At 37.7% G+C, this 144,179-nt stretch overlaps 2 protein-coding genes across 6 annotated transcripts; one reads left to right on the forward strand and one right to left on the reverse strand.

The window, feature by feature from the left end:
- Positions 1–1,577: 1,577 nt before the first annotated feature.
- On the reverse strand, positions 1,578–47,152 carry TRAPPC12 (trafficking protein particle complex subunit 12). 3 transcript variants are annotated; one of them, XM_042891979.1, is made up of 12 exons: positions 47,056–47,152; positions 45,391–46,604; positions 43,344–43,460; positions 37,360–37,473; positions 36,132–36,270; positions 22,342–22,454; positions 17,216–17,288; positions 14,010–14,083; positions 6,566–6,664; positions 5,018–5,118; positions 4,256–4,343; positions 1,578–1,921 (listed from the first exon to the last, which is right to left on the reverse strand). In XM_042891979.1, exons 2-12 carry the CDS (start codon positions 46,597–46,599, stop codon positions 1,679–1,681), a joined length of 2,370 nt encoding a protein of 789 aa, XP_042747913.1. In that variant the 5' UTR covers positions 46,600–46,604; positions 47,056–47,152; the 3' UTR covers positions 1,578–1,678. The 3 variants fall into 3 exon arrangements, with proteins under 3 accessions (XP_042747913.1, XP_042747920.1, XP_042747929.1); XM_042891986.1 differs by having other exon boundaries at positions 47,046–47,152; XM_042891995.1 differs by lacking the exons at positions 1,578–1,921; positions 4,256–4,343; positions 5,018–5,118 and adding an exon at positions 12,786–12,853 and having other exon boundaries at positions 6,580–6,664.
- Positions 47,153–47,200: 48 nt separating this feature from the next.
- EIPR1 (EARP complex and GARP complex interacting protein 1) lies at positions 47,201–111,368 on the forward strand. Of its 3 annotated transcripts, none has more exons than XR_006182441.1 (10): positions 47,201–47,318; positions 56,806–56,889; positions 62,650–62,782; positions 83,863–84,019; positions 91,560–91,659; positions 94,187–94,323; positions 97,886–98,053; positions 99,286–99,453; positions 107,025–109,428; positions 109,520–111,368. XR_006182441.1 is itself a non-coding variant. In XM_042892017.1 (10 exons), the coding sequence occupies exons 1-9, from the start codon at positions 47,277–47,279 to the stop codon at positions 107,197–107,199; spliced, it is 1,164 nt and encodes a 387-aa protein (XP_042747951.1). In that variant the 5' UTR covers positions 47,201–47,276; the 3' UTR covers positions 107,200–107,244; positions 108,154–111,368. The 3 variants fall into 3 exon arrangements, 2 of the variants coding, with proteins under 2 accessions (XP_042747951.1, XP_042747939.1); XM_042892017.1 differs by having other exon boundaries at positions 107,025–107,244; positions 108,154–111,368; XM_042892005.1 differs by having other exon boundaries at positions 107,025–111,368.
- Positions 111,369–144,179: the final 32,811 nt, after the last annotated feature.

The raw sequence follows: 144,179 nt of genomic DNA on the forward strand, positions 1-144,179 counted from the left end.
AAATGCAAAACTTCTGGTAAGGCACATTAAGCTTTAAGGCTCGCATACAACAATCAGCTCACTCAGGCTATGCTTTTCCCACTTAGCTCTTCTCACTTAGACAGATGACACCTGCATGCTGTGTGTTAGAACCGAGCTCTGCCCTCATTTACACCAGGAACCCTCATTACATTCAGTGGAATTCATTGAATTTAACAGGATTGCCTGGTGTAATTAATGTTTTGAAGACAAATTTTGTCTTTAGCAAATGCATATACAGCATCTAGATACATAACTGCCTGAATATAGGAAATTCAAGCACTTCTACATATGTTACACCCAAACCATACAGCCACATCGACACAGTTTCTTGCATTTTACAAACAGTTAACAATTTGCATACACCCAGCAGTGGTAATATGCTTTTGCATTTAAATTTTAATTATTCTGCAAGTCTACCAGGATGTCACTTGTTTAATGGCCTGCTGAGCTTGGAGGTCACCTGGTCCAAATCTCCTCTACCATGCTTTTATCTGTGTAAAAGCCTCTACTAATAAGAACACAGCAAACATACCAAAATGAGCCCTATGTAGTAATACATATGTATTAGAATTTAGAGAAACTTGGGGATTATGTTTTCAGGGTGTTGGTTTTGTTTTTTTTTTTAATTTGACTCTGACTGGGATCATAAATTTTTATTCTTTGCGATCTGAACGCAGACTGTTATTTGCACACACAGCGAGCTTAAGGCACTACTGAATGCAGTTTCAAAGGAAGTGTTTTTATCCCTTGGTTGTAAAGCAGCAAAGTGACTTCTACCTGCTGGGTGGTAGTGACTGAGGCTACTTTCACTTACAACTGGAAAAGGCTAATTGAGTTTACCAAAGTGTCGTAGGAGTTGCAGAGGTGAGAAGATCACAAAACAAAGTAGTAAGATACCTGACCTTAAGCAGAATGCATAGGGATCTCTATGTTATTAAATTAAATGCCATTATAAAACTGTTTAACTGGACTTGTTCAGTTTGAGTCTCTGGATACAATGAAGGCTGTTACATATTGGGATTTCTTCCTATCTCTAAGAAATCCCCCCAGATGAAAAAGTGACCTATGCAGGAGATAACAGAACAGTAAAATTACTTACAATGAACAATCTGTTGCCAGACAGGCATCTCCAGAGGTCCCTTCCAACAACAACCACTTTGTGATTGTGTACAGTGGTTATCTAACAACCTCACTGGAGAGCAATAGGCACACAGAGGTACAGTAGTCAATATCTGGATTGAGGGAAATGACACATGCTATTAAAGCAACTGAATAAATGTGCTTTCAAAATTGCCTTTTCCATAATATACACTGTCAGTAACTTTTAGCTGATGAAATTAGCTTAGATCATTTACTCATTCATTGCTGAAAAACAGTCATCAAAACAAATAAGGTCAAATGCATTTTTTTTTCATATAAAAATAAGAGTCTGAGTAATTGAGCGTATGTATATATGCACTGTAACAAGGAATAACTAAGTAGGGATGAAGCTAGCTGTAGGTCAGCACAAAATCTTCACAATGACATGATTATTAAGAGACAATAATGCCATTGCGTATTTATAACTGAATAGATTTTATTTCACATTTACACAGTAGCAAGAGTATATACAACTTTTAAAATCAGCCCTGCAGGGAAATACTTAGTTGGAAATGATCTAACCTAACTTGAGACACTGGGTATTAAAGCTGTCACCCTCTTTAACAGCCACAGCCTCTAATAGAGCCTGCTTCTTCTGCATACTGCGAGATGACTCCAACTCGTACATGGTTGTTAAGTTGAAGAGAACGCTCTCGTGTAGGTAATGTTTAGGGTCCTGCTGAACCATTCCTTCCAACTGGCGAAGGGAATCCTTCAGTTTTCCCAGATAAAGAAGACAAACAGCAGCATTGTTATTAGCCTAAAGAAAAACAAATTGTAAATAAGTATCTGTATATATACATATATATATATCTATATGTTTGTATGTATTCCTAAATGATGAATGAGAAGGGAAAAAAGAAGTCTAGAGTAACAACAAATTTACCATCTGCTAAGAACTATTTTCTGTGCGTGCTCAAGCAACGTGAATACATTGTCACTCATGCAATTGTACCCTTTTCGTCTTTTCACAAGGTTTATCCTGTGCCAGTAGGACATGCTGACTTCTGTGAGCTCACACTCCAAAATATAACAGCCTAAAATATAACTACGTGGGTTGCTCTGAAAGTAATGCCCCCCTTTTTTTTTTTCCATGGAAACTACAACAGGTTAAAAAAAAAAAAAGCACAATAATGCTCTTCTACAGAGTGAATTCTCAGCTACAAAACCCTTTTTCAACAGTCACCACCGTTAGCTGTACCTTTTCCCCAGAGATGAACGAGAACCTGCATGCTGCACTCATAAACATGTGCACCAGCGGAGGTGACCCACTGCTGAAACACAGCACCCTCTGCCTCACTGTGCTCACATCCACCGTTTGGTCTCCATAAATGTTCAGCAAGTGCTAATGACTGTCAATGGGTGAAATTTTTTCTACATGGAGGAATTCAAAGCCACACCTTTGCTTCATTCTCACTTCCACATCAGACTGTGACATTCTGTGCCTACACATTAAATAGGAGGTATTTCTTTCAGAGTGGCCTTTGTAATACAGGACATTAGATAGTTAATTTGTTGAATCAGTTGTATCAGATTTCAGAAACTACACAGGCCCCTGCATACTGCCATTTTCATAGCTTTTTTTAACATTTTCACTGTATCTTTCAACACGTTTTCTCTCTGGCTTATGTATAGAAGTTCCACACAAGCAACAGGAAGAAATGATCCCATCACAAAGATACCTACAACCGACTTCTGGTAAGTTCAGCAAACAGGGCAATCTAATATATCTTAAATGATAATATCAGGTTCCATAGTTTCTTTTCCTAACATCAGGTTTTATGAGTTACCAAAAGATTCCACCACACAGTCACATAATTTGTTTAGCAGCAGAAACGTTCATACTTCACAGCTGTAGATAACGGAATAATACACCCTTTCAAATATTCTTTTTCACTCTCCTCAGGAACACTTACTAGTAGATTTCTCACAGTTTATCATACGTACTGTTTTACACCTGCAAAATGAAGCAATTCATGAGCTGCTTAAACTCAGTCCTCTCGGTCCTTTTGTGGCCTTGGATGTAGCTGTAGGGGTAAGCTGTGTGAGTTCTTATCATAGAATCATAGAATCATAGAATCACCAAGGTTGGAAAAGACCTAAAAGATCACCCAGTCCAACCGTTCACCTATTCCCAATAGCTCCTACTAAACCATGTCCCTCAACACAACATCCAGCCTTTCCTTGAACACCCCCAGGGTCGGTGATTCCACCACCTCCCTGGGCAGTCCATTCCAGTGCCTGACCACCCTTTCTGAAAAGTAATACTTCCTCATGTCCAGCCTGAATCTCCCCTGCCGTAGCTTGAAACCATTCCCCCTGGTCCTATCACTAATGACACGAGAGAAGAGGCCGACCCCCAGCTCACTACAACCTCCCTTCAGGAAGTTATAGAGAGCAATAAGGTCTCCCCTGAGCCTCCTCTTCTCCAGGCTGAACATTCCCAGCTCCTTCAGCCTCTCCTCATATGGCCTGTGTTCCAGACCCCTCACCAGCTTTGTTGCCCTCCTTTGAACACGTTCCAGGGCCTCAATATCTTTCTTGCAGTGAGGGGCTTAGGAACTTAGGTTCTTAGGAACCACTCACAAGAAGTTGCCACATGTAAATAAAAAATGTAAATAACCTGCTCTTCTTTAATCTCCTTTTGTGATGGAACCCGAGGCTGTGATGTGCAAAATGTTAAAAACGTCAGGTTTAAAATGACAATATCCCTTCAATGCTATATGAAATCAAGTTAATCTTACGTACACTCGCAGCTGCCATTTCTTTTTCCAACGTGCAGGTCTATGCTAAAAACAGTGAGTGCAAAAAAAGAAAAAAATAAAACCAGCATTTTTTGCAAAGATCCCATAAAACATCATGTTTTGGAAAGCCTATATGCATGACTAAGTATAAACCAGTTCTTTATTTCCCATCCTTGTCTGCACCTTATCCTTTTGTACACTAAAAACTCTGGCACAAAGGCTACACTTAATTTTTCTGTCAAGCTCTGAACACTCTTAATAAGTACTCTGATACTTATTAAATACATGTATGAAGGTATTACACCAGTAATAAAGGTGTTCATAATAAATGTAGCAATTTGGAGATTTACCACAGCATTTGATGAGTCGATCCTTAAAATTTCTGTGAAAAATCGATGAGCTTCTGCAAAATTATTCTGACCGAGGTGGAGAAATGCTCTAGAAAGTAAGTGACACATGAATGAGTTCTCCTGAAAAACCCAAGGTGATCATATATTTTAAAAAGAATGGACATCATTTTTTATTTTTCCTATTATAGATGTGAGAGTTTCTGACATTTGTTCTTCACGGTGTAATCTTAAACCGGCAAGGAGACACTGATTTACAGACAAATGGAATGACAACTCGGATCATTTGCTTATTATATATTCTGCCTACCAAAGCAAGAGTCTTCACAGTGTTTTCATTAATTCCAACGAAGATACTCTCTTCCTGGAATTATTCCTCTTTATGAAATTAGCTACGCAATATCATTTTCAGGGCACTTTTGAATTATATTTTCTAAATATATTAGGCCAACATGCTAAGTGTTCCAAATGGAGCCGCCCATTGTACAGCTCAATTACTGCTTTGTCTTCCATCACTCCTTGAAACTAACAAGCAATAGCTTTACTAGCAGATTTGATTTCAGAATAAGCTTTCTCCTTTCCTAAGTGTTGTTACTGAACCATGTGATACAGACCTTGTGGGTCTATATTCCATTAATTCTGACTTAAGACACATGTAGTTACATAAAAAAGAGAACAGAATTGTCTCAAAGGTAGCTTAATACTCATAATGTATACTTTGCAAAACTGTATTTTCAAGCTTCGTTTAGCCATTAAGTTATCTACCTGTTCATTAAAACCATAATTTGGCTCTGTAGTCCATCCAATTTGTGAGTCACTTTCTCAACATCCTGAAAATACTTTTCTGCAGTTTTTATGTCTCCAATCTGAAGAATAAAGAGATGAGATTAGAAGAGATCCAAACTGATGACTTGTCTTACAAAGGATAAGAACATGAAATCCTGTCAAAGGCCATTATCTAATTGTTTGGTACCACACTGACTGGTTAACGTTTGTTATCAAACAAGATGTTTGAAGAACCAAAACAAAGATCATGAGAAAGAACATCCAAATCAAATACAGTTTTACCAAGGCAATGATTTTCAGCAGTATTTGAGGAGCATTCCTGTACCATAGAGCAGTGGTGCCCCACCTCCTCATTTTTGTAAAATTAGCTGACATTGAACAGAGGTCAGACTTGCTTCCAGTGAGACTTGATGTTAGGCCACGGGAAATGATGGCAGATGCTCACTGCTCACAACCAGAAGCTGTCAATAAGCATTAAAATTTTAATGCAGTAGCTTGGTAGCTGGCACAGGACCTGTGCTCAGCCAACACACCACTTTTGGGTCGTGACCACTTTAGTGTATCAGACCAAAACATGTCAGAAAACAGACCCAGTGCAGTGGGTCACTGAGGGGAGGCAGTCTGTCTGCAGACTGAAAAACACTGGCTAGTGGTTAATGCAGGCTGAAGGAAAGAAGGATCTGCAAGTTGGCATTCCAGAACTCTTAAATACTCTTAGTATTAGAAATCACACTCTGCCCTGCTGCACTCTTATGCCACCTTTTGTTCTGTTCACAGTGGTCAGGGAGAACAGCACAACTCTTTTAACAGGAGCCTGCAACCACTGTGTGCTTAAGTCTACAGTCTGTCTGGAAACCAGGATTATTTTTCTGAAGTACTCCTAGGATTTATTTGCTGCTTTTAACTCTGTATTTGTGGCAACATTGTAGAGGGTAAGGTCAGACAGCTTTCCACTTCTGAAATTCTTTAATGCCCTTACTTAAATGGCAATTTTGGATAGGTGAGCCAGCAAGCAGTCTATTAAAAACATACAATAAATACTGGAGACTAAAATGCACTCACTGTTTCTTCATTACATGTCAATTCCTGCTTAACAGGTCAGGTAACTCTTGACAGAATTATGGTGCTTCTTACAACTTCTGTGTGGTAGCCTCTGTCTTCTCTTGAATTCTCCACTTCTCTTAACCCCTTTTCCCACTTACATGAAGGCATCTGCTCATGGCTGGCAGTATATCAGATCAAGGCCTCTTAACATCAGTTTTAAGTGTGGAATGTTGCTTTTTGATTAAATCATTAGCATAATTTTGTACACCATCTTTTTTGTTCGCCAATGTATGCACGTGTAATTTTAAAACTACAGCTGTTTTGTATTTCCTAGCATTACCTAATGCCACATAGTGATCTTTTCTGTTTTTGTCCACTGCCTCTACAATATGATAGTTTTAGCTCACTTTTAAATGCAACAATTATTCACTACATAGCTGTCAACAGCAATATTACCTAGCACATTTAGAACAAAGTGCATACCTGAAGGAAAATCCTTCCAATTCCACTCAACATCTGAGGCTCTTGCTGTGGGTAATATTTGATGACAGTGTGATAAGCATCGACAGCAAGCACGTAGTCCTAAGGGGTGAAAAGCACACAACCAAATATTTAAGCTCAGCATTCTTTAGTCTTTATGTAGCCTTCTTTTCAAAGATACTGGTAAACAGGAGCAAAATAATAGCAACTTGTGAATGGGACAAAATTCCTGCCTATCACTGCAGGCTGGATGGATTGTTTTTGTTTTTTTTTTTTGAACTGGATCATATTCTGTAGTTAAATGCCAGGATGAACATTTACTCTCTAGCTTTACTCTCTAGCTTAGATTATTTAGGATGAAAGTTAAAAGCTTTGTGTGGAAAGTGTACTTGTGAAGTATATGTAAGTATCTCAGGGCTCAGATATAAGTATAATTTTATAGTTTAATAAACTCTACTGAGAAGCTTTGGGAACTTGTGCACATGCTTTTGCCTTGTGAAAAACACACCATAATGTGACAGAAGCTGCGATTTCCTCCATGTTTTCAGGTGATCTCAGGCAAGCAAGACATTTCCCATCCTTCCACCCAAGCCCTTGTTGCCTTCTCCCCAGCCATGTAAAAACAAAACGAGCACTTAAGCCAAACAGAAATTATTTTGGGTTAAGACAGAATGAGAGGTGGGCTGGTTTTTCTCTCGCACAGACACGCATGAATGTAGGCAGGCTGGCACGCAGTGGCTCTGAGACCTGCTGCAGGTCACTGCTCCTGCACCCTCTGCATCGTCACCAGTGGCAGGGTTAGATACAGTTGTGTTTCCATTGCTCACACGAAAGAAATGCACGTTATCAGTTATTGTGTTCCAGCTTATTCATGGTAAAATTCCATGAACTGTCTACCTGGGCAGTAAATTAGAGCCTGTCTACATGGCCTCTAGCAGATATGCACGAGAAATTTGGCATGTGCTCTAAGGGAAAACGGGAAGACATGCAGCAGGCACATTCCCAGGGTAAGGGCTGCACCAGCCTCAGCTCTAGTTCCTTTCATCAATTCAGACCAGAGGCACAGAGCCTGTATTTGCTTATAAAAACCAGGCAAGAGCAGAAACAGAAGACAGTGCTGTACTAACCTGGTGCTTACTAACAGTTCTGCCCTTCAACTTCATACATGAATTTTCTGGTGGGCATTCAGAAGTTTTGAAAGAATAATCTTTCAAAACTGCACAGACATCTTGGCATACTCTGTACCATACGGTTTTTTGGTCAAATTACAGTGCTCATTAAACTTCTCCCTAATGTGATCACAGCTACCGCTTGAGGTACTTATTCTTCACCTCCTCCTCAGTCTGAGCAGGCCATATGCCCCAGGTACAATGGATTTTTTTTCCTAAGATCGTACTTTAACTGACCGAGCCCCATTTGACCCATACATTGGGTCATCATTTGGAACATAATGACTTCTTTCACACACACACACAAAAAAAAAGAGTTTTTGGAGTCTCATCTGCATATGAGACAAATTGCTCAGCCCACGACAGCAGGGATGGACTTCACCCTGGAGGCACTTTGTAGGACCTTTATTTTGCAGATAACTGTGAACAGAACACACTGCATGTATTGAACTATTAAACTTGAACATACAACAATTAACAGTTAGAGTTTATTCCAATTCTAGTGTGCAAAACCATGCTTATTCATTGAATCACAGAATGGTTTGGGTTGGAAGGGACCTTTAAGATCACCTAGTTCCAACCCTCCCTGCTATAGGCAGCGATACCTCCCACCAGACCAGGCTACTCACAGCCCCATCCAGCCTGGCCTTGGATGCTTCTTGGGAGAGGGCATTCACAACCTTCTCACTGGCAATGATAAAAGTTCAGAGCAAAGGAAACAGGCCACATATGTAAAAATATATGTTTAAATTCTGATTCATTCAGCATTCACAACTCAAGCACTCAAGCGTGATGGAATTTATACTACCATATTTCTCATAAGCTTATAACTTAAGAAAAGCTCACTTTTTCTCCACATCAGCTTTCACTACATGACTTTCTTGACTGTAGAGTGCCCCTGTGTTGGGTTCTGCATAACATTCTGATTTTCCAAACTGATTCCTTAGAGCATCCCCAGCCATTCTTGCATTAGCTATTAATCCCCACAGGAGTGGGATTTATACAAACGGAAAGATTATCTGTGACTCTGAATTTTACCTCTTTGAGAAAAAAAGGTGCTTAATGAAGAAATAATTTTATTATAGCAAATTCTAGACTTTGGCTCTCCCATCCTGCAGTCTAAACCCATCCCTTGCCCAGTGCATGCTTTATGTCCCCACAACAGTGATGTGCAGCACAGCTGTGAGGCGTAGGGGTGTTGTCGTTACATCCCCCAAACTGATGTAGAAACAACTCCCTGGCGACTGCACAGTTAAGCTGACAGAGAGGTGCTGCAGCCAGCTCAGTCTGACCAGCCTAAAGGAAGCCTTGGCTGCAGCAGCTGCCTCAGGGGGCCCTGCCTGCCCAGCTCAAAGCCAGACCCACAGCGCAGGTGGGCACCAGCCCAGGCAGGAACAAACAGGCAAACAACATCCTAGAGGCCCCTGCCTCAGAGGCTGCATGGCCTTGGCCTAGTCGGCCAAACAAACCGCCTTCCCCTTTTTCATTCCCTATCAAACATTGTCTTATTTGCATTCTGTATGTATTTTAACTAGATAAGATTCACACCTCCTAAAAACTGAGAGTAGAAGTGAGGCATTAAGAGTCTACGCCCTGCATTTATGGATCAGGAAACAAATCACATCCTGTTTCTGTATGATGGCACAGCACATAGCACCTGTGCTTATTTACCCCCCTGCCCTGCAGCACCTGTCAAAGAACAGGACCTATTTCTTCCAGAAGATGACAAGAGGTTAAGCCATGTGTGCTTAAAGCCACTCCTGAGCACAGGCAAGGCTGGCCCAGCACGAAACAGCAACAGCACACAGTCACAGCATCCAGACTCACTCCCAACTACAATCTCATTTTGTAGCTGCTTCAGTACACGCATGCAAAACTTACCACCTACAGTAAGTTCTATATGCTTGTACTTCCCTGTACTCCCACTACTGTGGAGGCAGCAGAAGGATCTAGAGAGTACCCCATATACTGCCAGAACTACCCTACTTGTAGTATGTTGTAAAAACACCCCATCTGACAATCCCTTCTGAAGGAGCATTTGTAAAGCAGATGAGATGTTGTGCTATGTACTAGAGGCCAGGTTTTAATTCCCAGCTTTGCTAATAAGACATGGTACAAGAACAGCTACCTGTGAGAATGATAAATGAGAGGCCCTCCCAGGAAATGGAGCCTTGCTTAATACATGTTTCAGTATTCAGTAGTAGTATTCAGTACCAGCACTAAAAAACCCAGCAATGCAGTTTGTGATCTTAAAACATAAAGGTGGAGTTGATAGATTATCACTGTCCTGTCCTTTACCCTCTACAAACAGCGACCTTTCAGATTTTCCACACCTTTCATAGGAAATCTCAAAAGAAGAAAAGTTACGCAGTTCAGGATATGAATGAGAGTGGGTCTGTTGCTTTATAACTCAATAAACTCATCCAGAGAAAGTTCCATCAAGGCGCTGGATCCACTGACACAAAAACGGCACGCGAGGCTGGTTTTCCTCTGATGCACTGTAGTGTAACTCCATTTCCTTCAATGGTCGCCACATCTTACATTTTTGTGTTTTTCCAACCTCACTTCAAGCGCTTAAATTATTAATTGTAAGATATTTAAGCATAAATGATCACGATGAATTCCAGAACGCTGGAATTAGGTTCAGAAACCATAGACTAAAATCAGCTTTAGTTATACAAACTCTGCAGTTTGTAAAGTGTATTTTGGGAAAAGAGGGCAGGGATAACTTATCCTTCCTCTCTACCTGGTGCACCTGGGGAAGAGTTATGAAAGCAGAGACTCACAGCGTTATGAACCCAGAGTCATACTGCAGCAGTCAGGCAAAATACACAATTCCTGCAGTCCTCTTACTTTATATCATAAAGAGAACAAAGTCCTCATGCATCAGTCCTTTGCATCATCAGTACAAGGTGCTATAGCCTCCTTTATACAGTTTTAATTGTATTTAGACCCAAATTAAAAATGATTCCAAGGCTTTTTACAAAAGCTAAGACAACACTGACAAAAAAATCCTACAAAATGCAAAACATGCCTTTAATTAGAGTGCATTTATAATATATATGGAAAGTACTTAAGTATTTATTCCTCTGAGAGGTAGAAGTCTGATAAGATAATGTCAAAAGCAATTTTAGCTCAGATGAAAAGAACTTTAAAAAGTTCTTAAAACACTTCCATGGTGATTTACTAAAATGACAGACATTTTGCAATTACATTGTTGAAATGAAGCAATGCACATCATCAGCTGCATTTTAAATGAATGTTCTCTCACGTTGCTATATTCAGGGAACAGTTCCATAGCGACTTAAGCCCACAGTTCTTGTAAATGAAAGTCTACAGTGATGCACGTTAACTTGTCTCTCCTTGCCTTCCTGCTGTATTTCCACCTCTTAATTTTCCCCCGTACATGAGCATGTAAAAGCTGATTTAGTTGCTATGACTGACATCCACCATTTCTGTAACTTGTCACTTAGTTAAGTTACCACACTAAGTTGTGTACAGAAGGATGCTAGAATATGTCTAAGAAATGTTCAAAGGAAAGGGAGTGAACAGAAAATCGACATATAGTCTTGCATGCAGTGAGACTGCCTTAAACTGCTACTGAACAGCAGTGTCTTTCACACAGGTAGAGGGCTAAGCAGGTAGAATTCAGTGCCTAGAAGATATGGCCTCAGGGCAAAGGAGGCTTGTGATTAGAAAGGAAACTTGTAATTTGTTGGTTTGTGGGCAAGCCTGGTTAAATTGGATTTGCACCTCATACACAACTTTCAAAACAACGTACCATCTCAACAATTAAATGAGATGTTTAGCTATGAAGCTAAAGAGGGCAAATAACATATTTTAATGGGTAAAAATTACTGTGCTATATATACAGAATTCCTTGACTCAGATAAGTAACACAAAAGACAGAAGACATGAAATAAACCTAATTGGCTTTGAGGAGAAGTGGGACAGATTTAAAGAGCCACAGGTCCAACATCTGATCTTATATTTGTTTGCTCTGTTTAATTTTGAAGAGTCAGTTCTGACAAGACTGTTCCCTACTTAATACTACTGAAGTTTGCTGGACAAAGAAAAAAGGTCAATAAAGATAATCAGATTCTTTCTATACCGCTGTTCTAATTGTTTTACCTTTAAATAATGATTCTTATTAATCTAATAGCACAAGCTACCCAACAGTACTTGGAGATAAACTATGACCACACTGCAGTTTCATAAACGTTCACTAGATGGCAATAGATGGCACTGACTTGGAGAACGAATACCATTTTTTTCAAATTATTACATACGCTTGAATAAAAGGCTCAGTTTTTAAAGTGTCTTACACAACAGCAAAAATAAATGGTGAGGTGGAATGCCCTTCAATTAATATAATTGTTCATGGGAGAATTAAAAGAATTGTGTTAAAAGATTATTTGAAGAAACTGTTTTAAAGCGAACACTCTGAACACTCCGGAAGGTGGAGAAGATGATTGCAGTATTGCTGGTTGTTAGAATGGTCTTAAAATTAGTAAGTTCATAATTAGGCAATACAATTATTTCACTGAAGATCTGTCACACAGGCAGAATAAATTAAGTTGATGACCTGCTGTGATTTTAAATGCAACATGGCTGTGTACAAAGATCTGTAAGACTCTCTACCTGCCCATACACGGATACATCTAAAAACTGTGATACTCACAATTGCTCCACAGCCAACGCTGAGATGCAAATTTCAGAGGGGAGTACTTACACCTAAACATGCAGTTGTAGGTAATCTGGAGGTTACAGCTGAAATGTCATTTTCTAAATTGACATCTGTGAGGCCCTAAATAAAACCGACCTCGGGAAGTATCTGAGCTGCAGTATTTCTGAAATACCATTTTGAAAAAGGTGATAACTGGTATTCACAAATGTATTTATATTGCTAGCAGAAAACAGCACTAAAAGGATCAAATCAGAAGGAAGATGACAACAGTGCATGCACTTGGATTGGTGTGTACACAAGAAGAATAGCAGTGAAAACGTTAGAAAGAAATTACAGCCAAAAGTAAAGTGAAATTGAAACAACTTACTACCAACATTTTCTTATTTCTGCACTCTGCTTCGTTTGAGATGGCAACTTGTGCTTTTCTCCACTTGCCTAGTGAAAAAGCATGTTCCTTAAGAACTGAACCTATGTCAAGTGCCTCCTTCAAAACAAATGCTTATTGATTTGTTAAAATACTTCAAGGTTTAATGGACAAATTGCATCTATTCAAGACAGAAATCATTTGATTACAATGTAACTACAAATAGAAATTTCCTTTTTTCTAATTCACATAAAAAGCGTATTGCAATTCATGTAAGGGAGTATTTGGCAACTGTATCTTACCTGAAAAATGTGTGCTTTCCAAGTTACTACATTCATATTATGAATGGAGCATCAAGGAAGCCTAGTTTGGAAAGCAGCTTAGTGAACGTCAGATTTGGCATGACCTTGGGCAATCAAACAACAGGAGGCAGGGAGTGCAAATTGTGGTCTGTGAAGATTATAGTGCTGACAGTACTGCTCTGAGTCTGTGCTGTTAATTAATTTGTGAAGCACAGTTAAGCTCTGCATAACAGCAGTTTGTTGCAAGCCTAGGATGGTGATAAACCTATTTCCCTGAGCATGAGGTGAATGGCAGAAATGGTTTTATTTCTTCTGCTTGCTGAACACGAGAAGCTTGTGCTCCACCAAATGCACCAGAAGGGTCTTAAAGAGTAAGGGGGAGTCAAGAGAGAAACAAAACAAAACAGTGCTAGCCAGTTACTTTTTCTTTTATTCCCTTCTTTTTCCTTCCACCTATTAGTAAGAATTTAAACTTGAAAGAAGATATCTTACAGCTGAGATAGGAAAGATGTATTTAGATGTTCTGGACCTCATCATATACAATGTCTATAGTATTAATAATGCACACAAACAGAGCAATGTTATTAGTGCACACTTTGAAAAAGAGCACATAATTGCTTTTAATTACAGCATTTAGCTAAGTGTTTGAAAAATTCAATTTAAAAATGCAAATTTTCTACTGTTATTGCACACTCTCCAGGATGATTTTGGGAGAAATAAGTAGATATGTTCCCAAAGAGCATTACTGCAAATAGCTATCTATTAAATAAGGCATTATTAAGTCTAATTAATTCTTCACTATGCAAAGCCTCCAAGTACAGTCAGGTAGTCTTCCCTTATCTACACACCAGTAATTCTCCGGCACTTTCTGCAGCGTTCTATTCTGGAATATACAGTACCTCTGCAGCTGCTGCCACCCACGTACCTTCATCATTAGCAGACAGTTTGCCATGGAGTACATCACCCGGCCCAGACGTGACCTCCACAGCTGAACAGAGGCTGCAAAATAAGAGCAGCTTGTGAATTTGCACAAATAAATTAGAGGTTCTTCTCTGCAATCAATTATCGGTCCTATGAATTACGATTCTGAAAGATCCCCCTTGTTAACATCACTGGGTTTTAGCCTAGAATTTATAATTCTCAGCTATGCTGCATCATCAGACAGAAATGCTGCATCTCTCTGAGGGAATTACTCACACGGTGCTGGGGACCGTACATGATGGCACAATGCAGAGCAACAGACAGCCGCTCAGCCTTGAGCTCAAGCCAAGCATTAAGCACTGCAAGAAGCCACGTATTTTCTAATTCAAGAACAAAAGGTGCATAAAAAGATTAAATTGATAATGAGCATCAATTTAAAAACACATCATCTACAGGACTAAATGTGATAAACTCAAAAATCAAACAAAGCTAATGGCATTTTAGAGCCAAAGCTTGCAGGGTGAGAACTGTCTGGGTCTGGGACTATTTGTGCTTGCCTTAGAGCTATGCAGGAAGAAATCTGCCAAGCCTGTCTGCTTTCCCCACGCTCCTGGAGCTTGCAGGCATTAAAAGCTGCAGCAGCAGGTTCTTCTCTCTTGCTTTGCAGGCAGACTCCTGATGTTTTAAGAGAGCAGTTCATAAAGATCCCTATTTTTCTTGATTTATTTCACTAGATCAATGCTAGAAATATTCCTCTAATCCTCCAAATAAACATCAGGAGTAATCGTTCAGTGCATTTGAAAAATAAATGGGTCTCAGTCAATCAGCTGTCAAGGTCACTGTAATGATTTGAGGAGGGAAAGGGCGAAAGAGCATTTTCTATGAGAGTGGGATAACGGAGACCACTCGTCTGCATCCATACTGTAGCCTAGCCAGCTTGCACAGATAAATTTTTTTAACACACGTAAGTGCCATTACAAATAAGAAGAGAATCTGGTGGCATGTCCACTCCTCTTTGCTTCCAATCCTAAAAACTCATTTATGACTGGCAGGCAGAAGGGGGCTAAGGAAAACCTGTCAAGCAGTAAACAAAATTGAAAACCCAACACCAGTTCATTGTGCAATGCCTGAAAAATGCCTGAAAACTGCTCTGCAGGTCCTTTCAGGCACACTTACAGTCCAAACGTTTATTTTTGTTATTTATGGAGGGCTCTGTACTTCATACTGCCATCCATTTCAACAGGATTTCTGTGTGCTAACTTGTAAAACTGGCATCTTATATAATGCATTATCAGGCAGGCGATGCAATGCTCTATCTCTCCTTCTGTTGTAAAACTGCCAGATGAGGTGCTTTGTTTCAGACCAGAGGAGATGTATATGATGAACTGACTGGTGTGGCACCTTCCTACACCAGCAGTAAGGAAACTAGTCACTAAGCATAATCCCCATAAAGAAGTATGGCTGCCTTCAAACAAATTTCCTAAGTTTTGCTTCAGCTTGGCCTTGCATGGAAAAAAAGTAACAAAAAAAAAAACCAAAAACGTTATCAGCCTCCTGCAGCTTCAAATGCAGTAAAGGAGCAGACAGGGAGCAGACAGGGAGCAGACATGGCTTTCATTGACAACAGCAGTCAGCAGTCCCCACATACAGGACAGCTTCAGCAGCCTTGTCCCCTGGCCACCAGCTGCTGCCTTGCACCCCATCCCTCCTTCTGAGCTCTTCTCAGCTTTGAAGCAGCAGCACTGAGGAGCCAGAAACTCACATGCCTGCAGGACACAGGATTATGACACAGCTAAGAAAAAAGTCCCTGTGCCCTAAAAGGGGATCTGACTCTTGATTTTAAAGGCACAGAGAAAAAAAAAAAGAAAAAAATACGAGGATATAAGGGACAAAAGTGGAGTAGAAAGGTAATAGGAAAATGAGGTAAGTACACAGAGGCAAGAAGATTAGCAGATACAGGGAGAGAAAAATAGACTGATACTGCGCATTAACATTTAAATATCAGATTCTCTCTGCTTTTTCCTAACTATTTTTGAGAAGAGCAAAAGCCTTTGTGACATACACTGCTCACACATGCAGTAACTTTCTTAGGGCATAACTAGACGGTGTTTTAGTGGAGTACAATGACACACTGAAAGGGCTTTATGTCCAGCCACACTTGAAGGCCAGAACTTGAAGACAGGACTGCACCACTCCACATAGACACAGTTTTAGGGATTTGTTCATAATAAATGATTACTCTGCTAACAGCTATATCTGGCCACTTCCCACCTCAGAGGCAAAGCTTAACTTCTCGTATTCTTCGTGTTATTTCCATGTCTCATGTTATCACAGAAAGAAGTTGGTTAAGATTTCTTCAGACTGTTAGCAGAAGCTGAACGGTATGATATTTTTGATGTCCATATTGCTAGGCACCGTGAGCAGTTCATCTAATCCATTAACTATGCCTAAAATGTCATCTTGCCTTCAATTCTTAAGCACACACAAATTACCTCATTAGTATAAATTCCATTAAAAAAAGAAAAAAAGATGCTTGGACAACCAATTTATCCAGATGACCTTTATGCAGTAATGTATCCTCCACTATTGAAGTTAAACAGCTCAGATAGAAGGAATAGGAAAAAAAACCAAACACATTATTTCATAAAAAAATGATGAAAATAATATAAATGTAGACCTGAAACTGTAGATATAGATCTGAAAATAATGTAGATCTGAAATTCATTTTAATAAGTGACAGACTTGACTCACCAAGCACCACACAGTTGCACTGAGATTAGACACCTCTACAGCAACATCCCAGGCAAGCATAGCTAATGCATGATAGCAGGAAACGTAGAGAAATTCCCTAACTTTTAGATATGAGGATTGAGAGGAGCCAATGAGGCAACAATGAATATGAAACACTGATCTAACTGTAACAGTAATACGCTTCTATAAGCATTACTAAAGAATGGCAGCCATCTTCTTTGTTTCTCCTAAGTGGGAAAAAAGAAACTGATTTAGTGCATCAGTCTGATCATGGGTAAAAGTGTGAAATTAATTCCAGCAAATAAAAGTAGAAGTGTATCATTTCAGATGTTGAGTACACCATGAGGTAACAAAAATACTGTTTTAACAACTCTGGGGCAGTCTTGTGAAAACTTTCGGCACGCTTAGGCAAGTGATAAAACCATACTGCCTGTGAAAAAATGTTTAAAGAATACATACCTTGTCTGTTCTCCTGTGTAATGTTAGTCATACTTCCATCTTCAGCTAAGCCTTGTTCCAAATTTTCTAATATCTGCAGTAAATTTTTTAAAGTAACTAACATGAGTTTTAGCAGTGCTATGTATTAAATGCAAATTATCTACAAATGATAGTCGACGTGAAAACCAATTCAAGCAGAAATGTTTCACCTAGATGCAGTTCAAAATTACTGATTATTACCATAGCTAGATAAATTGCACAAAGAAAGCCATTGTATGGTAGAAGGATGTTAGAGTTCAGGTTTATGATACTCGCAGAACATTAAATGTCAGCACGCTCAAGGAACAAACACATTTTGTTAAACAAAACACAAAATATGTTTCACCAGAGTATGAATGTTAAAGACCAGAAAGTTGATTTTTCTAACAAAGCCATCTTCTCTTAACTCTCCCACCCTAACTGTGGGCTGTGGTCTCAGAAACAGCTTGTTCCTTTCGTCCTTAATGAAGTTTTCTAATTCTCTTCTCAAAATTTGGGTTTTATTGCTTCCCTTTATTTACTACAGATTTTAAATCATCCAAATTGTTGAGTGAATGAAACATTTGTTACATTACTGGGAGAAAGAGAGTGTGCACTTAATGAAGACTGTGTCTTACACACTTAAAAAACACATATATAAAGTTCCATTTGAAATGCAGGTCAACTTTCCATTTTGTAATTCCATTGCAGTTTCTCCAAATCTGTTCTCTCACTTCCCACAAACCACTCCATTTGTCCTTCTAGAGATTTATAACTTTGGTTGCAGAACTCTGCTTGAGATTTCCTTCAAAAACCCATTAAAGCCATTGCTATTTAATCAGCCACTGTGGATAGGCAATTAGTGAAATATAAGACATATCCTTGTCTGGGGCCCAGAACACTTTCAAAAACAGAGCTTCCATCAGGATAAGAAAAATTGTTTTCCTCACCAGCAAAACACTCCAGTTATGCTCAGTGGTTTGTAAACAAACACTTAAAAAAACCATAGGAAACACTCAAAAGCAAAAAGAGGCAGAATTAATCTGGCCTCAGACAGTGTGTTGGTACTTTCTGTAGTGAATGGAGAGCAATCTGGACCCGCAGGAAGTGAGTTGATGCCATCTTAAGGTGGAAAGGAATTGCTCTGATAGCAACCTCCTTTCAGAGACCACAGTGAAAGCCTAGTTAGGTGCTACAAAATCAGATACAAATTTTGAGAGCCTACAAGCAAACAATTGCACAGACATCACTGTGCAGTTGATAGGTGGCAAATTATGAGATCATAATAGCATACCTCTAAGACTGAATCCCAGACAACACTTAAAATTGAAACACCAAGTGTGTAAAGAAGACAACCTTGTCTTCTACAGGCCACAAACATCCTACTGTCCATTTTCCCCCCAAAAACATCCTCTGCCTCTTCCCCTGGAAAACACCTAGTGATCAGGTCTCCTTCTCAACCAGACTCAGTGTTCTTACTCTTGAGATGGTCTTAATATAACATGGTGCCTCCAACAATGAAACGTATTTTCTTGTTTAAAAAGACAATAGGTTTGTTTGAGAAAGCCTTTATCTGAAAATGCCCTAACTAATATCATCAGAAAAGAAATAATTAGATATTAACATACAATTAGAATACCACATTAAACATTCAGTGATATTACCTGGGGATATCTGGCTGTCACCTCAAGCTCAACGTAATTAAAACAGAACTCGGGGCTGATTTGAGGCTAATTGGCTTATTCCCTAGGTCTTTCTCCTTTTGCCTTTCCTTACGTGTAGGAAATCATCTGCAGTCTTTCAGTGTTAGGGCATTTCCTCAATTTTCCATGAGTTGTTTAATAACAACATTAATGATTCTGGTAGTTTCTTACTGTAAGTTGTCCGGGTTAGATGACATGAAATCTTTAATTTTAACGGATAGCCTCATCCTGCTTTTCCACAGATGGAGAGCTGTTTACTCTAGCTGTATCATACAGTCTGTCTCCAAACATCCTTGTTTCAAATGTAAAGACATAGCTTTGAACAGTTCTACTATTAACTTTAAACAAGATGTATACATGACCTATGGTTTTATGTTCAAAATATTTATAAACACAAACTCATTAGTTTCACTGGCCAGGACTGTTTCACCGAGACTTCTGTTCCATCCCCTATCAATAGACTGTATGCTGCAACCACGAATCTACACACACTGCATTCCTACCTTCCCGTCCTACGTATCTCCTTTCAATAATTTCTTCCTTCTTCCACAACTTTTCATCAGCATTTGCTTCTTACTCAAAATAATCTTTTTTAGGGTGCTTCTGGAATTGTGTTTTGGGTATTCAGCCTCATTATTTCTACAAACTCATCAAACAAGGGATTGAGAAACACTCCCCAGACTGAAATTATATGTGAGACACAGAATACTTATGTGTTCAAAGTAACTGAACCAGAACTGGAAGCTGAATGAAAATAAAGAGGAAAAGCAATCTGTACTTAAAAACTGAAAATTCATCAACCTATATTAAAACAAAGGGTGGGAGATATGTGGAGTATGTACAGGGAGGGACACAACTCCTCATAAAGAAGAGTAGTGGAACTGCAGAGGGAGTGGCAGATGGCTGAGTGGCATTTTGGATTGTGGAAAGTTTTGCAAGGATAACAGTTGCAGAGGCTTTTTCAGGAAGCAAGACTGTTAACCCACCTGCCACTACTCCACCCAGTTGGTAGAGAGCACAGTACAGCCCTGTCACTTCAAGGATTAGGGTTAAAATCAAAATATGTCACCCTGTGGGATGCATGTAATTTATGGAGCTCTCCCTCATTCAGCTAGGAAGACAGGCACAAACAAGAGAAGAGTTTAGTTCGAGCATGACTGTTGTTCTTTTCACATTTTGGTCTCTGGGTAAGCATTTATTGGCATGTCCTTAGCAGAATTAGCATTTAAATAATTTTATCTATGTTTTAAAACACTGGAAAATAACAAAATTTTCTGTGACCTGAATTACTATTGTTACTCTTACTGTTTGGACTGTTTGGAGTCCATTTACTTTAAGGCATACTTGTAAGGTCAACAACTCACTGTGGCAATCCACATCAGGGGGACCAGCAACAACACAGGAAAAAACTATTTCACTTAATTCCTCCCCTAAAATGTATTAGGCCTTCTGCATTATAGATTTTTTCACTCTTAAATGTCGAACCTATAAGCAAGAGATGTAAAAGATCAGATCAGATCATGATCACAGACTTGCAGGGATACTGGAAAAAATAAAAATATTATTGCCTTTACAGGGAAAACAAAAATTATGTTTTTCATTTCAGCCTCCAGTTTGGTTCAGAAATATATAAGTAGGATGGGGGCTGAAGAGACTGAGTTACCAAAATAGTGACAAAGGAAATATGGTTAGATCTTAAAGTTGAATAGCTAATCAAGCATCTGCAGCACGTGTACAACAAAAAGCAGGAGGGAATTTAGGAGGTTAAAAAGAGGTATCATGTAGGAATAACATAATCACGTTAAGGAAGAGAAACAAAATAGGGAGACAAATTTTCTTACGATAAGAATGCATTAGCATTAGGCTGGAATAGCCTCCCAGGGGAAGTGGCCTCAGCTCCACAGGCTGGCTCATTAAAAACTGGAAAACAACCTTGCATTGCACAGAGACAGACTAGGTGAGCTAATAGGTCTTTTCTCTCTCTCAATTTTTATGACTCCAAGATCATCTCATTTACATAATGACTATTCCTATGCCCTTCTGTAAATAAGGATGACCGAAGATTATTTTTTCCACTTTTTAAAGTAGGGAAGTAAAACACTAGAGGTTTTTGGCTGAAAGCTCCCCAATTAATTCTGTTACAACCCAAATGGTTCCCAAGCATCATATTTAAATATTAAGATTAATGTGTACATTCTTTATATTATTTTCTTGGTTATGTCATGGCTTTTCGTAAGCTTTATGCTTGTGCTTTATTCTTGAACATTCCTGGTGAGATCTCGTTTAGTAGACAAATAGCATTTTATAAAAAACCAAAACAAAGCATATATTTCAACAGTGGGTTTTCCAGATAACCCTACACGATTTGAAATGGTTAAATTATCACCAGTTATCTTATAAAAACATATTTTTATTTACAAACTGTCCTTTTTCACACTCTTATTTCTATAGTAGTCTTTTAAAACAAAAAAAAAAAAACAAAATCCCAAAACCAAGCTCAGCAGTTTGATTTATGCTCCCAAATGACTGCCATCTCCAAAACCAGCTATCCAGTTTATTTCTGAAGGATGGAGCTGAGATTTTGATCATTCCTGCACTTCATTCCTGTGAGCCCCTACCTGGAGTACTATCTAGGATGCCTAGAACAAAAAAGACATGGAGCTGCTGGAGCAGATCCAGAGAAGGGCTGTAAATATCATCAGAGTGCTCGTGCACTTCTACGAAGAAAGGCTTAGGGAGATGGGCTTGTTCAGTCTGGAGAGGAGAAGGCTCCAAGGAGACCTTATAGCGGCCATACAGATGTCTACACAACTAGGAGGACTCTTTATGTGTAGTGACACACAAGAGTGTAGTAAACAGGACAAGGAGTAACACTTTTAAACCAAAAAAAAGTAGCCTTAGACATAAGGAAGAAATTCTTTACTGTGAAGTGTGGTGAGGCACTGGAACTAGTTGCCCAGAGAAGCTGTGGATACCCCATCCATGAAGGCCAGGTTGGATGGGGTCCTAGGCAGCCCGATCTGGTGATTTCCCACAGCAGGGGTCTGGAACTAGATGATCTTTAAGTCCTTTCCAACCCAAAACATCTCATGATTTCACGATTAACAACTGTTTTGAGCTAGCTAGATGCTGCTAAGTGAGGGAATAAACTCTCCTACTTGTCCTTGAACATGTCTGCATGCTGTCCTCTGTGTCTTGTCTGGCAAAAGAAAGAAAGCAAGAGAACTCCACTTTCCATTGTTCTATCAAACAAAGGAGAGAAAGATGCTGTTTCATAAAATAGAAGAGACTTAATTACTTCTATTAATGAGTTCCTTATTTGTATCAAGATGGAATCAAAAATGTCAGAGTTGAAACAACGTTCTTTGCAAGGACAAGAAAATATACTTTCTAAATATCAAGGCCAGGGCATAGAGAATCTGTTACCTTGGTGCAGATTATCTTCATACTGTGCAGTCTATCAAGTGATTCCTGAGGATTACCGAGGTACTGAGGAAGTTCAGCATGTAAAATCCGCATCGAGAAAGGAACCATGGAACCTAGAATCATAATTAACTTCACTAAATGTGTTTGCTATAATGAGCAGTGCACAATTTGCCTACATCACAAAGGTATTTCTCACAAGTATACATGACACGAAGTCTATTTTACCTTCATATTATTTTCTGTTCCTGACGAAAGAAGAGAAAATAACAACCTTTTTCCTAGCTTTAACATGCAATGTTATGTTTTAAATACTATATAAATGTATATATTTACATATTCATTTTTATTTAAATACATTTAAAAGGATACATGTTTTAAGAGTGTAAATACATATATAACCATAGTAAGAAGGCAAGAAAAGAGTGTACCTCATTCGAATTTTCAAGAACAAGATATACATGGAAGTAAAATGTTTATTAAATAATTTAATAAATCAAGTAAAATAAAGGACTGAAAAAATGGAACTTAAGTTTCAGCTACAACTGAAACTACAACTACTATTGCTGTGAACATCAATTATTATGCATATCTTACAGTTAATGCAAAAGAATGAAGGTGGAGTCGTTGGTCTTAAAAGAGTTAGGCTAAAAAGTCACAATATGCAGGCATGTAAAAGCCTCATACACTTGTCATAATAGATATGTCTTTATTTTAATATTAGCTTGCTTTAATATTAATTATTGTTTTTACCAAAGACAAACATCTTGGAGGTTACAAGCATCCTGGCTAACTTCAGTTTTAGGAACTTAAGAGAACCTTGTTTTTCAGATAACTGCATAACTCCTTTACACAGAGAATAACACTGAACATGATCATAAACTGCTACTAACAACAACAACAAAAATTAACAACAATAACAACAAAATAGGAGCAAATATAATTGGGGAAAGAAGCCTTGCAAAACTGCATGTTACCATTGTAATATTTTAATGTAATACATTTGCTTACTTTAGACATATTCTAAGGGGATTTCCTTCTCAACTCACCTCTTGCCTCATCTTTTCTCACAAATAGGACTCAGGAGCTTTTTAAAAAGATTTTTGCACCTGTTCTTAACGGGCTTATATGTCAAAGAGCTAAATGCTATGTACAGTGAGTAACTGCCTCTAGACATTTTTTGAAAGGTTGACAAAATTTTCATCACAAACCTCTTTCACTAATTATGACCTTCAGAGTACGCCAATTACATCTACATAAATTCTCTTTTTCCACAGCTAACTATTCCCAGTGGCTTCCATGCCTGCTGTGTTCCCTTAAGGAAGTACACACAAGTTGCATGCGTCATCATATGTGGAACAGAGATTAAGAAAACAAAACTGCCTTTCTTTCTAGAGACATTAAAAAGGTTATTGAAGAAGTAGCAAAGAATGTGAACTAGAATTACATATCTATCTCAACTTAGACTTAGCATGACACAAGTGAAGGGACAGTCAGTGGGTGTATGTTTGTTGTGGGGAAACAAAGGAAAGTATGGTAAAAGTAAGATTAAATTCTGAGCCAGAAAACCTTGGCAAAATTGCTTGGCAGACATAAGCTGTGAATCAGCATGGTAAATCTACGAAAGCAAACTTGACCCCAGGCTCGTTACCTTCATTGCCACACTTATTGTTGACCAAGTTCTAATTCCACCACCAAACAATAATCCTGCTAATAAACAAGTGCCCAGATCCAGCTATTTTGGTACTGTTCTTCTGGAGAAAAGTAGATTTAATTTACCAGTAACATGTGAATATGCATATATTGCTATGCTTTGCAGGATTTCTAAGTAAAAGATTGAAAAAAAAAAGTTTTGTTCAAGTAGTAAAGCTTTGGACAATGTGATGTACAGAATGTAAAGAATCTTAAGTCTCAGCAACATTTTTTATTAATGACTGTGTTCCAGCACTCTCAACTCTGAAAAAGGCTGTAATGTTCCATTCTCTTGTAAAATGTGGCAAAAGGTCAACTCAATAAACACTCATACAGAAAATGTGAATTGGTAACAGAACAGCTCAACATACAGATAGATGAATATTTAATGGAGTGCAGATGAAATGTCTCACTTTATCCATTTTAATAAAACTTGCACATTTTTTTTGTAAAGCACTTTTTGGGATTGCATATTTTGTGAAGTACTGATCTTATATATCGCTGAATGAAGCCACGTGATTATGACCCAGGCAATGGGAAGGAATAACCCATTATCAACCTACATCACCCAAATTGGTGCCAGAGGATATGAGAATAATAAATGAAACTCCAGACCAACCAGACATCACAGGAATCTGATTTATTCCCTATTGCAACTAAGACCTCAGCTGCGGTAAGAATTCAGAACTGTATCATCGTTTATTTCTGAACCACTGAATATTTCCCTTTAAAGTATGGGACTAAAAAGTATTCCAGTGTGCCCCTTAGTATGTACGTTGAGTGTGATGAGAGGTCTCACCAAACAAAACCACAAAGAAGCTAACCCATGCTGTAAAGGGTAGGCAGTGTAATGATTTCTCAAACTAGAATTTATGACTGCTTCATGCAGAAGGAATTAAAGCTGTAGAATCCGTTTCTTCTGGTTCTTTTTGATACCCGTGACATAACTAGTACCCTGCAAGTCATTTAGTGTGTAAGCATCCACCACATCCAACCACTCAATTTCTGTTGCTTACTGCCTGATTAGAGAGGCTGCTGAAATTATATTTAACTCAATTTCTATCCTCTTCCCTAGTTTCCTTATAATCCTTCTGAATAGCAGAATATTTTATCAGAGAACACACAAAACTGTTCTGCACATTCTCACAAAAGTGTGGTAATGGAAGAAAAGAAAAAAGAAATAAGAAATAAAACTACCATTTACCACCTTTCCCATCTCCAAGTAAGCTCTGTTTTAGCAAAATTATTAAGGTATGGATTATACACCTCATTTAGTTTCTACATTAGTAGGGCAAATCACTAGTTAAAAAGAATGATCCTAAATTTACTTTAGATTTGACAAAGCTTTGAATAAGTAGTACTTATTTAAAGTGTCAATAACACTTCAGAGACCTCTTGGGAAAAAATATACAGCATTAATACAAAACAAATGTGAAGAGATTCATTCATCAAAATAGCTCTGTTACTTCTGGTTACAGCTTTGTAAAAACTAGGAAAAAAAACAACACAGAAAATACTGTGTACTCATGTATTCTATCACTACATTGCTTATATCTGTTATTGTACTCTATTACTGTATTCAGAGAAGGATCAGCCAGCTACCAAAAGCCTTTTCAGAAGGTGGATGATTATGAACCTCTGCTATCAAAAGACTCAGCAAGGTGACCTGTGTGTGCACCATGGTGGAAGAGAAGACAGAGCACAACGGGTTTGAAAAAAAAGCTCAGCAGTTTCATGGGGTGAATGGGAAATGAAAAAGGCAAAGGTAAACCGTAATAGGCCTCTTGTGAATCTTCACCAGTGCCTCTTCAGTTCAGCGATAAAATGGACAGAGCAATCAAAGAAGAGTGCTGACTTCAACACTTCCATTTAAGAATTTAACAGATCTCATAAGAATTAACAACACTTCGATTTGTTGTCTATAATGCCATTATGCCATGTGGCAAGCTGCCATGTCAAAGGCACATCTTTTGGCCTCTTTTCTGCTTAAGAGACAACTGAAGAAGCCCACTCCTCTTGTTAAAAACATATAGTAAGGAGAGAGAAAAAAGAAACAGCACCCAAATCTGCCAAAACACAGCTTGCACTCTGTCTTGCAAGACACAGAAGTCAATCCTTCTGATTTAAAAAACCCCACAGTATTTCCAATATTTCTCAACTGAGTAAGGTGACAGATGAAATAGAGTTGAAACTTATAAAGGTAACTGTCACAAATTCTGCTTAAAAAAGCACAACTATACATATTCAAGACAGAATGTAAGAAACTGAATTACAAAAGAAAAACACTCACCATTTAAGTAAAACAAAAGAAAAATACCATTTAAGTGAAACATGCATATGTTTTTAAAGGTGACCAAACAATAATTTCATTTGTTCAGTACATAGGTACATAGTTTTCTAACACATTATTCTTCCTGCATGTTTTTCATATAACAATGACAAAATGTTAAGTGCTACATGGAGACACTGCTTAAAAAACCTAGACACACAGCAAACATATTTTGCTGAATGATATCTAGAATGGTAAAATCTGAAGCCTGTTGAAAAGCATTTGATATTTTGGACAGATATCTTGCTCTTGGAAAGCAAGAAGAAAATGTGCAGGCTGTGGAAACAGAGACAGGTATTGTGGGAAGAATATGAGGAAGCTGCTAGGCTGTGTAGGGATGGGGTCAAGAAAGCTAAGGCCCATCTTGAACTAAACTTGGCAAGGGGTACCAAGAAGAACAAGAAGGGCTTCTACAGTTACCTCAACCAGAAAACAAAAGTCCAATCCTAGTGAGTGACAGGGGCAAGCTGGTAACAACAAAGAGAAGGCTGAGGTACTCAACAACTTTTTTTGCCTTGGTCTTCCCTAGTAACTGCTCATCGCACAGCCTGCAAACAAAATGTTCAGAAGGAGGTGGTTAAGAAAGCAGTGATTAAGAAAGCTGTGATTGAAGATCAGGTTCATGACCACTTGAGGAACCTGATCATCCACAAGTCTATGGATCCCAATGAGATGCATTCCAGAGTCCTGAGGGAACTGGCTGGTGTAGTCTCCAAGCCACTCTAAGTGATATTTGAAAAGTCATGGCAATCAGGTGAAGTCTCTGGTGACTGGAATAAAAGGCAACATCACACTCATTTTTAAGAAGGGTAAAAAGGATGACCCTGTGAACTACTGACCTGTCAGTCTCACCTCTGTGCTGGGAAAGATTACAGAGCAAATCCTCCTGGAAGCTATGCTAAGGCACATGTCAGACAGTGAGGTGATACAGGATAATGAGCACGGCTTCACTCATTCCTATTTGACCAACCTAGTGGCAAATTTTGTCAAGATAAGAGCTTTTAAGTCTCATCCTGTATACCGAAATCCGAAGGAATTTCATACTGACTACATCACCTATGATCTCTGCCAGAACCTATCAGACAATGCCACCTTTAAGGCTGGAAGACAGTGCTGACAAAACTACGAGCATTAACTCATTGTCTTTCAGATAGCAATTTATGTTGCTATGGTACTGCCACCTATCAAACTAGAAAATCTGAATACTTACACTAGGAAATCAGCATGCACACGTTCATGTGCAACACAATCCTCTTCAAGACCTGATCCAACAACTCTAGCCATTTAAGCTGAGGGATTCGTTTAGTTGAAGCACTGGATTAAAAGCATTTTATTCCATCTAATCTTTTTACTACTGTGTTACAAACATTTAAATACTTCAGCTAGCTATATGCATGATGAGCCCAATAATTTATTTGCCTAAACCTAAAAAGTTTCAAAACACATTAATGAAATAGTAAACAGGAAAAACACCAAAAATTTTAGAACAAAATTGTAAAAAAGTGAGTAGTTGAAAAAAGTTTAGAATAGAAACTGTTTCCCGACCTCTTCATTGCTATAACTGAAATCTCATTATAATTAATAATCAAAGTACCCTGGAAGCAAATTTGTGTTGATATTTGGCTAAAAAAAAAAAAAAAAGACATAAATACTATCGCTCCATGTTACTATCAAGACTGTTTTAAGATTGTACCATGAAGTATAAAAATGTAAGAGACAAAGCTTTCTACAAAATAATGAAGAACTAAGGACATACTTTTAAGACTGCAAGAAGATAGCAGTATTTCTTTTTTCTCCCACCTCCTTTTCTGATCCTGAGAAAGAGAATTTGCTCAGCTTACTTAGTGATGAGAAGAAATTCAAAGGCCCAAATACCAGCTCCTCTCTAATTGCTCAAGTAGAACATAAATATTTCACTGCAACTAAGACAGAAAAGGAAGAAAAAGTTAACAGATGAAACAATAATATGCATATCAAAGAAACTGCTTCTGATGGGAATGGATGCATTCCAGATGGAAGGAGCAGACCGTAAACCATGTCTGAGAGTCTACAGAACACCGTAATTTTCACTTTACATCATCTAGTTAACAAGAGAACAGTCGGGAAGAGGTGTGCCATTTGTTGATGACCCTAGTATATCAATAACAATAGTGTTATGAAGGTCAAAAGGGAATGTTGCATAATTCAGTACAAAATTTAATTAAAAAGCAGATTAACATCAGGGAAAAAAAAAACCAAAACTATACTTGCTTCAGTAGACACAGTCACACTGGGAACAAACAAAACAAGAAAGAAAGATTGAGTACATTAACACCAAGCTATTACAGAAATAAATGTGCTTACCAGAGTAAGTAATTTGAGGGGAAAAAAATAATATACCATCTGAAAGTTTTTCACCTGCTTGGTTTCTGGTAGGCTACATAATTATGGCACAGTGTAACACAAATTTCTTTCCAAAAGGTTCCCGTGTAAGTGCACATGTAATACATGTAATAGCCCACTGGGGTTAAGAGGATTTTAGCATGGGATGACATTTGCAAAGCTATTTTAAATTGGAACTTCTACTCCACTTTACTCAATACTAAATTAAACAAGGCAATATAGCTTTTATGTATACTACCTCAAGGAAATATTTTAAACAAGCAGAATATCCTACAATTAAAATGTTTACTTGCAACTACTGGAGAATGGATTTTTGCTCTTTTTTATGCCTCAGATCTCTCAAAGAAGTAACGCCTTCTTATATAGCAAAACCACATTGACTGAGTTTAGATGATTTCAACAAAGGCACTGCTCTCTAATTACTATTGTGTACTGAAATTTCACCTTTAAAGATTAATGCATTTTTATCTTGATGTTTTACATTTGACCTCTGTTGACCACGCTTAGGAATTCATGGTAATTTTATCCATTATAATTAATAATGGAAAAATAGTGTCATTTTAAGACAATTCTTTTTTTTAGCTATCCATTCCAACTACAGTGACTCATTTTTTTTCCCCCAAAGAATATGAAATCTGATTTTCACTTTGGTATGAATTACTCTCATTCATACATACGAGAGTATATATTATGCTGGAACACAAGTCTTATGAGGAGAGGCTGAGGGAGCTGGGATCGTTTAGCCTGGAGAAGAGGAGGCTCAAAGGAGATCTTTCTGCACTCTACAACTTCCTGAAGGGAGGCTGTGTGATGAGGAGGGGTTTGACCTCTTCTCCCAGGCAACAAACAGGACCCGAGGAAATGCCCACAAGTCGTACCAGGTGAGGTCTAGGTTAGACATCTCAGAGAGCGGTCAGGCACTGGAATGGCTTCCCAGGGAGGTGGTGGAGTCACCATCCCTGGCAGTGTTCAAGAGGCGTCTGGATAAGGAGCTGCGAGATATGGTTTAGTGCTTGTGGTAGCAAGGGTAGTGGGACGATGGTTGGGACTAGATGACCTTGGAGGTCGTTTCCAACCTTGCAATTCTATGATTGTATGATTATGAGCATTCAAAATGTAAAACTGAAAGTAAAAAGAAAAAAAAAAAAAAGTATCCAAAAAAAGAAAATGGTTACTCCAACAGTGTAGGAACTGAAAATACCAAGATTGGATAGAATTTTCTAAGACCACAGATTTCAATTTCTATTTTTTAAAATATCTGCATATTTTCATAACTGTCCTACTATAAAGACCATCTCATGCAAATCAAATTTAAACTAAAACCCTCAACTGCATCTGTTTTATACGAGTAAACTGCGGATTCCAACAGCTAGCAGTTTTACCAGAAATTATTTCTGGTAATTTAATTTAAGATCTTCTAGAACTTACTCAACAAATGTTAAATATCAAGGAAGTAGCAACAAGGTTAATGTTTATTTATTATTTAAGTGTATAGAGAACAGGTTGCCCAAGGAGGTTGTGGATGCCCCGTCCCTGAAGGCATTCAAGGCCAGGCTGGATGTGGCTCTGGGCAGCCTGGTCTGGTGGTTGGTGACCCTGCACATAGCAGGGGTTGAAACTAGATGATCATTGTGGTCCTTTTCAACCCAGGCCATTCTATGATTCTATGATCTTAAAAAACAAACAAACCAACAAACCAACCCCAAACCTTTCCCTTTAATGGATAAAGGAGAAACACAGAGAATCTTAAAAGACATTCTGCTTTATGCAGATGTATACTTACAGAGGTGTATGTATGTGCATGCATATGTATGTGCTTTTAGATACTTCTACAACAGCACTGTCTGATGTACTGACCATTAATGAAAAGTAAGCTTAGAAATCCAGATTCAACACAATATTTGGTTTCTATTTTTTTGTTTATTACTTTGAGTCTAGAAAGACTGAAGAAGATATGAGAACCTGAATGTTTTTAGACACTGGAAGAAAGCATTTTTAAAATTTTTTCTGAAATTGCTTATTTCCATATAATTCAAAGTTTAAGTGCATATGATCTAAAAATAAAAAGACATTCTGAATTAAAATTTGGTCTTGAAAGTCTTCAAAAATACTTCTTCAGCAATCTGGAGTTGTTATTTACTTTGAAGCAAGGAATACTTAAGAGAAACAATATTAAAAAAAAAAAAAAAAGCTAAAAACCAAAGTGAATCAAAAACTGAAATAGTTGCCTTATGACAAAGGGTTGCCCTGCCCCCTTAACCATTCAAAACTGTATTCAGGCAGAATTGTGAAAAGAGATACTTTGTTTCTTTTAAAGAATAACTCCATAAAGCTGGTACTGCCTATAATGAGACTATGTAGCCTTAGGAAGGGAAGCACAATTAAATATTTTAGCAGTACTCTATGCTCTTAAGATTATACATATATTTCTCAGTTCTAAACTATCTATATTGTCTTAGAAAAAAATTGTATTTGCAAGTTTGACTACTCTGAATACCCATCTGGAACCACAACACTTGAGTGGTGTTTATTTAATCTGTATTAGTCGATTTCATAGCTGGAAGGTAACTCTGGAACAACAGAACAGATTGCTTTTAAAGAAACTGAGGAGATGTACAAGGAAACTATTCTGCATCATCATTACATACCATAAATATTAAACCATTAAGCTGGAAAAAAATACAACCTCTGTCTCAGTTCATATTAAAGATGAACGTACCAACCTGGAAAATTATCTGATCACCTGTGAGGAAAATAAGGTCAAAGTTGCTTGGAATCAGCCTGCTGGTTGTACGTATCTTAGATAAACACAGTGTCTTTAAGATGTGGAACAGCTATCAAATCTTCCTCATACAGCTTTGAGGGGGGAGAGGGAGATGTTGCTCCCAAGGATGTAAGAGAGAGAAAGCAATTCTGTTCTGGCTAGCAGTAAACTATGCAGTACTGGATTACAGGTCACAAAATCACCAAGGTTGGAAAAAGAAAAAAAAAATTACTATAAATGAATCGTTAACTAGCTAATTTAAATAATAAAATAGACATAAATCAGTCGTATATTTTGGTTGGAACCTATTCGTATGAACACAGAATCCACTGATGTTTGGTAAGACTACGTATCATTTTGTGGTGTAACAAGCATAAAAGGAAGAGATTCAGCATTTTAATTTTGAATCACGGTATATAAATGGAATGAGCACTAAAGAAACAATTTCAGAAATGAGACTATAGATGGAAACAATGTACACATTAATTGTAATACATATACTATTGTGCATAATTTCTTTATATTCAAAATATCCATAGTATGGGATGTAATAAATCTTTTTTTTTCCCCGTGTTTTCTGTGTGTAACTGTGCTTCTTATAGCAGTGAAGATAGTCCCTTATTTGTTCATCACAGAGGAGCATACCTCAAAGAATTTAAATTCCAAGTAAGAGCAGGAGGTGTGGAAAATGTTCTCATATCAATTCAACTTAAAATGGTGAGCAGGGTTGGTTTAATTTTCCTCTGAAGCTCTCCCAGGACTCCTTTCTTTTCCTTTTGGCAATGCTGCCAGCCTCTCTTATTGTCCTGACATTTTATATGGCATTTGCAGTCATACCGTGCAGAAATTCCACTTCTGTTTTCTTTATCATGATTCTAACATCAAATATTTTTTCAAAAAAATCTTCCTTTCCTGATTTCTACAATCTCTTCCTTTTGTCATCTCTGTCACCTGTAGGTGCACAACATTCCAGGAGGGCAGGGGAAGAACCTACTGTGATCCTGGTATTAGCCAGCAAACTTAGTTAATTCACTCCTCAATCTTTCCTGCTTGTTCTAGAGATTAAACCAGTCTTATTTCCTACTGAAATCTACAATTGCTTCATTATGGATTTCAATAATTCAAATTCCATTTTGTCTGTTCCCTATATTTAACTTTTTCTGCTTGAATGAGAGTGTACATTTTATAGTAAAGGCAGCCATCACCCATCAACATATGTAAGGAAGGATCAGCCCTAGTTTTAACAGGGAGAATTCTTGCTACCAAGTCTTGCATTTATAAGTTTTTTCTAGGTAGGAATTCCAAACAGGAAAAAAGGACACTGCAGTTTGGCCCATGTGATTACCCAATTCTGCACCTGATGCAAGAATTATTGATGATAGTATTTTGTATCAGATGAAAATATCAAAAATACCTGTCTGGAATCAGCACAGTAGCCATTTTCTCAACAGTAAGCATCTGGGGGGGGGGGGGGGGGGGGGGGGTCACTGTTGTAGTGTTTTTTTGTGCAGCAAGCTTAAATTCAGTTTGTAATGTTCATGCATCCTTATTTCCAGATTTTTTTTTGCAGAGAGAAGAAAAAAAATTCTGATTTTACTTCTTTTAAAATGTGACCTTTTATTCATCTTTTGCTTCTGCGCTCCTTACGATGCTTTATAAACTCTCTCTTATGCCCTACCAGCTAATCTAACATGCCCATTCCACTGATAATGCTGTGTGTCTCTGAAAGAGCCAAGGATTAAAAGGAAACATTAAAATGGCATTTCATTTTTTATGAGATAATTTGGACTTGTTTCTGGTTAATAGACCAGTGAGTTACAGGAAAGTTAATGCTACCAAAATGAGTGTTCTATAAGCTACAATAGTTGAGAATAACCTAAGAACTGGAAAAAAATATAAAAGTGTGTACAAGTAAAGACATGGCTTTTATCCCCCTTATCAGAACTCCGTATGCATACGGCTTATCGTTTTTTTTTTTCTTCTTTTTCCTCCTTTCCCATTTTCTTTCTGATTGTGATGATACAGTATCATATTTACTCTACTAACATACAATCAGTCTTCTGTTTTCTGGTGGAAAATGCCTGAACTACTAATGTATTGTTCAACACTTAGTTGTATGGGCTCTAAAAACTGCCTTCATACTTTCTATCTTCCTGTGTTAGTGATCCTAGTACAGTTTTTTTTAATACATGACCATGGGGATTCACCAGTGTGTGCTGCAACAGGCTGACATCCCAGAATTATCAACCCAGAGATGCATCCCAGAATCTTGATGGAATTCGCTGACACAGTCACCAAGCCACTCTCAGTGACCCTTTTAAGTCATAGCAGTCAAGTGAATTCCCAGGTGACTGGAAAGAAGGCAATATCATATCCATTTTTAAGAAGAGTGGAAAGGATGACCCAATGATCTACCGAACTTTTAGCCTCATCTCAGTGCCAGAGAAGATCATGGAGCAGATCCTCCTGGAAGCCATAACAAGGACATCAAAGAGAGGGAGGTGATACAGGATAACAAGCATGGTTTCACCAAAGGCAGGCTCTGCTTAACCGTGTCACTTTTTATAATGGCATAACTGCATCAATGGGCAAGGGAAAAGCCACTGATGTCATCTACCTGGACTTCAGTAAGGCCTTTGACATGGTTCCCCCTAACATCTTTCTCTCCAAATTTGGAAGATATAGCTTTTATGGGTGGATTGCTCGATGGATGAGAAACTGCATGCAAGAAACAGAGAGCAGTGATCAATGGCTCAGTGGTGTCCCTGAGGGGTCCAGATGTGAAGTCTTCAGAACCGGAGAGACATGGACCTGTTAAAGTATGGCCAAAGAAAGGCCACAAAAATGATCCAAGGAACAGAATACCTCCACTACAGGGACAACCTGAGAGAGCTGGGTATGTTCAACGTGGAATAAAGAAGCCTGCAGGGTGACTTGATAGTGGCCTTTCAATATCTAAAGGGAGACTATAAAAAAGATGCTTTAGCAGGGTCTGTTGTGATAGGTCAAGGGGAAATGTTTACAAACTAAAGGAGGGGAGATTTAGATTGGACATAAGGAAGAAGTTTTTTTACTATAAGGTTGGTGAGGCACTGAAACAGGTTGCCCAGAGAGGTGGTGGAAGCTCCATTCCTGATGACATTCAAGGTCAGGCAATCAACCTAATCTAGATATAGATGTCCCTGTTCACTGCAGGGCAGTTGGGATAGATGACCTTTAAAGGTCCCTTCCAACTCAAACAATTCTGTGACTCTATGACAGATAGAATAGTGAAAGATTTATTTTTATACTTATTTATTCCCTTGGAATGTAGTGCGACTAGACACCACTCAACTATTGGTTTAGCATATTTTACAAGTCTGCACTACTTTTCTGACATTATTGTGGTCCACTGTAGTTTCATATTTCAGTGTAATCAACCTTTCAGTCTTTATTTACTCAGGTATAGATCTTAATTTATTCTTATTTTTAATTCTGAAAAAGATACAAACTCTTCTGCTTTCTTATGATCTTTTAAAGTGTGAAAATATTAAATAGTTGGGAAAAAAATTAAAGTATAGAGGAAAGGATAAAAAATTCACTCCAAGGCAACACGTGGAATAGAAGGAACAGTGTGTCAGAGATCCCTCAGTCTACTTGTGGAAGAAAGCAAAGACTGGTGTTGCTATTCAAACAGCCATGGAAACCAAGAAATTTTTGCCTGCATTTGTTTGAAAGATGCTGACTATTTGGTCATTTGTAATTCAAGATAAAAAACTACTGAGGCTGGTGGTACATTTGTTTCTATTCATCAACAAGCTACATAATAAATTCTCATTCTTCTGTTTCGTTTAAATTATTTTGCAATTTTTACATTTAAGTTTTAATTTTATAAAAAAAATTATCATATTCATTATCATTCTCCAAGTTCTTTTTAGCCTTGAAATCAGGAACCTAAGAAAATAAGACCTGGATTATCGGTGTACACTGCCATGTGAGTGCCCACTGTCTATTCGTAACTTTGGAATCTATGGGCCAATGATACCTAAGGTTCAAGAAATACTAGTAATCTACAGTTTTGTGGCTGGTAAAAAAAAAAAAAAAGCATCAAACAGCTGCTGGACGGAAGAGAAAGATTCTGCTTTCTTTCCCTTTTTCACTATCAGGAAATTTATAAACAGTTCAAATCTTTATGAAATATCATACAGAAAATGCATAGAGGAGAAAAGCCTATAGATTCTGTGTGTATAAACTCTCATCTTTCACAGCAGTTTCTGGCTAGAATTAACTATTAAAATTCAAGAAGATTAAGTTTGAACTACAACACCATTACATTTACTTGTTAAAAATATTCCTCTCTCAAATCAATGTTGTAACAGCAGCACAAAACACACTGACCACATTGTGACCATATTGCGATGGAGCAACTTAACTTTTTACTTCTTACCAGCAACTCTGTAACACAAATTATCATTTAACTTTGTAGTTAATCACACTCTCCTTGGGGAGAAAAAAAAAAAGCAACAATCTACAGTTAAACAGCGTTTTAGATTTTGAAAGCAAAAAAAACAGAATCATAATGATAATAATAAAAATAGAGCAAGAACTCATGGTTACAATAGATATTTCATAAATTAAGTATTTTACCTTTTCGTCCAGGGTATACATGAGGGTAATACTCATAATAAAGATCAGGCTGGTCTAAGTTTCCAAATGGTTCAAATTCCATTTCTGCATTTTGGAAGAGATTCAGTTTTACGAGCAGTGCTAGTCTCACAAACCACAGCTACAAATGAGTACACATAAAAAGTAAAAGATAAAGTTTGTTATTAGCTTCAATCACAAGCCACATCCAAATAAAACTTCAACTTTCAAGTTTCTCTGATAAAGAGTTTCTGTGTTACTTGCGGATAAGAATTGGGATTTACAAGATTTTTCATGGAATAGTTTCCTCAGAACACCAAAACAAAACCCAGAGACTGATGCTTTACTTACTTAGGGTACTGAAATATTGAAGATGATTTTAATAAGTAGGCTGTTTCAAAATTAGAACACCTCCCTTTAATTGATTTAGCATATAAGTTACATCATTCCAACTTCTATTTTTCCAAATTTGTGTTAATTTTAAGATCTAATATGATTTGGTAAAACTCCATTAATTTGATAGTTCCTAGGGTCAGGATCTGACCTGTCAAGTGGTCACATCCTGCAGATGCTCCAGGCATGAAGCAAAAGTTTCCTGCAGCCCAGGAGAGGCCCACGGAGGAGCAGGCTGTCCTCCTTCAGCCCCCAGGCACTATGTGGAGCAGATCTTCATGTGCAGCTATGGAGGTGCCCACAGTGCAGCAGTGGAAGTGGCCTGAAGGAATCCACAGCCCACGGACATCCCCGCAGGAGCAGCGTGGGCAGAGCTGCAGCCCAAGGAGAGTGGCCCATGGCAGGGGAGGAGGGCTGAGAGGACAGCTTGTTGGGACAGTGCTGGAATTGTTCCTGTAGGATGGGCTCTATGGTATGGAGCTACACTAGGGCAGTGCTGGGAGACAAGCAGCCTGTGTGAAACCCATATGTGATCAGCTGGGGAAGGACAGCATTCTGTAGGATGGACTTCACATGGAGCTGGGGCAGAGAGTGACCACAGAGAAGAGGCAGAGATAAAGCATTATAGACTTTAGACTTTTTTAGACATTATGACTGCAGCCCTCATTTCTCATTCCCCTGGGCCACTCAGGGAAGTAGAAGAAGGTGGATGGAAGGAAGGTGGTTTTAGTTTGCTTTTAGTGCTCACTGCTCTCGTCTGTTATCAACAGACAATAAATTACATTAATCTCCTTATGCTGAGTATGTTTTGCCTTATGCTGAGTATCTTTGAGCTTACCTGCAAGGAATCTGTTGTATGGTTTGTAGGTAGTCCACTTTTTTTATAGCCTTGACCATGAGCAGTTAACAGACGTCCACATAAATCAACTGCTGCCCTCCAATTTTTACTGCTCTGGGAAGAAGAAAAGAGTAAGTAGCAAGAACACATAAGCAAAACCCCCTAAAATGCACTACTGTTTATTTTGTCTGAAGGAACTACATTTTCCCATCAGGAAGAACACATGGTCAGGAGAGCTGGTGTTAAGAAGCACAATGTCATTTGTCAAAGCTCCAGGTGTAATTAGGGGAAAAGTGAAGCAAAGTATGAGGGAAAGTAGTATTATCAGATGACTAAACCAGAAGAAGACATTCTTAAGTATATTTTTTCTTTCATTAAACAAAATCCTGCCCAGCTATACAAGTCTCACTGCACTGTCACACCATCCTCCTACTACGGCTTCTGCCTAGTATGTGCAAATGCAGCTGTGTAAGTATCTAATACAATGTTTATATGTAAATAATATGTTTAAAAAAGACTAAGGCTTCATAGGTTTGGAGAACGTGCCAACAGAGCAACCAGCTGGATGGAAAAACACCAAGTAAAAGTTATGAGGAGGTTTCATACTCTGACCTGTTTCACAGCCACATTCATTCAAAGTGCAGCTGAGCTATCACAGTGCACTGAATACCATCTTTTCCCTGCACTGTCATATCCTAGACAAAAAATGGAGTTCCACTGGAAATGCAGAAGTTGGTTGACAACATGATCATGAAGCAGCACAGCAGCTTCTGAAATGTCTACACAAAAGCAAAAATCAATGCACGTTTCTAACAGTCTTAAACAGAAATGTTCATCACCTACTTCTCTTCTGCAGAGACAAATCATTTTCTTATTGTCCTCAGAGCAGAAGCAGACAGACTCTCAAACTGCTTAACTTTTCTTCCCAAATGAGAGTTAGTATCTAGAAGTAATAGTGGAACACTGCTGAGAAATTAAAACACTACAATTTTAAAAATCCTATTCTGGGCACAAACAAAAACCAGTTTTTCTGTATAGTAGGAGACAGCCAGGAAAAGTCAGATGACCACTGTAAAAGAAGTCTTTGGTAGAAAATGAAACAGAATTCCTTATGATTCCAAAATTAGAGTTGTCTGCTGGTCACAAAGTGCAGCTCTCCCATGGAAGCTTACCTAGAATGCTACAATAGTTCAAATACGAGAATAATACTTAGGCATTATAGTTTTTAGAACGAGAAATGGAAAAAAAAAAAAAAGAAAACAAACCTTCCAATTGAGTAAAATGACCTAATCCAAGCCAAAAAAGGAAAATATTTTTTATCATTTTCCTCTTCAGTTAAATGTCCAAAGAACTTTAATTATCAGAATTTTCACTATACGTGAAAGACTGTGTTTTCATTCTCTTGTGAATATATTTATATATTCATATTAAAAAAAAATGAAAAAAAACCCAATCCCAAACCTGCCAAATAGCTACCACCCTCTCACAGGTAACTGCTCCCTAGAAACCTTCTCCTCCAGGCCAATTTTGCTTGATGTTTTGAACTCCAGTTGAACAAAGAAAGCACATGACTGCAGAAGTACTCTAATTTATTCTTTGTATACAATACTGTACGTTGTTTTCCTGAATGAAAGCAGTGAAGCTGAGGTGATGCAACAAGGACTAATACCCACATGGAATTCTACTGTCAATCAAAGAAAGTCGTGTAAAAGAGAGAGAACAAATGGTAAAACTATGAAAGAAGATATAAACAGGTTATTTGCAGAACATGTGTTCAATTACAAGTGAACTCACCTGACACAGAAAGAGAATTTATAACATTATCCAGGCTATAAGGAAAACAACTGCGAGTCAGAGGTAAGCCACTGAAATTTTATCCAACAAATAGATATTTTTTAGTGGTAGATATTCGACTTCCCTCCTTAATCCTCTCAAGCCCCCAGCTACTGTTTGCACTGTTTGTGGAGACTCTGATCTTTTCTTCAATCAGCTACAAAAACGTTGTAAATTACTGACTGATTTAGAAGTAGAGGAATACAAAAGCCCTTTATTTTTAAGGAGAATTTCTAACTTAATAAATATGTATGCCATACTACTGCATCTAAGTTTGTTATAATTGAAAATATATGCAAGAACACAACATTAATCACATGCAAAAGTAACTCTATATGTTTTTTTTCCTTTGAAAATAGACTCAAAGGGAGTCATTAACTCTACATGTAACAGCATTAAAGTGATTAAAATGTCCTCCTCCACTAGCTATGACATTCTTCTCCCCTGTAAATTACATTGGTAGAACACTTTCACATCAGTTAAGAAAATGTAGTTAGTAACCCTTTCCTGGTCTAGCAACTTGAAGAAATTATTGCATACTTAGAGCAATCATTGCATATTTATTGCAGCAAAATGCACAGGTTTTATTTTAGGTTTGTTTAGTGCAAACACCTTATAGCTCAAAATATCAGAAAGGTCTCTAGTAAGAAACACCATGCTATTTGTTCAAACGAGGGTAAAAAACTTATTGTAAAATATGGAATAAGAACTGGCATAATCACAACTTGCTTTCGTATGCATAATTTTTATTTGCTGGTGCAAAACAAAGCAAGGCTGTAAAGACAGGCTACTACATGGGCTTCTGTCAGAGGTAAATGCCTTTTCCTATACCAAATTAATAAAACATTTCAGGAATTAAAAACTCTTATTTTCTTTTTTCACCTGCAGCCCTTTAAAGCCTCAGAGTTGCAAAACTGCTTCAAGTGCACATCATCTCTACCATAACTCTACTAGGAGCACGTTTTCAGTTATCTGTTAAATTGTCAAAGTGTAATTGTTCAACAAAGCAGCTATACAGCAGTGGGTACAAATCTCACCCAAACAACCAGAAACCAGATTCATACCAAACAAACACTTTTGCTAGTCCGATTTTACAAATGGAGCTCAGTTGGTGGTGAACAGCTATCTGCCTCAGAAACAACACTGCTGTTGTTGGTGCACCTTTGGCAATTCAGCCAACTATCTTCTAGGTTGCATTCATCATCTGACAACTAGCTGTCCTTAAAGCAACTTTCGCAGTTTATATTATGATCCACCCAAAACAATCTCAGTCATCAACATTCTTTGCTGCAAACACTAATTTCATTGTTTCCACAAATTTGTCTTTTAACTTGTAGAAATTTTTTATTAGAACTTTCATATGGAAGGTTAAGAAATTATGTATACATTACACGATGTACACTGGAATCAATCTGAGGTACTCTCTTGTGATCCTGCTGAATGGAGCTGGTATCTCTATTTGCAGATACAATACAGAAAGTATTGTCAATATAAAGAAGGATATCACTACTCAAGGATCACATAGTTTATGGTATCAGAATAATAGAAGAGGTAAAACATAGTTATTAACATGTAAAAAACATGTACGTGAACATGTACAGTATACTGCTCTGAGCTCTAGACAGTCACAGTGAGACAGTGCTAGATTCAATAGAAAGAGATACCAAGAAGAGCTGTAGGATGGTTGAGCCAGTGTACCTATTATGGGATAACTAGCAGAAATCAGAAAATTTTGCCTTTAAAAATAAGATTTAAAAAAATCTGAGAAATAGAAATGTCACTGCTGTCTCTCCATACAAAGTAACAGTAGAGAGGAAGGAAACATCAACAAAATAATTTAAAAAGCAACATGAAACAGAAGTCACAATCATTACAACTCTGAGTGAATGCAGTCACTGGGGCATTTTAACCTAGCAAATCTAAAAGGACTCAGCATTTACTTTTAGTTCCAGTGGCTACTGGTGTCTTTTTACAGCATCTTCGTACAGTTCTTGGGCGTGTTACATGGGACTCCACATTTACACATCTAAGTTTAGGTGTTTCCAGTAACTGTATTGATTTGATCTCTTTTGACTTCAGAGTTGAGACACTAGCTCACATGTACACATTTAAATAATAGGATAGAATTTAGCTCCATACTCACACATAAGTCTATTTTTCTCCTTTCTGTGTGTGGACCCCTCTGAAACAGACCTTACTGCATGGTTGTCCATTGCAGAAAGGAATTAAATTATACGACAGAAGTGATCTCATTAATTTCTACGTTGATGTGTAATTCATATGGATACTAAACAGGTAAGGAAGAATCCTGTTTTTGTGGGAACTGCGTAGCAGTATTCCAAATTGCAACAGACTGAACTCAAGCTCCAGATTTTATCCAGATGTTAATTAGAATATTCCCTGTAAGTGGCCCTTTATATGAAAACATAACATTCCCTGAATATGTTTTGTCAGGAATTCGCTCAAAGACAATAAAATTGGTGGTTGCTAAAGAAGCACTTCTTATACTTATTTTGGCCTGGCATTCAGCTTTCTAGGTAATATAATCTATTACAGAATTTTAATGGTTCTAAGAAAGTTCAAAATACTTATTACTGTTCAGACTGCTGCCAAACGAAAATAAGTTTTCTACATTAAGAATTTCAGAAAACAAAAACAAAAAAAGAAAACAACAACACAGTCATATTAGCAAGGAACAAATAAACCAAATTAATTCTTATAATAAAAAACAAAGTTCTACAAACAAAACTGAGAATTCATTGTATTCCACACTCAGCCATCAGCTAACAGTTGGAAGCCCAGAAAACTGAAGAACATTGACTTCTGGCAGAATGGCTGGTTTCAATTTTACAAAACAAAAAGAAAACACTGTCAAATGAGATAAATTTTAACAGAGATCTGCTGCAGGTAGTAAAAGATGTGACAGCAGCACAATGCTTCCTGTACACTCTGCTTTAATTCCAAAGTCATAATAATGCTTTATGAAGCTTAAGTGCACACTCAAAGCTAAAATGATACCCACGGCAGCACTGTACTTAAGGTATAAGATAGTTTGCAGCACAAAACAATTTGCGTGGACAAAACTACTGGGCCAAATAGAGAAAGATTTGTTTCTCCCTGTATATCAAACTGACTCTAACAAAAGAGCAAAAGTGGGGAAAAAAGCCCTTTCCTTCTCTGGCACGGATGGAGACAAGATTTCTTAATGACATTTTTTTTCCCTCTAAACTCTCCAGTTAAGCAGAACATGGAGAGAGACAGAAAAATCATCTCTATGATGGAGACCACAGTATGTTTTTCCAGGTTTAGTTTCAAGAATTAACTCTGAATTCGTTTGAAGAGACTACCTAGAATCTTCTAAACGTGACAAAGTCTTCTTTAAAGCTTTTACATGTAATGTAATGCAACTAAACTATGAAATGTTAAATGCTAAATACAAATTGTTATAACACAATGATTAAGTGCTTTTCCTCAGTAATTTTTCATTCATTTTTTTCAGAAATAAAATAAGCCTGAAACATTTTGACATCAAGAGATTAAGTTCAGCTCAGCCATTTAATAGTGATGAGTTTCACATGGAACCCAGTAGTTGAAAGAACAAGGCAAAGCTCATGAGGCTGCTGGATGCAGCTACTTAAAGGTCTGAAAGAACCTTTCTCTACAGAAAAATAAACCTTCATTTGGAAGCATTTTAGTGTAGTTTTCCTGCTTTGAAATAAAAAATAAAAGCAGTTGAAACTACCAATTCAGCTTTGCTTACCACATTAATGGTACATCTTAACCTTCTGCAAAACACTACTGCAAAAACATCAAGAATGCATATGGAAATGAACAAAAAAGCTATTAAAATCTATTTTGAAACCGTTTACACTGTGTAAACATTAACAGCTGACAAAACTCACAGTATCTTAAAATTGCCTTGTTTCTAACTTTCGCATACAAAAAAAAATTACTACATCCATTAATACCAGTATTTAAATACCAGTTTCATTCCCATTAAGAAAATTACTGCACTTTGGTTAGTACTTCTGCAGGACCACAAACAGATTAATATACACTTTTTAATTTCCTTCTCACACTCATTAGCTATCAGTAATGTTGAGGGAAGCATGACATTTAATATATATTAAATTATGAACACTTGTACTTACAATTAGCTGTTTCAAGCCTACAAATGACTGTTCAACAGAGTTGGCATTTAGAACTTGTCTCTTCACTGCAGCTTGCTCCCCTAGGAAGCGGAGCATTAAGTCTTTTACTGCATCTCCCTTTGTGTTCATGGCAGAAAAAACAGAAGAAACACAATGAGATGCTTTTAAACATTATTTTGGTAAAACAAAATATCGAAACGAAGGCAAGCAACATATCTTTGTCACTTGAGAAACACTCACCTTCCAGTACTTTCTGCGTGAAATGAACACAAATGTATAGATATTTGCAGTACTTGAGTGAAAATTCCTAGATTTACTATGCGTTCTTGGTTAGATTCTTTTTTCTAATGTTTAGGTTCCAATTAGCACGAAAATACCCAAGCTTATTTGTTTCCTTCAGATCCTTCAAATCACTACATTAACTATACATATACACATGCCCTTCAGAGCTGGCAACAAAGGGCTGGTGCATAACTCTCTCTATATATACACATGCACAGTATACCTTTCACATAATTTACATAATGCCTTTCAGAAATATTACAAAGCAAAGTTTTACCTGATATTTATAACAGATAAAGTGGCACACAAACAACTGACTTTAAATATCCACCACGAAAAAAAAAAAAAGTAGAAGAAAAAAAAATATCACAGAACCAATTAAACAAGTATTTTTAATTCCAAAAGAACCACACAGTAACAATATATAACTGTTGGAATTAGAGAATTTAGGCTATTGAAGCAGATCAGTAATTTGAAGAAATGAGACTAGCTGAGACAGACATTTAACATACAGATTTCTGAAGTCAGAAACATTAACTCTACATTTTGCACAATGGAGCAGCTAGGAGGAAGACAAGTCCAAATACATGGTCTACTTCCAGCTTTGCTAGCAATAAACTGAGTAATTCTGTATGTGGTACTTTTGTGCCTCAATTTCACATTCTAGTTCTGCTCAGCTATTTCTCAGCATCTCCCTAACTGCAGCCCAAGACCACTGCAGTTCTGTGTACTACTTTTGGAGATTTCAGAAGCTAATCATGAAACTCAAATATGTTTAATTCATAGAATGGCATGGGTTAGAAGGGAACTTAAAGACCACCCAGTTAAAAATCCCCTGCCATGGGCAGGGTTGCCACTCACCAGCTCAGGATGCCCAGGGCCCCATCCAACCTGTCCTTGAAGGCCTCCAGGGTTGGGGCACCCACAGCCTCTCTGGGCAGCTGTACCAGTGCCTGACCACCCATGGAATGAAACATTTCCTCCTAACATCTAATTTAAATCTCTCTATTAGTTTAAAACCATTCCCCTTTGTCCTGTCTCTTTCTGCCCCTTTTAAAATTTGGAATCCCTCCTGTTTACAAATGCATACTCATACCAAAACTTTAATGCATGTTATTGGAAACTGATTTAACATTAAAAACATGCCTCCAAAATGCTTTAGCTGGCATCTTGAGTACTTCATAATTATAGTTTCAATTAAATATGCAATTAATTCAAAGCCCGACAATAATACAGAACAATGACAGCAAACCAAGGGATGTCTGGCCTGTGAAAGAGAACAGTTAGGCCACTGAAAACCAGTAACTAGATGTGATGCAGTTCATGTAGTCATAGAGAACCTCACAGCTGGACTACGCTGACATGTTTGCTTATAAATAATAACAAAAAAAGCAGAAGGGAGCCCCTCTGATCCCCTTGCTGATTTTGCATCAGGTCTTACCATAGAAATGTGTTACACTGACATACTGTAATGTCTTCTTTCCACTTACATGCTTTTGTACACGTAGATTTATACCTGGATCCAGCTTTGGATTTTATGTACGCTGTCAATACTGGTTTCCAATATCTCAAACAAATTTAACTCAGCTTATGTTTTAGCCCTTACAGGCACTAGTAGGCAGTAAATTAAATTTTCTAGTGAGGATGGGAGTAGTACAAGAGGGCAGCTGGCAACAAAGCACTACACTAAACGCATTCTTGGAGAGCTCTTATTCAGTATTTCTAAAATACAACGAACAACCAAAGTACAACCACAGACTCTTACCTGGATATTATCAAATTTTAATCCAGGCATGGTGAGATTCTCTTTGTCTATGAATACAGTACTGTATTGTTGTGTGGCAACTGAGATGAGAACATTTCTGGTTTCCTCACTGGGAAGCCATGCATCATTTCTTCTGTCTAGTTCACTCATATTTAAGGCTGTGGCAAATGGGTCATCACTCCCAGCAAATACAGCCTGGATTTGTGAGAATGGTTTGGGGGACTGCGTTGTTTCTAGGGATGCTTGAGGACCACTTCCTTCAGGTCTCCCATTTCCTACAGAGAAAGTAGGGTTGGTCTGAGCACAGGAACTTTCTCCACCATTTGACAGAGAGGACATCTGTTCTGGAACTGAAGAGCTCGCGTTGGGATTACTGACAGAAATAAAATTGGATGTAGTAAATGAGTCAAAAAAATCTGAAGCTAAAGTATTAGTGTTAACAGTATCACCAAAGAACTTGCTTAGACTAGGACTGGGCTGAACCACCTGTGGATTAGACTTCACTGGAGTCTCAATGATACTACTGAAACTAGGAGATTTCACCATCTGAGGCTCGAAGCCATCAGGCAGGAACAACTGTGGCTGAGCGTTAGCATTGTTTGCTTGGCTGAAAATAGTACACACAGGGATAGGCTCAGCCTCAGCAGATGGTCTGCTGCTAGTACTGGGTGATGATATCTGGTCATCTGGTTTGCTTTCATCAGTACCATTTGGCTTTGCTTCAACGGGAATGTTGTTTCCCAACTTTGGTTCATCTTTCTCTGTTTCCTGAATTGACTCTTCCTTTAAAGATGCCTGATCATCAGTTCCAATCTCAGAGATATCTTTGGGAGTCTCTTCATGTTCAGTTTCACTCTCATTACTTAAAAGCTCTTCTTTACCCACTTCCGCTTGAGTATTTTGGTTATCCTTCGCTTCCATTTGCTCTACAATCTCCTGCAGACAACCAAGTTCACCGGTGTCATCTTCACTGTTGTTTGGAGAGTCTGAAATAATGACACTCTCCATCATTTGTTCATTAAGCTTATCTATAAAGTTATTTGAATCTTCTGATACCGTTTCATTCCCTTCAGACTCATCACCACCAAGATCAATGGTTTCCTCGTGAAAGAGGATTTCTTCCTGAGTTTTCTGCTGAGTTGTATTTCCTCTGTCCTCTTCATCCAAGGTGCTCCGAGCATCCTTAGCATTGCTCGCACTATTCTCCATGGCAGCTGAAGGGAGAAACCACACGCAGGAATTAGTTTCGTCACTCCAAATAACTATGTATCAAACGAACACTGTAATTCTCGCTTTAAAAGCACAGTCATTTCACCATCTGACATTCTTCCTTCAAGATCTGCCCACGGAACAAAAATCACAAAAAGGCTCTCTTCAGCCCGCGGCGTTCTGAGCAAGCCCCAACCGCTGGGATTCGCTGGCAGATGCCTCCACCTAAGCACACACAGCAGGACAGCCGCAAGGACTAATCCGGCGCAGGCAGGCAGGAAGCGAGAGGCTCAGCCCGGCCATCACCACCGCTACCGCGGAGCGCTGCTTCCTCCCCTCCCGGTTCGGGGCCTCCGCGGGGTCCCCCCGGCGCTGCAAAGTGGGCGCGGCCACCCCGCTGCCTTCATCGGCGCAACGCAGCGCCGCGGACACGTACCCGCACGTACCGGCACATACCCTCCTCCTCGGCGTCTGCGTCCTCCTGCAGGCCCGCGCCCCACGGCCGTCTCACCGTCCAGCCCGGCTCCCTTAGCCCGCCGCCGCCTCCGCTGCCTTTCTCCACTGCGCCTGCGCTGGGCGGCAGTGCGGCTGCGCCGGGTCCGCTCCGGGAAGCGGCCGACGGGCAGCGCCGAGGGCCAGAAAGAAGCGGCGGGGAGAGGCGGGCGTTGCGTGCCGGCATGGAGGACGACGCGCCGGTGATCTACGGGCTGGAGTTCCAGGTGGGTGCGGGCGGCGGAGGGTCGGTTCGCTGTCGGCAGCTGCGGGAGCCGCCGTGCCGCTCCGTAGGCCGCCGGCGGGCTGGAGGCTGCGCCTCCGCCGCGCTGCGTGGCGGTGTACCCGGCGTGCCCTGGGCAGACGTGCTTAACCGGGCTGCCGGGTCTCCTGCTTCCTTCCTTCCTTGTTAGCTTCTTGTCTGCTTCTCTAGCAGCCTTTTTTTTTTTTTTTTTTTTTTTTTTTATGCTGGGCCGATAACTTGCCAGTAGTCTCCTGTAGGTTCTAGCAGTTTTTCCCATTTCAGAATTTATTTTTCTTTTTTTTTTTTTTCCTTTCCAAATGGCCTTCTGAGGGTAGAGCATAGAACTTCATAAGAAGTTGTGAATTGTACGCAGTTATATCTAACTGCAAAGCAATATGGTGTATGTAGGTGTCTCTTGCTGTTTCCCTCTCTCTGTGCCTGTCCTCCATGACAGATTAACCCATATCCTTAGAGCTGATTCCAAGGGTGGGAAGCCACACGACAAGGCAAAAACTGCAACAGAGGAAGTTCCATACCGTCATGAGGAAGAGCGATGGTGGCAGAGTGCTGGAACAGGCAACACAGAAAGGTGGTGGAGTTTCTTTCTCTGGAGATATTCAGGACCTGCCTGGATGTCTCCTTGCGTGATCTGCTGTAGGAACCAGCTTTCAGCAGGGGGTTGGGCTAGGTGGTCTCTAGAGGACCCTTCTAACTACTGCAGTTCTGTGATTTTGGCTATAAGGATGGAGCCTCTTCCTGGACTCTACCTTATGAACCTATTGATTGTAATGGAAGAATACAGTCTCATATTGCAGTTCCTACAAGTTGTAAGGGAAACACCCAGTAAGGTAGACAGGTTGATGAGAGCATTATTCCTTCCCACAATAAGGTTTTACTCAGCTGTTCTCTCTAGCAACAACTGCCCTACTCCTATTGCTGTTACAGCACTAATAGGAGAGCCTGTATTTCTTCTGCAACTTACAGAGCAAAGTCTTCATTCTACATCTATTCAGTAATATAAAGTAACCATAAATATATGATTACATGCATTTTTTTCATTACTAAAATGCTTATGGAAAGTGTTCTGGAAGCGTATCTACTGATAGATAGAGCATACTGAAGTGCATTACAGAGCATACTGAAGTGCATGCTCTGTAATGCTGACTACACAAATAGGTCTGTCTTAGAAGAAAATCTGTGTGGTTTTCCTCTCATATAAGAGCTGATGTGTAGCACTGACCTACACCACAAGTTAAATCTACTGAAGTCTGGTAATACGCCACTGTTTTATGTGTAGGTTGTACTTAAAGATTAACAAAACTTAAATCTTTCTTGTAGAATGGAATATGTCCTCTATTTAGTAAAGTTCAGAGCTTCTTTATAGGAGGTCTTATAATGACAAATTTCTCAGAAATGTAGGAAATCCAGCCTGTCTGCTGCCTGCTTATGGGCCTGCACTATTCAGCCTTTCACATCACACATCTCTTGTGAACCTCTTCCCTTCTGCAATCTGTGTAACAGCTCTGATGGGATTGGGAAGCAAAAGCACTAAGGTGGTGGTAATCAAAAAGAATTACACTTAATTCAGAGCATTTAGAGAGGGGATGAGGAATAAGAAAGATGGTTTATGACTGCTTCTTTCCAGTGTACGTGTCAGAAACACTGTGGCTTCAGAATAACTTTTCTGTTAAAGCGTGTTTAAAGAATTTTTCTTTTGTTGCTTAAGTCTGGCTTTTTATTTTTTTTTGCTTTCAGTTACCAATAATCTTTCCTTCAACTCTATGACAAGCTTACTCAAAGCTGAGATTTGAAATGGTAAAGCGTTTATAGAGAGGGAAGAATCTTTCTACTTCTATTGTAAATAATTATATGTCACAAACCCAGGGCATCTAGAAGCTGCACTAGAGATTAGTCCAACCTGTGTTTGGCTCCAGGAGTCAATAACAATCTGATTTGGGCTACTGCCTGAGGAAATGTGGTTGTTGTAAGTATGTGTTTGATCTTCAGTGTAGCATGGTTTTTAAGTTTATGAATGTGAAGCTAATTCCTTCTATCCATCAGAGTTAGCAGATATGCTAACTCACTTGCAATAAAAATATTTCTGCATAATTCCTGGTCAGTTTTGAAGGTTTTTTTTTTTTGTGTGTGTGTGTATGTTTAGGTATCAGTATAAGAAAGGTAGATTAGAATAACATGCAAATACTGTCTTTTTTTATTTGGTTTTCATGAAAATATGACCTAATGGAATAAGAATATCTTAGTTGGCAGAGCTATATCACTCACATTTCAGACACATGAAAATGTAAATGAAATATACAAATCCTGAGCCTTCGTACTAGCATATAAGCACTTGCTGTTTGAAACTACTTTGAAGAACTTGATCAAGTAAATTGTTGAATTCTGTTTTGTGCAGGATTAGTTTAATTTTCAACCTATTTAATTTCCCTTCTTTTATCAGATGGCTGCAGATTTTTCTTGTGCTATTTATACTGTTCATATTGCCCTCAAAATGTAGTCTGTTTTTTCTTTGCTGTAGCTATGTGAACATTGCATAAACATGAAAAGTATCCATCAATTTTAGGATGTGTAATTCTTTCATGATTTTTTTTCTCTGACAAAGACTCACCCTAGTTGTTCTATGCTCCAATTGTAGTCAAAATGAAAATAAATGCAAAGAAATAGATAATGGGTGAGAAGCCACATGAATTGAGGACTTAGTGGTGTGACTGTGGATCTTTATGATGAATATGAGGCAACAACAGTAGCTGCAGAACATTTCCTTTTAGAAGCACAACCCTTCTGTAGTGAATCTTACCAAGCTTCACTAATAACCTAAATTATGATAGTGTGGTAAATGGGTCCCACTAGGAAATGCTTCTGTGCTGTTCCAGTGACAGATCACTGGCACAAGTTGCCCAGAGGCATTGCAGTATTTCCTTGGAGATGTTCAAAAGCCGCCTGAACGTAATGCTGGCCTCTGTGCTCTGAATGTCCCTGCTGGAGCAGGGATTGGACCAGGTGAGCTTCAAGGCTCCCTGCCCACCTCAGCTATTTTGTGACCTTGTTATTTTTTTGTTACCGAAGTAATCTGCTTCATATATTTCCAGGCTGGAGTTGACTTATGTTTGCTTTCTAACCTAGAGTACACAGACCATTGGTTTAGGGCTTTTGCCTGTTTGATGGAGTAAGGTAGCTCTTAATTTCCATGAAGTGAAGTGAGACTTTACAATAGATCTTAAAGCAGTACAAGTTACTAACTGGCATGGAGTTGGCCACAGGTCTTGCACAGTATGTGTGTGTGTTTAAAATTAGTATGTACTGAGAATAGCTGTAATGATTTAGTAGAAAGCAGGTATAGATTCACAGAAGAAGAAGAAGGAAGGGAAAGGACTTTCCAGGGAGTTGCATGCCACTTGTGCAGCATCCAGGGAACCTCTGCATCCTTTCAGGTTCAGTGATGCTGCCATTATGGGAAGTGCGGAGGTTATGGCTTGTGTTTGCAGAGAGGTTTTCTTCTTGGGAGAGCCTTTTCAATCCCTTGTGGGATAGAAGAAAGTTGCCTAAACAGAACTAAGGTAATAATCTGAGTATAGCACTAGTGATATCTTAGCAGAATTTAGTTTGAAAATTATATTGATTCAAGAAACTGAATGATTATGGCTTAGTAAAATTCCTACTGTTTTCCTCAATCTTTTTTCTTTCCCAATGTTATTTGCCTTATGAGTGCCAGTCCTGTATATTGTAGTCCAGGCTGGAAGGATGTTCTCTCATGAGGTTTTTGTATCTGCCTCCCCCTTCATGTCTGTTCTTGATGGCAGCATTTCACCTGAGAGGACATCGTATACAACTCCAGCCAAATATAGTATTGGATTCAAAGATTCAATTGAGAGGAACAAAAAAAAAAAAAAAAAAAAAAAAAAAAAAAAAAAAAGGTATATGACAGAGCTCTCTTAAGTAATCTTCCAAAGATCTTAACGCTCGAATTGGACTAAATGGATACTACTGCTTTTAAGACCCTTAAGCAATTAGCAGGATCGAAGTATTATTAGATATGGTACAGCCTAATGACACTATGAAGCTATAGTTATGTGAGTTTGAAGAGCTCTTAAAGATATTTACCTTTAAGCTTTGTTACAAGTATACAGTGACAGTGTGAAAGTGGGATTTCTAAGGATGATTGTGTGATGCAAGGTTTTGTGCAAGGGTTATTTTTGTAGCTGGGAAGGTTTGCAGAACCTGTCAGCCTGTGCAATAGGGTCAGTGCACTAAATGTGTTTGTGGTGGGAATTGTTATGCTGTGAACGAGTTTGAGAAGGCAGCTGTCAGAGCACTGAGGGTCACCTGGGCACGTGTGCTGCCAACCTCTTCACTGATGGATTTGCTGCAGCTTTTTGCAGCTGATGGTTGGAGAGTCTCCTGCTGGGAAGGGAGGAACAAGGCTGTCCTATCTAGGTAAAGATCAAAGTGTACCTACTTGAAAATGGAGAATAGGCCAGAAGGCAGGCATAATATTTATGCTGTTATTATCCTGGGGCTTTCTTGAGGAGGGAGGAAAAAAACCTCTTGATTTTTTTCTTCCAGATTGGGACATCAGCAAAGCCAACCTTTTTCTCTCCTGCCCTTGCAAGGAGCTATATATTTCTTGGTTTTGAGCATAAGCAGGTGGTCAAATGGCTGCTTTCAAATTTGGGGACTGCAAGCCAAATGTGATGTACATCTTTTATTGTAATTTCACTGCTCAATAGCATAGACTGACTATATTGTTTTCAAATGGCACCTGTGATACAACCAAGAGATTTTTTTGTAGCTCATTTAATGCAGATATTCAAATATTCAGGGCTGTATTTTTGTTTGCTGCTGTCAGACCAGTGCAGCACATCAACTAGAAGTATGCGCCGGAGTGGTATTGAGATTCCTCAAGCCACTTTTTTCTTGGCACATTAACACACTAAATAGTAACAGTCTAATTCAGGAAGTGACTTTGTGGATTTGGTTAACGGAGAAAGAGAAACTAAGAAAGTTTTGAGAGAAGTTATGTACGAAGTGCAGATTGGGTGCATTATGGTTCCAAAATAGCCTTCTTTATGTTTCAGACCATGCATATCCAACCTGCAGCCTGGCACAGTCCATGCTGTGGCCATTCCATACCATCATGGTGGTGGCTCAGCTTTGGGCATGCACCCATTGCTCAGCAACAACAAAACCATCAGTGCACTATTAATGCTGTCTGAGCTCCAACCAGGGCAGTGCCAGCTCTAGTTGTGGCAAATAATTTTATGCATATTGATGCATTGGCTAAGCACAGTTCTGTGAACAGTGAAAAATATGCAGCCTTCCCTTCTTGTAGAGGAATTTACGAATAGGTTTCAAGATTGCAAAACGAACAAACAAAAAACACCAATTTTTGGTATATTTGCAACTACATTTTCATTTGACATGCATTCTATTTTAAAATGTATTTACAGGGTTGCAATCAGATGTTCAACTCCAAAATCTGACTATGTCTCAGTACCAGACTTTTGTAAGAGAAAAATATCCCTCGATCCACAGTCGTACCTTATTTATGTCATTGATTTTTGTCAATAAAGAAATTTTTGAGCAACTGTTGTCAAGGATGAAGCACAGGAGAAGTTTCATAAGTCTCTGAGCACAGTGAGAGTTGCGAACGCTTCCATCAGAGCAGCCTGGTATATGTATTAGTTTCATAGAACCAAGGTCAAATATCCCACTAGTTTTATATTTTTATTGCTCTTTTTTTTTACTGCTTTAATGAAAATATTAAATTAGAATCAGTTTTGATACTTATTAACTATATTACGTAGTAATGTATATGAGGGCTACTCTGAAAGTAATGCTGCCTATTTTATTATGCTGGCCCATGACATCAGAGGCAGATGGTGGTGGTATGGCAGTAGAGGTTGAACCATCTCACCTGTATTCCATTACATTTTGTTACTGTGTGACAGATGGTAGCAGAGGGGCAGTCTGACAAAATGGTGTCTGACATGGAAATGTGGCGCGTGCAATTGAATACCTCCATGAAAAAAATGGCATCCACTAACATTCATCTGTGCTTGCTGAATGTTTGTGGAGACCAAACAATGGATGTGAGCACAGTGAGGTGGTGGATGGTGTTTCAGCAGTGGTGACAGCAACAGTAGGTCACCTCCACTGCTGCGGGTTTTGATGAGCACAGCATGCAGGCTGTTGTTTATTGCTGGTGAAAATGCATATCTAATAATGATGACTGTGTTGAATAATCTAGCATATCCATTGGGTAATGCTAGAACTGGATTTCAGATAAGGTGTGAAATTAGTAATCTAAGCTTCTGTTTTCTAGAAAAAACTTACTTATGCCTACCTTTTAAGTAACTCATTTCTACCCCATCCTCTCTTTTTGTCTCTATGCGAGGTGCTGGTCTTCCTTGCTGTTTGTTTTTGTTTGTTTTTCCTTTCTGCTTCTGTAAAGGTATAATTTTTGTTCAAAGTTCATTGACAGCTTGCACTTCTGCTGCTAAAAGCATAATAGCTTTACTGTCTTGGGGACAAATGATGCATTATGAATGCATTTTATAATTTTTACTTTTGTATACATTTATGTAGTTTTCTCTCTCCACATGTGTAATTTTTGGCTATGAAGCACTTCAAGATGTGATAAATGAAAATGCCAGTTTATTATATTTGACTAGATTTTTTGTCTGTGACCCATAGTGAACTTCAGTGTGACCATAGCAATAGTCTATTCAGTTGTCTATCTGAGTTCACTCCTTACTTTGGGGAAAAAAAAAAATTGAGTTTTGACTGTACTATAACAGGTGCTCTTTTTTTTTTTTTTAAATACGCCATGGAAAAGATGTTTCTAATTTATGCACAAAATAACATGTTATGGCATTCTTGTACAGTATTCCTTAGACTGGAATCTTAAGGTTGTTTTCCTTTGTTCCTCCTCCAAACCCCTCTGCCTCTCACATATTCTCTACCTCAACCTCCTTTTTTCTTCAGAATGTTTTTGTTGCCTTGAGAGACTCTGTGTAGGCAGAATAGCCTCTTCTAGACGTAGGATGTAAAGGACGCTGTTTGGGAACCCCTCTGGAGTGCAGTGGTGCTATGTCCTGTATCACCACAACTGATGACTCTTGTCATCTGAAGATACTTCTGTTTTCAGAGAACACAGGTGGAATTGGTAATTGTTAGACTGCTTAGGTTTTCTATTTTGCAATTGTGTATGTGTAACTCCTAACTTTGTGGAATAAATCACTTGGAAAAGCTATGCATAGGTGTGGAGGCGACTGGTTTCTTCAGTTTCCTTGGCAGATAGTATTGAGAAGTCTTTGGTGTTTACTTTTCAAAGGCAGTATCTGCTTTTGTGTTAGGTGGGTGGGATTTTTGGCTGTATGTTTATGAACTTCCTTTAGGCTGTTAAAGTATTTGGGAAAGTTCATCACAGTTGGGTTGCTGCAGTATTGCTCCAAATTTTTAAAACTCTACTTGGTCTAAGCCATGCAGGTTTCTTCACAGAGATTTCAGAGAGTGAAATTTACAAGAATGTGAAGTTTGAATTTGTAACCAGAAGGCTCTCCATAGATCACAATATTTTTCTCTTTTCTTGATTTTTTTTTTTTTTTTTTTTCCTAGTCTTAGATGTTCTTCAAAAAATGAAGCTAATTACTTCATGTAGCGCCATGCAGCATGTCAATTTCCTTGGTAAATAAAATTTTAGTATTTTCAGTAGTAGACTACTTTCAGATCTATATGCAACTTAGTGTTCTGTGGATAACTAGCTTTGTATAAAAGGTTTTTATTGGTTTAGATTAATGGATACTCATTCTATTCTGCTTTTTATTTTCTAATAGCTGCAATCATGAGGAAGGATGCTTTTGTGTAAGATATTAGGTGCTCTTCTAGACTCTGCTCAGCAGTCCAAATGAAAAGACTTTATTTATGACAAGATTTCCACTGTTGAAAAAATATTTTGTTTTTCAAAATGTAACTCAGAGTAGACAAACTTAAACATATATTTTTCCAGGAAGTACGTGACAGTCCATCATAATGCAATTTTTTCAAGATTCAGGTTTTCCTTACTTGTCAACAACTGATGAACTTGAACTCTGTATTCTGTGGTAGCTGTAGTTCTTTATGACAGACAATAAACGGTAGTCTGAAATCTTATTTTGGGCACATTGTATCTAACCTGATTCATTCCTGAAAGCAAAAAGATTAGATCTACTTGAACAGCTTTAAAAAGGGTGAGAAGCTTCTTTGTTTTTTTTTTTTTTTATTTATTTTTATTCAAGTTATTTGGAGGCCTCTTCTGCTCAACTTGCTGAAACAAAAGTAAACTTGTTTGCTTGTAAGTAAACGGCTATGTATCTCTTTCTTCTAGTGTTATATTCAAAATAATTGAAAGGAGGTCTGAAATGAAAAGCAGCTCTTTGCTAGGGATCTGCAAACGTAAATTCTGTTTAAGGCAAAAGCTTTTCTGCAATCTTTTTGTCAAACTCTTCTTGTTTCTGTCAATTGGAAACACTGTCTAGGCTTGTTGGAGGTGAATGCCACATAAGTAGGAGAGCACAAACAAACCAGTAGAGGTTCATACGGATCTCAGATCTACATTTGAGTATATTTTGAACACAGACTGAACACTGAATTGTGTTCCCTAGTGCTGTTTTCCACTCATGTAAATGTTGGTCTACTAGCTTACACTTTTTAAGCTCATTATGTTTTTTTTAACCTCTTCTGCTCAATCTGGAGCAAAATGTTGTCTAACTCTTCTTTTGTTTTTATGTTTCACATATCACATATGAACTGTATATGCTGTTTATGGGGTCAGGAGTACTTTTATATAAAATGATTTTGCTCTTATTGTTGCTGTTAGACAAGGGTTTAGACTGTTTTGCCTTATGTAAGGAAAATCTTTGAGTTGCTATTCTAGCACTGTATTGGTATTTTAAATTTATACATTGTGATCTGGAGTTGAAATAGAAAAGGTTTTTGCTTTCTAATTTTGTTAAGCTTGATGTTTGATGGTGAGGAAAAGAATTCCTTCATTTTTATGCAAGCATCTTCAGTCTGAATTGTTTGAAGAGAGTGGTGATGGGTGGGAGACTTCCAACATGAACAGCTTTTTTTTTTTTTTTGTATTATATTCAATACACTTAACAATCAAGTTCATTGTTCCACTGTTTGTTTTTTCTGTTTTTGTCTTTTTGCAATTCATGAAGGAGAATTAATTTGGGGTAATTGCTCTTGCAATGACCAGTTAAGTATTTAAGACTTATGTCTTCCATGTATTTTACAAATGTGAGAAATTGTAGAAGAATGTATTAAGCAAAATAGACATAAATGACAAAAAATTATTACAGTTATAAAGTATGATGCTTAAAAATGATTGATTCATGAGCTTAAAGATTTTTGCTGAAATTAATGGATTGTAATAATTGGACTCTTCTAATGGCTTTCTCTTTCCCTAGGCACGAGCGTTAACACCTCAGACAGCAGAAACAGATGCTATAAGATTTTTGGTTGGAACACAGTCTCTTAGATATGATAATCAGGTAACTTATTTGGTCAAATGTCAGTTTTTTGGGTCTTTTTGTTTGTTTTTTTGTTTATTTTAACACTGTTCAAATATCTTTCTTCTTCTTGCCCCCCTGTTTGAAGTTTAAGAGATAGTTAAGTTGTAGATTTACACTAATTGTTTGCAGATATATTTCTTATCAACGTAAGTGAGAGTGTGTATTTCTGGAAAATTAAACTGTTCTGAACTGTGTTACTAAACCAGTTTGGCTTAGTGAAGCAGTTGCCATTTTTTCATTAATTTAAATCTCTAGATTTTCTGGAGCTGTCTTTAAACCTTGGAAGATTTATGAAATAAAACAAAATTCTTTTGTCCTTGATTGTCGTTAGTATGACTCCTGACTTATGCCTAGCTGTCTATCTGAAGCTACATGAAATGGATTTTTTTCACCTGTAATTGTTGGTAATCAATTACGTCTTCACTGATCACAAATATAGCAAGTTAAAAATTTCAGGGAGTATCAGCTTAATTTCTGTTGGACTGTTTCCTGTGTGGTTAAGAGTACAGCTCTTATAATTTTACAGTGATTTTATGATTAAACTTCTGTATGTATGTTCACAGTGAAAGAAGATCTTGAGGGCAGAAGAATTAGAAAGCTGCATTGGGTGTAGGCTTCAGGTGGGTGTAGCAGAAGTGCTGCAGAGGTTCTCTGTTGGAAGATGCCAGTACTGCTCTGTGCAGTTTGCATCTGCCTATGCAAGGAGGGCACAGTTGAGACTAACAGAATGATGGAAACCCTGTGAAAACTTTTGGAATGGGAGAAAATACTGCATGGGAGAGAGAAGGAACAAAAGAGAGAAAGAAACAGAATATTCCATAGGGGGAATAGCAAGGTCAAAGGAGGAGCAGGCAGTGTTCTGTGGTAGAGCAGATATCCTAGCTACCTGTGGAGAACCTGTTCCTGCACATGGATATTTGTGAAGGAACTATGGTCCATGGAGAGCACTTGCTGTAGCAGGAAAAAAAAAATGAGAGTTGGAGAGTGGCAAAGAAGACCCTATGTACTGAGTGTAACCCCAGTGCCCCATGCCCTCATGTGCCACGTAAAGCCTCCAGATTGAAGGAGTTAATTCAGAGAATGGGGAGAGAGAAAGATTTTAAGGTTTGTCTTTCTGATTTCTCACAATCCAAATTAGTCACTAAATTTATTTACTGCCAGTAAAAATACAATCTCCTTCCAGTGAACATTGTAATTGTACACGAGTTTGGTACCAAATGTTAATGCTGGTTAAGACTCAAGGAGAAAAAAGCAGTCAAAGGTATGAGGAGTATGGAGTATTCAGTTTCTTTACTTTTCGGGTGATACTTGTGAGACCAGTGACAAAAGATTTGGCATAACAAACTTAGTTAAAAATAAGATCATTTAAAAAAAAATAAATCAATGTGTACATTTGTCCTGGATGCTCTACAGACATTTGGTTTTAAGGTTTAAGCTTTTCTACTGAATAAATAGCTTTATCAGGTTAAAAGTTGAATCTATCTTTTACTTTTTGGTTTAACTGATTAAATTCAAGTCCAAAATTGAGCTCCAAGTTAGAGGGTGATTCTTGCTCGCTGACTGGTGTCCAGCAGATCTTCAATAATTTAAACGTTCTGATTGAGGTAAACTTTTTGGCATAGACTACCTATTTTGGACATATCTCCATATACGTGTTTCAGCCTCATTGAACGTAATCTTTTTTTTCCAGTGAATAGCATTAATAATAGATGTGCAAGCCACTTCCTAGGGTATTAACTAATCTTTGGGGGTTATTGGCCTTTAGCTGTGCCTCAGGCCATCAGCTCCATCAGCTAGTTGCTAATCCCTAAGAAATGCCTTAGGCCTCAAGTCATTATTGTTTAATTCAGCACTATGTTCTCTAGATTTGCTTAAAAACTTTTTTGGTTACCTGACCTAAGTTACGAACTGGCTTGCAGCCTTTAATGCTTGACTGAGTGCTGTGTGGTGAGATTGTGCATGCAGCTCCATTATGTACAGAATGTTTCTTACCTTCCAGTCCCAAGCCAGGTGTGTTGTAGGTAAGAGAACAGCAGTCATGCAGCTGGCGAGGTAATTTCTTGTTTAGTGAGATTTATTTCAATACAAGTAATTCATAGGAGATCTGGTGAAAATATTTTGCTGTTAATGCTTTCTTTATGAGGCCAGAAGAAGTATTTTTAAATGCTGTGTTCTGACAGTACTTGAGATATTAACAGTGTCAAGTACTTGGTTTTTGATCTGCGTAACTTCGTGAAAGTAGTTCCTTTTTGACTGGAAGTCTGTCATCTGCTCCTGTAGAACAACTTTGCAACATACTTTCGGGATGTGAATGAAGTTAGGAAACCTGAATACATGCAGCTAATGAAGAAAACAAATGTGGTGGTTTACTCTCTTTTATGAGGTTTAGAGATATTGTATAAGAATAAAAGTATAGAAGAAAGAAGGAAGGAAAACAGCATGTTCTTGATGTAGAGTTGTGGAAGTGGAGAGTAAAACTGGCAACGTGAAGTGTGTTGCCAAATGGAAGAGAGACAAAGAAAACTTTCCAGTGAAATACCGCTTGAGGGAAGGTGATAATTAAAGAGAACAGTCTAGGCTGCTGGTCTGTATTTTAATCTTATTGTTCAGTGCTTCCAAGGTGGTGATATTTGAAAATCTATACCTTCTGTCCAGGTGTCCATCACCTGATGTAAGCATCCGCTGCTGCTGAGCTGGGGGTTTGGGTGCTTTCTTTTCTAAAGGAATTCTCTAAACCAAAGCAAATGTTTCATATCTTTGAATGTAGTTTTTGTTTTTTTAAACTGTGTTCAATGTGACTTCTGACAAATTGTTCATGCAGTTGCATACTTGTTCTCTGACAGTATTTTATGCGGTCCTTAAAAACTTGGCCTTTTGGAAGCTTTTGTGTTTCTGCTGCTGTTAGTTTAATGCATTTACTGCGTGTTTTTGAAAGCATACACAATAAGTGTACTTCACCTAATCTTTTTTGATCTCTCTGAGAACTGAGTTATCTTCAGTCTTGTATTAGAATCCAACATAGTTTTTCATGGATGGTGTTACGTACGCGCAGAGCATGGCAGTGGCCACTCAAAGTAAAACACTTCCCACATCTCCCACTCTCTACCCTGTTAGTCTCTGATGTAAGGAAGCAAATTATAGAGTTTGTGTAATGGAGAAAAAAGAGTAATTTTGTTTTGAATGTGTTTAGTTGTCTGCCTGCCTTAGTCACTTCCATAGCAATTAGTGATTTCTCCAGATTTTTTTAGTAAAGTCAAATAATTGTTTGCCTTCAGATCTCTACGTTTTTTTCCCTCTCTGTTTGGACTTGTATGTGTTCAATCTTCAGGGAGTCTTCAGCATAATTACAGCAGCTAGGTAACTCCTTAGTGTTGCTACTGATGATAAGAGTTATTTTCCACAAAGACTGTTTTCCACATGAACTATGGTAACACATACCGTTACTATGGACAGTGCATTCATGTTGAGAAATTTCTCTGAGTGAGCCTATGCTTACTATTGCTGTCATCCTCTTCTGTAGCATCTATATACTGCACTTATTTATCCAAGTTGAAACTCATTTCCCTACTCCACTTGAAAAAGTTAGAAAGATAGTAATTGAACAGATGAAAATAGCAAACTTTGTAGCTGGGGCTTGCATTAGGACAGTTGTTGTAGCTGAATGCTTTTCTGCTAATATTTCTCTTCATGGCATCATGCTGGTACTGTATTTGGTACTTCTTTATTTTCTGTGAGAGTTGTTTTGTCTTTGGTATTTAGCATAGTTACAGCAGAGGTTTCCAGGTATCTATGATGTCAGCTGAACAAAGACATGACAGTAGAGGAGGAATTGGTCATCTGTGCTTTCAAAAGGCTTCAGATGGGGTAAAGAGCTTTCCAACCGTTTGTGTTGAATGACCCTCTTAACCTGGCCAGCGCAGGCACAGCGTATGTGGAATTGGGATAAATAGTGTTTTTATTTGTGGTTCACATCTAGAGACTTCAGTGAAGCTGCCAAATGAGACTTCAGTGACTCCAGTGGAAGGTTTCCTTCCTTCTCCTTTTTTTCTTTTTTTTTTTTTTTTTGTCTTCTGAGATTGCTGAAAACAAGCAAATAAAGCAGATCTGTTTGTGCCTTTCACAGAGAAAATAAGCTCTTATTTTTAAATATTTTCACATTATTTATCTGTTAAACCTCTAATTCCGTAATTTTGAGGGATCTGCTTTTTGTTGCAGATCCAAAAGCAAATTATCATTATTTTGATGTGTAAAAATAGTAGTAGGAATTATTGTTCTTGAGCCTGTTGGAAAGTTTTACTTTAGGGTTGTAAATATGTTGCAGTTTATCTCCAAGCTGTTGTTTTTATGAACAATTTCAGTTGCGAGTTGATTGAGAACATCAAAATATGTCTGAGGAGAGCAGTGCAGGGGGCTGAGTATATGGTGTCTGATAAAGTCAGTCAATGATTTAAACCACTGAATAAGGACAAGTTCTCTTCAGAGTGCTTGATTTAGGACACAGGGAGTAGGTCAGGAGGGGATATACAGAGCACCAAAATAAAGGGCAGCTGTACATAAGTCCAAGGGGTGTGACTCTGGAGAGTTATGAAAGGCAGGAAGGTGACTTCCTTAAGTTGGCCAGGAAGATGGCTATGCAATTGCTGCAGGAGATGGATGTTGTCCTGATGCCTGGGTAGATTTGTAAGTTCAGGGCAACAAATGAAGTCAAGTTTGAAAGGACAGCATGCTCATCAACTGCAGGACTGCTTATGTGCCCTGGATGACTGAGTTAAGAACACTACAGGTGATGAGGTCCTGCATTATATTTGAAGAAGTTGCTGATGACTGCACTCAGCAATTGAGTGTTGGAAGGAGAGGTTAAAAAAAAAAAAAAAAAAAAAAAAGAAAAGGAAACACATCAGCCATTTCATAAAGTAAGGTACAGTATTGCTGATATAGCCTGAGTTGATACCTATCTAGTTGTCTCTCTATTTTATGAAACATTTCTATAATATCTTGTATGTAAGACTTCTGCAATGGTTTAGTGGATTACTTTGTTTCTCTCTTCATTGTTGACACAATTTTACTAATGAATCTTAAATGAGATTACTTAGAAGAAGAACAGGAGTAAGATATAGATTTATTAAAATACGATTAGTATTTCTTGAAAGAACCTTTCAGTTCAGTATTTTATGTATGCTTGTAGTTTAAAATGTGTTATATTTCTAAGTGTTTTAGTAATAGATAGTTTTATGTATGAATACATATATAGGATTGCTTACTTGAGGAGAACTCTAGAAGTTTCAGTTATTTCTGTTTCAAAACAAAGTCCTTTCTCTCTCTCCCATTCTTTCTTCAAAAGATATTTAAATTTGATGGCTTGTATACAGAGTTAATGCAGACATCTTGACTGAAAATTGTGATGTTATTATTTCTGTTTATTGCTGGAAGAAGTGTTCAAATGCAGTACTAGTGGCTTATTACTGTTAACTATAATATGAAAAATCACCTTCAAGCTTTAAGCTGCAGAACTGAGAAGAATAAATACTGTATTTCATCAAAACAGAGAGATGGCTTATTTTTCTAGAAAAGCCTATCTTGATGAAATCAATGATATAGTAAATTGTTAGTATAACAATTAATTAAAGTAGATATCAGTTATAAAATTCTCATTAAATTGTTCTGTGCAGTCATTGTGTATAATTAAGACCCACAGGAAAACATTTGAAAACCTAATGTTCTCTTTTATTGTATTTGCAGATTCACATCATAGATTTTGATGATGAAAATAACATCATAAACAAAAATGTGCTTCTTCATCAAGTGGGTGAGATCTGGCACATTAGTGCCAGTCCTGCAGATAAAGGTGTACTAGCAACTTGCTACAATAAAAGTAAGTCCTTTACAACAATTTTAAAGTTTAAGTGCTTTGATATTTTTGAAAACACAAGGATTGAACATCTGGCTTATGTGTAAGAGCTTAAAAATAGGAGTTATCAACACAGGTATTTTTTCAAAGGTCTGTTGTACCATTAATTATACCTCATCCTTCTATCCTCAGATCATCTTGATTAGAAGTCTGTTTGCATTCACATCAAAGAAACCAGCAAAACCAAAGTGTTGCTTACCTGATTAATGCCAAGCAGGTCAAATAAATTATTCCTGTTATTTTAGGCTTAATTCTTTTTATTGTTTTTTATGTTTGATTTTTAAAGTGAGAACAAATGTCTTTCAAAATTTCTTGCCAGCATCAAGCTTTGCAATCCTTTAAAATTGCAGATTAAGTTCTGCATATAGTGTTATTTGTCATATGTTTAATGCAGATATGCCCACAGAGAACTATAAATTGTCTAAATATCTCATCAAAACCAGTAGGAGTGCTCCTTGTGTACCCTTAACACTAAGTGCACAGCTGTTTAGACTAAGAATCTTTGTGCCTTTCCTAGGTAAGGCAGATGTGAAGATTTTCTGTTCTAAAGCTTGGAAAATCTTGCATCATTTGAGGAGGGGGGTCGTTTTTCTCTCTGACAAGTAAGAAATCTGTGCTGTCAATTTGAATAAATATTATTTAATCTTGTGTGTTCTAGTGTATTCTTTCATGAAAATACAGCCTAAGTGTACAAGAGTAAACAATGTGTTTCAGACTTAATGCATCTGTCAGCTGTAGAGCTGTAAATTCCTACTATTCAACCTTTTGGTTTAAAAGAAGAAAAAAAAAAAAAAAAGTTGTTCCGGGGCTACTTGGTTCTTTTATTTCAGTCCAGATGAAGTAGAAGTCCTATGGCATGAATTTCTTTTGTGAGTCAGTTGTGAATCTTTAAAAACGATTATAAAAGTAATGGAGGGCTTTAGTGGGCATTCTGGCTGAGGGGTCACTGAAATGGCACTGACATGGTGTGTGTTTTGTTTCAATTTAAAACAAATTTTTGTTTTTAATTGTATATATGTATCCATTTGTTTTAACTTGCTGACTTCCTGGATGTAACTTCTCCATTGATCACTGCCGTGGCAAAGAATATCCCGAAGTTTCCTTCTCAGAAAACCAAATGAAGTTTATACATTGTTTCTCTAGCCTTCCTGAACTGTTTCGTTGGTGGTGTGATGGGATAGGGGAGATGAGTGTGGTTTGTTTTCTTTTGTTTCCTAAGAATACTGTGCTTCATAGAATATTGTGAAACACCTGACAGAGTTTCTGCACTTCTCTTTTCCCCCTGTATAACTGAGCAACAAATTGATGAGAGATTATCAAGTCTAGTACTTCATTTATGTAATGTCCTTTTAATGGAATATTCTGAGTTGAAAGAGACCCACAAAGTTCCCCCAGTAATGTTAACTACTTTTAACTTATTCAATTTGTATCTATTTTTGAAGTCAAATATTATTTTAGCTGGTATGATGACCATATATAACTTCATATTGCTTTTTAAGAAAGGAATATATTTAAGACTCGTTACTCCAACATGCTACAAGGGACATTTCTTACAGCAGTATGCATTTTAATTGCTAAAACCTCTTTGAAAGAGAGCTTAGTGAGCAAATATGTCTGCGAAGCACAACACGTCACATTTCTGTGATATTTCTAATCTCCATTATTGGACCTATTAATTCATATGTGTGCTTTCTATTCTAGATTCTTTGTGTTCTAGATTTGGTTTTCTTTATCTCATTAAGAAACGTTAAGCTTTATCATTTGTACTTCGTGCATCTTCATTTAGAACCATCATCCATTAGCATTCTGTAGAAAACAAGAACTGATTCTCAAATGATTATTGATGAATCTAAATAGCAAAATACATAACAGAAAGCACGCAGCATAGGGGTTCTAATAATAATGAACACTGGGTTTAGCAGGCAACTTAATTCAAGTAGTAACGCAACCAAATTAGGCATTCAAAACGTTTAAAACTCTTCTGTGTATTTGTTTTTATGTACTGCACTTGTTCTGCTGTTTTAAAGAGATGCTGTTTTTCTTTACTGAAGTACTGGCAGATGACATCCAGTCAGAGATATTGTGACCACCTCTTGTTGTCTGAGCGCCGTACATCACGCAAATCTTGACTCCTGTTGAAACTCAGAAAATTAATTTATATGATAGGCACATGTGATGTTACGTTTTGGTGTTTGTTTTTATTGACAATGAGTTTGGCAGCTGTTTGGTTCTGTGAGCACTAAGAATTATGGAAGCTGTATTTTATCCCAGATTGCCAAACTGGATGAGTAAAGGTGTGTGAGTATGTGAAAGAAGCTAGGTTTAGGAGGGAAAGCTGTGGTAGGACGTGGCTGAATATTTTGAGGATGGGGGGAGAAGACACTGTAAAATTAATGCTTACATATTAATACTCATCTAGATAAGATATGCACTGCTAATCAGTTTTGTGACATGTTGATGCATCATCTCTTCACTCTATTGTGGCAAGTCAACTGAATTAAAAATAAAAAAACAAGTAATGGGCTCTTTTCTTGAACAGGATTTAGATTTCTATTGACAGCTTTAAAGTAGGTGAACATTAAGGGGAGAAATGATTTTAGTAGTCTTCTAACTTTAAAAGTTTGTTGAATTTCAATGTGATACAAATTAAGTTTTCTTAAAAGATGGTTTGTTGTCTGAGCAGGATACAGCGTGCGTAGGGTTTTGAGATAAAGGTGGCAAAAAGCTGGCATGTTGCATTTGCATTTTGACTGGCTAATGCTGCTTAGAAAATTTACATGTGCTTATTTGTATGTAAAGTTTGTTTCTTAAAGTTACCTTACTCGTAATGTAGAGTTGCATTGCTTTGTTTGCTGTGGCCCAGTAATAAAAAGGAGAATTGTAGAATTTAACAAAAAATCTGTCAGAACAATTCTAGAATTTTTACATTTTCGTTCTTTTTGTTGTTATGACGAGTTCCAATTAGTTGCCTGTAAATTTCTAACTTTCTCTAAAGTACTGCAGTAATGACACTTTTAAAAGCATGGATGAGAAAGGTACAAAGTAATTAAAGAGATAGAAATAGACTTTTAAATATTAGAAAAGAATAATAGCTGGGTGGGATGAGGGTCAGGATTGTACTCTCCAAATAATGGTATAAACCAATAATTATAGTGATACACAATATAAAATGAAGATAAAAATGAAGATAAATTAATCTTCAGATTTGCAAGAGATTGATAGCTGAGAGCTCTATTGATCTTTTAAGGGAAAATAATTTTGTATGTAAAATATTACGTGAATGTAGAAGTTTTTCAGTATTTGAAAGAGCATTATATAGGGTAACTTTTTCACTGTGATGAGCTAAAATTACAGAAAGGTTATAGGTAGAAGAGACTAGCTTGGAAATCTGAACGATGAAAAGCAGACAAAGCCTACATCCAGTTGAAATTCAATTTACAGTCCCTTTATTGCTGGAGATAAAGAAAACGCGAAGGGAGGCAGGAAAGCATTTAAGTGGGCTTATAGAATCATGCAGAGTGTCAGGGATTGGAAGGGACCTCATAAGATCATCCAGTCCAATTTCCCTGCCTAAGCAGGGCCACCTAGATTAGGTGACACAAGAATGCATCCAGGTGACTTGCAGTAGTGTTCTGAGGCAGGGGAAGCTACTGTGCATCTAATCTATTTTTTGTATGTAAGCAGATAGTGATAGCCTCAACTAGAGCTGGATGAGGAAAGTGGGATCTCTGCGTTAAGATGAGGCTGAATGATGCGCTCTTTATCAGTACAGTTCATAATACACTGTCGTGGGATGTGTGAAATATTTAGCAATTCGGTGGTGCAGAGGGAGCTATCATAGTATATCCCAGGTTGCCAGTCCCACAAGGACCATTGTCCAGCTCCTGGCTCTGCACAGGATCACCCCAAATTCAAACCTGATGTCAGAGTGTTGTCCAAACGCTCCTTGAGCGCCGTCTGCTTGGGACTGTGACCACTGCTTTGGGGAGCCAGTTCCATACCCACTGCTCTCTGATGAAGAACCTTTTCCTAACGCTCAGCTTGACCCTCCCCCAATGCAGCTCCGTGCTGTTCTGTCAGGTTCTGACACTGTCACTACGGAGTGTGTGTCAACACTGAAAACTATTTAAGAACAAAACAGTGGTTAGCTGCTAGTTTCTGAGGAGCAAAAAACTGCTGGCCATAATGATCTTAACATGGAATAAACAGTTTTTGACAGACAGGCAGTTCTTGTTTTTTCTGGTTACATCAGTATTTCTGACAACAGTCATTTTTGCTGGAATTTGTAACTTATAGTATAAAAGGAATACTTTCAGGACATCAGGCTAAGACTTTAAGGTTTTGTGTGTATTCCAGTTACTTGTACAGGGCTGTGGTGTTTCAACTGGATCATAACAGGGCAACCTCAGTGCACTGCCAAGTTAATACAACATGCACTACAGTAATAAAATAAAATGTGAATAAAATTGCTTAAAACCAAGAGAATGGTTCTTCAAGAAGGCATAAATCCTAAAGCTTATGGACCTGGGTTTTTTTTGAAAAATTCAAGACTGCAGAGAAGAGTTCTTTCACATTAGCACTTATCAGATAGGCAAGTCATATGATTGTTCTTTCAATCAATTTGTACTTTGAGAGGTGTACATGCATGCTTACAGAAATGAAAATTTATTACACTCTCTTGTAGATTCTCAGGCAGATGTGAACGTGAATAAACATCTATTATGCTGTTGATGTTGGTGTATGCCATTGTGTATGTTCTGACTGCTACTCATGGATGAAACTAGAGATCTCTTTCAAAGGATCTCTAGTTTCATCCATGAGTAGCAGTCAGAACCTCTTTCAAAGGAGGGGAAACGTGACTGCTGCATATTAGTTGAGGAGCTGTTTAAAACAGCTATTGCTGAATATCTCCTTTGTGCCTTTTAAATGCAGGAAACTTGAAATTCATTCTGCAAAAACTATTTTCACTGAAAGGAAAGCTATTTTTTTTCCCTTCTCCTTCCATTATCTCCCTAATGGCGAACAAACCAAATCTTAGTTTACTTTTGCTTGATTTTTTTTGTTATGTTTTTAAACAAATTTAATCTTCTTGTCTTGATGACTGGATAACCAAGGAAACTAGCAACCCAGGATGCATGCTGTCGATCATTCTGACTTTTCATTTTGCTGAACACCTATTTAGCCATAATGACTAAAAAAATTTGGAGTTGTCTTCTGATTTATTTATTTTTTTTTTTTTGAATGCTGCACTTTTTTCCATAGGGTGAAAATATCCATAGTTCACTATGCACAAGCTATACTCTCAATTTTATGCTCCTCCATATTTGCAGTTCCCTTGAATGTTGTAGGAAGATTGTGAACTTCAAGAAAAGTAAGAATGTAAATTAATCAGTGTACGTGTTCAGTTCTCTGTTTGTGTTCTCCTTATGTTTTGAAATGTAGATTGTTTAAAGACTTTATCACAAAGCATCATGGTACTTCGTATCCATTTCTGCTTTGGGAGCTAGGGGGAGCAGACAAAGAGCTGCTTAGAAATGATTCCTACTTACCTCCAAAATAGATCAGGAGAAATGGGAACCTAATGTGGTTTTAAGAAGGTAGACTTCAGAATTGGTTATCAAGATTATCTTTGCATGTGTAGAATTAAACGTGCTTGAATGTGTTTGAGCATAACTGTTAGTTCTGGCAGGAAACCTACAGGGTGGAAAAAAGCAATAACACTATCATCTTTTGTCTGTTAGTGAAAGCTGTTTGTGGATTGATGAGGTACACTACTGTTTTACCTTCGATCTGCTGTTCTGTGGAAGTTAACTTTAAGGATGTTAGATGTTTTGTTTTTTTTTTCCTTCCAAATTGAGTAGTCTCAGCCTGTCAATCGAACCAAAGATTGGTTCATCTGTACAAATAGCGTGACTTCTACAGCAGCAAGAGCAGATCCTGTATAGGAAGAGCGTGAACAGCTGTCTAATCCCTTTGTGAAGGGATTAGACCATCTTCATCAATTAACTTCAGTCTACTTCTCATGGTCCAAGATCCCTCCCGTTTGTGGCTTATCCTGTTTTGTGCTATTTTGGTGAGTGGCACTTAAGCAAAAAGTTGCAGTACTTGAACTGTAATGGATTATTAAATAAACTTTGCCACTATTTTCTGTAAACTTACTTATTTCCCGGACATTTTCCTTCCTGATGAAGTAGTTTCACCCTGTTGAGCATTTCCATCCTGTTTATTTATCTTGCCTCGACCATTTCTGCTGCACCCTACTTTAGATAAAAACATCAGAATTGCATTCTCTACTTGACATAGGGGCATACCAAAACTTCATGGAGTTGTAAAATAATTCTTTGTTTTATTCTGTCTGCCTTTTATTAAGTTGATCAATGTTTTACTGGCTTATGTGGTTCCTGTTGCACATTACCTTCAGTGAATTGTCAGTAGAGACACTGAAAACGTTGTTCAGAATTGTGTCTACCAGTCTGAGTATAACATCGTGTCAGGATGACTTAAGATATTTTTCTTCAATCATAATTATTTTGATGTCAGTACTTGTGAAGAAAATCATTAATGGTGAAGTTCATCTGTCACTTTATTGACTACCAGCTTTTCAGGAGTTCTTCCTTTTGCATGGCATGGAACAGCCTGAAATGATATTGATGGTAGACTACATGTTTACATTTCCATGGTAGTAATTCTCTTAAGGAAGCTTATAATGAAATGCCTGTTTTGTTTCTGTCTTTAGCTTTTCAGAACTTTGTTATAAACCCATTGGGATAAAGTTTCATGAATTAAAACAAGAAACAACAAAATCTTTCTCAATATAACAATTCAGAGATTTTTTTTTTTTTAAATTGGTTTGTTACCACTGCCAGAGAAGTATTCTTTGTGTAACATGAATGACAAAAGAAAGCAGTACTCATAAAGTTGGCTAAAACTTTCAGATCATTTTGAAATTAAATACTTGAAAAGTAACTTTGTATCATCATGTTTATGCTCGCTTCTGTTAGCCTTAAGAATTCAGTTTCTTAATCAAATGTATTGATACATATTTGGAAAACTGTTTTCCCAGTGCAAATGTGTTTTTTGACTCGTATAAACTCGATTACATGTAGGAACACACAAAGCCACCAGAGGGCAAAAGAAAGAGCATATGGAGAAGGCTGTTATCTGAGTTTTTGCACATGCGGGCATGCACATGAGCAAACATTCTCTTTATTGTTTTTGTTCTGCAAACAAGATAGATGCCACTGTGCAGCAATTATGGAGATCCTGTATAAATAGTGTGTTTTTGTAGGTTCAGAGCCTACATGCATACAAAACTGCTGTTTAATTTTGATTTTAAAAAGGAAAATAAAACTTAAAATACATTATTTTCAAACGTAAAATCTGTTTTGAGTTAACATATCACACTTCTCACACCGTAAAACTGTGTTAGATTTCCAGCAGAGAAACCTCACTAGTAGGGGTGGTTGGAAAAATGCTCTTAGTGATGTTCTCAACTGCTTAATAGTGAAGAAAGCAGCTGACTGACATGGATCTCTCCGGTTTCACTGCCCTCTTCTGTAATGAAAATATTCCGTGTAGGGAAATTTTTGAACAGCACTGTGATGAAGTTAGAGTTGCAATGCAGAGGTGGGCTGGGATCTAATGAAATTGAATGAATCTCTCAAAATATTGCCTGGTGCTCTCCATAGCACTACTGGAGAATAGTATAGAAAAAAGCTGCTTGTAGTTTGGGAGAAGTAATGGATCTGCTTGTGGTTTTTGTTTTTGTTGTTATTGTCACTCTCTGTGCTCTTTTTAGGTTGTACCTATTATTTTTCTAGGAATTCTAGTTATATGACACTTGCAGCATTCACATCTAAGTACTTCCTTTGAGGTGTTAAGTGAAATAGTTGACTATGTGATGCACATGATGGAGAACCAGTATGGAAATACTAGAGTATTACAGGATGGTCGCAATATTGAAAAGAATGTTTCTAAAATATAGAAAGTGAATAAACTGCTGCTGAGCTAGAACTTGCACTGAGAGATAATCTGAGTTATCCTTTGGCATTAGAAGTTGTTATTGTATTCATTTTCTTTTTTATTTTGAAAGCAGACAAAGATAAACTGTTCTCTGGATCTAATCTCCAAGTATTTTTTAGCTCAGTTTTCAAATATTGAACTGATTCAGTGTAGTAACTGAAAAAAAGGCATGTTCTTTCTGCATATCTAGTCAGTACATTGCTGCGGTGAGTAACATTTGGTGTATAACATGCATTTAAGAAGTCTTGTCCCTCTATCTTGTCAGTAAGTGAAATCTAGAAGCTGGATTTTCCTTTGGTGTGTATTGGACTTCAGAGTTATTCCTGAATTATGCAGGTGAAACCAAGTATTCTGTGCAAGTTCCATCAATTAAATGTTAAGAGATTTTATAACTTCATTTTTTTTCACATTTCATTCTGTGGTCCTTTTTCTACAATGAAAATGTAGCCTGCTTTTGCTGAAGAGATTCTCTTGCTTGGTGAACTCTTAAAAGAACACAACGTACTTTTTTTCTTTTCCTTCTGCTGACCTAACAAATGTCACAATTCATGTCCTGGGCATCTCGTAACAAATCTAGTTTCAGATTTAACCACCTAATCACATTAAATTATACTGATACGTAAGTTTCAGTTTATATTTTAAAATGAAAATTGTTTCTATAGAGTCTTCTATTCCCTATGGCACTTTCATGAAAACTAGTTAAAATACTTAGAAAGTGACTGTAATTCTGTTTTGCTTTTTGTTTTTTTTTTTCCTAGTTCTTAGGTTGTATCTTACAACTTTGTTTCTGGCTAATTGACATGAAAGTGAAGAACCATTACAGATATTTCTGCTACTGAAATAGCAGACAGCTACAGGGAATAACAGAACTTGAGGTTAACATCTGTCTGCCTTTTCTGGCATTGTGAAGACTCTTGCAGCTCAGCGTAGTTTATGATGTCTACTGTGTATGTGCATGTCCATCTAGTAGACAAAAAACACTTTTCCATAGTTTAAGAATTGCACAGTGATTTATTAAGGATGCCAGAAGGCTTCTAGTTCAACATCCTTGAAGCAGAGTTCACAGTGAGATCAGACCAGGTTTTTCAGGTTCCTACATGGCTGGTTCTGAGAAATCTTCAGGAATGGAATTTGCATAAGCTCACTGATTAACTGCAACTCCGCTGCTTGGCTGTCTTAATGATGGGGGAAAAATTGTTTGCTTGTATCCAGTCAGGACTTGTCTTGTTTCAGCTTGCTCCTTGTTGGTCTGGACTCCCTGATTCTAGACTAGTCCTTCTGTTTTCTCTTACTGAGTTCTAATCAAATAAAAGTCTAAAAGATTTTTTCTTTAAATGCTAATGTCCATTGTCAATGAATGGAATGTTTTCTATCTTGGTTTAGTTGATCTGTCTGTCTCTTGAGGTCATGTGTGTTTTACTTCAATTTTACTAGGCTTGTTTCCTCAGACTTGCCCTTGTTTCTTGTCCTGATCACTGAGTGTGTCTTCATCTTTCTGACTGTCAGTGTCACAAAGTGAGCTTTATGGTTCTTGTGGGTACCTGGGTCTATGCTAATGTTTTGCAGTTTAATTCCTTACAGATTATAAAGTGTATGTCTGCCTGTTGCAATCCCATGCATCTTTTTTTCTTTAATCTTAAGCAATTCAGTCTTGTTATAACCATGTTTGTTCAGAGAAGTATCATGGAGGTGGTTTTCCTAGTCTCTGACTTTGACTAAGTCAGCCTGCTTCTCATCCATGTACTTGATTAAACTTTTACAGCTGCTTAACCCACTCCTACCATTTATTCATAATATCTAATCCATGTTACTTCACATTCTTAAGGTAAAAAAGAACTACTCCACCCCCCTCATGTTTGTACTGCATATGATAGGATTCACCTCAAAGGTATTTTATTCTTCAAATTCCTTCTGTTTGACTCCCTCCTTTGCTGCTATACCTGCCAAAATTGAACATAAGCATAATGTTGCACTGAAATTGCCATCTGTTATTATGATGAAAAACAGCTGTCATTTTTTCCTTTGTTATACCACTATACATTAGCTGTTGTCTGCCTTGTACATGAGATGGTTTGTGCAAAGCATAGCATAAGAGTCCTCAAGGGCTGGCATTATCAGCTAGAGAAATTTTAAAGCTATTTGGAGAATATTTGAGTACCGCATATGAACATGAGAAAAAGTTTCTTTAATTTGAGGTTTACAGAGCACTGGAACAAGCTGCCCACACAGGTTATGGAGACTACTTTCTTTGGATATACTCAAAGACTCCTTGGGCGCTTTCCTGTGCAAGCTGTTCTAAGTAACTTGTCCACTAGCAGTGGTGTTGGGTCTGATGGTCTTCAGATGTCTCTTCCAATCTCTTCAGGTCTATGATGGTTCTGTGAAACCTTCATGTCTCTGAACATGATGTTTTTGTGGCTATGTCATTGTGAGGTCCAACAGAACACCTCCCCCGTGTTGTCTCACTGATCATATCAACGTTAGATACTATCATCCTGAATTGCTTGTATCCTGCTGTTTTCCCACCAGCAGGCACGGAGGTGGTTGAAGTTCCACATAAATAGGAAGCTCCTTCGTGTTATCTGAAGATTGTCTTTTCTTCAAGAAAGGTGACACCTGCCACAATGTTGCTACTTTGGTTTGCTCTATTCCTAAACTGTGAACACTCAGCTGGCTCTGATCCATCCATGGATAGATCTCCATTCTATCTGCTGTTCTTCGTAAAGGACAGTTTTCCATTTAAGCCTTTCTGATCTGTACTTCCTGCAGAGCCTGTGTTTGTGAGTTTGCAATCCCAGTGAGACTGTAGATATGCCATAAGCATAAAGTGTATTTGGTCAGTAACAGCAAAGACATTACCTTATCTCTGCACTGAAGATTTGACCATGGAATGGCTTTTACAGGTTTGTTTTTAATTTGTTATATTTTGATGACTTTTCTTTTAGATTTTAAGCTACTTAAGGAAGAGTTGTGTAACTCTCCACTCCATTTTTATTAAAAAGTTCTGTTGGGATTTCTCTCCTATGAGCACTTCTGAGTCGTAAACAAATGAGAACTGAGTAGCCTGCTCCATTAAAAGTGGCTAACTAGTCTGGGACAAGATTTATTCTTTGACCTTTCTGGACTTCCTGGATGCACTAACTGTTAATATCTTGAGGCATAGGTAAATGGAATTCAAATAATAAAAGCTTTAGTAATTTATGTTTCTTGTATTAGCAAAATCAATTTTCTTAACCTTGTATTCGTACTTCATGTCAGAAAATGATGTGATATTGCATCTTGCCGTATCCTAGTTTTGGCTTGGATAGGGTTAATATTCTTTGTAGTAGCTGGTATGGTGCTGCATTTCAGATTTTTGATGAAAACAGAGATGATAGCACACAGATGTTTTAGTTGTTTCTGAGCAGTTTTACACAGGAGCCGAGAACATTTCAGCTTCTTGTGCTGCCCTGCCAGTGAGGAGCTGGGGGTGCGTAAGGAGCGGGAGAGGACAGAAACAGCTGATTCAAAGTGGCCAAATGAATGTTTCATACCAGGGTGATATCATGCTGAACATAAAAGCTGGGGGAAAGAAGGAGAAAATGGGACAAGTAGTGGCATTTATGTTCCCAAGAAACTATTGTGTGATGAGCCTTGCATTCCTAGGAGTGACTGAATGCTGATGGGAAGTAGTGAATTAATTCCTTAGGCTGCTTTACTTGCATGCTCAGCTTTTGCTTTGCCTAGTAAACTGTGTTTATCTTGACCCACGAGTTTTTGTGTGTTTATGATTCTCTCCCTTATCTCTCTGCGGGGGCAGCAAGTGAGTGCCTGTGTGATGCCTAGCTGCTACCAGAGTTGAAGCACAGTGACCTACTAGCTTCTCAATAACAATTATGTGGTTATTTTTTGTAATCAGCTTATTATAATTTTTTTCTTCCATTGACTAGTTTTGCTCGGTGTGGGAGCGCATCTGGAAGTTATCTGCCCAATCAGCCAGGTAATGTGAAGACTTAGCAAATTATGACTCCAAGGTCTATAATTTCAATCACAAGCCATTGCTGGAAGAAAGTTTGTATGTGTTGATAGAGTGGCTACACTTCTAGATCTCTACTGAGATTAAGTACAAAGTGGAAACTGCAGAAGTCTTATGTAAGATGTAGTAAACCAATCTTTTCAAATCAAGGTATTAGTTAGAACTTGCAAATTAGTTAGAACCTGCAAATCTGAGATAGCTACATAAACAACTGATTTTGGATGTAGTGACATCTGTCCCATTTGAATTAGATGTCCGTGAACTGTCAAGTCATCTTTATTTGTCTTTGGAGCTTGCATGCAGTAAAACTGTAGGCTAAAGACTACTTAAATAGAGCACTGAATGTGCAACTGCCTGGTGATGGCCTGATTCAGTGGAGGGGATAAGTGGTTCTCAGTTGCCATTAAATTGTTAAGGAGTGTAGAGTTTTAATATCTCACAAAACATCGAGTGGGAATGTTAATGCATTGCTATCATCTAGTCCTACTTAACTGACAGCTGCTGTGGCTTTGGTGGTGATGCAAGTGAGTGCCTCTGAGATTGCAGCTTTCTCTTTGGTACTTCTGCATGCGAGAAAGAGCAATGTTGATAATAGTGTTCTGCTTCACTAGCCTTAGTGATGATGGAAGCCAGTGTGTATGCTTCATTGGCTTTTATTGGTGTGTTGTGCAGATCTCCTCAGCCCAGGGTAAACTCAAGCAGTGCTTTTTGTATGGCCAGCTGATACCTTGCTTCATGTATGTCTCCTGATGCTGCAGTTACGGTGTGCTGGTGGTAACAATACCAGGAAGATCATCACAAACAAACAAAAGCAAGTTGTTAGAGCCAATGTCTTTGTTTTCTGCTTCCTAGAGAGGAAACTCAATGATCAAAGATGCCATAAGCCACAGTTGTGACTTACAAGATCTGGTTCTCTGAAGTTTCAGAAAGCAAGCATGCCTGTTAGTGCTGCTAAGCAGCTTTTACAGTGCTGTAGCCTAATTTTGGCTGAAGAGTAAAGTTTGGCTCATGAATATAGTGAGGGTTACAGTTTGTCTCTTAGGCTGTCCACCAATGGCAGAATTCCAGAGGTGCAGTCAGTAAATTTTGAACTCCCTCAAGTAGATACATAAACACCTACACATCCCAGAGAAAAAAAGTATGTGCTGAAATGTTGTGTCAAATCACTTCTGGATAGCATGAGAAACAGCAGACTATGAGAGAATTCGGTTTATGCCTTTTCCAGTTTTTCAACCTGCTGACTGTGTGCTTTCTGCAGGTTCTGTCTCACAGACCCATATTATTATTATTGGTTTACCCGTTTCTTCAGAGCGTACCCACTGCTTTGCACACATTTAGATTGTTCTCTGTGTTCTCTCCAGGATGCAAGGGTTTTAAAGTTTCCTTGTATGTTTGTAAATACAGTGCAAACATGAGAGCCTGGTGTCTAGCGCCTAAGTCATGTTGGTGTTGTATTGTTGTGCAGTAGGTGTGATTTCATGGTCACCTGTGGTCTGCATACTAACAGTGGAGCTTTGTGCAGCGCTTTCCACATGTTAGAATCGTGAGACATCAGGTAGCCGTGGAAAATGTCCTGTGTGTGAATATATGTCTGGGCTGGACCTGACTGGAGCATGTTTCTGTTAATTAATTCTTTCTTCAGCTCCTCTTGGGAACATACTTTTATTAGGATAAATACTGAGCTGCTACATTTCTGCTTTGTTTCTGTGTACGCATTTACAAAATGAGAAGCTGTGTGTTGATGGCTTAAAAATGCATTTCAATGATTAAAAGAAAAATTAAGCAGCCTACAATTACCTCAGCCCATGTAAAATGAAAGGCTATGTGGGCTTGGAGTGCTACGATTGGAATTCTTAACCCAGAGATAGTCTGTGTTTTTTTTTGTTTTTTTTCTTCCTCATCTTCTTTTGCCTGTAAAAGACAAGTTGATTAAAGAGAATATGGTTTATCTTTTTATTAATCAACTGAAAAGGTTATTCTTTAGAAAGGTTATTCTTTAGGAAACGGTGTACTTAAATCATGTTGGTTTTGTTTTTTTTTTTCTTTTTATTAGGAGAAGGATGTTTACATTCATTAATAAGGAAGAGTGATAACTCTGTTTGTCAGCGGTGAGAAGGAGGCTTCTCACTCGCTGCTTGTTCCTGTCATACTGAGAGCACTAATGGGCACCAGCTGGGCTGCAGCTATAGCAGCTTCACCACTTCAGCCTCGCACAGCAAGAGCTGCTGTGGCAGAGCTGCAGAAGGGCCGCCTGTGCGGATTTAGGAAGTATACACTTGAGTTGTTGTTCCCTGGGCAACAGAATAACTGCAGCCAGCTGGCTCTGCACCACCTGAGCTGATCAAAGAGCAAACCCTGTCAGGCACTGATACTTCAGCTCCTCCAGCTTCAGCGGGAATGTCTGCAGGCAATGATGTAGGGAGCATTGTCATTTGGATTTCAAGGTTAAACACAGGGGAATGAAGCAGAATGACAGCAGAATAAAATGTAAACATTGTTCCTGTAGGTGCTACCATATCATGTATGTAGTTATTGATTCTAAAAAATCAATGTAAAAATACTTCATTACTAATGTACATACAAAATGTGTTTCAGAATGATTTTAAAAGAAAGCAGGAGGCTAGCAATGACTGTCTTTGTTTTCCTTCTTCCAAGAGGATACATTAATCGGAGTGATTTGGCACATACGTAAGGAAAATGGTAAAGAATGGTTGAACGTAAAGATTGGGGTGCTTAGTAAAATGATATAATTAGGGAGGGCTGTGCAGAGTGGGACTTTTGCTTTAGGTGACTGCTGCAAGCCCGTGACAAGTGAGACTGTGGTTGTTACATATGTCAGAGCATACTTAAGTGACATGGGGGCGGTTATTCTGCAGGTGGTGCCAGAAGAATGAAAGGTGAATGATTGAACATCTGTGTGTTGTAATATTGGCTGGCATGTTCCTGTATAATTGGGATCAGAATCCCCTTACAGGATGGGTTGTGGGTGACGATGCTTCCTGAATGTTCATTTAACTGTCTTACCCTTTGGCCTTTCTGTTATACCATTGCCTGTATGCATCACTTTGCTTAAGAGTTTTAGGAAGTTTCACATCTTAAAATCCTGTATTAAACAGGAATGTTATAAAATGGTGAAGATTGAAATTTTGTTTTATCGCTCTCCTTGAAATATGTTTCTTTATATTTTTCAATATCTCTATTGCCTCTGAAAGATAATAACTTCAATTCTGGAAAGGTAATTGCGGTGGGTGAACTGGAGGCAGGCAGAACATGGACAAATGATAGTATAGGTTGACTTTTATTGAGCTTAGGGTGTCTTCAATTCACACTGATTGAGTAAGGAAAAGCAGGATTGGTGGATCTCTACAAGTGCTCAAACCTCTTTTCTGCTGAAACTGCTGAGTATTGATTAGCATCCATACTTATAAAGACGATTTGTCTTTTTTTATACATTGCTTGTGTTCTTTTTGTTCTTCTGCTTTGTCTTTGTTTTAGTAATATTTGACTAATGAAAGTGTTTCCATAGACATAGTAGTTTCATGTGGATTTTTAGGGTTTTTTTTTTTTTTTCTCCTGTTAAACCTTAGACCTTTAGACCATTAAAAACTCCTAAGTGGAATTTTTTTTGTCCCTATCAGAAATCAACGTGGTGAGGGAGAGTTTGAGTGAAGGAATAAAGTTTGAGAAAACAGTAATGTTGTTGGATTGCTTCTGACTGCAAAATCATTTACATCCCTGGTATCTCTCATCTACATTTCATTCTACTCTGCTCTGGTGAGGCCTCACCTGGGGGTACTGCATCAGATGAGGTGTCCTCAGTACAAGAGAGACACAGACCTGTTGGAGTGCATCCAAAGAAGGACCACAAAAATGATTCAAGGGGTGGAGCACTTCCTCCATGAGGATAGGCTGAGAAGGCTGGGGCTGTTCAACCTGGAGAAGAGAAGACTCTGGGGAGACCTGAGTGCAGCCTTTCAGTATCTAAAGAAGGGCTGTAAGAGAGGAGGAGACAAACTCTGTATCAGTCTGTTTTGATAAGACAAGGAAATGGGAGATTTAGATGAGATACTAGGAAATACGTTTTTACAGTAAACATTGAAGCGGGCTCCCTGGAGGTGTGATGGATGCTCTGTCTGTGGAGACATTCAGAGTCTGCCTGGAAAGGGCTCTGAGCAACCTGATCTAGCTGTAGGTGTCCCTCTTTATTGCAGGGGAGTTTGACTAGATGGCCTTTAAAGGTCCCTTCCACCTCCCAGTGATTCTGTGTAAAAGTATGGCTTTTTGTACTCAGTCATACAAAAACAAATAGAGGTCTCATTGAGACTGTTTACTGTCTATGGTGGTTATAGAGACTGCATCTCTTCCTTCTGCATTTATTCTTATTTACTGTGTCAGTAATCTGGATATCAAATGATTTCTTAGCACTTTTGCTGGGGTTGCAAATTGTCTTTTCTAAAGTGGCTATTTATTAAATAGAATAAATTAAAATTTTGGAGAAGTCTCTGTAAATGGAGTTTTGTGATTGCACCTGATGTTCAGTTGAGTTTTTGTGGTTTCCCAGGCTATTGAATTTCCTGAATAAATATTTGTAAAAAAATTTGGAATGACTTTTGAATCTGGAGACCTGATATGGCTCACTTCTTTGATTATGGCAGTCTCTAGAAATTGCCGAATCAAAGTCAAGGGTTGTTTAAAGAGCTCAGACAATTCCTTCTGGCTTAAAAATCTGAATACATGCAGAAGTTGAAATTTTTGCAAGGGTGGGACTGACTTCTAGTGTCATAAGCAAATGCTTAACATCTGGAGTCAGCAGTCTGTGTTCTTACATTTGTGTTCTTTTATCTTCTGGTCTTGAAATGATTGCATAGTTGCTGAGGAATGTCAGATGGTTACTGCATTCCAGCTAGCTGTGATTCAGTGAACTGATCTGCTGTATGTGACATAATTTTATAAGGGAGTAGCAAGTACTTGTAGTTTAGATTAAACATGTGCTTCTTTTTGTATTGCCATTAGTAGCTTCCTGATAACTTTACCTGTCAGATTTTTTTTTTTTTGAGGGGCTTATTTGCTCTCTCAGAGGTGATTAAGCAGGAACAACTCTCTAAGGGGAGCACTGTTTGGAGATAGGTAGATAAGCAGGATGTTTTACTTGTCTACAACGTCTCTTTTTCAGTGTTGAAACTGCTAGTAGTGGAAATCTGAAAATTGTCATGGAAGTAGCCCTCATTGTGAAGCTCTTTCAAGTGCTGTAGTGAAAATTGGTATTGATTTGACCAAGTTGTGACCTTTTCAAATTGCACACTTTGTATGCAGAGGGTTTTCTCACTTGCTTAACTTGCAAAGTAGGCATCTGAAGAAGGCTGTGAGCTCTGTGACTCTTAGGCTTTGGACAAACTTGCTGAAGTTTATTTCCTGCAGTTTGTTCCAGCACCCTCAGAGCTGCCAGATCAACTATGTGCACAGTTTCTTTCTATCTCAGTTCTGTCAAAATATGGGACTATCTGCTTATTCCTGACTACTTGCTTGCTTTCTTTTTAAGCTTGGATCATTTCAACAGAACTAGGTAGAAGTAACTGCGTATAGTCACTCTGGCAGATCTGTGAGTATGGTGGCCTCAGCCCAGGAGGTCGTGTTAATGAGTGTGAGGAAGCAATGCTTAACAGGGAGTTGTTGCTGTTGGGAAAAGTGTGTCGAACTCCAGCCATAACTACTGAGAGGTATACTGAAGATGCACAGTGAATTAGGCAAGGGACTTCTCTTGAATTATAAGGAATGAAAGTGACAGCAGTCTAAGAATTTGTTGTCTTAATCTTGGATTACTGTTTTGAACAGCTTTTTAGGAGTACTACAGGACTCTCTCCTGCAAAACTTTAACTTATGCTTTATGAAGGTATACCGTAATGGTTGCTTAATGCTTAGTTAAACCCACTAACAACTTGCTTAATACACTAGCTTGTCAATTCTTTTCTGCATTCTGTGTAATAAAAATTCTGGTTTAAATATGAGGTAACATTGGAAAAGTAGTTTCCAACTGTATGAATAGCTTTAAGGTACATATGTATGACTTAATCAAAAGACAAATATCTTTTTGTTTTTATTTTCTGACAGGTAACTATCACTGTCATTTAAATATTCCATTCATTCATATGGGTCTCTTACTATTTTTAGGGAAATAGCATGAGAGGTTATAGATAAGAACTAGGTTTTAATAGGGCGATATAACGTAGGGAAAAATTTGGGGTTTCTGACGTTAATTTTCTTTCTGTCCTTAGAGAAAATAATTGATGATTACAGCACTGATCTTTCTTGATAATAATTTAAAAATATATGGTTTTTTTATTTCTACTTCTCTAAATATGGACAGAAAAAGATAGCAATTGTGAGGAAGAATAAATGACAGCTATGCTGTTGAGACCAGATGGAAGTCTAATAGGTAAAACTGTATTTAAAGGATGTGTGCTAATGTAGTTCTTAAGGAATTTTTTTTATGATAGAAATTGAATTATGAAAGAAAATTTCTGTAAGTCTTACAAAGTCGTGACCATTAATAAATCTAGCATGATTAAATTGTATTTCAAAAGTAGAGTATTTTCTTCCATTTTGGAAGGGCAAATGGCATCTCATGTACATGATAGCATCAGAGCAGCTTTCCAGAAAGCACAGTATTTCCTGAAAACCAAGGAATGGTATGTCCTGTAAGATATGGAAGCCTGATAACTTTTTTCTACTGCTCAAGGAAATATCTTCTGCCTAAAATATCAAAGTACACTTCCATTTGCTTCTTAGAAGCATCTGTAGGTGTGTGCCATTTGGGGAAAAAAAATAAAAAATTTTTTTAAAAATTATATAATTACTACATACGTGAAAAATTCAAGCAGATCCATTTCGCTGGTGGATTTTAACAAATTTTCAAAGCATCAGTGTTAAAAGAGGCCAAGTTACGTCAGAATTCGTGGGAGACTTCACCATATTTTCTTAAGCTGCAACCAGTCTTCAAAATGCTGCTTGTTTACTTGTTTTTAGGTTTCTAACATGGGAATCTGATTGTGCGTGACAATCTACACCTTTATTATTATTATTAATAATACTATTGTTATCCTTTCTCATCAGAATGTACCACCACAATGCTTAAATGTTTATGTTTTGGAAAGTTAAAATGACATTTCAAGGCTTCCTTAAACTCATTATGCTATCTGAGAGGAAAGATGGCTTCTGAAATGTTCTGTTAACTTTTCACGATTGGTGTTGTGGTTCTTTGTGTCGGTCATGGTGATAGCAGAAAAGCTAAAGCTTTATATCCATGATACAGACCTTTCGGTAATTCTAATCCACCAGAAACTTCTTTACTGTGTTCTTTAACATTCTGTCATATATTGACTTATCTAGGCAAAGCATTCAATAAATCTTAATTTCTCAAACTACTTTGTGCATTCTGTTCAGGTTATTTATTATTTGTATGGAGTAGAAGGCATGCTGTGCATTGACTTGCCCTTTGCTAGGAAAGGTAGCCATCTGCTGTTGGTTCCTCATCTTTCAGTGGCACATTGATTTAAAGTGAAGGATTTCCCTCAAATGGTTTGGAAATAGCTGTTTAGCATGCACTACAATTATTAAAAGCTCAATTGTGTGCTAATAAATAAGGGATTATTCCTTGTTTATCTTTAGATAACGGTATGGCCTCTTGATACTGTATTCAATTTGTATACAACTTCCAATTATAGTAAAACAGTTACGCAATTGTATTTCATATTTCATGTTTAGTGCTTTTTGTCAAATACCCAGTGCTCGTGCATTCTGAATTCTGTGCCTTGAAGTTCTTTTCTTACTCTTGTTTTTTTCTATCAGAAATGGACATTGTTTTTCATTCTGTTGTTTGTTGTGAGAGTGGCTATTTTGTGTATATAATATCCAAAAACTGGTCACCTTGGTAGTAGAGACATTTCTGTTGGAATGACACCGAGCCTGAGAAAACCTTTCTCTGATTTACCACCCTTCGTCTTGAAAATGCTGTCATTACAGTTGTTCTGAAATGGAAACATGCCTCTAAGTTGGTCACATCTGTTCATGGGTCCTTAATCAGATACTCTAGACTAAAATCAGCACTTTAAGATAGAACATTAAGAGAGGGGCTTGTGATATTACCTGATTACTTCTCATCCTCGGGACTTTGTTTTGAACACATCTTCCAGTAGGCAGTGACACCCAAAGCTTTCACTCCCCAGTATCACTGTAGCTGGTTTCTTTGTTCTTGCTGCAGCAGACACATTCTTCTGCTTTGAACCCTGGACCAGAAGCTGTTACGATGTGGACGTGTTCAGTGCTGCTCTGGTCTCCTCACATTGCACTGATGCAAATTCTGATTATTTTTGGGTGGTGGGCAGTAGTGTATGTGCATAGACCATATGGTATTTGTTCCCCTTGATTACAGTTAGCTTTTTTCTCATATGTTGTGATATTTTGCTATACACATCTGAGTTCTGTTTAACTTCTGGAAGCTGCTTTTGTTCACTAGAGTTAGAGGAGCGTGCTTGGGTGGGATACTGAGGTTTTGTAGTAAACTTATTAGTAGCAAAGGGTATGACATAATGCAATAGGTTAAACTGTGGATTGCCCTTGAAAGGAAAATAGTAAAACTGTCTCAATTGTTATTGTTAAGGGCTCGAGTAACATAAATTGTGGGTCTTTTTCATTAAAATCATTATGGGGATTGAAACTTGGAAAAATTGCCTTTAAAAACATTTATTTTTTCATGAGCACTGACTTCTACCTTTCAAACATGGAAAGCTGGATTGCATGAATGCTAATTATGAGTTTTGCAGTAACTTGACTACTAGCTTGAGGTCTGACTATACCCATATTTTGTGTACTTTCCATTCAACTTAGAATCTTTTTAAATTTTTTGAACAGCAGGTGTGCATTGCTTATAGATTTGTGTAAATGTCAATACACCGTATACAAAATATGTCTCCCTTACGATGATCTGTTGACATTATTCTCTATTGCTTAGCTTCAGACAGTAAAGTCGTGACATGTGCTGCTGTTTGGAGGATGCCGAAGGAATTGGAATCAGGCAGTCATGAATCCCCTGATGATTCATCAAGCAACACTCAAACCCTGGAGCTACTCTGTCACCTTGACAACACAGCCCATGGCAATATGGCCTGGTAGGATTCTGCATATTTTATAGTCCTAGAAAAAGCCTACAGGAAAGACCTGTGCTGTTAGTTTTGTGCAGATGTATTTTGTAGAAGCTATGCTATACGTTTTAAAATCATAGTCTTTAAAGAATAAGTATAAATTGGATTTTTGTCCTGTAGACAGAAAAAAAAAAAACATTCATTGTAGTCCTGCAATCACATATGGAGTATCATCCTGTACAGTTTTAATGTGTTTCTTCCCACTTGTCCTCATCTAAAACGAAGTGCAGAGGTATAATGCTTAGCACTTCATTGTCTTTGTGGAATATAAATTTGAGATTGTGTCAGTTGAGTAAGTACTGTAAAACAAAGACTGATTTGGCATAACTAAGTCAGTTAATAGGGATAAGAATTTGTTGTATTATTTGATTCTTGTTTAGCTACTTTTTTCTGTGGCCTAAGAAAAGACAAGGAGAGATGCAGTATTGGAGAGAGAATTACAGAGGTTTGTTTCCCTTTCTGTTCTTTGAAACATCCGTTGGATATTAGCAAGTCCTTTGCTGTGTAGGTATGTGACGTGTTCCAGCTGCTTCCTGAACAAACACACAAACGCATTTGATTCATATTTTATCAACTGCAGTATTTTTTTACATGTTTGTTGGACTACAAAGCCATCTTCCACTGGCAAGAAAAGTTAAAATTACAAGAACGTGGTCTGTAGTGGTCTCAGGAATTCCTGTCCATCTGTTGATAGAGTACAGTAGTTGATTGTGTGAGTTGCACAGACCCTTTCACAATTTTAAGAGAACTTTAAGCAGACTGGAATAAGATAGTAGATTCTTGTTGCATTTTAATTACACTTTTGATCTGAAATTAGGCAAGGATAAAGCAGCACCATTGTTGGGACTGCTGTGTCTTAAAGGAGTGGAAGGTGCTTCTTGTGTTTGAATTCGGACACCTGATGTGTGAGGTATATCCATCTTATATAATCATCATATAATCTTATTATACTTAGACACATACATGTAAGAGTAATTTTAAATTGGATCAAAAGGGAAGGATAGTTAAAATCAGTCTCAGTTCCTTTTCAAAATCTGGTTATGTGAAAATTTCATTAACTAGCCAGTAAGAAAAAAAAAGTAGAATTTAGAAATGATAGCTAAATCAGTTGATTTTTAATCATGATGTACATTTTGCTCTGAGTTCTACAACTTTGTTTATAGGTTGGAACTGAAATTTCAACATCAAAAAAAGAGGTAAATAGACGGTAATATTTTTTAGATTCTTCTTTAGAAAAGATTGGTCACAGTGTATTCAAGTGTACGTTGTTTTTTAAGGCTACTTTATGCTAAAATCTCAATTTAGCTAATCTTAAATTTCTTTCATGATAGCAACTTCAGTGCCCTGCTCATTTTAATATGAATAATTTTCTTTCTAACATTTTGATAAGCAATTCCATTCTTTATTGTTGAAAGATTCTGATAATTAGTTTCCAATATAGTTGGGAACACTGAGAGCACTGAGAGTTTTTTGTTGTGTTTTTTTTTTTTTTTTTTATCTTCGCGTTTTGCACTTTAAAATTTGTTTTGTCTTTTGAATTTTCTAAAATCTATTTCTCTCTTTCTGCTCCATCAGAAGGATGGAGGGGCACATAATACTTTATATCAGGGTGTGGATTTCTTTAAAGACAAGAAATCTGTAATCAGTTGGTAATAAGTTCATGAGCAGTTTTGTCTCCTTTGGTTTTTTTCTTCTGTTTTTTCTTCTTCTTGCAAATATTATGAAATCTGAAAGATAGAAATTATTTTCTTCTGTGAAGTCTCTGTTTATGAACTTGGAGATGTCTGTCATAGAAACATTAAACTAAATTTTTGAATTCACAGAAGAGAAAGCTACAAGTGAATATTCTTATAATTATTTTTTAAGTCTACAAGTAAAGTATTTACAAGTACCATCTTTTCTTTAAATGTGTGATTGCACAGTACAGAGCAGCCTCATTAACACTGGTTTATTGTAAAGGTCCAAATTTGCTATAGCAGTCTTTTCTGCTTGAGTGCGAATTTAAGACACCGCGTGCAGAACGTATTACAGCTCCAATTTTGTCATTCCATTAATGAGCTCCATCACCTGATGCAAGACAAGCATATTTGTATTTGATGCCCTGAAGACAAATGGGTATGATCAAGAAGTGAGATTCAGAAGTGTTTTTATTTATTTTCTTTTGGAGGAAAAAAAAAAAAAAAGTCCATTGTTCATGACAGCTTTGATCAGTTTAATTCATATGTACAATCTCTATAATCAGTTTACTCAATTTTTCATTGTTTTTTTAAGCTTTAATAACATTAAAATGTACTACTTTGTCATGTAATGCACGCATTGTCCAGATGGAAACTTGAGATTGTAAATCAGCTATGGTGGTGTTCATTTTTGATCATCACTTCCAATTGCAAATAGTTCAGTAGAAATTTATTTTAATGTTAATTTTTTTTTTTTTTTTTTTTTTTTAACAAAGTAGGTGAAAACAGTTCCTGTATATTGATTTCATGCAACAAATTTACTACCATGCTTCCTGTTAGATTGTGAACTTCTGGAGTTCAGATTGTCTTTATTTATTTTCATAAATATTTACTCAGTACTGAAAGTGTGACTCTTATGGAGGAGAGGCCAGTTGGTTCTTTTTTCTTAATATAAACTTGTCTAATTGCCCAGCTGCAGTAAATGGACATGCAGTGAGATAAAGGTGGACACTGAGGCCAACTCTTTATTATTTTGCACTCTCAGAATCACAAAACGGCCAGGGTTGGGAGGGACCTCAAGAATCATGAATCTTCAACCTCCCTGCCACATGCAAGGCCACCAACCTCCATATTCAATACTAGACCAGGTTGCCTAGGGCCCCATCCAGTCTGGCCTTGAACACCTCCAGGGGTGGGCCATACACAACCTCTCTGGGCAGCCTGTTCCAGCATCTCACCCCTCTCTGTAAAGAACTTCCCCCTGACATCCAACCTAAATCTTTCCTCCCTCAACTTAAAACCACTTCCCCTTGTCCTGCAGTTATCAACCCTTTCAAAAAGTTGACTCCCCTCCTGTTTGTAGGCTCCCTTCAGGTATTGATAGGCTGCAATGAGGTCACCCTGCAGCCTTCTTTTCTCCAGGCTGAACAAGCCCAGCTCCCTCGGCCTGTCTTCACTGGGGAGCTGCTCCAGCCCCCTGATCATCTTTGTGGCTCCTCTGGACCCTCTCCATCAGCTCCCTGTCTTTCTTGTATTGGGGGCTCCAGACCTGGACACAGTATTGCAGATGGGGCCTCACAAGAGCAGAGTAGAGGGGGACAATCACCTCCCTGTCCCTGCTAGCCACCCCTCTGCTGATGGAGCCCAGGACACCATTTGCTTTCTGAGCAGCAAGAGCACACTGGTGGCTCATGTTAAGCTTTTCATCCATCAGGACCCCCAGGTCCTTCTCCACAGGGCTGCTCTCAAGGACCGCTCCTTCCAGTCTGTATGGATGCCTGGGATTCTTCCGGCCAAAGTGCAAAACTCTGCACTTTGTTGTCTTGAACCTCATCAGGTTCACCCAGGCCCATCTTTCAAGCCTGTTGAGGTCCCTCTGAACCCTCTGAGCATCCTTTCCTGCCACCGTGTCAACCACTCAGCTTGGTGTCACTCTGCTTTTCCTTTTTAAAAAGTCTTCCAGGGTCACCAACATTTCGATGACTTAAGGGGAAAGCTAACAGTTTAGAGTATGTACTTTTCCTGTGTCGTTAGAACACTTGCATTCATTTGTGCAACAATTATGTTTTTCCAAATGTAAAAGTAATGTTTGGAACCAGAGTGAAGTACAAGGTAGGTGTCTTGAGGTCTAATCCAAATGAACCTTTAACTTTTTCATTCCTCTTAGCAGTGTCTTAACCAGAAAAGGTACCTAAATTCCTCCATCTTAACTTTCAGGTTTTTTTGGGTAGTGGTGTTTTTTATTTTACTTTGTTTTGAGCACTTGAACACCAACATATACCTTGCTGGACGAGAATTTTGAGACAAAGCATAGCTTTTATGTACTGAACGATTCCTTCTAACAGCACGGATGTCAACAGGACCAAAAAACGGCCAGAACTATTTTAATTTTTAAAATGTGGCCATTCTGTAGAGCACTTGAGTAAGGCATAAGAGTAGTGGACCCCAGGCTGTGCTCTCTGACCCTTATTCTTAAAAAAAAATATCCTAGTCATCAGATACCACCTTTAAATTTGAATTATTGTATTGTGAAAAAGGAAGGATATTTGGATGCGTAATACATTAATCTTTCTGATGGACTACATGGAGGCTGCAGGATATTCTGCTGTATAGTAGGATGTTTGCTCATATATTCTGCTTTGCAGTGCATGAGAACTTTCAGTTGAACAAAATTTTTCTACTTATAAAAACAAATAGCCATCACTTCTGTAACTACATTTAAGTAATAGTTAAAGCTTTCTTCGTCCAAGATATTATGGCTGACTTCAGCTCACACTGACAAAAGTGTACACGCGTTGCTTTATTTTTCATTACGCTATAGTGGATAACTTTGAGTTCTTCATTTGTAAAAGCTCATTGAGTTAATAAAAGATGATGTTCTCTATCTTTTTAGCATAAGAGGACTGTATTGTCTGTTTTACTTGTACATTTGAGTGAATATTTTAAATTCTCTTCTTCATTAGGAAAGTGTTCTCCGCAGGATTTAATTTTAATTTTTAAATTAAGCCAAAAACTACTAGCTAAAAGCTAATCTGAATCATCAGGTGTTAGGTGATAACGAAACAAGGTAAAAGAAAATACACACAATTCCTTGTCTGCTGCTTATAGAGTCTCTAAAGAGTAGTGGTGAAGTTGGCACTCAATTTCTGAGTGGCAGCTATGATTTTTACAAGTATCTTGTCCATTTCTGAAAACTAAGCATCAGCAGCTGTTATCACATTCAGGAAAATGGTATTGCCCAGTTTCTTTCTCCTTTTTTAAAGATTATCACCACTTCTGCTTTGTCAAAAATAATTAACAAAAAAATCTAGAATGTATATGTTGTTTTGAAAGTAAGTTGGCTTCTTCACTCACAGTATTTTTTTTTTCCCCTTTTCCTTGTTGTTTCATGTGTTTGACATGCAGTCATTAATACTGTACATCTGAACATGTTATGAAAAGTCATTTGAATAATCACTTAAATTATAGAATGTGAATGATCATTGCAACCACAGTCTTAAAACAATGAACTTTCATAACTGATAAATTAAATAGGAGTGGAATGGGGATCTCACAAGGACAGTGTTTGTGCCAGAGACCTTTTCATTCTAAGGAATGTCAGCTGGATTATAATTGGCTCTAATTAGCACACTATTCAACTATAAAAATTCTTTACCTTGAAGATCATTGACACTCGGAGATGTGAAATTTCTTCCCACCTTTGAAAACATCAAAGAAACTGCTTTCACTATAGCTTTTATAACTGAAGACTGAGTGGTCAGTGTAGGAAAGAAGCAAATATGTCAACAGGCATCAAGAATATTGATCTCTGGCTAGAACAACTCTTGAAGAGTTAATTGGTGAAATCTAATCTTATTGTGTTTAATTGAAAGAATATCTACATATAATGACACCAAAAACTAGTGTAATACTTCCAGCAATATACAAGAGAAATGGGGGGGAGTAGGGGGGAAGGTGTAATTAAAAATAATAATTATTAGAATCTTGAAGATTTCTTAGCTGTTCATTCAAGATGATGATTCTGACGTCTTTTAAAATTGATAATCCCAAAACTGTCTTGTCTTTTTTTTTTTTTTTTTTTTTTTTTTTTTTTTGCATGGTTCTGTCTCCTCAGTCTGGCTTCGCTTTATTGTTTCATTCATCTGTCTGTAAATCCAAATAGTTGTATCACTAAAAATACTGCATTAGAAGTAATGAAACTGTTTGTGGAAGAAACAGAGAGTATTTTGAGTGGAAAATCATAGCCAAGGTTGTGACTGAGGTTGTGTATCACTTCTTTCTGTTTCTTGTTCCTTGCTATTTTCTTTGCTATTATTTTGTATTTTAAGCTTGGATGGAGTCCCGTGGGTTGGATCTGGGGCCTTCCAGGTCTTAGGAAGGTAGAAGTGATACAGATTTGGAGATTATACTATGAAGGCTCCTGTATTAAGTGCCAAGGTAGGAATCTATCCAGTGGCTGCCTCATCTCGGGCTTGCTTATCCAGGGGTGCATCTATTCATGCAACCCTGTTCCATCTTTTCAATCCAAAGACTGACCTGATTCATGGAAGAAGTTAGACAAGAAAATTTATGTCTAGTGATATTCTAGTCATCTCTTGAAACTTATCAGGAGTTTTTCTTCATGTGTGCCCTGAAGATGAGAACAGCATGTCAAACAAAGTTAGACCAAAGCCATAAGTTATTCGGAGATTGGAGGAAGTTTCTCACAGAATCACAGAATTGTAGGGGTTGGAAGGGACCTCCAGAGATCATCGAGTCCAACCCCCCTGCCAAAGCAGGTTCCCTACAGCAGGTCGCACAGGTAGGCATCCAGGCAGGTCTTGAACATCTCCAGAGAAGGAGACTCCACCACCTCCCTGGGCAGCCTGTTCCAGTGCTCCGTCACCTCACTGTAAAGAAGTTCTTGCACACGTTTGTGCGGAACTTCCTATGCTGCAGTTTCCAGCTGTTTCCCCTTGTCCTGTCTGCATGATATTCCCTACTGATATCAGTTGCGATCTCTATCTCTTGCTCAGTTTTTAGAATTATTGAGTACAGAAGCCTGTTCTCATCAAATGACAAGTATTATCCTTTTAACCTTTCTGTTATCTCCACCAAAATGTTAGAGTGTTTGTGTATGTGCTTAACTGTACTTCCTGTATCCACTGGTAGAGTGTGCTGCTTCTCATAGCTTGAAATAGAGGACTGATGATTTCTTCCGTTCCTTCATGTATAGCACAAAGATGGAGAATCACAGGTGTGTTAGAACTGTGATGACAGCCTCTAAGTGGAAGAGGTTTGAATCAGAGTTCTACAGTTTAGGATCTTTGGTGCACTTCATAGTTTTGAGCTAAATTATTTGTATTAAGTGCATGTCACACTCTCTGTTTTGTTCTCTGTGTGTATGCAAAGTGATTTGTGTTACAATGACAAAATCATTTTTCATAAATCAGTATATGGGACAGATAGCAAATGAAATATGGATTTTTGGAACAGGTAGGCTAGCATCCAAGGAAACTGGATGACATTCCTTTTCCAGACAAATTTTGATCAAAGATCTCTCTTAAGAGAAAAAGGGAAGGATGCATATGCTCCATAATCGAGCCTTACTTTGTATCATGCAGTTTAAATAAATGGCACTGCAATCTATGATGTGTAGAAGTTGCAGGTTTTGCAGGTAAAGTATGAGCTAGTTTCAGCTGAAGGAAACGGTTGTTAAAGTCATTTAGGTGTTGAAACTGATTGGCTCCACAAAATTAAGATGTCTTTCCAGTTCAGATTCTAATTGGTTCTAATGGTTCATTTTTTGTTTGTTTTTAATTTTATTACTTTATTATTATTTTGTTTTACAGTGTTATGTGGGAACCAATGGGAGATGGTAAAAAGATCATTTCTCTGGCTGATAACAACATATTACTGTGGGACTTGCAGGAAAGTTCAGCCAAAGCTGTGGTAAGAATTTTATTTTTTAAGAAACGATAATATACTTGAATGTAGCATGAACAGTACTCACCAACCCCAAATTTTCTCATCTTTAACTACTTGTTCCCTGATGACTTCAAAAGTATCTTGTCTTTAGTGGGTGCTGGGGGAAATGAATGTAGTGTCAATTGACTTGGCAGTTTTTAAGAGGAGAGGTAACTGAGTATTTTTATCTGTTGCTAATGGTTAATTATTTCCTTTTTACTAGAATTGCCTTTTCATACTGCTTCTGAAGTAAAGCAGTGCTGATCTGATAAACATGTGTCAGGGAATACTGATGATAATAAATTCAAGGGTTTTCTAATTCACATGATAATAGATTAACCAATGTTAGTTAATATCTCACAGTCCTGTATTTCATATTTAACTTAAAACCCTTGGATGTAGATGTCACTTAAATTCCCACGCTTACTTTGCACTGCTTTGAGTTCTTGGTGCTAAGCAACGACGTCTATTCAAATTGATTCACTCATTTTTTTAAAAAGCTTTTTAAAAAACTGTTTTGTCTAATATTCAGCTGTGTAAGTAGTAAGGTTGGTATGGATTTGTCTCATTTGATGCCTCTTGTTCTGGAAGAGTGAATGAGCAGTTAGTTTCTTGCACCCATGCTCTTAATTTTTTTTTGGATAATTTCTATACTGGTTGACTAGAGGTTAATGATTCTTATTTTTAAATGAAATATTCTTTTCTGTGTCCAGATCAGTCCTTACGAGATCCAAATTCAAAGTAGAAGATGGTGTCTTAGTCCTTACTGATGTTTCAATGAAGTATTGTAACTGGTGGTCTCATTATAGTTCACTGAAATCATTTCAAGGCTTTTTTCAGATTTATTTCTTTTGTAAAAAATATTTCATTCGCTGAGGGTAAAAATATGCAGTTCTGTTCTGATCATATGGCATTGCTTAACTTTTTTTTTTTTTTTAGAACCTATTTTTTTTTTATTTCAAGTCATTGTTCTTCTGTAATGCTAATATTTTATCATACTTCCCTTTTACAGCCATTAGTGCCTTTACTCACTGATCCACTTAAGCACTTAAGAACGTTGTTAAATCCAACTATATACTGATGACTATTTTACATTCTTCTACATTTTTTTGCTCCATAATTTTTTCCAAAGTTTTATGTATTGAAAGAGCTAATTCTGTTGTCTGAAAATGGACAGCAGTCTTATTCACTTTCTCATTACCTACCATAAATCACTTTTCTGTGTTTTTAAAATACTGCAATGAATTGTTATGCTGTCTCATATGAGGCAGAATAAATCATTTGAGATTGGTGGTACCTAAAATATGCCTTTGTCATGTTTTTCTTTACTTCAGATAGTCACATAGTCAACTTTTCTGCTTTTAAAGAGGTGGGATGGATTGTGTTCATGCTCACTTGGGAATTTTACAGAAGGATTCTTGCTGGCTTCCTTCTGTTACACAAAGATCATTTATGTATGAAAGTTCTCTTTCACTTCTTCACTGTCCTTAGCTCTCCATGTTTTTTGTTGCCCTCACATAAAAAAATATATATATATGTTAGTATCCGGGTGGAGATCCAACAAGAATCCAGTGCTGTAATCTGCCTGTATGGAATGCCTCTCAGTGAAATGCTTATAAATATGAATATTACATGCAATATGACCAAATATGTCATATAATAAAGTGCTCAGGCACTTTAAATGTGTAAGTTTAAATCAGGTTAAAATGTAGTTACTTTGCTTTTCTTACCTTCCCCTCAGCTTCTATACATTACTAGAAATGCAGTTAATTTGCAGTGACTGCATATTGGGCTTTTCTCCATGTTCGCACAAAGTTAGAAGGATGACAGTTTTCTTTACAACTTCAAGACCAAGTTGATTATTTTATACCTTCTTTTATTAACTGTATGGAGATGTACAGATATCTGTTCATGGTATGTGAGCCTTGTTTTGCAGCTGAAACCTTTTAACTCTTATAGATTGTAGATTTGTATCTAGTGGCTTCTATTATTTTAATAGGCATTTATGTGATGACATGAGCACATGCGCCTTGATTTTTGTTTTAATGCTGCTGCATTTATTCAAGAGATTTTGATGCTAATTCTTTTCCTGCAGATAAAATGTGGCATCTTGACATGGAAAAACATGTATTTCATGAGTCTTTTATAGCTGATTACGAAACTGAAGGCATATACTTATTTGCCAGTTTAAGACAGCTACAAATGACTGCAGTATGTCCATATTGTCTGTACGAAGTTTCAACATGTACAGATATAAAACTGCTTAGTTTAGGTTATTAAGAAGTATACTACTTCTTAAAACACTGTACTGTGTAAGCCTTTGTAAAAATTACTTTAGGGTACAAAATCGATTCTATATTCCTAGTTTTCTCCAGTTTTATACTAGGATTTTGAAATTCTATTATGCCTGAAATGTTAGGCTGTTGTGCAGTGTTCTGTCCTTAGTGGAACTAATTTCACTTTTTTTTTTTTTTTACATTTAGACACATGCTAATTTCTGTTTTTGTGTTAGCTCTCTAGTTCTGCAGCCTTAGAAGGGAAAGGACAATTAAGATTTACTTCAGGACGATGGAGTCCACACCACAATTGTACACAGATTGCAACAGCCAATGATACCACTGTTCGGGGATGGGATACACGGAGCATGAGGTAAAGAGCAATAGGACAAAAAATTTTCATCAGGAGGTGGATTTTTTGTTGCTCCTAACTTTTTTTTAAAAAAAGCTATCAATTGTAGATGGAATGTTTGGGATTGCACAGCTGTGTATTCACAGTTCGGTAAGGGGTTTTCAGTTTTTTCCCTCAGCTCCAATTCTGACTTGGATATTGCATTTTACTCAACTGTGTACTAGTCTGGAGATTGTTCAGTGCATAGGCATTACCTGAATGAAGATGTTCTATGTATCAACCTGAAAACCAGGATGCAGCATCAGTCCTGAGTATGCTATGAGTTGTCTTCATAACATACTATGTAAAGCTAACTTTAATCTCTGAAGGTAGTTGGGAGTGATTTCACTCTTCATTTTTCTGATTTTAACAATAATATACTATACTGTATTGAAGAAATGTATTCTGTATTGAAGCACACCAGTCACATGAAACTACAGAATCCATCAAAATCATATCACTATCAATTAATGCTTTGAATCTACCTGATAAGGTGTTTTCTTTCCTATTTGGTTGTGGTTTTGATAACTAAAGGAGTGATTTTGTGCACATCTGTTGTCATGACAACTAAAGCCTCTGCAAGGTTTTTTTTAGGATACACTTTGTCCCTTAACATGTAGTAATTTATCATTAAACTGAGAAGACTGTCTTCTAATAACTTTTGTTGCTTTAGAGTGGGATGTCTTCAAATTTAGTTCTGTGGTTCCTGCCAGCTCAGGGGTGTTGCAATAAATCCCTATACTTGCCAGCTTTGTATGTTTCTGCTTTATAGATTTGTTTAATCTAATTAACAAAAGTTAAAAATACAAATATAATGATTAAATTTTTGAATGCCTGTTTTTGTATTTGAAAGTTTCTGTTCTTTATCCTGTAAAAAGATATATAAAGGTATAACTTGATACGTATGTGTGTGTTCTCTTTTATGAAGAAGTAAGGTCTAAGGAGAAATGTGAGGTTGTTCATTTGTTTGTAACATAGAGCATGCAGGACCCTAAGATTAAACCCTGTATTTCTAATTAGATAGTGTTAGATGTTGTGAAGTCTGCTTCATGTTCTGCCTTATTAGAGAATAACATCTCTATCTTGTTTTAAATAACTTCTCTGAGTGACTTTGTAACAAAGATAGTCCAGACATTACCAAGATCTGCAAAGAAAGGGTATTTGGTTAACAAAAGCAGACCCTGGAATTCTAGTTGCTTTATCTGAAGGTCATATTTCACTGCTCTTGAACAAATTCAAGAGAACTAGGCTATGTCAAAAAGCTATTTGCAATGTACTTGAAAGAAGTGTGCAGGATTGTCTCATCTCCAATCACACTGTAATATGACTAGAATTATGTGAATATTTGATGAAGACTAGCTTGGCTACAAGTTGGAGTTTAAAGCCAGAGATATATAAACCATGGCAGTATAAAAGACACACAAAAAAATCAAGGTCAGAAAACTGCTATACCAGCAAAGACGGGAAAGGAGCTTCTAAAGCATCTTGAATAGCTACTTCTGTGAGAGCACAGTTAAGATAACTGCAAGAGAGAGTAGATAGTATTGAAGGTAGCAAAGAAGGAAAGGAAAAAGCAAAAAGGTTGGCAAGAAGACTGTTGGACTAGACTACAAAGCAGTTGATCATTGGGAAACTTAACCAGGCAAAACATCACGAAGCAGAGGGGAATAACAACTAGGCTGAATGAATTTGTAGAGAGAATTATATCAGGGAAATTCAGAGTCCATAAATAAATTCTAAAAAAAAAAAAAAAAAAAAAAAGTGTTAGAATATGAGAAGAGAGTATAACTAGTTGGAGAAAAGGTTTGTGTGGCCTGGTGTAATCCTACTAATCTGTAGTGCAACTAGGAAATTGAATGTGTGCTGTATTGCTGTAGGTAAGATGATAGAGTGAAAAAGAATACTTGGATTTGGAAAGGAAAGAGACTGATCAAGTGGTCAAACTAACAGTTCAGTTAGCATTTAGGCCTTCATGGTAAGCACAACTGAATGCAGGGTAGGCAGAGAATGGAATTTCTTTTTAAAACTTCACACATTGCCATGAGCAGTGCAGTCAAGAACAAAATAAATAAAAAAAAAAGTTAATAATGAAGGGGAAAGTGTTTTATATTTGAAAAACAAAAACAACAACAACAAAAAAAAACCAAACTCATAAAGATGTTTTAGGAAATGAAGAGGAAGTGTAAAATTCTAATGCCAGAGTAGCTGGTAGAAAGGCATACCTGAGCAATATCATTGATCTCTCAAAATTTGGGCAGAGTTTTGAAGTTGGCTATCTGAATGATATCATTTATCCCAGGTGACTGCAATAGCTAATGGGAGAAGGATTACTATGTGTGATTTACTTTGAGTTGCTTCTTATGGATCTTCTTGAGGGTGGGAAAGCTTTGCAGAAGGATCTAGATAGCTGGATTGATGGGCCCAGTCCAGTTGCATGACATTCAACTGGATGCCAAGTTCATTTGATTCATAGCAACTCCATGCAGTGGCACAGACTCGTGGAAGAGAAACAGAAAGCTGCCCAGCAGAAAATGACCTGGGGATACTCGTGGACAGCTGGCTGAACGTGAGCCAGTGATGTACCCAGATGGCCAAAAAGGCCAATGGCATCCTGGCCTGCATCAGAAATCGGGAACGGACTGCCCCTTATATGCAGCACTGATGAGACTACGTTTCAAGTAGTGTGTTCAGTTTTGGGCTCGTCATCACAAGAAGGATATTGAGTTGTTCAAAGCACGTGCAGAAGAGAGCACCAAAGCTGGTGAAGGGACTAGAAAACAAGACCTATGAGAAGTGACTTAGGGAGTTGAGGTGGTTTTGTCTTGGAGAAGTGGAGGCTGATGGGAGATCTCATCACTCTCTGCAACTGCTTTAGAGGACACTGCAGTGGAAAGGGTATTATCTCTTTTCTCAAGGAATAAGCGATGAGATTTGAGAAAACCATCTCTTACAGCAGCTGAAGTTTGTATTGGATATTAGGAAGAATTTCTTTGCAGGAAGAGTGGTGAAGCATTGCAGTGAGCTGCCTGGGGAAGTGGCTGAGTCCCCACCCCTGGAGGTATTTAAAAGGCACATGGATGTGGCACTAGGGGAAGTTGGTTTAGTGATAGGACTTGATGATCTTGAAGGTCTTTTCTAGCCTAGATGATTGTGTGATTCTAAGAGCTAGACATAATAAATATAGAAATGGTATAACAACTTAGGGATGGAGAAGGTGTAATATGAACATACTGTGGGTTAGTAACAGATATTTCTTATCGTTGCTACAGTGCTGTGCTAGAATCATCTGGATCTAATATTTATCTTTAGCTCCAGAAGATCTCAGTATAGATAAGTAAAAAGGGAAAATTCAAAGCATGCTGAGAAATCTGCACAAGTCTCTGCAGTTAACAGCTGGGGTTTCCCCAGACTGTGCACTAGCAGTGAGAACTTGAGGTCTGCGGGTGTTAAGGGCATTATGCGAGTTTCCAGGGAAACAGATTCTTGTCAGTGGAATGCAGCTAGCTTTTTATAGACCATTTAATTTTTTTTATGTGTTTTACAGGCAAATATATTCCATAGAAAATGCACATGGACAGCTGGTACGAGACCTTGACTTTAATCCCAATAAACAGTACTACCTGGCTAGCTGTGGAGATGACTGCAAGGTGAAATTCTGGGACACAAGAAATGTCACTGAACCAGTGAAGACACTAGAGGAGCATTCCCACTGGTAGAACAAATTATCTACATGCTGTGTTGTGGGTGGATAGCTTAGATAATTTATTCAGCTATTTATTTTACTGTTTAGGAACAATGCAAGCTATGTTTTTGCTACTGTGGATAACATTTTTCTGCACGGAGGAAAGGTTTTAACTCATAAATGTTACTTGTGTGATTGTAAATAAGAAGTTTAGGCAATCTTATTGTCTAATTGGGAAGAAGCTGTTGTTAATGCTGGGGAGATTGGGTAGGCTTTTTGAGAAGCACAGCACAGAGGTTGGCTTGTAGGATCCAGATGAGATGCAGCTGTACCTGCCCAACCTCAGCATGATCTGCTGCACCTGACATGCAGAAAAGCACCTGAGCTGTGTTGGTTGCAGCAGCTGCCATCTGTCCTTCCAGTATGGAGTAGTAGATATGTCAGCCTCACTTTTTTCACACTCTTGGCATCCTGTAAGCCAGAGCAAGTCAGTCATTTTTTTCTCAAATTACATATTATGTATATTATATATATTCTGTGTACCCTTTGGCCTGTGATTGGAGTCAAGAGAGAATCTTGTCTGAAATTTGCAGACTCGTAAGAGTAGATCAACAGTTATCTATGAAATATGAGTTATAGTAACTTGCCAAATAGATCTGAACTCTGAAGCTACTTTGAGGGGAATGAAGATGAGAATTAACAGGAAGAATTCTTATATGTGCTATTTTTTTCCTGGAAGATTGAAAGGAAAATAATGAAACAAAAACTATAAAAGCATTTAGTATTAATTTATTATATGAAGTGTCAAAATTGAAGATGAATATAATCCTTATTTTATTTTAAAGTCTATTTCAAAATTTATTGTGAAAATGTTTGAGCTTTTTGTCTAATGGATAATTTCTAATCTGTGTTTTGCTTGATTTTATATTTTTAGAACCTAAATATTTTTCTGATGTATTAAACAGTAGCCTTGCATATATCCTCAGGGAACTCACTGAATGGTATTTTTTTGTTTTTTGGGATTTTTGAATTTTGAAGATACTCCAAAGAGAACAAATTATATTCTATATAGCTTAAAAGCCAAATGAAAAAAGAAAAAACTAGTCTTTGGAATAAGACATTTCACTTGTGTGTACTTAGCACATTCAAATCAAAGATGAATTTTTAATCCTATTTTAAAAATGGAAATCTTTTTAAACAACATTGATGCACTCACAACCTGCCAAACGTGGCCTCTTGTTCTTTCTGATTTATCTTCTTAGGGTCTGGAATGTCAGATACAATCATTCTCATGATCAGCTGATCCTTACAGGAAGCAGTGATAGCAGAGTTATTCTTTCTAATATGGTATCAATTTCTTCTGAACCATTTGGACATATGGTAGATGATGATGAACTGAGTGACCAAGAGGAACAACATCAAGAAGAGAAGTATGAAGTTTCCTAGGTTTTATGCATATGCTTATAGTTTGTCTTTTTGTTAAAATGGTTAACGTTCTATTTTTTGCTAACTAGGATTTTTGTATACAGACCTTTCAGGTAAGTAGTTCTAATTAATACTTCTTTACTCACAGTCATGGGTGGAATCTATTCTTTTTATCATATCAGCACTATCACTGTATTTGCACTGGTAGAAAAAGGGGATGGTGATGCTGAGGACCAGTCCTAAAGTCAGCTCGATGAGTGAAAAGATCACTTTAACGGAGCTCTGGATCAAGTCATGCACACACAATAATCTGGGTTAAAAGAGGGTGTTTTGTTGTTGTTTGCTTGTTTGTTTTGGAAGAGAGAGTATGAGAGTGTGACAGAGAACTGTTCCAAGCAAAACAGAAGTTTGCTTTCAGTTATCTTGGTAGAGAATAAGGCATGCAGTTGTATGTGTGTTGTGTATTGTACACATGTGTTTTGGAGAGAATGTTGTAGGAGGCAATGCAACAAATGCTTATTTCATTTGTAAAATACGATATTTTTTTCCTCTTCTGTATGAATATACATAGCTCTGTAGAGCTAGCATGGCTAAAGGTTTTCAGATTTTGCAACTAGTTTACATGGTGATCTTCAGCAGATTATTTCTTTGCAAAATTAGGATAATAATACGGAAACTCATGTAAAATATTTTGAAGCCAACAGGCTAGTCTATATTTTTCTATTCTTTGCAACTGTGAAAATGTATGTATTTCATGAATGCATTGAGCAATCATTCTGATTAATTTATTTTAATATGTAGAACTGTCTGCAGTGATATTGGTGCATTACCTCATGAAGTTTTTTATTTTTTCATAAAGAATGGTGAGATTAGTTGAAAAATAAGGAAATGAGAAGATCGCTCTTTTACTCATGTTCTTTAGGTTTTTCACTTAAACTTTTAAATAATCTTCAGATTACTTCTGTAGTTGCACTTCCAAGATTGCTCTGGCCCATTTCTTAATATGATATAGTTTTGCTCCAACTAGCTTTGACACTTTGGTGTCACATGAAGGTTTTGGAACTCTTTTTGCTTTTATTTTCTTCCTATTTTGATTAAATAAGGAAGCTATCTTATGTATAGGAGTGGTTAATTTTAAACATACAAAATGTCTTTAGAATGAGTCTTCTTTTGGGTTGGATACTTTCTAGATTTTCAGGAAGTTGCTGTATCCCTACAGGGTTTGTTTTACCTTGTTAAGAGGACATGTGGTTCATTAACTAGCAAGAAATCTTGAAAAACAAATTCACTTTTTAAGTGTATCTTGAAATATACTAGGAAGAGGAAGTGTCTGTAAAGCTGGTATCTCCAGACAGTCACCTTCAGACTGAGCAACCTAATCTGTACTTGATATTTCAATCTTCTTTCAAGAGAAAGGAGAAGAAAGCTATTTCCTTATAAGCTATCTATATATATATTTTTTTTATTTATGACTGAAAAAACTTGTAATAATGTGTAAGAAAATATTTAACTCCTTGGGTTAAATATAAAGATGAAGAGTATATACCAGTTCAGACTTTAAAAGGGTTTTTTCTTTACCTAGCAAATGTCTATATATTTAAAACTACTGACTCATAATAATATTCTAAACAACTGAGATGTTTGGGATTCTTAAGACTCAAGTTATTTTTTAATATATTAAAGTATTTTGGATAAACTTTGTTTTAATGTATTTCTCTTCTGAAGACAAAAGGAGTAACATGTTAGTTTAACCTTGCATTGTGCAATGGCCTAGAATTACGAGTCTACTCATTTATTCTTGATAGCTTTTCTGCAGTAAATACCTGCTTTTTAAGAAAATATTTGTTCAGTAATGAATAGACAGCACACAAAAGTTGCTGTCTTCTATTCCTACTAAGAAATTTCTCTTTGAAATTTCTCTTCTGTGTACTTGTCCACATGCATGCCGACACCTTGAGAGTTTATATGTCCATCTTGTGTCTCATCTTGGAGACCAGAACACACTTTCACAAGCAGTGTAACTAGGACCTTACATGAGGATTTTTTTTCTCTTGTCACAACTAAGTGACCTTCATGACTGCTGATACAGATCAGAGAGACTGGTTTGCTGTCCCTTTATTGCTTTTTTCACTGCTACTGGTGTTACTCTCATCAATCATACAAATGGGAGAACAGCCTTCCTGCATCATATCAAAGGTCTCACTAGCCTGTATCATAGCGGCCAAGAGGAAATGTTATAAAAACAGGAAAACATGATATTTCCCCTGGGTATGCTTTCAGTCATGGAATGTTAGCAGCTAAAGGGACTGTTTCCGCTTTCTGAATCATCTTTGGAGTCTTCTGATTTTTCTCACTGGCTGTGCTTTTGATTGTTCCAAAACATGCAGTGCATATGCTGCCTTTGTGAAATGCATCTAGGATGAGTATGCCAAGTATGTTGTGTCTTTGTGCTGAATAAGGAAAACCTTCAGCATTCTGTCAAAAATAGGTACTCTGATAGGTACTGGGGAATACCGGGTGTTAAGACACTCCACTTGGTAGGATTTGTAAAGAAGCTGGGCCAAATCTGGTGCAGTGCAATTTCCAGGTATAGTTTTCCCCTGTTATTTCTTTAACTAGAGTATATCTGCTGATAAATTCATTTTGTGTTGTAGGACAAATATGAAATTTGATATTTAAAAAAAAAAAAAAAAAGCATTTCCTTCTTTTAAAGATGAAATTTTTGTGTAGAAGCAGTTCAGAAGGCTGTTTTTCATGTAAGAAAACAATATTTATAATAAAATGAATGACAAGCTAATATACATAGAAATTGTGTTCTAGTAGAAAAATCTCTGAATTCTGAATTAGTGAACAGAGTAAAAAAGGAAATAGTGTGCCATCTGAGCTTATCTGGAGCAAACTCTTACAGCTGTAAAGTTGTGCCCTCCAGCTAAAGGGAAAGGGCATCTACTGGGCTTGTTTCGGAGTCCAATGCATTTACTCTTCTGGATGCGTTTTGGACACTACTGTTTGCTGCTCTGTTGCATCGCATCTGTTTCAAGTAACTTTTGTGTTAAGGAGGATTTAACTTTGACTGTGATAAGGAATTAACAGTTTTTGGTGACTCTGAAAAACACTTTATTAAACATTATGATGACAAAACAGAATCTCTACCTCTGCAAACGTAAGTGGTTGTTAGCATGAGCAGTAATTGGAAATAACAGCTCTCTACATGAAAACAATTATCCAAGGCTTAACAGGCTTCTCTCTCAAGTCAGTAGTGCAATTAACCTCTGTGTTATATACTAAAATGAAAACTCTTCTCCTTTTGTAGATGAGGATGGTAGGGGTGGTGTTATGTGAATAAGGCTATAAAGAGAAATCAGTCTGGTTTCAGTGCTGCCTGGCACAGGTCATAAATTTATGCAGGATGTAGGTATAGATTACACATTGCTTAATATAAGTACTTGATGACATAAAAGCTTGATGCCTTGTCGGTTGATGCAGGCAAGAACAAATACAAGAAGAGAAAAAGGTACTTAAATCTTTGAAATAGTACAAGAAACTTATGGAGCTTTTCAAGGGCTGGAAAGGTTTTAGAGTAAGGAAGAAAATAGTTCATCAAGCTTGCCAGGCTTAACAAGTGATTAGTAAGGGTGCTCATCAAATAAAATTTGTCAGACTTCTCTATCTAGGAATCAGTAGTCAGAGCAATCTGTACCTTTACCTCATTGAGAGCTTTTATTTATGGAATGGATGGTTTCTCAGATAAAACTGTGTAATAATAATATTTTTAATTATGTTATGTATAGAGTATTAAAAAATACATTCATTAGATCTGTGATGTTAGTCTCTGTAAGTGCTGAATGTTAAAGAGGCTCCAGCTGTGGGCTCAGGAGAACCTCATGAGGTTTAACAAATGCAAGTGCAAGGTGTTGCGCTTGGCTCTTGGAGGCTCCCATTATTAATACAAGCTGGGGGATGAAAGCATTGAGCACAGCTTTGCCAAACGGACCTGGGATTCTGATGGGCATGAGTCTGTAGAGTGCCTTTGTAGCCCAAAAATCCAGCTGTATCCTGGGCTGTGCCACAAGAAGCGCGGCCAGCAGGACAGGAGCAAGGGAGGTGATCTTGTCTCTCTGCTCTATGCTGGTGAGGCTTCACCTGGAGTCCTCAGTGCAGGAGGGACACAGACCTGTTGGAGCATGTCCAGAGGAGGGCCATGGGAGTGATCCAAGGGATGGAGTGTTTCTCCTGAGAGGACAGGCTGAGAGAGCTGGGGATGTTTAATCTGGAGGAAGAGAAGGCTCTGGAGAGACCTGAGCAGCCTGTCAGTATCTAAAGGGAGCTATGAGAAACAATGAGACGAACTCTGTTGCAAGGTGTGTTTTGACAGGACAAGGGGAAATGGTTTCAAACTGAAAGAGGGGAGATCTAGATTAGGTAGATATAAGGAAGTTTTTTATGATAAAAATTGCCCAGGGAGGTGTTGGATGCCCCATCCTTGGAGACATTCAAGGTCAGGCTTGTCAGGGCTCCAAGCAGCCTGATCTAGCTATAGGTCTCCCTATTTGTTGTGGAGGAGTTGAACTAGGTAACTCTTACGGGTATCTTCCAACTCAAACAATTCTATGATTCTATGAATAAAATTTTAGCAGCTGGTTAAAAAAAAAAGCCAAAGCCCACATAAATAATTGAATTATCTATGTAGGAAAATGGTGCGCAACAATAAAATCTAAGCTATTTTTTGTGTTCCCCTCGTATTTGCTGTCACCAGCATCTTTTTCTGTACAATCTTTTTATGCATACACTTTTGTTCTTCTTTTTAAGTATTTGTTTCCTTGGTTAAATAAATGTCAGTGTCATAGCTGTTAAGTGCATACCTTCTTGCATTAACCAAATTGTTTAGTATCTGAGGCATTAGGAGTCTGAGTTCATTCGTTAACAGATTTAAAAAATATGCAAAAGCTGTACAAAAATTCATCAAGAGTAAATAGTTTTAGCCCTGGGACTTGGAAACAGAATAACTTTTAAGTATCCTAGATTTATGTAGAATCAAAGTCTGTATCCTCAGCCTAGTCTTGGATTACCAGAAATGTGCTTGCATTGCTAAAATGCAAATGAATCTGAGGTGTTTTCTTGAAAGACTCAGCACGGGATAATGTGATCCATCTTGAGGAGATGAGAAAAAGAAAACCAAACACAAACTACCTCTTCCTTTCTGTTTGTTTGTTTTTTTTTTTTTTTAAATTATTTTGAGCAATCTTTCAGGGGCCCAGAATAAATTCTGTTCTTTTTTCCCCTTTGCAGAAGCCTTTTGGGTGTATTGCCCATTACAAAATTGAATGACATGTCTGTTTTCTCTCATAGTGTTTGTAAAGAATGCTTCCGGACAGGTTCTTTCAGATCTTCTGCATTGTTCCTGAGATATGTGTTATTAAGATATTTTCTTCCATCTGATTATCTTCACTAGTATCTAGCTCCTTCACATCAACTGGTCACTTTCATAAGGATTTTCTCAGATTCTTGACAACTTGAAAAGCTGCCAGTCATATGCATAAGAAGACTAAAAAAAAAAAAATAGGTCTTACCTGCTTAAGCATCAATAAAAGAAAAATGATCACATATGACCTGAAGGAACCACATGTGATAGTGTACTTTCTTTTAAGGGAAGACAAGAAATGGTCTTCTTGAGTATGAAAGTAAATGTTATAGACAGTAATAAAGATCAATTAATCTTTGTAGTTATAAATGGCAATACCAAACTGTATGTTTCTTTCTTAAACACTCATTCCACTATGAATTCTGTGAATTAAATTAGGTGAACTGTATTGTTTAAATGAAACGCTATTAACAACTGGGGAACATACAGAAATTAGTGCAAGTTAGAGGTATATTTGTCCTTTGTTTACCCAACCTTTGGTTAACTGAGACTCCTGGTTAACTGAAAGTTGGTCGTGTCCCCTGACAGCAGTATCAGCATGCATTACTCCCTTGCTTTTCCAGAGAGACATTTGAAACCTTCAGAATAATGGAGTTCTGGATAAGTGGGTGAGCACTGCATGAGGCACATTGCTGTCTAGGGACGTGACCAACTTTCAGTTAACCAGGCATGTCAGTTAACAGGAAGTTAGAAAAAGCATTGTGGGAGATGAAGTGTCTGCGTATGTGTGTTTATTAGCTCTCTGCTGTTAGATGGTTTGTAGTAAAGTATACATTCAGGAGAATTGCAGAACAGATCTTCTCTTTTTAATTAGCCAGAGGCTGTATGTTGTTTGTGCCAGCACCCTTTTTGTTAGTTGACCTTAAACATAGCATAAGTAAATGATAATGGACCTTGGAACTAAATATCTGAAGCTATTCTGTAGTATCAGACTGTATTTGGTTTGTTCATTTAAATTCAATTGAATTTTAATTGCGATGTTAGATTCACAGCTGGCTAGGAGGACCAGTGATATCCTGCAAGCAATTCAAACATAATGCTGTGTGTGCTTTGTGATTGTAAGGATGCATATTTTCAGAGGGAAGTGATAAAGGGCAGAGAGTGATCAGCACTTCATTTCTGCAGCAGCACTATCTGTTTAAATGATTGCTGTTTGCAAGGCCCTCTGCCTTTTCTTTCTGTTGGGAGGACTGTGGTTGTAATACGACTCTGTTTCAGGGAGGCAGGTGGATGCTGATGGCCACCAGGCAGGAGTGATTCTCTATGGGGGAAGGGAGCTGTAAGGTCTTCCTGCAAACTCACCTGCCCTGCAGCTACAAAACAAATGTACTGTGGTGCCCTTAAAGAATAGAGTGGCTTTGTGTCTGGGGAAGAGAAGGACTGCTTTCAACTAGCAGGGCATAGCCATTCACTCTTGACTGGTTTGAAATTTAAAGACTAGCCTGAATCAGTTTTCAAATGTTTTCACTGCAAAAGAGAGTAAGTCTTTCTCTCATGATGATGTAGATGACTAGGAACTTGGATAGTGAGAGGTGAAGTATATGGTAATAAGTGAGAATTTGCATTTTTAGTGCATCTGGTGTTACAACTCTAGGAACAGGAAGAAAAAAATTATCACATTTGGAGGGGTGCCTTTATATCCTTTGTGTTACTCTGAGTTGGTCCAGGATTGCAGCATAAGAGAGAGCACAATGTCAAGGACCAAAACTTCTTATCTACCTGCTCTCATGTAATAGATGATATGCTTTGAATAATTCAGTTGGCAACAAGGAAGGTGGACCGTGATGAGAGAAAAGCTGTTGATTAAGGGAAAAAATAACACTTGTCTTTTAATGCCTGAAGTAGGACAGGAAGGGTGGAAGAGATTGAAATGCTTCAAGTGGGTACTGAGACCTGCACTGAAGTTGAGAATGGCATGTGTTTTCCCTACAAATGAGTTCTTTATGCTTCACATGACTGTGTTATCTGAAATGTATGTATGTGCAGATATTAGGTGTAGAAGGTGAATCCCTTCCTTGAACTCACACTACTGCACTGTTAAATAGAAACTTGTGCTCTAGATGTTAGTGACACTTAACATTGCATTTTAAATCAAGAGTGTTGATGGATGCTTACTTTCTTCTTTTTTCTTTTCTTTTTCTTTTTTAATTTTAGGATTAAAGAGCCCCTTCAGGACAGTGTAATAGCTACCTATGAAGAACATGAAGATAGTGTATATGCAGTTGAATGGTCCTCAGCAGACCCATGGCTATTTGCCTCTTTAAGCTATGATGGGAGACTTGTTATTAACAGGGTTCCAAGAGCTCTTAAATATCACATACTATTATAATTTGTTTGGATTATGATGGAATTGTTGTCTTGATGTACACAATTGGTAGGTATTGTTTAACGGTTTTTTTTCAGGATCTACTTTCAGTTTTATTAAACATAAATACATTTTTGTTAAGAAAATTTGTACTTATATGGATGCTTTCAATTTGTCTTTTGTATTTACCTTGGAAAGTACAATGCCTATTTTAGAAAAGGCCATACTAGTTGTTGTTTTTCTTTTTTTTTTTTTTTTTTTTTTTTGTAGCCACTGAGTGTAGGAATTACAAAATTTCTGGAGGTGCTGGGTGCTTTCCATACTACTGATTTATTACTTCAGCGTTATGCAGATACAGTGGATTAGAGGGGAGTTAACACTGAGATAAAACTGGAACAAAGTGCATGTGGAGGAAGTCATCTAGTCATTTACAAGAATAATATTTTATCTGTCTTCCTTATATAATCAGCCTTCTGTTCTTAGATAGGGTCATGTTCTGGTTCACTCTTCAACTACTGTAAATGCAGTTGGGAATGTTCTGAAAGGTTGTCGTAACTCAGTCCAGTATTGTAAATAGTTTTTCTCATTTTGTCTGTCTTAAGAAGGAGTGTTAATCGTGAGGATGAAACCATCAAAGCTGAGTTTTCATTTAAGCTTTACAATAGTATCGAAATCTCACCCTGTAATTTGCAGATTAAATGCACTTTTGTGCTGTGTATTGTTAGAAACATCTATCTTTACCAAAAACTCTCATGTTCTCATGTAATGTAATATACAATGTTTGCAGAACTTAATTGTTTTGTAGTATATGTTGAGGGACTCTGGAGCTATATCAACATGAAAAACCTTTTGATGTTTGTAAGTAATCTCATTCTTATCCTTTTGACTCTGTGCCGTTCTGCAGTATGAAGTAGCAGACTTTCAACTAAGCATAGAACGTCCTTTGCTATATCATACTTTTTGCAATGTATGACCTAGGTATCAGTGACTACCTTGCTGCAAATGCTGAGAACAGATGTTGCCCTGCAGGAGGATGCGCAGAGAACTTGAAATGTAGATGGAAGAGTGGTAACATATTCCTGCACATACTGATACATCCCCACCCCCTCAACTTGATGAAAATTCTGCTGCCTATTCTTTGTATACTTAGACTGAACATAGCAGCAGTTATCCCTTGTTGTCTTTACATCACTGTTCCTTCCTATTGTCTTCAGAACTTGGGTGTGTATGGTGGTGTTGGTTGTGGTGGCATTCTTTAAGGCTACTCTGAAGAAGAAATGTCAAGGCCACTGGCATAGGCCAATGGACAGACCAATTCCAGCCTCTGCCAGTGCTTCCTAACAGACTTGCTGTAGTAACTGCTGGAGATGGTTGAGGGGGGGGGCTGCTCCTAATCTCTGCTTGTTCCTTACCCACTGCCTGGATTGAAACGTTGCCAATCGTGTGCAGTCAGCTGCTGCTGTGGGAACACACTCTGAGAGTATTGCTGGCTGCTACAAACCAAAGTGTCCAAAGTTGAATTCTGTTTCTAGCTTTTTGAAAAACTTGTTAGGAAGAATTCATGAGGGAGTTAATTTAATTACATCTGTATTATTGTTTGTTTATGTGTTACTGTGATGTCTGTCTGCTCCAGAGTGAATGCTTCATTGGAAATTCTGATGGTCTACATTTCTGTGCTAAGGTTTTAAATTTGTGCTGTTTGAAATTGTCTCAATCTGTAATAAGGCATGAGCTATGCATTTGTATGTTATAAGAAAAATTACTTTTCCAACTCAGTAGAGCTTCAGTTGTTTGAATATCAAAATCCTTCGAGGAGCTGCAGCTTTTGTGGAGCTTTCAGTCTTCAGACACAAAACCCTGTTGCTTTTTTCTTCCACATAAGAAGCCCTGTAGTTTTTCTTTAGTGTACAGCACAGCTCTTCAAAATCTCATCAACATTAGGAATAAAGGTCTAATGAAATTTTATTGTCTGCTAATGTAAATGGCTTGTAGTGGGGAGGTGACAGGAAGTCATGTAGCCATATGTGGGATTTGGTTTGATTATAATGTGTAATAAAATCTGGGACAGATTTCAGACTAATTTTGATGTAGTTGCATTTTCTTTAATATCGAGAGCTTATATGTGACAGCTCTACCTGCAAATAAATAATAACAAAAAATAATTTCTCTTGTTTTAGTTCTGTCAAATGTGCATAATATCACACAATAGGGAGTAAGAGGGACAGGAAACATTGTGAAGGGAAGGAGTAGCAGGTAAAATTTGAATGAAATGAGTTACAATAGAATCAGGAGAGCAGTAAGGATCAAGTTCTAATCGTTTTCATTTTCATTTCATCTGTACCAGGCTCTGAGCAACTAGATCTTGCTGTCGATGTCCATGTACATTGCATGGGAGTTGCATTAAATGATATTCAGAGTAGTAAAGAGGACTGACTGGAGAACTACGGGGGATCTTAATATCATGGAGAGACTGGATGATGAAATGATAGATGGAATTCTATGGAGAAAATGTGAAGGAAACTTTGATTTTATTGATATGCATTGGCGGTCTCAAGTTACTGTTGTTATGGAAGTAAGATTTTAGGGTTATAGAAGATCTTTAAAACCATCAGCTTAAAGTAGATTAAAATAGTAACTAAAGGGGAATTGTTAGAAAGCAAGCAAAGAAGAAAATAAAGTACTGTGTACATTATGTATATTTATAAATCCATAGAGTATATGCGTCTTAATACATCTAATTGTGTTATCTTCTGTCTTAGAATTGATACAGTGGAACTGGAAAAGTTTTTAGAGAAGGGTGACAGGAATGATGAGTGGCATGTATGAGGATAACTAAAAAGTCTGAGAGGCAGGTGGTTAAGAGGGAGCCATAAGATTCCTTGAAGTCAGAAGTCATGGAAGGAGAGGATGAGTGGGGAGTGATTGTACAGTGATTGTACTGTGATTTTTTTTTTCCTGATGGCAGAACTAGAGATTATTAAATGGAGTGGCTGCAAGTACGCAAAATGAGGTTGGTCTTCACAGGGCATGCAGTTGAGCTCCAGCATTCCATTACCGCTGCACCCCATCCTCACTCCTCTGGAAAAAATAAAACAACCTCCAAACAGACAACCAAATCTCCCTAAAGTTTACATTGCTTGAAAGTAAGCGGACCAGTACTTGAAAGGTGAATCCATTAAAGTTTGTTATAAAAGTAAAGGCTCAGAAAATCCTCTTGAACCATGAATTGCTGGACACCACCAAGAATACTCGCAAATAATCCCTTTGTGCTTGCCTGGTCCTTATTTGCTTTCCTAGGTGTGCTATTTGCTAGTAAAGGGGAAAAAAAAAAAGTTTAAAGAAAACAGTAATATATTCTATAAGGTTCTGTCTCTGGTTTTGATAGAACTCCATGATTCTCTCAAAATGCTTTACTTTGGATGCAAGCTCTGTTTTGGGAAGTATTAGGAAACCTTCACATCTCAAGTGAATCAGTATTCTGAAAAATGTCTACGTTGCAAAATGCTCCTTGGCAAGGAGACTGTGGAGGCAAACTGATTTCTGTACAGGGTTGTCTGTTGTTTCTTCTGAGATGCGAATTGTGGTCTGACTGACCTCCCAGCACTGGCTTGTTTCAGTGTTCAAGAGAGAATGGTAAGCTCATAGTTACGTTTTCAGTCACCTCTTAAATGAATTTTGTTTTGTTTTGCAGAATATGTATGTTTTATTTTTGAAAAACTGTATTGTGGTATTCCTTAAAAATGTCAGATTGTCAATGTTGCCACCTAAAAATTTGTTTTATTTCAGATTTGGTGCTGAGAATCTTTTCTTTGTCAGCAGTTCAGTATGTGAGTCTGGTATAGAATTACAAAAATGTTTTTGAAGTTGTTTTTAATGTGAATTCTTAAAGGAGAAAGAATTAGTAGTATTCTTATGGGGATTTTGAGCAAGATCTAAATGGAGTCAGTAGAAATCTTGACCGTTTAATAAAAATCTTGAAATAACAATCTGGTTCTCTTTAGCTAAAAAAGATACTAATTTCAAATTGGGGAAAAAAAAAAAATAAATAAATGCAAAGCAATACCCTTCAGTGCTGACCTGGATCTTTGCTTGTGGTGTCAGTGCTAAAATTACCCTGACCTGTACTGAAGCCCAGGAAATTAATGAGCTGCTTGTCAATTTTAAAATTAATTAAAAATATGTATTGAATGGCATGGATAGACTTGACATTTGTTCTAGGCCAATTCTTCTTACCTCTTACCTTTTCATTCCTCAAAGGTGAGTGAAAGTATCCCCTGTATTATGCTCAACACTAAAATTAGCTGAGAACAGTTGGAAAGAATTAAGCTGGCTGGCCCTTGCATTTTCCATCTGACAGCAGGAAGTATTGACTCTGTATCTGTCTCTTTTTGGAAATTCCAAATCTTACAGTCTGGAACCTCTTGTAGTATTTGAGACTGAAATTCTTGCAGTTTAAGGTAGGCAGGGCTATGCTATTAAAGGCCATAGTCTGACTGTGGTAGTTGTGTCTGGGATATTAATGATGCAGTAAAAAGAGAGTAATGATAATTGTAAATGTCAGTATTGGATACAGGTTTCTAATGCTGCAGTGTGGCTATTTGCTTTCACAGAATATGTTGAAGGTTGTTTTTTTGTTTGTTTGGTTTTTTTTTGTGGGGAAGATACAAAGAAGGCACTTAATACTACAGTGAAACCTGTGATATGAAAGCTGTTCTGAAGTCCTTGCTTTCTGGAATAGCAACGAAGAGTGCAAATCCACTTTAGGGAGGCCTAGCCTTCCTATAAAGAAAACTGCTGAGTGTGAAGCTGTGCATACTCTCCAGAATTACTTGTGCGTTGCTCCTGCACGTTTCCACTTGCCACTTTGGTCAGTGAGGAACTAGTGAAGTGAAAAGAAAATGACATGAAGTGATTTGGAGGAAAATAAACAAAGGAGAAGAAAAGGTAAGAGGAAGACTGACAAATACAGGATGAAAAGTGAATTGAAAAAGGACAAGTTCAATGAAAGATCATTTTGGCAAACAGAAATAGAAAGGACAGATGAAATTGGCAATAAACGAAGGGAAAGTTATGGGAGAATGGGTGAAGAACTTTTGTATGTTTGTTCTAGCTATGTTATAAAAGCTCCTTAAAATCTTCTGTATTAGTCTTTCTGCCTTAAATGATTTAAGTGCTAGAGAACTGCTGGCTTATATTTAAGGTTTTTTAGCTCTGTCATTGGAGATGGTTCATAGAGGGTAGTTGCTGACAAGTTTGAATATAAAGAAACAAAGTGACCCATAAGTGATTAATCCTTATTGTTTGGTTTTAAAGGGGTAGGATTTTTCAGCTGATTCTTTTCAGGATGCAACTGTGTGTGTGTGAACAGTTGTGTTTCATTACAATTCAGTTATCAAATGGGGGTAATCAGCCTGGGAAAACAGCACTCTTAAGAGGCTGGAATAGATTAGGTTAGTTGGAATGGGGGATGCACAAAGATATCTGGTGCAACTGTCTGACCATGTCATGGCTAATGTAAAGTTAAAGGATATTATTGAGGGCATTATCCAAATGACTCTTGAGTGCTGACAGGCATGGGTCATCAACCACGGGAAGTCTGGGGAACCTCTGGGAAGTGTTTGGCCACTCTCAAGGTAAAATATAATATATACACACACATATATATTCTTTAATCTGAACCACCCCAATGCAATTTTGTGCCATTTCCACACACCCTGTCATCAGTCACCAACAAGGATTTCAAGCAGGCTGTCTCTTGAGTCACACTAGCTATATCTGCAAAATGTATCTTGTTTACGACTTACAGGGAGAGTCCTAGTGAGAACAACTCAAGATAATTAGATGTGATTAATAAAATATCCGAGGCATATCCTCCTTTCCTTACTGACCTTGCTGCAGAAGAGCTTTGAGCTGCTTTAGAGAAAATACTGAGCCCTTCTGTTTTAGTGCTACAGCAGCCACAACTTCATAAAGGGTTTTAGTGCTCCAGCACAGAAGATAACTTTGGGGAGAAAGAGACGAATGAGTCTTCCTGAATCCAGGAGCCGAGCTCCCCATGTGGAGATGCATGGCAAATATGTGAGTTGCTGTTGCCCTGGAGCCACAGCAACAGCTGCCAAGCAGCTGGGCTGAGCAGGGAGGACCTCTGATGTACCTTTTCAGCAAATTGTCCATTTATTTTGATTCTACATAGAGTTCAGGATTTTGGCAAGAGGAGCTGTGGAAAAGCTTTTAAGCAGAGAATGGATTTAGGAGAACATGGGAAACATTGGAAAATTCAGAGATGCTGCATACTAATATTCACATAAGCAAGTCTATATGAGCTGAACCCTGGGATGATAATAGACTTGGCAGTCATTTTCTCTGAACCTCTTCCAGTTTCTAAAAATTTGCAGACAACTGAGGCAAGGGAGAGACTTGAAAAACTACAGAAATGGTATTAGTGTTTGGATTAGTAGTACAGAGAGTTGGAAGAGGAAAATAAGTTTGAATGAAGAAATTCTTAGCAAAAATGTGAGAGTTTGATTTGTTTTCATTTCAGCTTTTCTAATAAGCACTACTTGAAAATAGTAACAAATAATCAGAAATGAAGTTACTGCATCTATGTAGGAAAGTTATAGATTAGCTGTTCGGTGTGTCACAATGCAGACATGAGTATTTGTATAGTTTTCCTGATCGCTTTCTTTTCTAAACAGAATGGGTTAAATTTAGTATATGATGGTACATGAACTTGTCTTAGAACACATGTGAAGAGGAAAACAAACAAAAAAAAAAAACCAACAACACAAAGCCTGATTTTCCTAATTACTGACCATGGAAAAGAGCTTTGGCTTTAAAACAAACAAAAAAAACCCATCCCTTGATTTTTTTGCACAGGAAGGAGTATGAGTAAAGAATACCTGGAATTTGGCTTTGCAGAGATTGTGAACAAGGAGGTCTGTTTTCCAATATGCAGTTGGTGGGATAAAATACTCACTTGAGTAAATTCAGCTGTGTTCAGGTGTACACCTGAATTATATTTAGCAGAAGTTTCCTCTCTGAAACTGCTTCTGAAAAAGGATTATGCTCCTCAGAATAAGGACATAACAGCATAAACAGGACAGTATCTTCTTAAAATTAAAAATGCCTCTTTATCATTAGGAGGTTGGCTATATAACACGTCAGTTTGAAATACCGAAGAGTGTTGGGTGCATATGTGGCTGCTGATAGGAACTGATAGGTAGATGGAGCCATAGATACTTTGATGCCATTGCTTTTTTTTTGTTGTTTTGTTTTGTATCTCATTTTATCTGGGTAAAACAGGAAAAAATCTGGTAGATATATTATTATAGGAAAATCTGTTAGCAAAAGCACAAATGAGAGCTTCATCACAATGGGATCAGTTTAATCCTTTGCAAAGCAAATATCAGAGAGCTTCAACAACTGTTCTGACCACCCTGTCAGTTGTGAGTGACAGTTGCTTGGATTCAGCTTCCTAGATGGATGCATATTTCTGATCAATGTTTTAATCATCTGTTTTCACTGTTAATACTGCGTGAATATTTTCAGTCTATTGTTGGAGTAACTTGCAGAAATCCTGTACAATTTTCTGCTGCAATTCAGACATTTTTATTTTTATTTTTTAAATAGAGGGAAAAGCTGCTTTTATTTTTAAGCATTCATGCTGCTCTATCAGCAGGTATTCAGGTTTCCTTTCTCTTGTCTGCACCTCAGGGCTTAAGCCACAATTTAAATTCTACTGGTTTTGGACTGGTCATTGCTGAAAACTAAGAAGAACTATGGATGAAGCTTGAGTGTGACTGACATGTTCATATTCATCAGAAAACAGTCAGCAGGAAGGAATGAGTGGAGTAATTGTTAGATTGTTCCCTCCTTCACTGCTTGTGCAAAATACATAGGCTGCAGGGAGGAAGCTACCTGAGGTTATTAAGATTAATACTGCTGGAAATTCCAATCAGCTCACACAAGGCTGCTCCTCAAGGCTGTCAGATGCCTACTGCCTTCCCTGATTCAGGTGGGGCCACATCAATTTTGAATTTCCCAACAGAGATTGCTGTGATTTATGAGTTTAGGAGGCTGATAAATATGGTTAGTTGAAGTGTTTGTGAAATAATTGGATCAGAATAATTTCAGTCATCTGTGCTCAATTTTTCTTCAGTAACCGCAGGAGGGTGCAGTTCTGCATTGGGAGCTTCATCTCAAGGATTCCTATCACAGGAAAGACTTGTGGAACCTAGAAAAGAGCGACTTAATTTTGCCATCAGGCCTGTTTGGCAGCCTTATGAGCTGATTTAAGACTCATCAGAACTGGAGAGTAAGTATTCTGGGCTCTTCCAGTATTGTCCATGACTGAGTCTGAGACAGTTCTGATTTGTGCATTGTGGAATAGTGTCTGCTGGAAAAGCTAATGAGTTTTACTACCTGGAGTTTGCTAACCATTTTACTGTTCACTGGGGGCAAGGGAGATTGTTTCTATCTGTCTGTTGTAAATTACTTCCTAGTGAGAAGTTTTATTAATATTTCACTTTTGGATTTTGTGAATTTTTCTGGAGTAGTGATCAGTAACAATTCTCTCTACAGTGAAGGGAGCTCCATTGTATCCCTGAGGATATTAGAGTCTTGATAAATGTGTCTCTGAGTTTATCATTTGTCTTCCCACATACCCCCCAGTTCTGGGTGGATTGTTCTAGAAAAAGTACTGAACATAAAATGCATTTGCATTTACTACCAAATGTAAAAGAGAACAGGAGAAAGCTTTGTGTGATGATTGAGTGGAAGTCAATAGGGAATGAAAAGCCAAGCAAGTGTTGCAGATAAACATCTTCCTCTTATCATAAACAGTATTTTTATTGTCATCAAAGAGAGCTGCTATCAGGGGAGGTTTATGGGGGAAGGCAGTGGCTTCTTTTTGGGTATCTTGAATGTGGAGAGAAATTTGGCAAGCAGGATGTCAGCTCATGTTTAATAAGCTACCAGGTCTAACGCTATTTTATTCCCCATTTTCACTAAGATTCTTGGAGTGAATTTTACTGGCTAGGAATGTGTCAGCAGATTGGGGAAGGCTTATACTTTGTTACCTGATTCTCTGTCAGAGTTGCCACGTTCTAGCTCTGTTTTTCCCTTTTGGGTTTTATACCTCATATATCTTTGCGCTTTTTTTTTTTCTTTTTTTTTTTTTTTTTTCCTACTGAATGCTTGAACAACTGTTTCCCACCACAACCGCCTTCCATCTGTAATCTTCTGTTAATCTTCGTGGCTTTTCTACAGACTTTCATACATCCTTTTGCCTCAACTCATCACCTTTTTTGGAATTCAGAACAAAAGCTGTGTAGCATGCCATAAATGTCAGGGTGGCAGAGTGAGAGCAGATTTCTCAGGAGTTCCAGACTTGTAAAAAAAAAAAAAAAAAAAAAAAAAAAAAAAAAAAAAAAAAAAGGATGAATTTATTCTGTAATGAGTCAGGGATGTAGGCTGATGCTAGAGATATGCCTTTCCCTAGGTGGTTTATGTAAGTATGAATATACTCATGCTCATGAAACATAACCTGGCCTGCATATGACCTTATTATCTGGTCACCCATGGCTCGAGAGCTTGGGGTAGCTCCTTTTACTGTGTGGTGAAGAATTGCCATGTGCTTGAAGAGGAATAAGTAAGTATTTCTCCAAGCTCTTATTCTCTCAGTGTGCTTGCCTTGAAATTCAGTATTTTAGATCATTTTTCAATACTTAATGTTTATTTTAATTTCATCTACTCATTCAGTTTTATAGAAGGAGGATGGAGGCTTCAGAATTGAAGGAACTGGTAGGATTTGGGGGTGAAGTAGTTTGACTACATGTAAAGGTTTGAGAACCAAGTGTAAACTGGTACCATGTTTTTCAGAGCCCATTATGACAATCTGTATGGTAAAGAAGATCAAAATGTATGGTTTTTGGAGACATTGAGCAGCTATATTGAAGAAGAAGCTGGTACACTAAGTTTGCATAGGTTAAAAAACAGTGATACTCAGAATGACAAACTAAAATTCATCTACTCACTTCCTGTAACTTTTCCTTAAGTACAGTGTTAATTCCTTGAATTAACTCATAACAGTTCATTTCATCACTTATTTAGAGACAAAATAAGCACTGTTATGGTCCCTACTTGCTGTAGCATATTACTGTATATTGTACAAAACCCTTTTTTATACTATGGAGCATAAGACCTCTTAGTGATGTGTTCAGTACTGTGGCAGCACAACAATGTAGTACCACGTAAGTTCAAATATGAGTACTAACTTCAAAATAGATATTTTAAGACATCATGTCCCTTTTTAATTGCTCTGCAAGTAGGAAGATTTTTCCATGAATAACTTTTTTTGAATCTCCTTACTGAGGTCTACTCACCATGAAATACACACTGCCTCAGAATGGTGGGGAAGGCATAGTGAAAAATTTGCTACTTAGTTGGGATATGGATATAAACCAAATCAAATTTGGGTTTGGGACTTAGCATGAAATTACAGCACAAAATAACTGTGCTATATGCAGAAAATTTCAATAGAAAAAGTCGAAATTAATGCATTCTGTGTGGTCTTTTCTGTTTGTGCAGAGAACAGCAGAAGGGAATGTGGCAGGACTGTCTCACTGGTGTTTTTGCTCTACTGCTGTGAAAAGCATTTTCAATACTTGCATAATTTAGAGCATGACATTATGATTTTCAAAGCTTCAAATTGGAGTAAAGCATTTACATAATCTAATTAAATCATGTAAATGTTTTATGATAATATTCAAGTAAGTGCAAAACTTGTTTCACAGATGCATCCCATTCTTAGGCCATTGGGAAAACCCAATTTAAGCATGCAGATGGATGTTACTAACCATGCATGCTTTGGGAGGTCAACAGGGTGCTTACTGAATGCTTTGTTCTTAGTCTAACCTCTGACGTCTGTTTCACACAGCATCATCTTTCCAAGAGCTTGAAGGTAAGCTGATACCAGAGGGAAAGGCAAAGCAGATTTAAAAGGCTACTTGCAACCTCTTGTAATTTGAATGAAAGTGCAGCTACCGCGATACGTAATAAATTGCTTCAATTTCGGTGAACATTAAAATAATCCCGTGGTGATCCTCTTAGCAGCAGCTCTGCCACATGTAGTATCAGATCTCGCAAAGTATGCATAGTACTTGGATGGGAAGCTACCAGGGGAAACCCCACAAACCCTCTTGGTGACTACTAGGTTTGTTTTTGCCTCTGGCTGTGCTAACTCACAAAATACTGGAAGCACTTGGCCAGCATCCATGATGAGAGATGCTGTCTTGTAATGAGATTTTTAAGAAATCTTTTTTTGTTTCCAAGCACATTGTCACTAAACTGTCTTCAACAGTAGTTCTTTGTTGAATCCTGTCTTTTTTTTCCTCCTAATACTGCAGTAAGTGAGTCCTAATTTTCCAAATTTAGGCAAGCTAATACTAAGCTAGTACTAGCAGCATTTTTTGAAGTGCAGTGCTGCATTGTTCAGATGAATTTTTGTTATTAGCAAATGTAGGTTCTCTGAGACCAGGTTGCTGTTCTTCTAAATAAAATCATTGCAGTTTACTTTTATTATTGCCATACTAATTTACTGTAACTGATGACAGAAATGTGTGTATATACTGCCAGGTGTTTTGTGCTTTCACAGTAATTATAATGGCTGGGAAGCACTAGGGTGTTACCTGTTCCAGGCTGCTGATGCAAGTGGTGTGCTGCTAGAAACGTGGGATGGACTGCATACAGAGTGCTGACCTGGTTTGTGCATATATTATAACTGTGATGTTAGTCCACCAGCACTCATTTTTATCCAAAAGTGATATAAGGGAAGCCTGTATCTAGCATACCTCTCAATTTAGCTATTATAATTGTATTATTTACTGCCGCAACACATAATAATATGCAAAATAGTAAATTGGCTTGGAGCTCAGTGGTATGGGGAGCTCTGGATACATTAAATTCATGTCTGAAGTAGCTCTCAGAAAGGTGAAATATACCAGTAATGAATTAAATATTTGCTAATTAGACATAGAAATATAATTACTTAACAGATTTTTCATCTGATTTTTGAGGGAGTGAAGCCAGTGTAAATTTAAAATGGAAGCTGAGGAGTTCAGCACATAATGTTAACTGCCAAGGAGAACGATGCAGTGACCTTATTCGCAGCTACACATGCATCATGTGTAGGAATGCCTGTCATAGCCATAATGATTTAACATCAGGGCAGGCCAATATTTCTTGGTTCTTCCTCCGCACTGTAGGCAGTTTCTTTTAGAAGTGGAATGGGAAGCTGTAGGTGTTTCTGGTGAAAAATGGTAATGCTGGAGAGGTGCCCTTTACTACAAATCCAGCACTGCTGCTTGCTTTAGTTCAACTTAAGAAAAAGGATTTGCAAAGTCACAGCCTGGTAGATGAAGTCTGATTTGAATGAAGCTTAAGTTTCAGCATGCTTGGATTCTGTATTTTGCATTACTCAGTTGTTGGTTACACTGTATTTATATATAGTAGGTTACATTGCGTAAGTTTTAAGGCAGTGAGACTATTTAATTGCAGAAAAATAATGCTTTTCCTTTAAAATCTACAATATTTTGGTCATTGAAGATGCTTAGAAATGGAAAGCTCATAGAACCAGTGTTTAACTCGAACCGCTAGGACACATGCACAACTACGCGTAACCAAGGAGTTTTTGTACAAGTACAGTAAAAAAAAAAAAAGTATAACAAAATGCCACATGTTAATTGTTGTAATAGTTCTATTATAAAATCTTTGTTACCTTTCAGTACTGAACTGAGTGTGAGCCTGATATCACCTCTGTAACTACTAAAAGATCTCGAGTGCCAGTCTTCAACAGTGATAGATAGAGGCTTCATAATTATCTGATCCGCAAATGCCCATGGTCACTGAATCATCTCCACAGTCTACAAGCTGCTCTTTTATTACTGTGTGGAGTGTCTTCACCTATGGCATCCACATTTCAACACAAGGCAAAGCACTCAAGATTTTTCTAATTGCTGAAAATTGTTGCAGTTTGCTTTTCTTTTTAAATTCCTGCTTCCAAAGTACTTTAATGTTTTCAAAGAATTTGATTTGAAAAGTTTAGGAGAATGTCGACTAAATTGAAGAACAGCTAAAACAAACTTTAATTCTCTCTACGCACATATAGAAAACTGGTTCTCAACCTTAGCAATATCCCTAGATGCATATTACCTACCTCTGCAACTATAAGATTCAGCTCATAAAACTGAATTACTTTAAGAGAAATAAATACTGAGGAATAGAATGAACAGCAAGAATTCCTTCCCCATTTCTCACAGTACAAAATCTACAGGTTAGCAAGTTTAAAACAAACAAAAAATACTTTTTCTTATAGTACATAATTTTTGTGGTAGAACTCATCACATGGTGGAATGAAAACTAAAGGAATAAGGAAATTAAATCATAGAATCAAAGAATATCCTGAGTTAGAGAATACCCATAGGGGTCATCGAGTCCAACTCCCGGCCCCACAAAGCACCACCCAAAAATCAGACATGTCTGAGAGTTTTTTTTGCCTCAGGAAGTCTTTAGTTTGGATTGCTGGGAATTCAGCAAGTGAGTAAACAATCACACACCACTAAACTGCTTGTGGTCTTGCATACTCTTAAAGCATTTCTACTGATCTATCTTGGAGTTAAAGTACAGATTAGATACACTTTTAATATGATTTATTAGGGCGATTCTGTCTTCCCTAGGATTGCAGTCTGACCTCCATGAATAGCCATCTCCTTACTTAAAGCTATGCCCTTCTCAACACTGAGTGGTTTCTGAGCAACTTAATAGATGTGTGTGTGGTTCATCAAACTCCATAGCTGTATCTGGATCATGCATGAAAGCTACCAGCACTATGCAAGTAAAACTCGATCAAGGTGAGCTTGATACAGAGCTCACAGAGGGTGATGAAACATTAGCTATAGGCTTGTGTCCAATCTTTAGAGAGTACTTGTTCTGATTAGCAGTTTAAATGAGAAAGAATACCTAACCAAATATAATAAGAAGAGACTTCTCTGTGTTTCATAACAAAATTCCTAACATTGTCTTATCAAACTTTATAAAATTATTTTTAAACATCCTATGCACTGAAAGATGATCTTTGCAAGTATTCAGCTCCTTTGACGTGAGGAGCTGATGGTGAAGAAAGAATCTGAACTTAATTTTTTACATAAAACTGTTACTGGTAGAGACTGGCATGCATTCTTCAGTATTTCTTCTGAAGGTTTTTTTCTTTTTTTTTCCCATTTAAATTATAATCCTAGCATGTTCCCTATAGCTTTGTAACATATCCATTACTTTTGCTGCTTTCTTTTAGACAGATTTCACAAATGCCATAGTTAGCATCTCTGAGTGCATACTGAACATGAATGGAACAGGGGAGCACGGTCTGATCTTCAGCATACCCTGAGTCTAACATGATTCTTCTCTTGTCCTTGATCAAAGTGATTGACATGTTATTGTGGTTGGCTGAAGCTTAAAATGACACCTGGTTGTTTTTGTTTTTGTTTTCCTTCTGACTTGGGTATGCCCTGGGGCCTGCTAATCTTTGTGTTCTGCATATAGAATTTGTTTTGTCCTCTAAAGCTGCAGTGTCTGTACATATCATATGATTAATTTTATTTGTGTAGTACCCAACTATAACAAAGATAAATAAATATCCCAATTGTAATAACAAGGTAGCTTAAATCATTTACTCAGGTAAATCAGATGTTAGATGTGATGTGCCTGAAAATTTACCCTTGTTGTCTGAGGATTCTGTCCAGAAACTCAGTTGCTAGGTCATCTTTTTCTAGTTTTACAGAGGCGTTACATCCCATTGATACTTAATAGTAGCATCCTGATTCAAGGAGGCACCTGTTGACGTAGTTCTATGTTAGATATGTTTGTAACTGGAAGAAGATAATTAAATGGTTGATGCCATGATGTTGCTTTTAAGTGCTTGAGGCAGTTTGGCAACCAAAGTCACATTCACAAGAAGATCCCACCCAGTGCACACAGTTCAAGGTAATGGAGATCAGTGCAGGAAAAAGCAGAAGTGGAAGCAAGCACTGAAACTAGCTCATGTGTTCCATACCTTGTTGTAGGTTGCGGTGATGACCTCCATGCTCTAGTCACAGTCCCATCAGGTTTTCTTTCACCTTTAGGGACTAAAAGAGCAGGTGAAATGAACGGAAGAGCTGTGAATTATGAGAATAAAACCTGTGCACTGTGGTTTGGAATTTGATAGTCTTACATGCTCTATTCCTGCAATGTATGGTCAGTTACTGCTCTGCTGTGATGACATGTGATCTTAAGTGTTAGGAAGGGAGTTTAATTAAAAAAAAAAAAAAAAAAAAGACTTCAGTGCATCTGGCTATGGAAAAAAATTTAATTTTGTTCAATTTTTAATCAGACAGCCTGAGACAACCACTGAGCACTACTTGACAATTAGAATACTAATGAACTGCACACTGGGTTAGCCTGTTTTTAAAGGACAGCAAACAGTGCACTGAGAGGTGAGGGATTCAATTTAATTCCACAAGTCTTTATGTATTTTCCTGAATTCTTACCAAGAAGGAAGGTAATGCTTGTCTTGTCTTTTTTCAAAAATCCCACCCCAGAACTAATTATTTTTCAAATGCAAAAATCGCTGTGTGTGGTAAGTGGCTTTCTTGAAAGCATTCTTCAAAAATCCATAAACAGCTTACAACATTAATCTTCACTGTTAAGAACACCTTCAGTGTCTTAAACATTTGCTGTTTGTTTGTTTGTTTTCATTTTTCTACTAGAGTATTTGCAACACTTTACCATACCACAGCAGTTTGAAGCCTTCAGCTTTCATGCTTTCTAGAAATTAGTTTTTGTATTCATTGCTGTAGAGCACACAGTTTCACAAAAGGTAGGCAAGTTGAAGGAAAAACTAAATTGTCCATGCCTAAAGTGTTTATTTCTTATAACCTTTGTAGGTAGCTACCTATAGCAAGGCTGAATGTAGTAGGAAATGCTTAATGAATTCAAATGAGTTCTGAAACATTAATTAAGTAGTCTAACCATCCATAGTAGCCGTGTCATACTAGTCTCACTGAGAAATGGATATTTTATTGCCCCCTCTGTGTCACATTGTCAAAATGAATGATATAATTATACCCTGAGATGAAGGATTTGCACGGGTTTGTATTGGATGCCCTCTTCCAGGCTTAAAAGTTAGTGGAGGCTGTAGTAGGCTGTACTCAGATGCAGATGTTTCATTTGCTATTAGAGCCTGTGATTACTGAAATCTGGGGCTGCTGGCAGTGTTGTGTAGCCCAGGACCGTGACAGCCAGGCTTCCTACTTCTCCCCTTGGTAGGAAAAGCTGAGTTGAGACATGGCCATTTTCACTAAGAGGACAGAGGCAAATGGTACCAGAGCTGGGGTGGTTGCCTGCTCCCCTCTCTTCCTTCCCACGTCCAGTGTAACAAGATTGTCTCTTTAGGGCTTTCCATCCTCTTTTTAATTAGCTCTTTTTTTTTTTTTTTTTTCCCTCTTCAGAGCAGCAATAGTCGATAACCAGCACCTTAGACTTGGGGGATAAAATGCACTTCTTTCTATTCTGCTGAGCTTGACAAATTTACTCTGACCATGTACTTATTGCCCTGCATATGCAGTATCAGTTTGGTCTCACTGCTACCCAGTCAGAATCTTATACTTATTGGACAACTGTAGCACCCTAGCCCAACCTCCTCTAGCCCTGAGGATGTTGCTGTGAGATGCAGAGCCAACCTACATCTCGGAACACCATTTCCCTACCTGACTGTAAAGGTCATTGAGTTAGGCATGGTAATGTGAAACAAGCAGGCGTCTCACCATTTTGAAAAAAAAAAAAAAAAAAAAAAAGGCATGCCTGAAATTTCAGTGATGTCAGTAAACTTTGGTTCTAACACCTACAAACCAGCTGAAACTGTCTTTTAGAATTTAGATTTAGTTGGCCGTATATTAGAAATTAAACTCCAGTTAAATTGTTATCACCAGTAAATGAGACCACCGTGTTCTAAAAAGTATTTAACATACAATTGCGGACAAGTAAGATCTCTTAGGAATATTTTAGATTCCATCAAGATGAATGTTTTTCCTGCTGTTATTACATCTTAAGTGCAAGAGCTTCTATTTTTAATGGTATACTGAGGTATGGAATGATCTGTAAAGATGGTAACCATCAGTACTTAATATCTGCATCATATTTCATTCAGCTTCTCTCATTGTTGACAAATAATCCTAGGTGTTACACAGATGCCTTTATTACAGCTTCCTTTGTGAATCTGGAGCCATGTTTTTGATCTGCTTTCACACAGTGTGAACCTTTCAAAGATCTTGACTGGATCGTGAACAATCCAGTTGTGAGAGGAGATGGCAAGGAGTAGAGAAGGAGTTCTGAGAAGAATCTGGAGAATAGCTACTGCTCCAGAGGTATAGGAGTTTGTGAGATAGTTTGTAACAAAAATTCACTGAAATCAGAATAAGAACTTAACTATTCTGTTCAGTATCTTGGTTTTGCTTCTGCAAAAGCCATTATAATGTAAAAGCTAGTACCTGAAATGTGGAAAAGGAATAAATGTGTCACATAGGTGGTGCTCTCTCTGACATAAAAGCAAGATATTTGGTAACTCCTAGATGCCCTGCACCACTCCCATATATGTGTTTGTGTGATATGGAGGTGTGAAGTGGGAGCTGCTGCTTTCTTAGAAATTTGCAGAGTGGTCTTGTCTCTGTGGTTCCTGCAGTGATAGAACTACAGCTACTTCCTGAGACTGAAAGTTGGGGCATACTATGCTGAGATACAGAGCTCCCTGCCTGTTAGGCATCACTCACTCTTTAGTTCTGGTTCTTTACATGTTTACTGCGTGTCATTGCAGTAAATAGATGGACACCACATTTATAAGTGTAGGAATTCAGAGTGATCTAAGCAATCACTCTGGCTTCATTTATTTTTTAATGAATGTATAGTATGGTATATTGATGTACAGCACCTGACAAAGTGAGTCAGAGGAAACCTTTCTTTGAGACTTTTCCCCTTTTTTCCTAACCTCTACTCCCTTGGCCCCCAGAAGTTACAGTGAAAGCAATTGTATTTTTGATTCTGCTTTATAGTGTATTTGTACAGCACCATAGTGTAATGCTTTTTACCTTGCTGCAGTATTAGACTGCTCCAAAAGTAATGCCTCCTGTTTATTTGCATGGTAGCTACAGCAGATACAAAGAGCACAATAACTTGGTTTGATACAGCAGATTCTCAGCTACAAAAAACTGTTTTTCAGTATAGTCACTGCAATTAGCTATGCATTTCTGCCAGCAGTGAAAAGAGTTTGCATGTCACACATAGAAAACTGCACAACATTCCAGAACATGGCTTGTCTTTCACATTGCTATCACCACTACTGAAATGCACCATCCACCACCTCACTGTGCTCACATCAACTATTTGGTCTCCATAAATGTTCAATAAGCATTAATGGACGCAATTCTTCCCACATGAAGGAATGCAGTTTCATACCTTACCTTCATATGCACTTCTGTGTCAGTGCACTTCTGCTGCCATCTGTCATAGGCAACAAAATGTAATGGAATGTGATGGCAGGAAGGTTCAACCCTTACCACCAATATCTGCCTCTGACATTATGGATCAACATAATAAAATATGAGGCATTACTTGCAGTGCAGCCGTTGTATGTGAAAGCTGCTTGTTGTGTCTCAGCCAATTGTCTTGAAGTTATCAGAGTATTTCTTTAATCACCATAAGATCTGCCTTTATACTGAAATGAATTAAAGCCACCAGTTTTAGATGGGAAGGGAGAGTACTGATTAGTATAAGCAATTCTTTGTTAATGTATCTAGATTAATACCTGTTACATATTACAGTTTTTAATAGGAAAGTGCATACCTGCTGTGTTCATCGGAAAACATTAAATAGAGAAGTTTTTATTTCTTAAATTCCTAACCAGGAGAGATGGGTTAAAATAGAGTTTTGTGCTCAGCATTTTGAGCTAATGGTCAATAGCATTAATCACAGGTCAAATTCAGTTGCCTGACTCTAGCTGTAAGACAATCCTATGAATGCTGGTGCCTTACAGAAATCTGTAAGATTCTCAAGAAACAACATGAAAAGAGTGTACTTTGAAGGTGGGTAGCAGTGTTAAATGTCTCAAATTATGTTTTCTGCTTAATGTAACTGAAATGTTATATCAGCCTCTGGAAATGCTTTTGGCTATCAGAAAAGAATTTAGTAGATTCCTCTTTATAGAATGGGAAAGTTTAGGTTCTTATGCTCAGAATTAACTTGTATTTAAGTTACTACTTATCTTCATGTAAGTGATGCTTCTCCTCTTAGAGATTCATAAGATACTGTGCAAAGTAGTTTTATCCCTTCCTAAAGGATTATCTGTTATTGCTGGCTTCCTGTTTATGTAAATACATGAAAATTTGCCTCTGAGAAAGTGCCTGTTGGAATGCAGTTCTTTCAATTAGGTAACATGTGGCAAGATGTAAGTGGTATTAAAAATAAAGGTATTATTGTCTTTTGTCAAAACTGAATAGGCTTCTTTGCTTAGGAAATTAAATTGTGGTGTTTATAACGACAAACTTAGGTAAAACAAATCAATGCGTCAAAGATTTCTCAAAGTCTCAAGCAGATCTTTACTGGAATATGACCAATTTTGTCCAGCAGAAAATGAACAAAATGGTAAAGGTGGACCTTTTTATAGTTAGGTCTCTCTTATACTCACTTTGGGGCATCAGTGAGATTGATCTTTTTCTAAGCTAATAAAACGAGGACTACTGAGCAGCAGAGTCTATTTGTAAGTTCATTCAAATATGTTAAACTTACAAAGGGAAAAAAGTTTATCTAAGTTCTAAAAAAATAATAACTATAATAAATGAATATAATATATATAAATATAATAAATATAAACATAGTGTCAGATCTAATCACATTTCTAAATGTGAGATTTTAGACAGGAGTATCAGCGTTCTTCTGATACGGTGTTGGTTTAAACTACTTGGCTTGTTTCACCAGTCATGCAGATAAGGAGTGACTGTTTCAGGAGGATGATGAATGTGTAAATAACTAACATCTAGAAAATGCACTTAGATGTCCGTGAACATGTAAAAATAGCAAGCTAATCATTCTGTGCCTGAGTAGCAAACTGAAAACACTCTCCAGTTTCTTTTGAGAAAAGTGTCATGATGTTTTTGGAAAATAAGACAGGTTAATTCTTTGTTATTCAGAAATACGAGCCAAATCACAGAATCACAGAATCGCAAGGTTGGAAACAACCTGCAAGATCATCTAGTCCAACCACCCTCCCGTTCCTGTTAGTACCACAGGCTACTAAATCTGCTCAGCGAGGAGTGAAACTGCAAGTTTCAGGTAAGTCAAGCATGTTTTCAGTGCAATCAAATCTTGCATCCACATGCATGGAAATGTAGCCACTTCTTAGTATCATAGTATTGTTTGAATTGCAAAGGACCTTTAAAGATCATCTAGTCCAAATCCCTTGGGATGAACAGAAACATCTACAGCCAGATCTAGTGCTCCAAGCCTGGTCCAGCCTGATGTGAATGACTCTGGGGATAGGGTGGGTACTCACCACATCTCCTTTCCTAAGAGCATAGTAAGCAAGACATTTCTGGAAGGTAGATGTTGGCAGCAAGGTTTAAAGTAGAGCTAACGAGGAGATTGTGAGAGAGTTACAAGACAGGAAGGGAACAGACAAGACAGCAAGGCCTCACATTGTACCAGTGCCAGGAGGTGGCTGCATTATTCACGCACTAGAAAGGCTGTAATGGCTGCTGGATTAGAACAAGACTGAAGAGGGAATACCTACTCTGTACTGACATGGTAGGAAGAAAGGAGCTTTATTTCAAAAGCTTTTTACTTCTTTCTTTTTTGACCAACCTGAGACTTTGCTGCTTAAAAGTCACACAGCTTTATTTCATGTTAAGAGATTACAGGCACCTTGGTGTTCTCAAGTGTTTGTTTTAAAGGCAAGCTGTGGGCAGTTTTGCTTCAGAATTGTGCCTGGCCTCATCTCTTGCTCAGCAGTGGTTGTAGAATTCCTTTGTTTTTTGTGGTCTTGTTTTGTGTTTCTTTTTGCTTTCTGCTTGTGCCATTCATTTATGCTGTTCTTTAGTGATCTGACCTAGTTGGTAGGCTTCTGTCCTGTGTTTGAGGTAAATGAGTAATCCATTATTTAGCAAGGATAGCCTGTCAAAACATTTCTGTCCTTTTACACTGAGACCAGTAGGGTTTGTCCTCAGTCTTGCTTCCCTGCTATGTTATCTTGTCGTTGTTCGTACATTGGGAACAGCATTAGTGCTAGATCCTTCCATAGGGTTCAGTCCAGATTTCTTCCAGTGGCCCTTGCTCTTGGTCTCATGACTTCTGGTTGTAATTTTATCTACCCTTCAGATGATACTAGAAACCAGCTTCCATCCTGTGCAATTGCCAGGTGATTCTTTACTGCTGGTCTGTGTAGCTCACCAGTTTGTTTGTTATAGTGGCCTTTGTATCCTTGGTGATCTCCATGATCACAGATATATCTCTGATCTTATCCTTTAGCTCTCCTTCTGGCTTCCTAAAAGACTATTCCAGCAGGCATTATTGAATCAGACATCTCTTGGGAGACAAATGTAGCTCTTTCTTCTTCAAGTACAGTTCATTGCTATGGCCAAGGTATTAAGATTCCAAACTGGACATGACTCACAGCTGCAGGAAGACATAGAACAGATGGTTATGGTTGTACTGAATGTCTTCATTGGTTTTCTGTTATTGTAACCTTTACTGACTGTTCTCCGCTTGGGATTTTCTTTTATTTGTTGCTCGAATGAACCTGGATATGGAAAGTAGTAATGTCAGCATTGCAAGCTCTTGAATTTCCCATGTTCTCCCTCTGACTAGTCTGACCATGTTTTTATTTCATACCAGCTCCTACCTGTTTGTATTCTCAAGAAGGAAGAATCTGGATTAGTAGATAAGACCAACTGTATTGGTAAAGGATGTAGAAGAGAAGACTCCTATGTAAAATCTGTAATTAAATTCTTAATCTCTACCTATAATTTTGAAAGAGAGCTGCCAAGCACAGAAGAACATATTCAGATCCAGAATTTGATAATCTAATTTGGAACTTTAGCTCAACTATCTGTTTCAAGAGACTCAACAACCAAAAGTTCTTTACTATGCAAACTTTTTGTGTTAAAAGCAGTTTGGTTCACTGCGTGATGAAGTGCATGGCTGTTTGATACATTACCAAGGATTTGAATAGGCAACTTTTGAAAAATAAGATAGAATATCTACTGCTTCTGAAGGAATATATTTATAGTGTATTATACTGATGAAGCTCATTGCAGGAAGGCATAGAAGCAGAGATCAGGAGGGCATCACATTGGGAATAATGGGAGTGTTCACACTGCGTGCACTCCTTGTATCAGGCCACAACAGTTGACTGAATTTAAGACAAAGTGTCTGTACATCTATAGGTTTCTTCTCCTCAAAATATCCGATACCAACTGATCTTCAAGACAGAATGCTTAGATGAACCTTGGTTGACATTGGGATTGCAGTTTGCATAATTTGATGTATGTTTGGTATTTCCACAAATGCACTGAGGAATTGAAAATTACATGTTTTGTCTCAGCCTAGAGTTTTGCACAAATTTTGGTTTTCTGACTTTTTTTTTGCTGTTTATGAAAGATAGCTGTTCATATAAAATCTGAAGAAAGAAATTAGCAGGAGTGAGCATGAGTCCAAAGAGCTGAACATTTTCATATTAAATTTTCACATGGTTATGAAAATGACGGATTTCATGGATTATTTTCTTTAGTGTAGGAATTGTACTAATTGTAGCTTGCCATCAGTGTTAAACTAGGATTTTGAATTTAGCCTGTGGCAGCGTAGCAGGAGTTTATACCAAGTTACAGTTCTGTGCAGCTGCTGAAAACTCCCACTCAAGCAAGAGCCTTGAAAATGCATGAATGCAGAGCTTCCACTCTGTCGATCTTCTTTGAAAAATAGGAGAACAGATTTTGCTCTAATGTGTGCCAATATAAATCTAGAATTACTTCAGTGGTGATTGTTGAACAGTTTTCATCAGTGCAAATGAAGCAGTGTTTTTGTTCATCAAAACAGATGTGGATTTATGGGATAGGGGATGAGTAAGAAGGCTAAGCTGTCCAATTAGCATCAGGCTGCCTGGCATGCTCCCTGTATGTTGGGACTGTATCTGTTCCTGAGTGACAGTAACTAGTACAGCAAAACAGAAGTTAAGCAGAGGTTATAGCTACACCAAAATAAGCAGCTCTTTCACTTCTAATGGAAGATGCAGATGTTTGTGCAACGCCCAAACTGCTTTTGTCATTTTTCAAAAGCACCAAAGTATATTAAGAAACAGGTTGCAGTAAAAAGTGGTGTGTTTTTTTATTGGAACTTCAGCCTGTAAATTGCTATAGGAGCATTTTCAAAGTCCATTCTAAGTCACTGTAATTCAGTTTTCCATTAAATCATTAAAATAAATTTTAGTAGTTATGTAGTTCAGAAGCGTAACACACCAAACATATCCCTGCTCCAGTTCCACTGAGGAAAACTTAATGAAGAATGAAGACTTGTAGTCTTATGAGGTTTTAAGCATGTACTTGGGGTTGCTGCTACTTATGTCATTGTTGAATTTAACGCTGAAAAATATTTTCAGGGCATTCAAAGAAGATGTACATATTATAATTACGAAAAAATTGACCTTATAATGTACACGTTCTAAATGCTTTAGGAATTACACTCACCACAGCTGTGATTCTTCCTTCTAACTCTGAGCAACAGTGAAGCTATGTGTGGCCCTGGGTGGGTTTTATGTTTCACTGCTTCAGAGCTGTACAGATGGGTTAGATAAAGAATCGAATTCCAGCGAGAAGCTATTGGTTCCTTCCTGGTCAATAAGTGGAATTTTTGTCATCAGATTTAATCTGTTTAAAACCAGATTTCTAATAAATTTCCAATTGTACATCAGATTGCCGGAAACAGTTGGAAAATGTCATCACATCTATCTCAGGATGTTAATTGTCTGGTGAAAGTGCTTGTCTCTCTCTCCAGTGATTCTATAGGAAACTTATGCAACTATCTATTGGAAATAGAATTTTTTATTAAAAATGAACGAAAAAATCTTATAATGAGAAGCTGTTAGGAATCCAGAAATTACTCATGCCTGTTAATGTACAGGAGTGCACTGATTGAGATATTTCTATACATATTTCTTCTATCTTTATTCAAAAGGATGTGCAGTTCCAGATTTAAATCAGCTCTTCAATTAGTTTTTAGATTTTATTGTAGGTAGAATAACTCCTATTTGGAGACCTCCACACTTGGTACACGTTTTGATATGCTCTCCAGAAGGGAGGTCAGAGATCATCCAGCCTGATCTCCTGCCCAGAGCACAAGAGATTTCAAAGTTATATGAAATTGCTTAGATCCAGGTTAGTTCCAAATAACGCCATAATAACCCAGAAAAGTTGCTGTGTGCTATACTGAAGTCAGCAATCCAAATGCACAGGTATCTCACTGTTGCCACTGCTGAAATGCAACACCCACCACCTCATTGTGCTCACATCCACTCTCTGGTTTCCATAAGCGTTCAGCAAGTGTCAGTGAATGTCCATGAATGCGATTTTCTTATGCATTGCAGGGATTCAGTGGCACATATTTGTTTCACTGGCAGTTCCATGTCGAACACGATTTTGCCAGCGTGCCCCACTGCTGTCATCTGTCACACAGCAACAGAAAGTGATGGAATATTGTGGGTAGGTTCAGCCTCTACTGCCGTACCACCAAAATCCATCTCTGACTTTGTGGGTCAAATGCAGTCTTAAGGTTCACAGGTAGTACCATCAGCGTTGGTGTTTTATGATTTAGCTTGTAATTTCAGCGATTTGATTCACTTCATGTAGACTTTGGAACCAAATAAAGCTCAAATGACAAACCCAACATTTTGGGTTTTTTTGTCTTTCTTTTTTTGTTGTTTTTGCAGGAGGATTCAACCTGTTTTTGAGAACTGCTTCTTCATAGGCATTCTTATAGACTTGTCTGAGGGTCTTGCTCTACATTTTGCAGGATCAAATTTACAAAGTTGTCTGCTCTGATTTTTTTTTTCCTTGATTTCAAAGTACCCTCTTCTGCCTGCACTGCTGTGCGTTATAAATTTCTTTCATATAACTGGTGTTCCCACTGAGATGCAGATAGATTGGATTCAGGAGTAGAGATGAAGCTTTTGTAAGAGTTTTTATTAAAACTAAATGTTAATATTTTTAGTGAGACTTTTCATCTTATGTTACAGAAAGTATGCTTTTCTGAGTAGATGATACTGTTATCTCTCTGTGGGAATCCTTCTCATGTCATAGCCAAAAAAATGGTAGTTTTAAATCTTCTATTTGGACTTCATTATGCTAGGCAGGACCTTGCAGTGCAAAAAGCCAGATGTTTTAAAGCATTAGATATACACTCTGTTGCATACACCTAGCCAAATTAATTATTTAGTAAAATGTTTGCTGTGGAGCAGCAGTTAATAGAAGAGTGACAGATGTCATACACAGAAGTGTCCATTTGACTGTGTTGCTTTATGGTCTGTTGTGACAGCTAAATGAAGCAGCTCAACAGCTGTCAGTGTGCTAATATTTTGGATTAAGAATCCACACTTAGAAGAACTTTTCTCTGATTTTTAAGAGGCAATTACTGTGAAGGCACCCTTGCCTTTTTGCAGATTGTTAAAAGTGTTTTCTAAATGATTCACAAACGCAATGGGGAATAACACTGAGCTGTATGATAGACCAGTGCATTTTACTTTCTTCAGAACTATGCAACTCTGAACCTCAGTTGACCTTGACAATTCCCATTCAGTTTAAATGTGAGAAATAAAGCAGATTTAAAGAACAGTCAGCTAGATATTCTTTGCTTTATGGTCTTTTAATAAGCATAGGCCTAAAAAAGTAGAGAAGCTTTCAACTTGGGAAAACTGAGGAAAGAAATCAATCCAAAAAGCTAGAAATACACAAACATAAACCCAATAGAACTTCTATCCATTTCTGTTGAGTTCAATCCAGAAAACTGAGGGCTGAATGCATTTTCATTTTAGGTATTTCTAATTTGTTTTTTGTTTTGTTTGTCAGTGATTGACTTATAATGTAGTTAGTTGAACCTCCAAGAAATCCTCTGTTTTGCCTGATAATTTTCTTGATTACCTACCCAGACTCTACTACTTTAGAATCGTAGTGCCTGAATTTAACATGCAGACAGATTCAGCTGCATGTACCTTATACTTTTCAAATAGCTGTGATACGTGTTTATTTTTCAGGATCTGAGGGAACATCTTGTGTTGTTGTGCAAAATGCAGCTGGTGGGGTTCTCTTTGGCGTGATGCTTTTCATTTCCAGTTGTCAAATTGAATAGGGGCATATCCTTTCAGCATCAAGGCTGCTGGAGAAGCCATGAGAGCAATTATTATCACAGTTTAGTCTTTCCCACCTGGTGTTCTGGCTGCTTTCTTCATTGAGTGTCTGCTTCTGACTGTGGCTGACTGGCTCATGTCAGAAAATGAGAAATGCAAAGGATGCCTAAAGTACAGGCAAGGTTTACAGGAGTGATTTAGTGAGAAGATTCATCATCAGCAGAGCATTTTGAGGATTGGAAAGAAGCATTTATGATAACATCTGAGAAATCACAAGGGAGCTTGATAATGGAAAAATGCCTTTGCATTTCTTTTTATCTGTTTCTCTCTTAAATTGCAGCACTTATCAATTAGCAGGCAGTTTTAATACCTTGTTCTGTGATCTTTTAGCATGCCTCTGTTACTATTCTCTATCTCAGCTCAGAGGTGCCACTTCCAATTCTTACACATCTGTCCTTGATTTGGCTATTCTTAAATAATAAAAAAGCACTTTTGAATAGTGTGGAAGGAAGTGGACGAGAAACAGAGCAAAGAAAAAAGTGGGTGTTTGGACTGCGAGTAAGTAGCACATGTAGTGTAGCAGCAGCAAGACAAGAGGCTCACCACCAGATATTCTCAGTTCTCTGGTGGGATGCACCATTCAGAGCAGTGCAAGACATCCTTGTTAGCCCCGGTCATTTATAAGCTATTGCAATGTCATCTGGAACTGATGAAAGTATTAATGGAAAATTCATCAACAAGAAACTTACTGATCTAATGCTGAGGAGCATCCTTAAACAGGTATTCAAAATATTCTTTCTCAGTTGTATTAAGAATAGAGTTAGGTTAACATAGGGCACTGCAACTCAGTAGTTAGATAACAGAATTGGTTTTAGTTTTTTGTAGCAGATTTGAACAGTCAGAGCTCTAAGCGAATAGATGGGAATACATGTGGAAGAAATTTGAATATCAGATCGTTATTAAAGAGTCAGAATTGTGTCAAGATTTCTGAGCTGTTTTTGATGCCACAATGGGATGACAAATACACGGCTTTAGTTACTTTTGGCCTTGGAAGTAGTTCTGATCACAGTAACTTTTAGCTGGCTTCTCTTTCATGCTCTTCTTTAATTTCCAGTTTAAGCTAGAGCCTGACATGTGGATATTTTAATTTATGCTTTTGAAACATCCAAAAATCTGTTGCTTTCACATGCTTTCTTTTAAGGCAATAAGCAGATTTCTTGTGGAAAATATTTTCTCTCACCCTTACTTTTCAGCCATACGACAAATAAAAGAGCTTTAATTACTGTTTTTGTAGGAATTGAGTCTCTTTTCAGGCTTTGGTTTCTAATTTTAATTTTGAAAAATAAAATAAATATGATCTTTATGTCAATAGAAGGCAAAGGAAGATTAGAAAGTAAGGCTGTACTTTTGCAGCTTTGCAACAATAGAATAAAAATTGGAATAATGAACTGTAAATGTGTGTAATTACATAAATAATGCATTTTTGTAATTGTCTAGTAGGGGTATGCTAATGAATCAATTGTTTTTAATTATGGTATGCTTGATTGTTTCAGAAACATAATTGGTTGTAATCAAGAATCAATTAAATGTTTGTAGTAATTGTATTTATCAAATTAAATATATTTTTATAGTTTAGAAAGGTATTCAGAAAGGAAGCTGTAACGGATAATACTAGTGGTAGATGTTGATACTATTGGGCTGACCAGAGTGGCAATTAGAATAGGATAAAGAAGAAACATTTATTTCCTTCTCATTTCCATTTCCGCTCTCATCTGATCTGCGAGGATAAACAAGGATTCAGACTTGTTCGGCATGCGTAACTCTTAGCTTGCTTTATAAAACAAGGTCTGACAGCTACCAAGTCCCCCTGTGTGAGACTCTTTGAAAGCTGTGAAACTTGTAATCGGAATAACACACCTTGCAGCAGGATGGTGGTCTAGGAAGAATTCTTAAGAGTTTCAGTTCATCTGCCTTCCCCAGCAAACAGCCCTAGATGTATTTTATATTCTAAACTATTTTACGGCAGTGTGCCATGTGGAGCTGTTTGTTTTTACCTCAAGCTAGTTATTGTTCTTCTTGCAAATAAACTTTAATAATAAAGGAACTTTGTGTATGAGATACACACAAAGCATAAGGTTAGAGGGCTCTATATGTTGAAAACATTCAAGTGTTGGCAAACTTAAGCCGTAAGAAAATAAACACCTGTCTCACTGCAATATTTCCACAAGTATTTCAAGCACTTCTCACACACTTGATAGGGGTGGATAAATATAATGAGAATTTTATTTATAGAAAAGGAATTGACTCTGCCTTTGATGTCTGTGTTGGCTATAGAAAGGTAAAGGACAGGCAACTAAATTAAGCTGGTATGATTGTAAGTGAATAGTAAGTGAACTGACCAGGTAAGCGAGTAGAACTTTCTTTGATATGGTGTGCATACATTTTGTCAGTGCTGAGAACTTTACAGCCCATTATAGAAAAAGACATTGTTAGGCTTATTATACTGTGAATAGGAGAATGGATTATCCACCAATTGCATTAAGTACAGGCTGTATGTATGGTTCATATTTCCATAGTTTTATTTGCTCTGAACAGCATATTTGGTCAGCTTGTTTGCCCAGGGAAAACAAATCTGCCCTAAGCAGTAGGCAAAACACATAGCTCCCCTCTAAGGGGTGCTATTTAAGGACATGGGATCTACTACTAAAAAGAAGCACTTTTTTCTGGTAAATGTAGCAAATATATACATAGTAAATATAGAGTGCCATCTACTGACATGTAAAGAGAGAATATATATGTAGCATTGTCCACAAATGCACGGACTCAATAAAGTTGTTATTCTCCAAGTGGCTCCAGGTGCCAGCCTAATCTCGCCAGGACTTGCCTTTTCACAGCAATGCTGTAAAGAGACTGGAAAAGCTGCCAAATTTTCTGCAAATAAAGCCCAAGGTTGATGTGTTGGATTTAATTGAAAAGGAGGACTTTTTTTTTAATTATTTGGAAGAATCCAAAGTGATATCTCCTGAAGTTTTTTTGGTCTGGTGTTGTTGGAAACCAGGCATAACCTGTGGCTGGCCTCTGAGTCTTTCTCTGTCATGAACGGCAGGCTGGGCTACTTGCCCCTTGTTTTTTCCTCAGGAAGTTGAGTGTTGAATTCTTGCTTTACTATTGAATAGTGCTGTATCAATATGTGTTGTCTTTTCACCATAAATTGTTCCTTACATTGATGAAATTATCAGAATAATTTGGTATTTGCTGATAATTATTCCAACCTACGGGGCTAATTATTTAAATAATGAATGAACTTCAGGATGAAGAGAATAATTGGGGTTTTTTTGTTCTTTTTTTTTTTTTTTTTTTTTTTTTTTAATCACTGCTTTCTGGAAATAAAGGTGTCTTTGGAAAAGAAAACAGTAAAACAAAAGGGAATTTCAGGCTTTATATCTACTTTTTTTTTTCCTCTGAAAACTTCAGATAGCTGCTCAGGATGGGTTAAAAAGATAAATGAAGTATTAAGAAATGAAAACCTTATTAATCCAGTGTATAAACCTGTGGCACATTGTATCTGGAATGCTGTATGCAGTTTCTGTCTCCCTGCTTCAAAACAAGATGTTACTCAATGGAGAGCAGAGTAATAAAGGTGATCAGAAGTTAAGGAGCTGCTGCTGCACTTGAGTGGGTCCTATGAAAACTTGGAAGAAAATGGTTATTCTCACTACTCACCATGGAAGAGCTGAGAGGCAACCAAATGAAAATATATATATATTGCCATGTACTGATGAAATTGTGGAACTTGATGCCATAAAATGGTCTGAGACCCAAAAATAATGGGCTCACAACCATTAGAAAGCCCTTTCCCTCCTAACTTGGGCAACCAACAGTGTACATCCAGGAGAGGTAATTTTTATTCTTGTCCCATTTCTCATCTTTTCCTTTAATTGTAGCCTATTGGGCCTAACAAGAAATAGATTATTAAACCAGATGTGCTAAAACACCTGTTCTAAACCAAAGCAGCAGGCTCTTGCTTTGTATCTGAGAGTTGTGCTCCATTTGCTCTCTGCTCTGTTTGTAGCCCATAGAGTTAAGCAATTTTTCTACACGGTGGTAGAGCTGCCACTGAGTGCCTTTTGGAACATCTGTCCACAGGCTGTGCTTTTGTTGTCCTTCAGGAAGAAGGGAAGTGTGCCCAGATCAAGATCTTCATCTCCATTTTGTGGTACAGGTACCTAAAGTAACTAGGAGTTGCACTGCCGATTGTTAGATTCTGAAGATCTATCCCTTAATTGCAATCCAATGAAAACATTTTCCAGTTCAGCCCTACATCTCTGTTCAGGTTGTTTGTTAAATTTGAAAAGCAAGAGGAAATTCCCTTAAGCAAGCTGTTTTAATATACTTCTTGGCATCTCCAAAAGTAATGCCTCCTATTTTATGGTGTTGGCCCACAGTGTCAGAGGTGGATGTTGGTGGTATTGCAGTAGGGACTGAACCTTCCCATCAATATGCTGTTATGTTTCATTGCTGTGTGACAGATGGCAGCAAAGGGGCTGTCTGACAGTGATATCTGACATGGAAATGCATCTTAAGCAAAGGTGTGGAATTGAATTCCTCCATGTGGAAAAAGTTGCACCCGTTGACATTCATCAGTGTTTGCTGAATGTTAGTGGAGACCAAACAGTGAATGTGAGCACTGTGAGGCGGTGAGTAGTGCATTTCAGTAGTGTCAACAGTAGGTCACCTCCTCTGGAGCATATTTTTACAACTATGGCAGGCAGGCTGGCTGTCAAAAATGCATAGTTTATGGTGGTTACTATGTTGAAAAATAATGTTTAGTAGCTGAGAATTTGCTGAATCAAAGTGTTATATGTGTTATAGTTTCCATGGAAATAAATAGGAGAAAAACAACAAAAGGCCTTTGTTCCAGTCAACAAAGTTAGCATGGTAGGGTTCTTCCAGTGTCCTACCACCTAAGTTTGATTCCTGGGACCTGCTTGCACATGCACTAGTAGTCAACTAGTAGTCAATGTGTATGTTAAGATCGGTTTAACTCAATGAGGCTGTCTGGAAAGGCGTTAATGTCCTGATGCAGTAGTCTTGTGTGATTGCACCTGGAGATGGGAAGCAAGCAAAATGGGAGTGGTGTTCTAATATCATTTGTTTTGTTCTTTTTTCTTATTAAGTGGTAATGTGTGGTATTTCTTTGAAGAAACGCTTTTAAGAAAAGTTAATTCTATGTGAATGAAATAATTTGCTTGAGAAGAGCAGTTGGATGAGAAATAGCCTTGCAGTACCACTGTGCTGCACCATTAGACCAGCAGGTCACACTTTGGCAAACACAGAGTTCATGCATTTCTTTCAGTGATAATACTGTCAACTCCAATTTACAGCAGTCTGTTTTAATGCAGAGCTTACCAATAATTTGTAGTGATCAGAAGATCAATATGATTTAGCATTCGCATTTGGAATGAACAAGTAACCATTGGGAGTCCTCCTGGGGGCTCCTTTCTCTTCTTTGGCTGCGACAGCTCTGAGTCCTCAAAGTTGAATTGATGTAATTTTAATTTTAGGATGTAGGAATCCAAACACTTGCTGTTTTTAAATTGAGCAACTCATGAAAGTAAAATCAGGGTGCTGTGTCAGTGATGGAATTTTATCTCCTTGTTTTTCAGCCTTACAGATGCAAGCACATCCTGTCTAATGGCCCTGACTGCTAGCAGCAGAAGCAGTTGTGTAACAGTCTTTCTCCAGGGCTTGCTTCCCCCCATGAAGTGACCTCTTTCCTCTCTTATTGAGATAAAATCTCCTGGATTCTTGACCTGATCTGATGGAGGTGGCAACTGAGTGGCGTTTTTTAAATCAGTTGTCTCCCCACGAGTATACTGTCTAGCACATATTATACCTTTAAAAATGCAGTATATGAACACCCTCCTTTCCCCGGAAATCCAGCCATCGCTTTGGTGTCTTCTGGCATAGAGGTGTTTCATGCAACCTGTTGAATTAAAGGGATTTTTTTCCCCTCTCCAAGTCTAATTTTTAGGTATACAGCACTCAACTTGTCTAAAAATACTTTCTCAGAGCAGCAAGGCATTGAGAGTAGCTTGCTAAGAGCTCCAGTAAGAAAAGTGTCACATGAAGTTGTGGAGGAGGAAGAGGCAGCGACTGTTACTGTGTTACTAGGAGAAAAGCCCTTTAATAATCAAACACAAGAATAATACAGAGGAAAACATATTTTAGCTCTCCTAATCTCTGGAGTGTTTTCTCTTTTAATGAATAAACCTGATGTCTGTTTCTTTTAATGTTGTCATCTGTTCATCTACCACATCCCTCCTAAAAGGATATCATCAAGTTGAGATCTATGCTTGATGTAAAGCTAGTATTAATTTAAAGAAAAAAAAAAAAGAAAGAAAAAAAAAGGGAAGTATTAGAAAAAGGTTTCCCTGACAAGAAATGCCAATTATCTATAATGCTTGTCACTAGTTGTAATCCTATGGTCTAGTCAGTGCATATAAAAATCCTCTAGTAAATTACAAAGCAATTCTGGATTTTGGACTATTTGAAAATATTTATTATGTTCATCTTTTGTGCAAACCAAGTGCATGCATTTAAATGTACAGCTGTTTAAAAGGAATGATACATCAACTGCAGCTTGTGGCATAAGAGTGATACAAAGACATTCCTAAGCTTTTGTATTTCTGGGTAATTAAAAAGAAACACAACAAAATATCTTCCAATCTAACGTTGGCAGGTTTCTAAGATCTGTGCATTTGTCAACAAAATGGAAAATTATTGTTGTCCCACATATATAAGAGCAGGTGCAGATTAGTTACGGAGAATTTGGTGGGTTACTGCTGAAATTTCTTGTTTCCTAAGCTGTAATGAGTACAGAGTCTGGGCTTAAATTTTATTAACGTTACTGAATTGAGTCCTATGGGCATGAATTATTTCAAGTGGCAATGCAAATTTTCCCTAGCTCTTAATACCTGCCCAGGAAAAACTATTCAGATTCTATTCTTGCTGCTGGAGGAAGCAGGCACATTAATCCACTTTGCTTACTTTGCAGTTACTAAAATTTATTATTTTGGAGATTTTTTTTTTTTTTTTTTCAGGACTTTGGCCACAAATTGCTATAAGTGCACCTCTGGAGAAGCTTTTATCATTGTTTCAGATGTATAGGAAGTGATATTACAAAGGATTCTTCTACTTGCATGTTTCGATTTTAAGATTCAGGTAGCAGCCTGTCTGATCAGAGGAGAATTGGCACAATGTGGCCAGAATACATAGCTTGCTTATTGAGGGCCTTCTGCCTTCAATATTTTCTGAGGCTTTTCCTGTCCCTGTCATTTGTTGTGCTGTTTTCAAGTGCATAACTGCTCCCAGTAGTCTGTAATTGCAAGGTCAGTCTAAGGTGAAACTGTCTCTTGTTTAGGGAAAGACATGAACAGTCTGCTTAGGCCATATGTTGTTGCCTTGCCTTTTTCTTGAAACCTTTGGGTAGCTCAGCATGTTACATACAATGATTAGGAGCACCAAAATCTTTTCAAGTATGTGACTGGGGACAGCTTAGCTACACTGTAATTGGAAGCTTTGTGGGGCCTGTGCAATCTGGATTCTTAGGTGGCATAGTAAGAAACTAATTCTGATCTGTTATTTGATTTTGAGGATGAACTCCATCAAATTTCTGCATTTTTCTTGAGCATTTTTATTGCAGAGAATGAAACCCAGCAGGTGTTTATTTCTGTTTGTTTACAAAAGCATCATTTTTTCATGCGTGTGGAATTGGCTTCTCTACATCAGCCAGCAGCTAGTGTGTCTGGAGGAATTTTTTTTTTCTTTAAAAGCTGAGGTTTTCTTTGACATGAATGCAAAAACCAGGGAAGGGTTGAGCTATGAAAGGATGCTACTTCGACAGACAGCTTGCTTATGGCCTTTCATTGATGTTCAGTCTAGATGTTCACTCTGTTAATTTGGTTAGAAACACTTAGGGCCAGAGATCTATTATTTCCTCATGAGGAGGAAAAAAAAAAAAAAAAAAAAGTCAAGCTAAAGCTTTGTTTTAAAACAATTAAGGTTGCTGAGTAACAGTCTTCCCTAACTTGAATCTCTTCCTCAGCAAGTAATCTCAAAATCTTAAAAAGCAAGAAATTAAAGATGTGGTAGACCTTACTGTCTCTTACTGTTTCTCCATGTGAGAAACAGACATTTGAAGTTAAACCTTGGTCTCACTATTGTCAATGAAAACATTTCCACTGGCTTCAATGGCATGAATATTTCTCCACTGATTCTCATCCAGTGTAGAAAAATATGTAGTATGATGTGCCTGTTAGACAATTTTGCTTATTTTTAGTGAACTAATTATTAGAATATCCAGGTTTCTGCTGAGTTGTTATATCTGTGATGATTTTTTATTTTGTTTTGGCAGAGAGATTTTGACAAATGAGAGGTTTGGTCTGTCACCCATCTTATGAAATTTATCAAGAGTGATTGCCTGATTCTGGACCTGAGAAAGGGCAACCCTGTATATACGACAAGGTGTGGGATGAAAGGCTGGAGAGCAGCTCCACGGAAAGGGATCTGGGGATTCTGGCTGACAGCAAGTTAAACATGAGCCAGCAGTTTACCCTGACAGGCCAAAGGGCCAGCTGTACCTTGGGGTGCACTGGGCCCAGCACTGCCACTGGGTGAGGGGAGGGGTTGTCCTGCTCTGCTCTGTGCTGTGCGACCTCACCTTCTGCGCTGGGTGCAGGTTTGGGTGCCACAGCACAAGGAATAAAGCTGTTAGAGAGTGTCCAAAGGGGGGCTGCGAAGATGGGTAGGGACTTAGGGGGCAAGACGTATAAGGAACTGCTGAGGCTTGTTCCCTTAGTTTGTTCAGCCCAGAACAGAGGAGCTGAGGGGAGCGCTCTTGGTGGCTGCAGGTCCTCACAGGGAGCGGAGGGACAGAGCTGATCTCTGCTCTGTGACAGGACCCCAGGGAACGGCATGGAGCTGCACCAGGGGAGGGGCAGCTGGGTGTCAGGGAATGGTTCTGCACCAGAGGGCAGTGGACGTGGAACGGGCTGTACAGGGCAGTATGCATGTCCCCAGGTGCTGGAGTCTAAGGAATGTTTGGACAGTGCTTTACTTTAGACACAGAGCTGGATTTTTGGTGGTGCTGTGTGGAGCCAGGAGTTGGATTCTGTGATCCTTGGGGTCCATCTCAATTTGAGACGTCTTATGTTTTTTTGAAGCAGATGAAGAAATATTTAAATGTGGGAATGAAATCAGATGTTAGCATAAATTTAAGAAGAGAATGTATCAGGCTAAGTTAACAATGATTGCTTCCATCTGTGTGTACATGCTGTTGCCCAGTTACTTGTGTTAGTTGTAACACAGATCTCCTTTTTTTTTTTTTCTTCTTTTTTTTTTTTTTTTTTTTTTTTCCAACGTGTCAAAAGTAGAGGGAAGCAGACTTGAGTTTTAAGTTGAGGACCAGAACCACATCCTTCTGCTTCACAGCAGAATGCTCTATGGTGTAGCACTTCTTGATCAACCCAATAAATCTCACACAGTGCAGAGATGCCTACTCTAACAACATCTGGATTATTACCAGAAATGGAAGTGAAGTAAGTTCTGCACGTAGGTGTGTGATCTTGCTATAGATTTATTAGCTCTAGTGAAGTACAGCCTGACGTTTCTGGCCTTGTGTTGGTTTACCTGTGTGATACTGTGCTGCACAGAGCAGATGGATGAGTATGGTTAGCCAGTTGCTCAAATGGTTATCCAATATGATCCATGCAAACTGTAATCATACCTCCCAATAATTTTACTGGTGAGTTTTGTGGTTATGCCACATGGCTTCTATTTCTCTCATTTGAACATCTTAGAGCTGTTGTCAGCTTTCAGAAGTTGGTAAATATTATTATTGTTGTTGGACTTGACGTTACTTTTCCTGGAAAAGTTTCGGGAGATAATTAGACCTGACTTGGAGGTGTTTAAGACCAGGTTGGATAGGACCCTGGGCAACCTGACCTAGTACTTAATCGAGGGGCTGGCAACCCTGCCTGTAGCAGAGGGATTAGTACTTCTGGTGGTCCTTGAGGTCCATTCCAACCTAAGTCTTTCTGTGATCCTATGACACAGAATGAAATGTGGATCTGTCACAAGTACATAAGAGGCTAGTTTCCTCAGTCTCTTATCACAGTTGGGTTTCTTTTCTGGTTTTCAAATATAATTGTAATTTAGGAAAGGAAGATTTAGGTTGGATGTTAGGGGGAAGTTCTTTACAGAGATAGTGGTGAGGTGCTGGAATAGGCTGCCCAGAGAGGTTGTGGATGCCCTGTCCCTGATGGTGTTCAAGGACAGATTGGATGGGGCCCTGGGCAGCCTGGTCTGGTATTGAATGGGGAAGTTGGTGGCCCTGCATGTGGCAGTGGGGTTGGAGATTCATGATTCTTTAGGTTCCTTCCAACCCTGACCATTCTGTGGTTCTGTAACAGTGCTGATGCTGGCATACATGAGATGATTATTTTGCATCCTTGCAGTTCTGTAGAAAATATAGCAA

Source organism: Lagopus leucura, unplaced genomic scaffold (assembly GCF_019238085.1).
Source record: "Lagopus leucura isolate 7727_CA_CO unplaced genomic scaffold, USGS_WTPT01 Super-Scaffold_73, whole genome shotgun sequence".
Classification (NCBI taxonomy): Eukaryota; Metazoa; Chordata; class Aves; order Galliformes; family Phasianidae; genus Lagopus; species Lagopus leucura.

Coding starts and splice junctions, on each gene's coding strand:
- TRAPPC12 (XM_042891979.1), bottom strand. CDS start 46,599: ATGGAGAATAGTGCGAGCAATGCTAAGGATGCTCGGAGCACCTTGGAT. Junction 14,084..17,215: donor TACACAGGAGAACAGACAAG/GTATGTATTCTT, acceptor CTTATTTTGCAG/CCTCTGTTCAGCTGTGGAGG. Junction 1,922..4,255: donor TCGACTCATCAAATGCTGTG/GTAAATCTCCAA, acceptor GTTTTTCTTTAG/GCTAATAACAATGCTGCTGT.
- EIPR1 (XM_042892005.1), top strand. CDS start 47,277: ATGGAGGACGACGCGCCGGTGATCTACGGGCTGGAGTTCCAG. Junction 84,020..91,559: donor GCCCATGGCAATATGGCCTG/GTAGGATTCTGC, acceptor TTTGTTTTACAG/TGTTATGTGGGAACCAATGG. Junction 98,054..99,285: donor CTAGAGGAGCATTCCCACTG/GTAGAACAAATT, acceptor TTATCTTCTTAG/GGTCTGGAATGTCAGATACA.